Genomic DNA, 126,607 nt, shown 5'->3' with positions numbered 1-126,607 from the left:
ATACTCTGTGCTGGCTCTCAACATTGTCTTACATGTACTATGCACAGATTTAACACCTACAGTAAATATGTCACTGTCAAACTCTTATCAGTGCTTATTTACATGTGGATGTGAAGATGGTTTCAGGAAAACCAACCACTCATAAAAATGCAACATTTGGGTGCCAGGTGTGGCCACTGGCTCAGGCTATCTACAATGCTGCAGGGCTATTTTTTCTATTGCATCACATCTATTTGTCTAAATTATGTGACATTTCTGAAACTTTATGTTATCTGGGAATTCTCAGAAGATACTCTAATTCTCAGAATTTGCCCCTTGAAAAGTTGTACTGTCTTCATGAACCTTGACTGCTTGTTAGCAGCAGAATTCATATCCTGGGGTTTTTGTTGCTGTTTCCTAGACAACCACTCAAGGTTCCCCCAGAGCTCTTGCTTTTCTATTCCCTGATTAAGATGTACATGCTGCCTTTGGCTGATCTTATTTGTGTGAACAGTATTAATTTTCGTAGGTGCAATATTGATTAACATTTTATTTTCTCAAACAATATTAATTCCAGTGTTTTATAAAGGATGATAGGATTACATGAATTTTAACTTTGCTAAATTATAGCTTAAGCTCCCTAATGTGGAAGTTACTCAATTTTTTTTTTTGCTGAAGGCAATTTGTGGTTTACACAACAGACTGATTGAATTCTGCAGTGTAGTTTTTTCAGTTTTTATGCAGACCAGCCATGATTATTACATGCTTCTCTTGTCCTGTGCATTCCTTGCTTGCTTTTCAGACTCTCAACCATGGCATTTTCTGAGTTTGTCACTCAAGTTGTAACTCAAATATAAATGGCAGGGATGTAGCTTCTCTACTTTGGCTACTCTTGCTACTTCCAGACCCTTGCAGGAGTTTTTTTGACAGTACAAAAGCCATCAAATCTGGCATCTTGTCTTGGCTCAGTGTCTGGTAGGTGATTAGATTTCAGTTATGACCAACTTTCACTCCACAGAGTGTGGAGTGAAATCAGTTTGGGATGAGGAAGGACAGGCAGCACTGCACTAACATGGGTCTGGGTGAACTTGACTCATGAGCTCTTCTCTTCCTGCCTGAAAACAGATCCATTCCTCCACCAGCCAGATAAGCCCATACTGAAATGACTCAACAATTTTCAAGAGGAACAAACCACAAAAGCGTTATCTCAAAGTTCAGGCTGAGTTTATGTGCCGTGCTCTTTAGGAAAAGTAAAAACCAAGAATGTGCTTAATGGGCCACAAAATCAGACCCCAAGGGGAGCTAAGATCTGGCCAGCAAATGTAGTGTCTCCACATCTTTGCCTACCAAAATTTCATTCCTTTGTCTCTCCAAGCATTTACTATATTAAAATATTAATATACAGATTATGTTGCTTTACTAAAAATGAATTATAGATGGAGGCTTTATTGGCATGAAGCTAGAGTTCTTAATACAACTACAAAATCTTGCATACTAGGCAATGTATATCTGATTTGTATTTCATAATACATTAAAAATGCTTTAAGCCATGTTACTGCTAATATTTATCTATTTTGTATTTTTACAATAGGGACTTCTCTTTTTGTGAAAAGTTTAAATCTTAAAGAATTTGCACAATGGTTGAATGCATTTATTTTACCTGCTGAAAACTTATCTCTAAATGTTTAATATGAAGATGAAAATGCAAGAATCTCAAGCAGAAACATTATATGTGCTTTTCACCAAATCCTGAAAAGATAAATAATGACACTTACTTTATAAATCTCCACCAAGGACTGGTCCTGTGTTATTTGTGTCAATAAGGTGACCTAGGGAATACAAAAAATAGATGAAAGGTAGGTGGCACTTCCTGATTTCGTCTCTATGTAGTTCTTGAGGGAAGCATCCCCTTCTCATGCTGAATGAAAGTCTATTTGCTTCACACAGTGAGCAATTGCTTATGAATGCTTTTGAGTATTACTCACTATCTGAATAATATCTGAATTCACTGCCTGAATAAGGTATTTTTAAGGGGTTTAATGTTTCTTAAATTAGAAAAATTACTTCTTTAAGAATAGTGGGAAACAACAAAGTCCCGAAGTTTTAATGCTTGATTAATACTGGAGCATGAGTCCTTTTGTAAATACTGGCCTAAACACACAACAGGTTTTCTATTGGTGTGCTGCTTTAATATATTTTACAATACCCTTTATTGATGCCTTGTTTTCTCACATGGCTCTTTTTGAGGAGCATTATAGACAATCAGTCAGCTTTATATGTTTCAGAATTGCTCCTGATGCCTTTCTTTCACACTAAAAAGCCTCTGTAGTACATTATACCACTTTACAAATGGGAATTTCACACTATGTTCTTTATGTACATACATAAATCGCTTTCATTTGTTTATGCCAGTGGCTTCCATGCTGGAATTGTATGACTGCTGAATAAACAACTTTTCTCCCTGAATTAGTTTTTTTCATGCCATTCCTGTCTGCTGTCAGACAGCAGAGAGTGTATGTACCCACTCAAAGTGAGGTGTGCTTATCTTCAGAGCATGAATTGATTCTTAAAAACTCCTTGGAAATAGCTTGGAATTCCTTTACACCAGTGACCTAATGCAGGAGAAATATGTTTGCACAAATTTCAGCAGTGGAAGTCAATGCCTTTTTCTCAGGCACAACTTTTTACAAAAAAGAATAGTGAAAGTTGCTTGTTTTCATTTCCATCCTTCTACTAATTGACTGTAATGAGAGCTCTGATCTGCAAACAGGGGAACATCACCCAAGCAACAACTGTGGCTCTTCCCCACTTAACCATTTCCAGTTAAATGTTCCTGCATTGTTCGAGCTTACTCTCACTTCTGTTTCAGAATACATTAGGTCAAAACTAGACTCCTTACCACCCATAAAAATTTGCTGTTTCTGTGACAGTAAGAAGGAAAATTGGCATGTAAATGTAAATTCATAATGAACATGCCCTTAAAGGGATGGAGCCGAAATTACCTTATTTCACAAATTTTAAGCTCTATGTCATATTTTCCATTACTTACCCACCCAATATCCTTTCCCTCCTTCCAAAACAGTGGCTGCCAACTGCCTATGTGCAGCTGTAGCCCATGGCAGTGTCTCTCCTACTGTGGAAGTCCATTTTTGAGTTCTTGGAAACAAAGAGAGCACCATGCAATCATCTGTCTGCTACCAGCCTTCTTTTCCAACACAGTAACAACAACCTTTTCTGGTTCCTTGCAGAACAGGTATCCTTTAGATGACTTGCCAGCTGCCAGCCAGCAGCACCATGTGCACTGTGTGTAACCCTGCTCAGCCAGCCAGCAGCCCAGACAAATTGCTTTCCAAGCTGTGTAACACCAGGCTGAAACAGAGGAAAATGTGAGTACAGTACGTACAAACCTGACAGCAGAGCAAGAAAAGCATTAGACAATAGCCAGTTCCAAAATGATCAGGTGGCACCTCTGCTTGCCAGACATAGACAAACACACATGGAAATAGGAAAATAAACTTTGGGAAACATTTTGAACATCAGAATAAACCAATTGCACAGCTGCTCTTTTTTTTTCCCCCTCTAATTGGATGTCCTTGTAAAACTCTAACCTACAGGAAGATAACAAATAGGAAACAAGGAGAACTTGGAGATCAAGAGTCACCGCAGCCAGAGTCACCTTTAGACAAAGCAACTCTGGCTGGTTTCCTTTACCTGTGGGAAGGAGCTGTAGGCTCAGCCCATGGATTGAGTTTCCTGGGTATTTGTCATCAGAATGTGGCATATCTGGAGAAACCAAGAACTGGGAATCCTTCCAATGCCTCTCAATGGAAGGAACAGTTAATCTATGGGGGCATTGATTTTAAAACCCTGTGTACTCCATTACAGCCTCAACTAACCCACCTTAATGGGAAAATGATCACAGTTTATCCCTTGCTTATAGCTAATAGAACATAATAACTTGAACTGTTCATAGGATTATCCTTTGTTATAATGTCAAACTCAGAACCATTTGCTACACTAAAATCTAAAAAAAGATGTACAGCCACAAAGAAGCAATTCTCTGTTCTCCAGTGCACTGACAAACTTGGTAATTTGGATTTACTAAAACTGCATACACACGCAGAGGCACAAATTGTTTCAGTTTAGCAATTTCAGATATCCAGTTCTTTGATAGAGATATAGAAAATATGTTTATATGTGAGGGAATCTTCTTAGGAGTTTAGTATTACACTGACTGTGGGTCAACACTGGATTTGGATGGCATTTGGTCTGTGCATGCTACCTGCTCTGGGCTTTCCTTTCTTTCCTGGTCTATACTTCACTAAAAATAAACAACACTAACATTCACTGAGGAGTGTTTTCATAAATCTGCACAAAGGAGTCATCTAAATCTCATACAAAGTAAAAGGAAAGCCTCACAGACTTCACAGCATCCCTGACCTTTCCCTCACACCTGCTCTCCTCCTCCTACGCATCCATGGATGCAGAGGCAGAAGATTTTCATGGCAGAAAAACAAAGGGAGGCATCCGAGTCCTTCATCCTGGGTCACATCCCTGCCTCAACAAGATACCATTTAACCTCAGCCTGAACCTGATTTCCATGGGCCATGGGAACAGTTACATAACAATGAACAGTCAAAACACAAATAGACAAAGACTTTACAAATCAAAGCAAAGGTAAATTGTTAACTGTTATTTTTTAAAAATTCCTTTTGTCAGTAGCTTATCTTGAACTAAATCTATAAAACCACAACTTTAGCATTACCATTAATCCATTAGTTCTGATACTGAGGAGATAAGTTCTTTAGTATACTTTTATTCTAAATAATTTAAAAAGAATGAGTCTTGAGGAAAAGCTGCAGCCTTAAGAACATATCCCTGTAGTGTGGCTTTATACTTTGTAAAACTATCAGTATGTGCCCCTTGTACAGCTAGAGAATTCTCAGGTTTGACACTTGTCTGCAGGACACTGTTGCTATTTCATTTTCTTAATGCTGCAATTAAAGATTTTTCAAACTATTCCTGATAGCACAGTCAAATATACTGCAAAAGTTTTTTTACCTCTCTGAGTGAAAAACATCAGTATGATAATTGTAGGATGCTATATATTGAAGACAACCTAAAAATCTCAACATGTCAGATGTACTCCCTCCTCTTGTCCTTTTACAAATGCTTAAAATTCCCTCACATTCCAGCTCAGTTACATCTAAATGGAGCATTGCATTCTGTTTAGCAATATGTAAAATAAGATGATAACTCATAATGCAAAATCCAATCCCAACTTAATGTGGTGGTAAGAGAAAACTGCTTTTATTCCCTTCATCACATAAACATGCCATGTGCCTTCACAGTGTTACATGTGATGCAATTCTGCAGCTACAGATGAACCCAAATTCAATAGAAAATGTAAATCAGAAAGAAAACTTTTATGGTCTATGCAGTAATAAAGACTGACCCTGGTTCTTCATGAGGTTTTTTATAGACCTCCTCCCTGCAGAAGATATCCAATGGCAGGAGAGTTCTGAAACTCAGAGCCAATAAAGAGCACAGAGAAGTTGAATAATCCCTCTGTAACTGTGTTGGACCTTACGCAGCTTGAGAACTTTTTTCCCTATAAATTGACTCTCTTACTCATCTTATTCTATTTCAGTAAATCAAGGGATGACTCATAGAAAATCAGAATCCAGGCACAACAAAGATACCATATAACAAGTCATTTAGTTTATACTGAGAATGCTGGCAAATGTATATGTATACATGCTGACTGCTCCCCTGAGCAGTCACTGAAGCTTTTACTGCTGGATAATCTCATTTTACCTTAATCAATGGCACTGTGACATTAGATTTTAAAATAGGCGGGTTTGCCTATGGTAATAATGCTGTACAGCTGACTCAAGAATAATTATTAAGGCTGAAATTGAAATTAAAGATACATGCCGACTGCCTAATTTACTTGTACTTCTTAAGAACTATTTATTACTCATTTAAAGAATATTTTCAGACAGATTAAATTAAAAACACCATTTCTTTCTATGCCAGGCATGTTCAGAAAAAAAAACCCTGCATTTTAGTTCTGAATCCAGCATTTGAATAAGCTGGGAGAAGCACTAAATTAAAAAATAAAAGTTGACAGGGCTCAGCTGTCACCTGGCTGACATCTCCTGTCCACATCATGACCACAAAGCTGAAATTGGTTTGGATTTCTTGTGTTGTTTATTGTCTGGTCCTGCTCAGATGTAACAGTGGCATTTCTGAGCAATAACCAAAAAACGGTATTACATGAGAATCTGGAGACATGGTGCAGTATATGGCAGAAGGTAAAACTGCTTCTGCTCGTGCTCTTCAGCATGTTACATATTAGTAAGATATAACAGAATTTATGTGAGCTTCATAGCACACAGTACATGACAATTTCTCCACATGGCATTGCACTCCAACCTGGCTTGTGAGTTTACACAAATGCTAAAGCCTCTCTCATTGTGTCAGTAGAGATCTTTGTGAAAGACAGCAGACAGGGTAACTTTCTGTTTTAAGCTGAATGTTTCATGTTCTTTCTCTCATATCAAAGTACAGTCCTAAACCCCTTGCAGCCCAGGCATTCCAGATTAAAGCCTGAAAGCCTGTAGCCCTTGGATGTTGCATCAAGTGGATCAAACATTCCAAACCAACCTCTGGACTTTGCAATGCATGAGTTCATTCTAGTTTGTCTTCCACTTTTCTATTCTATTCTGCTTAGAAAGTTCTTAAATTGGTCTTATAAACGCACCATCTGAGTACATTTCTGAATCATGTTCTATTTTTGCCCTGTTCCCTCAAAATAACTGATCCATGCTGTAGCTTTTGGTTTGGGGCTTTGGTTTATCTTAGAAAGAGTTGTTTGTACTTTGAGGTTCTATACTTACATCAGAAACCACAGAGATTTTTGACACTACAGTTTTGGTCTGAACTCCAAGAATTGTCAGTCTCTGCTCTCCCCAGGATTACAGGAAGGAGTGTTTAGGATCATACTCTCTGCTTCTGAGCTTGTGCCCTGAGCATTGGTATGATGCCCAACTTTTAGACTTGCCTTCTTAAAGGTATTCTCATTCCTCTTATTTTTTTCTAAGAGAAGGAATAAATGTCTTACATCTGTCACTAAAACACTCTGTGGTGGTTTTTGTCCACCTTATGAACAACTTTGCACATTATCAAATAGTTCTTATATGGGCAGAGAGCCCTTCCTTTTGGAAATGTTATAAAAGCAACTCAAGCCTGAATGCAGGTGGAAGGTTTCACAGAGTCCTTCCTCTTGAGCAGCAGTCAGAGAGCTGCTTCCCCTTTACTGACCACACTATTTCAAGTGTTAACGTGTCCAACATCACTGCCCTCTCTCCTGGTGGCCTGCCCCCTATACACAGACTGAAAGTGGGTCAAGGACCCATTGAAGAATTACAATTCTAATCAATGTTTGAGTCAAAAATCCAGAGCACTACTGAATATAGATGTCATTTGACACAGTAAATTACAGTTGATGTATAAACAAATAAATAAAATGCCCAAGTGTGTAACTGAATTTCCTGCTTTAGCACAGATAGGCCATGAGCAGCGTGAATTTCTAATTAAGAGAGAATTGCTATGGTAACCAGAGGTGGTCACAGATAATTGGGTGTGAAACCCCATGAGGCCTCATGACAGAGGTGTCTGCATATATTATCCAGCACACTTTCTGTTTCTTAAATAGAACTACATTGTCAGGTCAAACAATATGTTTTGTATTTTAGATGCCTTCTTTTTGAGCAACCAAAGTGCAGCTCATAAGGGGTCTCAGGTCTTCAAATGCTATCAGAACAGTCCCTATGCAAAGAGAAACTGGAGTGAGGATTCTTAGCCTTAAATTACTCTCAGTGGGGAGTTAAGAAGGTGTTTGACTCTGTTTGCTATGGGACAGAGAAGGGACATGGCTGCCTGTGTTGGCAGAGCAGGACAATCAGGGACAAAGGAACACTGCTCTTCACAGTGGGACTGTGCACACTGTCCAGCCCCATGATTGTCTTGATACTGCATTGTATTAGTTAAAACAATTATTATTTAAAGTTGATATTTTGTTATCATAATTCATGGGAAAGCAAAGGGATAATCACAGAAACTGAATTATTCTGTGCAACCCAGACCAGTCTGATCAGACCAGAGGGGATGCTTAAAACTCACATTGCATCAGCACAGTAACACCTTTATCAGCAACCAATTGTGATTAAACAAATTTACTTAAATTTACCGACTTAAGCACTTTCTTTCAGATAGTTTTGTGTTATCTTAGCTAATTAGATATCCATTATCTATGTAATAAATTGTATATTATCTGTCTAATTAGCCTTGATGAATATTAAAGGAAAATCTCATTATTTCAAATTGTTGTTCTGGCACAAGAATTCTAAGATTTGTATTTAAATCTGTTCTTGAACATGTGGATATGAATGAAAGGTCAGCTCTTTGCTTTGCAAATCCCCATTTCTCTGTACCAGCTCTACTTAAAGGGCACAGAGCTACTTCAGTGCATCCAGTGTCCCTCTGGTCTGGAGGAACTGTGTGAATTCTCAGGACAGGATGAATTCGGAAATGGGTAGGATAAATAGATCAACTCCTGCAGATTTCCAGTACTGCTGCAACTCAGAGAAGTTTTGAAACTCGCTTCTTCTGAGACCTTGAGCATCTTTTAATTTCCCATATATTGATGGTGGTTCCCAAGGTGCATTGGTGCATACAGTTTCTCTATAACCAAGGACTCAATTAACAAGCCTTAACACATTTTCATGTCCCTGTTATCAGCAAAAACAAGATCATACCTGTTCTGCATCTTTAAATGAGGCAGTGGGTTATTAGTCTCTCTGCATATCTGAAAAGGCTGCTCAGCCTCTCTGAAGGTGCAATGTGTAAACACAGTAGGGCATTAAAGCCATCAGGAATTATCTGACAGAAAAATTGTCAAAGGTAGTCAGAGCTCTTAGTCTGCACTGATAGTGCCAATCTAGCTGTGTTCTGCTGTTTCTGCATGTCCAGATTTCCCATTAATTACACCTCAGCAGGAGTTCTGCATACAGCAGTGTGGTCAAAGACATTTTCAGTCCCTAAGGAGAAGCAGACTATCACAGTGTACCCTCTGTCACACAGGGAGGAGAGCCCTGCCCATGCTGATTAAGTACAGCAGTTGACAGCAGATGTTATTTGTTAATTACTGACACATCCAAAGGGTCCTATGGCTTGACAGCCTTGGTAACAGATCCATTACCCACTTTGTTTTATCTCATTATGAAACATATGGTGGCAGTTTGATGTAGTACAATTTTAAACATTTTTTTAATGTATTCCTACCTTGAATTCCTCACTCACTTTTTTAATTTCTTTTTGATGGGTCAGAACATGTGCTTTCTTTTATTTTCCTTTTTTCTAGTATCCAATTACCTTGTGTTTTCAACTGCTCAGAGGTACTGATGTATCTCATCTGCCAATTAATTTTTTTTTCACCTTTGAAAAATATCAACCAAATGGTTTCCAAAAATGACAATTATATCTAATGCATTGTTTGAAATTAAAGTACCACTGCAGAAATGGCTCTCATGTTTTTAACTGCTTGAAGCCATACATGTATCACTTTGGGTGCACAAAGAACTGTGTGTTCCATCACTGCATTAGACAAAAGCCCACTGAGAATTTGAGCTGCTTCAAGATAAAACTGAGTGGAGTAGCTAAATTGTATGCTACAGAGTATTAGTGTGTATCTAAAGCTCAGATCTGAAAAGCAGATCCATCAAACTGCTCAGCAGCTCAAATATAAAGGACATTAGTTTTTTATTTAGTCTTACAGTTAAGAAATACACTTGCTTGTGTACTCCAGTGGGAACAAGGTCTGTCTCCAATGACAGACATCTGAGGTGTTACCTGCTTTGATTTGTAGCTAGAATGTTACTTAACTATATAAATTGTATTTGATTTTCTACTTCTCTATAACCTATCTTCTCTCTTTGGAAAGCACCTGAACATGTTCCTAGGAACAGCAAGGTCAGCAGGACCAGGGCAGTTACTGTCCCCCTGTCCCAGCACTGCTGAGGCCACACCTCAAGTCTGTGTCCAGTTCTGGGCCCCTCATGACAAGAACTGGGCATGGAGGTGCTGGGTCATGTCCAGGGAAAGAAATAGAGCTGGGGAGGAGCTGGAGCACCAGGGGCAGCTGAGGGAGCTGGGGGAGCTCAGGCTGCAGAAAAGGAGGCTCAGGAGGGACCTTCTCACTCTCCCCAGCTGCCTGGGAGGAAGGTGCAGCCGGGGGGGATTGGCCTCCCCAGGAACAGAAGGAGGGGAAATGGCCTCAAGTTGTCTCAAGGAAGATTTAGATTGGATATCAGGAATAATTGCCTCACCAAAAGGGTTGTCAAGTCCTGGCACAGTGCCCAGGGAACCGGCAGACTCACATCCCTGGAGGGATTTCAAAGTTGTGTGCAGGTGGTGCCTTGAGAAGGCTGCTCTAGAACAGAGGCTGGGCAGAGCTAAAGAATAAAGTAGGGATTAGTTAGGAGGCCTCAATGATACACCTTGGGCAGCACAAGAGCCCAGCCAGGGCTGCACCCAAGGTAAACCCAGAATGGTCACAAAATGGATGGCCAGTCACAGGGTCTCTCACTTTTGTAAGTTCTGGTCCATTTGCATATTGGAGTTAATTGTCCAATTCCAGCTTTAGCCCATGGAGTCCCATCCTTGTTTTTCTCTCTTCAGTCCATGTTGTTTATGCTCTTGGGGGCCTGAGATCTGGATTGGCTGTCCTTGGTCCCAAGCTAGAGAAGGAATTGTTTTGTCTCCCTGCTCTGTGAAGAGAGCTCACCAACATTTAATATGAAGTTCAGAACTACACACTAAAGCAGCACTAAAGAATCTGGAAAATATAAAAGCTAAAACTTAAGGCATCACATATGGCACTTAGGGACATGGGTTAATGAAGGACTTGGCAGTGCTGGGGGAACAGTTGGATTTGATGATCTTAGAGGTGTTTTTCAACCTGAATGATTCAATGATTCTATATAAAATTGGGAATGTTAATAAACATAATTTAATTTCCAACTAGAAACTGAAATACAGAAACTGTCAGTGTAATTGGCACATGTTGAAGCATCTTCCTTCATGGATGATTTAGCACTTGAAAAATAGGGAATAAAATTAAGAAAAAGCAAAATACTTATAAAAATTAGGCATTTAAAAGTAGTATTAACCTGATTAAATATTTTCTTGCTATATTCACTTAACCTGTAAATATTTTTCAGAGATTGTGAAGCTATGTAATAGCAATATGAAATCTATCTTATAATACAATAATTCCCAAAAAAAGGCATTGTTTCTGACAGCTCTGGTAGATATTAGTTGGAATTATTAAAAACAGGGTTTTTTCATGCAAAGTTCCACAGAATCACAGAATATTCAGAGTTGGAGGGAACCCACAGGGATCATGGAGTATGAAGTGAATGGCCCACACAGGGATCAAGGCCACAAAAAGTGTAGAACTCACTCTGAGTAAAACAAACCCTTGATGTACCTCAGCTGACTCTGAACAACACACAGCACCAGGAATAAAATTAATCATGAAAATATTCTTAATAGGAAAATTGACTAGTTAAAATCAGAGCTGAGCCCTATGCAAGGGAATTTGTCAGACACGAATTCTAGAAAACTGGGGAAGGGCAGATCTTAGTGATGCAACGGAGAATCCAAAAATATCACTAACTCAACACAAGCAGGTGTAAAAAGTGAATCTCCAAGCACACAAAAAGCTTCCCACAGAAAGACCAAGCCTGAGGTCCCACAGCTCAGTATTTTTAACAAGTGCAAGTGCAGAGGCTCACCCAGAGCACAACAGTTTGCTCAGCACCCAGCTCTGAAGGCAGGACATCTGTTAATGAGGGGCCCACGTGACTGAACCAATTACAAGCTGCATATGAGTAAGGCTAGAAGGTGACATTAAAAATAAAGACATTTAGCAATGACAGTGTAGGCATAAGGTAAATGCACTTGCTGAGCATCTTTAAAATACTGGGAAATAAGAAATATTGGAAATGACATGGATATTGTTGAATTGGAAATAAAGAAAAGTAAGTTATCACCATGGTTCTTAAACATCTCCCATAATAAAAGCCTGCTGTCCCAGTGCAGGTCAAAAAATGGCAAGAATAATTCAGAAAATAGGCATCACACACACACAGACACAATCTGCATGATGATTTTCTAGAACAAAATCAAGCACGACTTGCAATATATCAAAATGTCAGCTATCTATTTTAATTTTGGGAATACAGTAAGTTCACTACAATACTTAAAAGGTCATTCAGAAAGACTGAAGTGCAGTAGCAAAAATCTTACTCTAAACATTATCTTAAAAATATCTTTGCTCTTTCTTCTGACAGATTGTTTGTATGAAGAATTTTCCTTATAGCCTTAAAATTTTTAGGGAAATTAAAAAATATATAAATAAAAGCAGAAAACCCTCCAGAGGTCCTTTCCTGAAAAGAAAAACTTTAAACTCTCTAGGCCCATGCAGAAATGCCAAGCTGTTACAATTTTCCAAACACAGCCTGGAGCTTTGCCTGGATGCACAGAAAGATCAGTAGTCCCTTCCAGTGACCTTGTTCTTCCCAGGATTTTAGAGATGGCAACTAAGCAGCAGCATCCCAGCACCTGGACAAGGCAGTGGAACCCAGCACATAAAGGGTTACAGCCTCAACCCTGTGCTCTCCAGCCCTCTCCAGCCCAGGCCTGGGAATCTGCTTGTGTCTCCCCTAAAGATCAGATTTTACCCTTCCCAGGCAGTTCCAAGGCTCAGACTGGGCAGGAAATGAAGCTCCAGGGGCCAAGGAGCTGCCCCTGGGACCAGACACGTCTGCAGGGCTGAAACTCCACCCCTGGGGTCTCTCCAGCCCATACAGTCCCATCAACAGCCTGCGGCTATTTGTGCTCTAGTACCTCAAGCAGACAGAAAAGGAAAAAAAAAAACCAAAAAACCCTTGCCTGAAACTATTAATTTAAAGTTGATAGCATAACTTTGCTTTATGATCCTAAGTAACAGATATGAAAAGCAAAAACAAAATCCTAAGGACTGCCAAGACTAATTAAAAGTTCTGTCATCTAACTTCCATAGTGACACCTAACCTGTACAGATTTTAAAAGATGGAGATAAACATCACTGTGAATTTTACAATAAGTGTCTGTCTTTTTTTAACATGAACACTTCAGCTAATTAGATCACTCCAGAATGGCACTGGCTTGAAGAATTGTAATTTAATTAAGCAGCAGGTTATTCTGTGAGGATGAGGAATCTAGCAACACTTTATTTTTGTTAACCTACAGCTTTGTCTGCTGGAAATTGATTGAATGCATTTAATGCTTCCTTTCTAAAGGAAGCATTATATGCATTTAATCTTCTTTTTTCACATGATATGGAAGCATCCAGTTATGAAGTGGATATGAAAGTGCCAGTTACGACACAGTGATGAACTGGATGTGAATTGCCAGCTGTATCATGGTGCAATAAAAGGAAATCAAACATTCAGATGTGGACTCTGAATGTAAAAATGCCAAACCTCACAATTGTGGTGGCATTGTTTGCCTTCCTGTTTGAGTGATTTATCTAACTTGATTATAAACTGAAATGTTTGAGATGATTTTCAATAAATACTACTTCTCATGTGAAGAAATAAGATTTGAACAAAGTCTGTTATGAGCATACATCATTCTAGAAATACACTGAAAAAATGAACATAAATCAAAGATGAAATTACAAAACAACTGAATAGGACAAATAGGATGTAGAAACACTCTGCTTCAAAGAAAAGATGTTATTTTTTTATTTTCTTCCTGGTAAAGTAGCATATTTTTACCTGGTTACAATAAAATTACCACAGGATATTAAAAAAAAAAACAAGAAAGTATTTAGAAAATTTTATATATATACACATTTGCTTAAAAATTCTATATGTAAACATTAGCATAGCAAGTTAAAATAATATTACAGCTTATTAATACATATGTGAATATTGTACATATATATGCTTAATTAATAATATATTTTCTACAGTTTAATAGCAACAACAAAAAAAATACCTCCCCTAGGTCAAGAAGGAATTTCAGCTTCTTCAGTTGCCAACAGGTTTGGTCCCAACTCCAAGACACTGAATTCTTCATCTCAGTGTTAACTAAGAAGGTAAAGCACAGCCTTTCAGAACTGTATTTTCAACCACACTTACATTTTTATAGTGTTTAGTGTCTTAAATGATTAACACTCAAAAAATCCACTTCCCACAGTTTAACTACTGTCATGGCATGGAGATGGTTTCTGAAATCTTGTTAAAAGAACTCATTCCCCTACAGGGAAGTGCAATAAATTCTGTTTTGATGTGATAAAAAACAGGTTTGTTTTTTTTAAGTCTGGTTATTTGCAGCAATTTGTAAATTTGGAAAAGTCACTCCTTTCTAAACATTTCAGTGCTGTTGTATAGAATAAATTCATGCCATTATGAATGAAAAACTAAGCCATCAATATTGATTAAACTATGCCCTCATAATTTTTGTAGAAGGAATTCATAAATAATCTAAGTTCTCTATAACTGGATCATAAAAATACAGTTAGTGTAGAGTGAGAAATAAATTGAAATGTACAATGTCACAGCACTGTAGAACAAGTGGTTTATCTTGCATTCAAAATGTGAAACACAAGCAGGTTAATCAATAGTTTAAAATATATTTTGTATTTCATATAGATATTTTCCTATATTAAAGTGTTTCTTTGAATAAAGAATGCTGTGAAACTACCAAACTTCCAAAATAATAATCAAGTCAATATTCTATGTGATGCAGGGTGCTGACTGAAATACCCTAACCTATAGAAAATGAAGGAGGGAAATCCTTTACTTTCTAGAATTGCTTAATCACTTTTCCAGAAGTGACTCAAGATCCAGTTCAGAAGCATTACATTACTGTTGTTTCCAAGGAGAAAAATGTGTTTGTGTGTGGAACAGGTTTATTTTCATATACCCTAGAGTTCCAACTGGAGGAGCCTAAGGTTGCTTCCAAGATTTGCAAGGGTGTATAGCAGCAGGATTTGGTTAAAAAGTGGGATTTTTTCCTTTTAACCAGCTGTTCCACAGGTTTCTCACTGTCACTTCAAGCAGGTAACTGTATTTCTATCCACAGGTACATATTATCTGTTCCCACAATTCCAAGACATTGGATGAAAAATGTTTTGAGGTGGGGGGTTTGAACCTTTGAAATGGCACAAAACTTCTAGCAGATCTGAGATCCCTGCATTCTGTGAAGGAAAAATAATGACATCAATATCAGAAAGCACCAATTACTGATTCTGGTAATAAAATACCAGGTTCCTAATCATTAATATGTCCTGGCAGAAGCATCATTAGTTCACTGGGGATTCACCAAGTCTCATTTATTATTAGCTTGCTGCTCTGAGTCAGTCAACCCCATTGTTAGAGGGTTTGTATTAATTAATTTGACAGCTACCATGTAGATATTATTCTGTACAATAAAACATGACTGCTACAAAGAAACACCCCACCTTAGCAATAGGTCACAATTTTGAGCCAGTAATCTTTAATACCATTCTGTTCTTTCTCTAAATGCTTGTATTAATTCAATCACAATGGTTTATGACTTGCAGTAGATTCCGTAAGGTAGCATAATTTGATTACAACTATCACATCAACAATATATTCCATTTAAAAGACTGGCTTTGAAATTATTATCTTCCTAAGAATATGTGACTTAATGGACATATCAATTTAAGCCTTTATAGCTACGTCAATATCCTGCCTCATATGAACCTTGCAGATTTATTACTATTATTATTATTATTGAGAACTTTGATTTAATTTGCAAAAGCCAAGTCGACACATTGCATTCTCTATAATGAATGAGAGAATCTCTAAATAAATGAGATTCTGAAAAACCACAGTCAGTCTGTGAATACTGATGGAGACATCTGCAAAAGCTGGAAGAGCTCTGCCTGCTCTGTGTTTCTCAGGGAAGGGTTCATGGTGGAGGTGACTGGACAGCAGCACTGCAGTAGAAATTGTGCCATTTTTTACAGTTTATTTTGAACAGTCACTAAAGGCTGCAGAGGAGAAGCCCTGATCTAAAGACAAAGCAGGAATGAAATGCTAACAAGACCACAAATTGCTCCAGGCTGGCTCTACCAGCCAGGAACAGCTCCAGGCCCAGCCTGTCCTGAGTCCTCATCCTGGGATTACAGCACTGGCCACTGGTGCCAGCAGGAAGGGTCAGTAATGAATTAATTAATAATTCATTAGTAATGAACCCAGCAGCTCATTGTGAGCTGCCCACTGAGCACAGACAGGGGCTGAAGAGCTGTGAGTCAGCCAAAGGAAGTTTAGAACTGTACAAAAATTGTAACTGGATGGAATTGGGTGAACAGGATAAGCTGATAAAATCACTCCACTGGCAGAATCATTGTTACAGGGATTTCAGATGAATAATGTACTTACTTGGGGTTCCTAATACCAACTGGTCAACTTTCTTCAAGAGGCTTTGCTGGTTCTGGTGAAGGAACAGAAGTGGGATTTCTAACAGATATACAGGACTCTCAGACAGAGCCTTTCAGAATGCCTTGAGGTGGTAAAAAATTGGGCATTCCTGTCAGCAGGCACTTACTGACACTCATGCAGGTACCTCTGTAGTCTTCTACATAACCAGGGATATAAAGTGGGAATGCCACCTTGTGAAGAAAGGCTTTCATTTGATTATTTGCTGGAATTTTAGCAGAGCTTTCGAAAGGATTAATAATGCACCCATGATGGTATCTTGTATCACCAAGTGAACATTGTTTGCAGACTGTCATCTTAGCAGCTGATACACAATTCAGCTAAAGTTAACAAAGAGCAATTTGTACATGGTAAACAAGTTTAGTATCTTTATGTGATCTACATACATACTCTAAAAATTACAAGAAGAAAGATAATCAGGAATGAAATAATTTTAAGAGCCAAATGCAGATACAAAAAAGTCCTTTTAAACAACTAAAAAGAAACTCAGTCTGCAGTAAATGAAATTCCTTACCATTTGCAGTTTGCTGAATAAGTACTTGAATCTGTGAATTATTTCTTGAAAATGAATACAGCTTCATGTAACAGATACACCACAAAGGTTTCCACACAGTGTTCTTTCAAATTTACTTGCAATTCAGTGTTAGTATATGTGCCATATTTCTACTAACCAAGTCTCCACTTTCTGAAAAATGAGTTAAAATTGTTTCAAAGTGGGACCATCATTACAGCTACTTCTCTTTCCAACAAAGACAAGTTAAATCATCAGCAGTGCATCAGGCTGAAGAGTTTGGAGAAGATACTTAACTGCCAATCTACTCACTTTCCTTTCTTCCTAAGTGAGTGTCCCACTGTAACTAACACAAAATACCAACAGTAATTAATTTGTCAATGAACACACAGCAGGAAGCTCCCAGGCTGGCCTTTGGGCTTTTCTCTTTGTCTGTGTGGTACCTGACATCTCTTACTGACTGGGAAATATTGGTTCATTTCTGTGATGTGGTTTTACTTAGTGGTATTTCACCTACTGAAATTTCTGACCTGGAGAGTGAATCCCACTCCTCTCTGCCACATTTTGCTGTTGAGTGCAGTCTGGAAGTTCCACATTTCAGTGCTGGGAACCCTGCTCGGGCAGCGCTGGTGCCACTCCCTGTGGGTAACAAAGCCTTTCTCACCTGAGAGGAGCCACTGGAAACAACTGAGCACTGACCTGCCCAAACAGCACTCACTGCTCACAGCACTGCAGAACACAAATTCCAGTTTGCTGGAACTTTATAAAGCACCGAGGTACAAAATCTGTTATTAATCATCAGCTTGGTTTTTTCCTGGAGAATAATATGTGAAAATTTAATATAATGAATGGATAGTAAAATGACAAGATACATCAATTTAAGTAACGTTATCCAAAAAAACTTCTGAGAGGAATGATGTTCTTACATAAAGGAAAACTAGAACACAATTAATAGAAAATGTGAACATACACTGCTTAAACTTAATGAAGATAAGAAGATAGCTAAAACATAATTAACTGCCTATGGCAGTGCAGCTAATGGATGCTGAACTGGATTCCAGTTAATCCATTTCAGGACTTCCATCACTTGTAACAATGCTTGTCAATTTTTTAGTTACTCTTACAGTAGTAGCATTACAAATTACTTTTCAGAAAGAGGTGATGGGTAACAGGCACTTTCATTACAGGCAATTTTTAAGTATCACCATGTGAAGGGTATTACAAAATCAGATTAAGAATTCCACCCCGCCCTGTTAATGACGGAGTGTTCTGTATCAGAAACCACAAATTAATAACAAAATATAATCCAAGACTTAAAAGCACTGTTTTGTACCACATTACTTTTGTGTATCCTTGTGGTGGTTTGTAGAAATGAATAATATGGCACCTGCCTTACAGCAAGACTGAAATTTCACTAAAAATAATTACATTCTCTGATTTTAAAGGATTACTTCCCTCAGATGAATGCTATTGAGACTATCTATCTAGAAATGTACAAAAGCTATTTTTCCACCTGTAATGTTTTTCTCATCATCTACATGGTGAAGTTTTTTTAAAAACCTTTGTGTGTCAGAGGTTGACAATAAAAAAAACCAAAACAACCCAGTCTTTCTATTTACAAAAGGTAATAAATTAGTGAGGTTCTTTTAAGTACATCCTTCTGACATATTAAGTAGAGATAATCATAAAGGTTCTTCTAAGGAGAAAAAAAATAGTCTTGACATGAAGCCCACATCTCTCTGGAACAGAAAACTGTACATGGAAAAGGGACAACATAATACAAACAAGGAATTCATTGTGACAGAAGGAACAAAGGAGAATTTGTGCAGTGCAGCTTTACAAAACAAAGGAAACGCCGAGCAGTTTGCTGAGCTCTGGTGAAGAGCCCTCGTATTCTTTGAGAAAGTGATTGCTGCCTTCCAAAGTAGTTAATCAGGATATGACCCTTGGTAATGAATGTCTCTTTTCAGGATTTAAGTTGATGCAGCTGTAGTCTCTTCAGGAGCTTAAATTATAAATATAGGCTAGGAAGGGATGACAGAACCACTGCCAGTACGTGCTGCCCACGGTGCCAAGGGCAGCAGGGTCAGAGGTCCCCGCTCTGAGGCTCCAGGCTCCGGGACTCCCGGGGGTGGCCGCGGGACAGTCTGGGGAAGCGCGTGCTCACTCTGGAGCGATTGCTTTTGCTCACTGCTTCTCCAGAGGCTGGGATATCACTAGGGAGACAAAAAACAAACACAGAACAGCTCATTTATGTTCCATGGAAATTGTTGTGTAGTTACTTTCAACATGAAAAAAGCAGATGTGTTATGAGAGCCTGGCACATGACTGCAAAGTACAGCACACATCTTCAACACCACAGAATTGCATTCTTTCTACTGGTGTCTCAAGTGTGAATTACAGAATGGGCTCTTTCAGAAATGAGAACTAGTAGAACTTTCAATACTTTATGGAAGATTGCAAGTTACAGGATAAAAGCGGATCTCTATGAGTTGCAGATCAGAAATGGTGGGAAAAGCATTTTGAAGTGATAAAAGTACAAGCAAAATAGACGAGCTTGGATGATGCTCAATTAACGATCCTCTAATCATGGATGGATGTATCATTACACGATGAAGTACATTGGTAATACATCCCTGAATTCTTCAGTCTCTCCTGACCCACAACAGACTACAGTCTTACATGAATGAGCCTTTTGCAAAAGACTCTGAGAAGAAGTACATTAAGTTCAAAAACAAGCAGTAACAGAAAATTCCAGCTTACCTAGGTGACATTCAGGCTATAGACTCCTCGGAAAACTACAGTATAAAGGGATAGCATTGTACTTTTGCCATTCTTTTACACGACTCCACATGGTTTTTAATTAAACTACTTACACACAGACCAATAAATAAAACTAAGTTTTGGATTTAGCAACTCAGCTAAGCAATAAAATTACACAGCATACAAAGTCAAGCTTATTTTCCTAAGTGAAAAACCCCAACTTTATAATATCTATCTTCAGACTGTCATAACAAGTCCAGAAAGGAGAAATTGCTCATCTGCACTTCCAGTCATATTAAACAAACACAGACATATTTTAAAACAATCCCCAAAGTTCTCTGTGCAGTTTCTTTTCCTGCAGAGTGACGTTTCTCACAGACAGGCCAGTCCCTCCTGCCAGAGCCACAGGCACACTCACGCCCCACTGAGGCATTTGGAGCACACACATGGGAGAGATGTCAGCAAAGCAAAAGCCTTTACCAAGCCCTGGGATTGACTGGAAAATTCACTCACAGAGCACTTCTGCAAGAAGGGCAGCTATCCTGCCCTGCCTTTGGCTTCAGAACTACAGTGCACACACAGCTGCCCCCACAAAGGGAAGAGAAAAATACAGTATGGAAAAGTTATGTGCAGTTCAAATGCTAAGCAACAGAAAATAAATTTTTGTGGGTTTTTTTAATGGCAGAGTATTTAACTAGTCTAAATTTCTAAGCAGAAAACTCTGAAATAGCTTTAGTTAAAATAATAAAGGATTTTCTTAAAGCAAGATTCACCACATTCCTATTATAGTATTTAGTCTTCCAAGGTAACTTAGAAGTTCGTTGTGTGAAAAAATTCATAAAATACCTGTGACATACCTCCTCCTCTTCTTCAATAACCAGATTAATATGTTAGATCTTTAATTCCTTATTTTCCTTGTCACTAAAATAAAAAATCTAAAAATTAATTTAGCCTATGTTATTAATTCTTGGTAGCCAAGGATAATTGGACTTCCAACTGTGACCCTACAGTTTCTTACTCTGAAACTCAGCAATGCTATCTAAGTTGCTGTAGAGAATTCTGATCATGTGAATCCAATTTCAGCTGTGCTCATTACCATGGATTTCTTTTAGTAACATGAATATTATTACTCATAATTTTTATACTATTTATAAAATTGAGCAATGCAGTGTCGATACTGTAATTCTTGTAAAAGAGAGCATGTGACATTGACTTCAGAGGGTTGTGATTTTGTTTTAACACATGTATTTTTCAGAACATGTAAATGTAAAATAATCTAAATATCAAACATATAACGGAATAAAATGAAATGTTCACCTCACTGGGTTTTGCTCATCTAAAGTAGGTTAATTCCCCAGCACAGTGGCCACTGCTGACGGAGCTTTGGCTGTGTGAGGCACAGGGGATCCCTGGCAGGTACAAGGGGTTTACCTGGCAGCAGAGAGCACGAGTGGAGTGCAATTACTCTAATTTGGTGATTGCTTTATGGAAAGCACATTTTAATGCACAAGCTCCTCCTGCTGGCATGTCCCCAAAACGACATCAGTGCCAGCCCAGTGGAGCAAAGCCACTCAGAGGGAAAAGGGCAAAAGGGGCAGAAGGAGTTCCCCTAAAATGAAGAGAGATGAATTAATTTCAGTCTGGCAGGGCTGAGGTAATCAGGTCATTTAGGGTAATTACATGAACACCAATGTCTGTGAGCAAAGGACAGAAATTGCAAGTAATTCTGCTAATTTAAATGATGCTACTCCACAACATGATATATCTAATAACTAAATTAGAGATTAATTTATCTTAAATGTCTTAGCTAATTTTTATAATGGCAATCTAAGACACATCATTATCTAATGTAGGTTTACAGAAATCAATGTATAGCTGAGGAATTACAGCTTCATGCATCCAGCATGAAAAGAAAACTGGAGCTGAAATTGAATTGATCCACTTCCATGGAAACAGATGTTCTGTGGGGAAAAAGTTTCAAGTATTAAAAGAGCCATAAATTTAAAGAGTCTTTCAGCCCCCTTTTCATCCTCCCTTTTTCCAAACCTGATGGGAGAACCACCCATCTCACTTGCCTGCTTCAGCTCTGGCTTTCTTGCCAAAATGACCAACCCAAAACACAAGGTCAGCAAGTAGGAGGGAAAGAGTCATCTCCCCTCTGTTCTGTCTCCTGAGATTTAATAATTTAGTTCTGGCCTAGAGGTAGAACAATACTTTCACAGTCTCTGGCACTAACCAAGACACTTTCTAAATGCATTGACAGTTCAAGTGGTCAAATATCCCACCAACTCCTGGGCAGAAGCATGAAGACCTTAATGTGATTCTGTCCGTATTTCTGGCAAATGCACATGAAGATGGAATTGAGACAAATCTTTTTGCCACCCACTGTTTGGGATGAGGAAGGATGAATAAGCCATTACCTACCAGGTTTGCAGATCCTCTTGTTTGTCACACTCAGTAAAAATAGTCCCTAGGTTAGTCTGGGGGTGCTGAGTTAGCCTCTAGTTGATTGGTTTACTCACATTAAAATACAACTTCAAAATACCTAAATCTAAACCAGGGAGTAGCTGTGCTGCAGTAACTCTCCCAGCCCTGCTCCCCAAGTCCCTGAGGTAAGTTCACAACTTATCTAAGCCTACACCTGTCCCAGCTACACCTGTTTGGCTTTAATAAACATTCTGCTTTTCATTCTGTTCCTTCTGAGCCTCAGAAGCCTCAGCAGGGTCCAGGCAGAGAGGCTTGCCAGGCACTGCCCTGTTCAGCAGTGGAATGTCCACATATTATATTAAAGGCTCAAGTTCTTTTCTACATTCTCACCTTGGCCCATTCTGAAGAAAACAGCAACCTGCTGAGGCAATCAAACCCCTCCTTCCCACGGGGTCATTGTTTAGCTTTTAAGCATTCCTGATTGATCTGCCCAGCGTTTGTTTGGCAAACGATTCAGTTTCATTGATTTTGTCTTGGTGTCAAGTTCTGCCTGAGGTGCATCTATAGAAAATAGCTTAAAATAACCGGTCCTTTTCATCAGCTGCTGGTTTATTCATACCTTTGATTTATTGCTCTCCCTGTATCCAAATGCAAACTGTATTTTGTGGGGTTTTTTTACATACTCGGTACATGGAACTGCAGCATTCTCTTGGCTGATGTTGTGAGTGCTTACATGAAAAAATTTATTTCCCATCTCAATGCCTATTCTTCAGGATAAAATTAGAGAGAGAAGTTTCTGATAAAAATAGGATAACGTATCTGCAATTGGAGATACTTTTGTATCAGCCAGAGATCAGAGAACAGAATAAGCACATCTTGGGAGTGCAGCAAAGCTCAGGATCAGGCATTTCATGTATCTATCTATAGATCTATCTCACACGTAAATGCCTCCCTGGAGACATTCATAATTCTAGTTTTACTTCAGTTATGTTAAACACTTCATGAAAAAAGGCATTCACTGCCAGGTAAAGTTGGTGACTTTTGCCAGCTTCTTGTGTTAATAATTCTTTGTTAGTCATTATAATAATCTAATTCTGGTAATAACCTCAACAGTTAATGTGGTGCTCAGGCAGGCAGGTCCTCAAAAAGGTCCTGTTCAGCAACACCCATATCAGGAGATCCTTATTAGACAATTGAGAACTAATTCTGACTTGACAATGCAACATATCTCAGCACCTTCTGCCAATTAAAATCAGATAAGACACCTGTTTAGTGGCATTATTAACTAAGATTCTGAATTCATCAAATCATTTCAGATACTGTATTAACTCCTGCTTTGCAGTCAACTGAATAAAATCCTAGTTCCAGTTCGTGAAGTGTAAAAATAATTGGAGACACATTTTCTGCCACCGCTCCCAATTTTGTAGAAATTAAATATAATTATTAATGAGAAGCTGTGGTCTCCATTTATTAATATAAACGTCTGATTTGGATGTTTAAAGAGTCAGTTTTTAACAGAAGAGATAGAAAGACAATCCCTCTATAGCACACTTCAACACTGAAAATCCTGAAGACACTATTAGAGCAAAGTTGTCAGGTTACAAACTGAATAATCATTTCCCATCAAGATTAGATCTGAAATGAAATTTCAAAAAATGAAAAGCATTAATTTTAATACTCTGTCCAACCATTTGGTTAATCTACAGCTCCTTTACTTCCCCATACACACTTCTATACTCATGGTGTATTTGATCTCTTCTTGCAGTGAAATAATGACACATAATCATGTTTCTATTTGTTACAATTCAAATTACCCTGACTTGAACATTCACATGCTACAAATCACTTTCCATTTCAGCATGAAGACTTTCTTCATCAGCATCTTCACTGTCATTTGAATTTTCCTGTAAACCATGACACTGTACTTGACTCTCACAACACAACATTTTTCCCCACTAACTTCATTTTGAAGTTGGCATACTGAGATGGTTACTGTATCTAATAGTTCTGTGACTGAATAATATCTGTGTTCTACACTCTTTCACTCAGGAAAGGCTCAGAACCCTGCAAAGGTGACCTTTCATCACTTTCCATCTAAGCAATACTCAATATTCTCATTCCTGGGCTTTCCAGTGCACAATGGGAATGGTGACTCCCCAGGTTTTGTGATGCCTCAGACAGAATAAGGGAATGCATGGACACTGTGCTCTGCCAAACAACCCCTGCCCAGCTAACTAGGAAGTCAGAGACCACTACTCACATATTTACATTCATTTATAACTTAAATATTTCATTTTTGCATTCCTGTGCTTAGTTGAAAGGCAGGAAGTTTGGCTGTTCCATCCATTTCCATCTGGAAATCACCAACATTCAGCTCTACTCATTCTCCTCCTGTCAGGGGTGGCTCTGTGTGAGCAGCACATCCACCACCCCCATTTTGAAATCCTCAAAAGGGGATTTCATGAACAAGTGGTTCAGAAGCAGAACATGATCCAGGGTTGTTTATGTAATAACAAAAGGTGAGATTTGCTTTCAGAACAGTGTTCAGTTCCTGGATTTGGGGTTTCCTGCTAATAATTATCTTTAAGGAAAGCACAGACAGCTAGAATACATTGTTATTGAAAATACTGAGGAAACTAGAGACAGAAGACATGCATTAGGATTCACAATGCATCATACATGAAAATAAACTAAAACTTCTGTTTGGCAAGTAGCAATTTCCACGTGCTGAGGCAGCAGTACATTACCAGGCAGGCACTTCCTCCCTATAGTCACAAACTGTTTGCACACAATGGTTTTAACATGGAGGGCAGACAAATTTAATTACCAAATGAGCTTTTAAACAGCATATAATCAATACAATTGGCATTGGGCATAACAACAAGGTTTACAGCAAATGCCTTCTCAGACACCAGGACACCAGTAAAGCCAGTGGGGCCAGTAAAAGGAGTTAAGTATTAACACCCCTGAGCTCTCCACATCTAGTTTACACAGCACAAAAAATGAAAATAATTAATCATGTTCCATGCCAAGCATGGGGAAAAAAATGTTTATCATCTCCTCCAATTTGCTCAATTTTGCCAATATCACAGAGAGGAAAAATCTGAAAGTTTAAAATATTTCTTCTTATCTGTTCATCCCTATCATTTACTTGATCCTGAGCTCACTAATGTACTGAGACTAATGGCAGTAAAAAACTTGGTGCCTACTCCTGCCTTACTTTACCACATCAGACCTTCACCCCCTAATTTCAGCACCTGGGAAGAGCAGCAGTTCCCCAGTCTCCTGTTTTTCATGGGCTGAGGAGCAAACAGCTCCTGGTGCTTGAGCTCTGCCTGGGCCATGGCCCTGCTGGAGCCAGCTGGCTGCTGTGTCCCTGCTCAGGGGCTCTGTCCCTCCACTCTCCCCAACCCTTTTCTAATTCCAATTTAGCCAGGCAGGAATATCTGCCCCAAAGCACTGGCAGGTGCAGCTTTCAGTGGGTTTAAACAGTCTCCAAAGGAATAATGTGCTCTTTGCTTGGGTTTTTCCAGTAAACTGCCCCTCATAAAAACCTGCACAATTACCATCACTCTTTTATTTTTAAGGACAAGCCCCTTCTTTTAAAATTACCAAATGGAAGCAAATGGAATGACAGAGAAAAGTTGTGATCAAAACATGTTGTTTTGATCTTCCAAGGAAGTGCTTCAGTTTTAATTGCTCCATCAAGTTAAGAGGTATCAGCTGCTTCTCTGAAGTATCTTCATTTCTCATGAAGATTACACATGATATTAACATGTGCAAAGGCAGGAGAGAGCTGTTGTGACCATTCTCAGAGACAGATCCAGATTTGAATCAACGTCACAATAACAGCTATGAATATAAAAAAATGAACAAACTTAGAAACTGCTCCAGGAATCATAATCATAACTTTTCTGGAAAATGTGGTGACAACAGTAACGTGAAGAACACTGCTCTACAGCAATCACTCCTTCTGGGTTTTATTTTTTAAATACTAAGGGCATGTTATTGCATTCCAGCCATAAGCTTGATACTTATAGTGATCCATGACCTAAAAACCTCAAAAATATAGGCCATAATCTCAGCCCCTGGGAGCTTTTAAATTATTCTTCATTTTAGCCTATTATTCAGTATTCCGAAGATAAAAAAAGAAATTCCCACTGACTTGGATAAGCCCATAGAAAAAAGTACATCTGCACCTGGCAAACATAATCACAGGGTTGAGACTTAGTATAGTGAAATTAGATCTGTGATCTCTAAATAAACAAAAGTAATCAGGATGGGGAAATATGTAAATAAATGAGTACCATCAACAGAATAACAAGGGAAATGCTGACTTTGTTCTTGGTAATGAAGACAGAAACTAATGTTTATATTTAATCCAAGACAGAAAAGGAAGCTCATGGAAGAATGACACTGCCTAGTAAATGACTACAGGAGCCAGCTTGGGATGCAACAATCCTGATGGATCAGACAGAAACTAAACAAGATCAGGCTGGCCAGCAAAAAGGTGACCACAGTAATCAGCAACCAAAATCACATTTTCTGTTTAATCATATTTTAATTATTTTCTCTGTAAAATGAAAATGTCTGTGATAAATGCAGCTCATCCTTTTTTTCATCTTGACTCCAAATTAGGTTAACAGGCAGCAAAATTTGCTACTGACTCCAGTGGGAGTTCAATGCACAGTGCATTGCTGGCCAGGAGCTCCTGGAATTTGGGGTCAGCTCTCCAGGTATCATTAGGTTCACAGCCTTTAAAATATGTATCATCTTGGTCCTTCTATAACTCAGAACTTTGACAGAGTTCAAAATAAAGATAAATCAGATTTGCAATAATATTTGCCAGAATATTAGAGAAGAATCAATTTAGGACAGCAGTGAGCAGCCATGGCTGTGTCACTGCTGGCAGCCACTGCAGTGCAGCTCCAGGGCTGCAGTGACATTGCTGCAGCTGGGAGCTGCTGAACCTTCTCAGTTCCAGCTCCTGGAGAAGCCTGGAAATGGCTGCTGCTGCCCAGAGAATCTGCTTCTGGAGGCCAGCTGAGTTTTGCCCCAGAAGGAAGCTAGCAAAGGATCACAGGATGACAGGCACTTCCCTCATTACCTATGAAATCCCCCTCTTGTTTCTTTGAGTTTTGTGGCTTTTGGCCACATGAAGATTTTGCTGTTAGGAAGAACAGCCAGCTTTGACAGAGGACACCTTACTGCTCCAAGTCCATTTTGAAGTAACCAGTGACTCCCTTTCCCTGCTCTGGCAGCTCAGTGAAGTCACTGGGCACTGTCACAGGTGCTCATGCCCAGCACCAGGCTGTGAGATGGAGCAGAATTTTCTCTCTGTTGGGGAAGCTCTGCTTTGCCAGCAGGAGCACAGCTCCAGCAGTCAGGAGGGGAGGTTTGTGCCTGCAGCTCCCCTGTGCTGGCCTGAGCAGCAGAGAGAGAGGCTCTTTGTGCCCTGCTCAGGTGACACAGCACCTGAGTGCAGTGACAGCTCCACGGGCAGACAGGAACCCTTCTCACCTTATCCCTGCCCTGTGCTCAGCAATGCTGGGCACTGGATTTGCTTGGAGTCTTTAGGATTTAGATGCATTTTGACTCAGCTGCAGCACTACCAGTAAAAATATGATAAAATATTCAGTCTGCAAACCAAGACCATTTTCTTACCTTTTGGTCATACCTGACAGTTCTCAATAGCTGATGCTTTAGGATTTATCTCTTTTATTATACAGGAGCCTTCTACTGAAAAGTTTCCAACAGAGTCAGACATTTAGAGCTGCTCAGTGTATATATATATGATTTACTGTATTATAACTAATAAATTAAATCTCTTATAAATAATTAACTTATGAGTCCTTAAAGATCAGAATAAAATTTGAGAAACAAGATTTCAGAGGTCAGATAGCCACAGAACAGTAAGAAATGGACTCTGCTGTTTGCAAGGCCCATATTTCTGACTTTCAGACCCAAAGATTAGCAGGTCTCTTTTTAACACATGAGTTTTACTAAACTCTTAAGTGTAATTGTGTTACACCTCTAAAATCTTAAACTAAAAATAAATCTTCATACTGCTGTTGGTAATCAAACTGTGAAGCAATGTGTAATTAATATGGGAAGATTTGGAGAAAAATTACTTTGGTCTGCTCTTGGAGATGGTGATCTCCCCATCCCAGCACAAATCCTTCCTGGAATTTGTTTAAAACCAGGTTATTTGAGCAAGAGGAAACTGCAGAAGGCTGTTTAGTGATACAGCAGATCTGCATTAGGAAATGAGCAGCTCCATCCTCCCAGAGCAGCAGAGCCTGGTGTCAGACTGAGGTTGTGAATACACAAAGTTCCCTCTGGGTGCTGTCCCTGGGCCATGCAGGGTCAGGGTGGATTCCTGAGCCATCCCTGCTGCTGCACATGGACCAGCACTGGCTCAGGATGCTGCCACTGCTGTTCTGCACAGACCTCAAGAGTTCAGGTCATTTGGCCTTTCTGAACTGACATTTGGCCTCCTTTGTATCTACAGAGCAGGTATTTGGAGACCTCTGAAACAGTCTAAAGTAAAAACAAACCAGCCAAAATCACCTTCTTTACCCACTGGGTAATGATGTGAAGGGCCATGGCAGGGAAGGAAGGCTGCATACTATGAATTTTTTGTTATTAATAGACAAGTACCTCTAATTACATCGAGTTATTCTAGGACATTTCAGCTAACTGCTCATGAATTCTGCTACCACCACACAAGTACCAAACATATTAAAAATATACCACAAAAATAGGATCTGTAATACAACAGAATTGAATGGATGATGTTTACAGCTGGCAGATAAGCAAAACCAGGGAACAAAGCTTCTGTAGGATGTTTTGAATTTCAGTGATGGCCTGTAGCTAATTCCTGCTGTTTTCACAGGAAAAACTGATGGCTGCTGCAATATTTCTCAATACAAGTTCAAATAAGGAAAAGAAATAACCCACCTCCTTTTGAAAAACTGTGCAGATGGGCATAAACAAGCTTGTTATGGTCTGGATTAAAGCCAAGTACATGCAAAGTACAAAGATACCTCCCTTATGAAGATTATTTGTTTTATTATTTGAAGGGATGCATCCATTTATCCATTACTGTCAGTGGTGCAGAGAAAGGAGCATGAATAAGCACTGGAAGACTGCAATATAAGATGTATAAACAGATTGCTCTAAACCACAGTTTCATGACTACTCCTTACTGCTTCATATGCCAAGAGAAAGGAATAAAGTTTATTTTCCATCCTCTGCATAGCCTCTTTCATTCCTCAAAATCTCTTCCACTGTGGAAAAGTAATTAAACTTAATCTTTTGTTTTATTCCCAGTGAAATAAGCACTACAGAATAATTTTTCTTGCAATACTCCAAATCTAACAGTTACATGAAGAGGAAAAAAAAGTCATGTTGTTTCATTAGCAAATTATTTTTTAAAAAATCATTCTACTAATTCTGCCATTCAAGCAATTATGTAAAATTTACATATGGGAATACATTTGCACACACTCATTCTGATTTAAAGAACAGTGCATTTTCAATAATTATTCCCCTTTTTTCCCCAGCATAACAGATTTCTCAAGGGCAATTGCTCTCAGATATTGACATTTCAGGGGATCTGGAGCAAACATCATAAACTCATGTCTGAGAGCTCAGCTGGCAATACCTCTGACAATGCATTACAGAAATCCACCATGCAGGCACTGTTTGCAAATGCCATCCTGTGCCAAGAGTGCTTGCAGATGTCACAGAGAAGCACCCAAGATGGAAAAGGCCCTTGGCTGAATGCAGAGCAGCTCCTGGTGCCCCAAGGCCTGGTGTGCAGGGGACAAACACCAGCAGTGCCCTGGGACGGTCACCAGGCAGGGACTTCCAGGGGCCATTCATTGGTTTTCTGCACCAGAAACCCTGGAAATGCCATTTTGCATTTCAGAGTGTCAGAAAGGCAGCTTGGTGACACAGCAAAGGCTGCTTGGGAACTGAAGAGAGAACAGAGCTGTGGCCTGACCACAAGGAAACAGAGCCAAGCTGGCAGGTCACAGAACTCAGACCCTGCTTCCCAAACAACAAATCCCCAAATCTGCTCTCCCTGCAGGTGCTGCCTTGGTGATCCAATGCACAAGTGCTGGTCTGGGAGTTCTTCTACTCTCCCACATTTCAGAAACTCCCACAAGAAAAGTGATTTTTCAATGGTCTGTGTTGTTGGCAAGCATCTCTATCAAGCTTCCCCTGTCAATAGAATTCAAGCTGAAAATGCCAAATTAAAGTCTTTCTCTTGAACATACACTCTGAATTTCCACAACTGGTTTGTACTCAAGTCATCTGTTATAAACTGTGTCTATCACTTTCATGACTCCTTGTAAGATTTTACTAAGTAGGGAATTAAACTCACAAATCTCCAGTCTGGGTTGTGCAGGTCACACTAGCATAGTTTAAGTAATATATTTTGCCATGCAGACTGGTTGAAGAGAGTAAGAAGCCCCTAAGTCCCCTTCAACCCATCAGAGAAAACCAGGAGTAGAAATAACTTCAGTTTTGTGAGAATAGCATGGCTTCAAAAACATCTAAGTGCCACAATTTCATGCTTTGCAACTTCTGAATATATTACAAATACAATATATATGATAAATACAGTATTATTTGGTTTGGTTTCTTTCAGTTCCATTAATCAGTTTCTATTCATTCTGTGAACATATATTTAAAGAAATATTTCCCTCTTCAGCTGTATATCTCAAATTCTAATTTCAGAAAACAGAACCAAAAGAGTAGTGGGCTATGAGAACTTACTGATGAGGGAGGCTCAGCATGCCATGTGCCCTGAGCCCTCCTGCCATCACACCTACCTGCACCCTGCTTCCAGCTGCATGGGGAATGGAACTTGAGCAATTTCTCCTCCCTTCAGCCCTGTGCCATTGCCACAGAGGGCTCAGCTGGGGATCCAGGCTGGCTGGGTGCAGGGGCTCAGCACATCCTGCCAGGGGAGCCCCCAGGGCCTTGTCCTGAGGAGCAGGAGAGGCAGCTCAGGGTTCTGGATCCCGGATCCATCTGCACTTGCACACAGACTGCTCTGGCTGGCCAGATGGCTTCTTACAAAACAACATGTTCACATCAACAGTGTTCAAAACACTTTCTGCTGGAAACTTGTTTTCTGTCAGGGACCTGCAGATGGTTCCCTTCCCCTACCTGTAAGTTCTCCAAAATACATCTCCTGAACTGGCTGTTATGCAATCTTCATATGCTGAGATTTGACTGTGAATATCTAAAGCTGGCAATTTTCTTAAAATAAGCTCCAGAAAGAGAAACTTAACAAGCAATTATAGATCAGCTAGTTTAAATGCAGCTGTAGAATAAATATTACAAACTGTTTTGCAGGATTTAGTAGGCCAAAAAGTAAGCTTTAAAAATTACAAATTCATTACAGGGAACTCATGCAGATTTGGGTAAGGCCAGGAAATTGGCTCAAGAAGGGCAAATATTGTGAAAAGAACATTACACAGCTCCACCAGAGGTGTCTGTGGGGTGTGCACGTGACACAGTGAGGCACCTGAGCCAGCCCTGAACAACTGTGCAGTAAATGGCTCCTACCATCCACATGTCCCATTATGCAGTCATACAGAGGCAATTTAGTGTACTCTCACCTGCTCAGCAGCTAAAAAAATACACCGAGAAAAAAATTATCTTCACACCAAATTAAAATATTCACTTTGATTTTTTTTTTTGGCTCTTTGATGACCTGGATGCCACATCAAAATATGCATTACGATGCAACATAATTCTATATGTTTGTGGGTTTTTATATTGCAAATTCAGTGCCTATTTTAAAAGACTGCATTAATTTTGGGGGGTTTGATTGAAAAGGGACAAAAAGACCCAGTTTTGGTAGTTCAAAGTGTGGGAGGTCCCACATGCTGGAAGGCAGACCCTGTCATGCAGCAAAGACAGCAAGAACACAGAGGCATCTGCACTGGCTTCCACTCCCAGCATTTTAGCACATTCTCAGCTATTGATTGACCAAGTTGCAAACTCCTCTGTGCTCTCCTGCTCTGAAAAAGTCAATTCCACCAGAATAATGGAGCAAATTGTTACAGACAAAGAGGATAACTGGGAAATAAACTGCCCAGACATGTCTAGCCCTATTTACTAGAAAAATAAGGATAACACATAGAAAAAAAAGCTTTTTCATTAAATTAGGTGTATCACTGAAGCAATTTTTAACAAGAATCCTACTCAATCATGCCAGAAACTGGTTTACATAGTAAAAGGAAATAACTAGACAATTGCAAAGACATTAAAAGCTTACTTTTACTAGCTAGCTTCCTTTACAAATTATGCCTACTTGTTAATGAACAAAACAGAATATGAATCTCTAATAATTACTATTATTTGAAGGGAAGAAGAAACAAAATGCCCTGTTATATTTCTTAGCTTTTCAAGTAGAAATATGTTCAAACTTTCACCAGGAAAGTTTGTATCAATCTTGTAGAAATGTCAAACTCCTTCAAACATGAAAATCTTGATGTCAATATTCTACAGTTGTCAGTAATCAGGTGCAGACTGAGAGAGTAATGGAGAGCAGGTTTACACACATTGGTTTGTGTTTGACTGTTTTCATGGTTATGCTTTGCAACTCTTGACTCGTTATTTTGCATGAGAACTAAAACATGCATTTGTTTTATCCCAGATTTAGGTACAACACCGTGGCACTGCTTTTGGAGACAAACACAGCACCAAGAGCTCTTTAACCCAGCACAGAGCTGCAGAACAGACAATCTGGGGAGTGGGGCTGCCACTGAGGCTCTGGGCAGGCCTGGCAGAGCTGCTCTGGCACAGACTGAGCAGCAGCCACAGCTGAAAGGCAAAACCACAAAGCCCAAGGTGCCAACGTGCTCCCAGCCAAGCACAGCCCTGCCCAGGAGGGACCCTGTCCTCTCCCAAGGCACAAGGACCTCCTGCCTACATCCTCCCACAGAGTTCATGCACAGCAACCTGACACAGACAATATCACAAATATCACATGGGCCTCCTGCCTACATTCTCCCACAGAGTTCATGCCTTAGGCCTGGACAATGAGCACAGTAAACTGACACAGACAATATCACAAATATCTGCATTGTAAGCATTATTAAAATTGCCACCTGGATTTGATTTTGTATTTGTGTGTGCCCCACACATGCACATTTCATAATTTCATATATCTGCTAACACTCTCATGATACCAATGAACAGTTGTAGCAAAGTTTGAGAATTGCACAAAGAAATTGTTTCCTACTGAGGAAATCCAGATTCTAGGGTTTCAGGATGAGTAGAGTACATATACTGCTGAATGGAGAGGATCAACATATAAATTACCTCAGAATCTACTAAATGTTTACATGAGCAAAAAATTTATTTTAAAGTATGCAGACTTCATGAAGTTGAAGATAAAAGACCCTGTGCATTTTCCAGGTTTCCAGTACTTAAAAAAAAAAAAAATCATCCTGAATTATGCTGAAGGCACTTCACAAGAATATATTCAGGCTATGAAACAGAGAATGAAAGCTTACAGAGCTGAGGATTAAAGGATGAGGGGCAGTTTTGTCCCAGCACAGAGAACAGCACTGAATGCCCACCCAGCTGGTCAGATAACCCAAGCAGAGGGATCTCCCCTTGCCAGGCACTGACACTGCTCTGTACAGGGAGCAGCACTGAATGCAGAATGCTCACTGCACCAGACCTTCCCACCCCAGCATCCTGCATGGAGCTGCACCTTTATACACTGTGAGAATATTCCAAAATACCAGAATCACTCATATATATTTTTTCAAAGCTTTTTTTCAGAAGACAAAATACCTTCCTACAGTAGTGTTTAAATAAAAATTCTGTGCCTATGGTGAACACCGTTGGTTGCTAGCTCAGCTACCATTGCTATTTCAAAAAAAGAAAAAAATCCCAATACCCTTCTAATGAAATGGCTTCTTCTATGTGTGCATAAAATACAGTAAAGTAAAATAAATCCTGTGTAAGTGCTCTCTATTTCTACATTCTTTTCCACCATTTTCCCTTTTTCACCTCATTTTAACATACATTCTCTTCAATCAATCCAAACTGTCTCACTCAGTCTCTCGTTCCCATTACATTTTACAGCACTCCTCTACTCTTATTCAACTCATTTACTCTTGCATTCCCTCCTTTCTCCAGTTTTCTTTCTATAATAATTCACACTGACAGCCACAAGACTGTCACCCACTAAAACCCAGCTATGGTTTGCTCCTGTTTATGCCCAGTTATTCTCTCAACAAACTCCTGAGCTAAGTTGTTTCTATGTTGGTGAGTCAAACCTCTGTTGTCCAGAAATCATCATTCCCACAGCTACCCATGGAAACCAATTCCCTCCTGCATTAACAACATCAAGTCATCCCTTTCCAATCAATTCACCTGCTCATGTTTCAGTTTGCCCTTGTTTCACATTTCCTTTATTACAATATAGGCCTCAAGTCCCTGTTGACTTACTCTGGTTTTCAGCCACCCAGACCTCAATCACAGTGTGACACTGCCCAAGCCCAGAAAATCCTGAGCAAATCCTACTCAGTATTTGACAATTTTTTATTCTATTGCTCTATCTTCCCAAATCTATTTTGTGAAAAAATCCAGTATTTTCAGTACACTCCTCCAGGCTGAAAATCTCATTTGAAAGTTGCTACTGAACAAGTCACTCCAGTTAAAAGAATGACTGGTGAACAACTGCACTGCTGCAGTCTGGACTTTTCCTGTTTTTTGCACTGCTGTTAAATTAATTTAAACTAACATCTTGACACTGTGCTCTGCCCTTTAACATGTTATGATAATGACATTTTCTTGGGTTAAATTCTATTCCTGTATGTCATTAATTCAATATATTAACCAGTGCTGATAATCAGAAGAGAATAAAGTAAGAATATTGATAGAAACCGCAGTGCTTACAAGAAAGGTGCAGCAATTCTATATTTGAATGTCAGGTGCAACTGTCATATGGCTCATCTGACAAGACCATCTTTATTCTTTTACTCACTTAGGACAGCCACACCACACTAAAAGAAAAGGTCTAAAGATGGCTGTCAACATAGCTGAAAGCAAAGAAAAAAAAGTAAACTGATTGTTCCATACTTTATCTCAGAGTAAAGTGCTTTCATGCTATCAAGAATGAGGACAGGACTTTGAAGTTCTGCACACTTAACTATATTAGCATTTCCAGCATTCCACTTTTCATAGCCCAGATGCAAAAATTTGTTCCAGATCCAAAAATGGCATAAGGAGCTTTAAAAAATATTGGATCCATTGTTTATGAGTTAGGTGGGAACAAAATAGAAGCAGGATTTTTCTGTGTGTTTAAAATTAGAAAGTTTCTGATTTAGCTCACCAAATCCACCTTGGCAACTCCCTGCCAGACACCAGTGTGCAGTAAATATGCTGACAGGAATGGTGTGCCCAACCTCCAAAGTGAAACTTTCTTTCCTGGCTCCAGAGCCCATTTTTTGCTACCAACTTCAGAAACACCTGCTCAGTGCAGAAACGCTTGAATGTATAAAGAATTCACTTTTTAACAGGGGAGTGCATGTGACTTGTAACCAAGGAAACAGGACCACTGCTGTAATGACACGAAACTTAACTGGCTCTGTGTTCTTTTATCAGAAAAATCTTACTATCTTCTTGCACTGCTACAAGTTCACAAACCTCAGAATTTAGAAACCCTGTCTTTTGCTAAGGACTTGCTGAGTTTGTTGGCAAGCAGCAAAGGAGCAAGGAAGGAGGATGTGCTGCTGAGAATCACAACTCATCCCTCGGAATGATCCTTCATTACAAAGCCTGTTGTTAACTCTGAGCAAAAAGGGTAGAAAGTAATGATAGAATTCATGGGGCCCAATGAAAAAAAAATTAAAAAACATTCTAAAACATCCTGATCCAGCCAGTTCCTTGCAAAAGGCAGATGGGAATTGAACATCACAAAATGCACAGCACAGTTAAAATCTCCTTTTGTAGAGCACTGAAGTTTGCTCTTACATTGACTATGGCTGTTTTCAACATACTCTGTTTGTTCCAGAGCTTTATAAATTGTGTGATTATAAAGGAAACCAATATTCACCAGTTAGCAACACACAAAGTGCTTGCTGTCAATCTACTTGCTTTCTATTTTTGTCCCATTTTTTCAACCAATGCAATGGAGAGCATGTCATGTACATTCCTACACATGGAAAAGAAATAATAGCATAGCCTTTCTGTCATTTTTTTCAGTAATTTTAAACATAATTCTTATTTTCTCAGGCAGCATTAAACAAAAGTTTATTCCAAGGTGACTGCAAAGATCACAAGCCCTCAAATGTTTCCAATGGTGACTGGAGACTATTCAATCCTTGTACAGTACGCACTAAATTATTCTTCTTATAAGCACTGTAAAGGTCACTCTGAATATAAAGAAGCATGATAAAAATCTAATTGATGGAAATATGCTCATAAACACCTATTTGTGAGGCCCGTTGAACAATTCATAGTAATTAACTCAGCAAAGCAAGTCTCACTGTCTTTATTGAGATGGTAATTGGTGTACGTCACACTATTTCAAAGTGAAGTGATTCTTTCTTTTTTTTTATGGTAAGGCTCAACACTGGGGCAATAAATACAATACATAAACGCCTTCAGTGTTATGTAGGGGTTATGATGCTGCTGAAGGGCATCCCAGCTTTACTGAGCATCACATCAAGACAAAAATGCCAACACCTTTCCTTTGAGGTGTCTCAGTCCTGGAACACTGCAACACTGAGGTGCTTCATTAGGGTGAGCTTGGAGGGATGTGTTTCTGTAATACTCTCACTATTACCCACCCCTGCAGGACTAAGTCCTTGCAATTGTACTTCTGAATACCCAAACACTTGTGACTCAGTGGTGCAAGACTGAGAAAATGCAAGTGAGAGCAAGAAATGGTAGCAAAAGGAAGTAAACTTCAAGAGACATAAACAGATTCTTTCACCTGAATAAAACTTATTTGCATTGGGCACTGCTGGCAAATTTAATAAGACCACCTGCTGGAAAAGAAACAACCTATAGAAATGCAGCTGAGAGAAATAAAGAACTAAGAAAACCAAACATATTTTCTAGTCCTTTTTACTTTAACAATTGAGAAGAAAATCAGCAACTACAAAATCGTTTTAAAGATCTCAAAACATATATTCTGACTCCAAATTTTGACTTTTAGTTTTTATCTGATATGTAAAGGATTACAATGTTTTGATAAAAAAGGCATATCTTGGTTATTCTATAAGCCTCATGCAAATCAATAGGGACTATGCAAAATATTCTTCCTGAAAAAAAATGTCATTTAAATTCCAGGGAGCAGTTACTTGACTGGTAACTTCTGTAAAACTACCAACAGCAGAACCAAGTTGAAGTCAGAAAATATCATAAGTGCTGATGGTATTTGGAATATATTTCCATCTACAGCAACTGCCTGAAGATTGGGACTGCTATGAATGGTATTGACATGGTAACTACCCTTCCCCAGCTCAGGTCAAAGATTTCAGAACTTGTTCCAACCATTTAAAAAGACAAACCACTGGTAAGAACAAAATCAGAGGATGCAGGACAGCTCTTTACCCTGTGCAAAGCAGCAGGAGAGTTGCAGTAAATGCTCCCTAACACACTTGAATAATCAATGGGAATGTGTTTCAGTTTTTCATGTCTTATACAAAGCTTTAATTATTTCACAAATCACCTGTCAAAGCCCAGATAGATCCATTGTAAAATGAAAACCTCCAATCATATCATCTCCATATGTTTGGATAAAACCAGCCGTATAAGCCAAATGACTCCAGTAAGCCTAAAGTACCAGTGTTTATCCACAGGTACTTAGTGTTCTCAACCTCTCTTGCTTTTAACATCAGGGATCCCATGTCTCTTTATTCCTGCATTTTCTTGCCCACTTTATCACTCTTTCTATTCCTCCTGATGTATTTTTTTCTTTCCTCTTTTCCCTCTCAACTACGCAGAGCAGGGAAAGGAAAAATCTAAGACATTTGAAGAATGCCATGTAATACACATCTTCAAAATGTGCAAAACCACAGAACACAACAAGCAATTCTTGCAGAAGGGAAAGAGATGAAAGTTTGAATTTTCATATACTTTGACCAAACAATTTTTGCCCTACTTCTTCACATTTCACTTAGATCAAAACATGCATGATGCTTTTTTTAAGTCTGATGTCAAGCATCATAGGTTATGAAAGACTAAAACCAAAACTGTCAGTTACAGAGTGAGGAATGCAGAATCCAAGAATAACAGTGAGACAACTCTATGTTTGTTAAAAACAATCCACTCAAATTCAAGTATTTTAATTCTACCACCAACAAGAATTCCACAAAAGAATATCACATTTTTGCACTGAAACTTCCTGCATTATCTGAACATGATCATCAAACTTTAGATATCTAAGATATTTTCACTTCAACAATCATCAGTGCTTGGCAACACAGCTCAACTGAAAGATAAATATTGTGTAATGTCTCTACATTAGATCAATCAATTAATGTAGCAATAAATTAGTTTCATTAGCACATTTCAGGCATTAGAAGGTGCTTTACTAATTAAAAGTCCCATATTTAAGCAAATGCTATTTCCAGTTTGCTCATGTAAATTTTATTCCAGAGTACCTATTCTATCAGAGAGGTGATTCCTGTTACACAGCACAGCTGGGGTCACAGAGGGGGCACTGGAGCCAGGCACAGGCTGCCCCCCAGCACTGCAGGGTGACCCAGCTGAGGGCTGCCACTCATTCCAGTAAAGGCACAGATGTGCACCCTGATGGTTCACAGAATCACAGAATGATGAGGTTGGAAGAGACCTCTAAGATGAGAATCCAACCTATGCCCCAACACCTCAACTAGCCTATAGCACCAAGTGCCATGTCCAGTCTGTCTTTAAGCACATCCAGAGATGGTGATTCTACCACCTCCCTGGCAAGAGCATTCCAGTATTTTATTCTTCTTTCAGTGAAAAATTTTTTCCTAATATCCAACCTGTACCTTCCCTGACATAGCTTGAGACTGTGTCCTCTTGTTCTGTTTAAGAAGTGTTATGCCATCACCCACTCAGTTTTTGAGAAATCAACCAATTCAAAATTGTATTTAAAACTTCCTTACTTTGCTTCAATATTATTTTACAGAATTTCAGGCATTGCTTGTTTGCCTTTCACTTATTGTTTATCTGAAGATGCAATAACAGCACAACAGTCACACCTCTATCTTCATATGCAAATACATTCATGTCTGTGTATTCAAAAATCTTATTTTAACTAATATTCATGTTTCTGTGAAAAGGTTTATGTTGATTCTTCACACTAAAACTGTGCCACATCTGCTGTACATGACCTATCCCTTGTGGGGATGAAGTCATTGAGTGAAATATAATTGTTACACTAATCTGTACTTAACTTTGAGCAAATGTTTTTATCCCTCTAAAGCATCTCAAACCTAACTTTGAAAGGGTCAATTGTCAATTTCTTTAAAATGAACCCAGAAATACAACATTTACAGGTGCCTCACAGTAACTTTTCTAGAAGATTTATTTCATTTTTACTTGGCAGCAACATTTTAATACTTGTAATGGTATTGTAGAGAAGTTAATGTTCTTTTTATCTCCCATAATACCTCTAATATATACATTTAAATGTTCTCAATGACACACTGACAGGTGCAACTGAAACAGAGATGAGAAAACTGCCAAATCCAAACCAAACTAAAATTCTTCAATTCTTTGAGAACAAACATCTATTTGTCTACATTAACTTCATTGTCTGCAAGACCAAAAGCAGATACTTGCCTTTTAACACAGTTTAGTGTTAAATAAATCTGAGAGGAGTATTCCCAGGATGACATCCTTGTTTGAGTTACTGATTGGCTGGCACTGAAATTTGCCTATCAGTCTCTCTCCATCACATTTCTCATAACTTTACCTTCTAAGAGAGTGGAAACATTTTACAAAATGAGAAAGAGGTAGAAATAGTATTTTTTTTTCACTACCATTTAACTTGGTGACTCAAAGACAACTCACACAGAACACCTAAGAACACAACTTCTGCTATCAAATATGCTCCTAGTAATGTCACCCAGGGGAAATGGAGACAACATATTTTTTGAAAATTACAATCCTCTAATCATCACAACGAACTGATGACTCTTTGGTGTTCAAAAACATCCTGCAGACAACAGAACCTGCTGGTGATTTACTGAGCAGACTCTGCTTTTGTTAAAGCATCTGAGCAGCTCCCACAAGGGAATAAATGTCCAGCTTTGCAGCTCAGCAGAACATGAAATTGTTATTTAGAAACCACTGTAGCATGTACCTGTGGCCTACAGTATGAGATAAAAAAGTACTTAGCACAGCAATTCCTGAAAACACTCACCAAATTGTGTTTATACCATTCTTGCACGCATTTTTATCCAAACATTTGCACTGCCAATGCAAAAGAACCAGCAAAGTGGGATAATTCTCTGCACAGCTACCAAGTGGGGTCTGTGTTTAGGAGATTCCCATGTTCAGACTTTGCTCATAGGTAACAAACATTGTGTGAGCAGCTGTAATTTAGCCAACGCTTCTTTGTGCAGGGTGGATGTAAAGCACAGCTCAGGTTAAGATTATATTCCAGATTTACAGAAGATTTGAGGTTGGAAGGCACCCATGGGGATCACTGAGCCAATCCCACAGGGCTGCCCAGGGCGGGGTCCTGCCAAATCCAAGCATGGAGTGTGAGCAGCCTCTGGGCAAACAGCTGGAGGGTTCCATCTCCCTCACAGTGGGGAAAAAAAGGGTTTTATTACTTTCCCTGCATTTCAGTTTGTGCCCATTATGAAGACGTTGGAAAGAAAATCTCTTCTACAAAATTAGGACAATTGATACAGAAACCAGAGCGACAGAAAATTGGACCATCACAGAACTTCAGAATTCTTTTTCCCAACTTTTTAAAGCTTTTAGCTTCTTACAGACTGGAAATATATAATCTATGTAAAGGTTTATATTGAAAGACTCAATAATTCAGTCCAAAGAAATATGATTCTTGTTGCCAAAGATCCCTCCTGTTTTTATATATATTTACAGAGAGCTAAGAGTGTGTGATAATTTTTCATATTGATAAAAATGTGATTAAAACACAACTGCACTTGTTATAACCAGCTTTGTTTATCCATAGTGAACCAATAAGTGCAAATAAATGTTCATTTAGTAAGTATTAGCAGGAAGGCCTTCACCAGCCAGCAGATGTAGCAATCTAATTCAGCAGTGCCAATTCTTGATTTAGGTACTGCTCCACATGGACTGAAAATTTGTCTTCTGATGTCAATTTTATTACTGCAAAGAATTTTTTATTCAGCATGTAAACTGACAAATTAGCAGAGTCAGAATCTATTTTTTATATTAAGACATGAAAATGAACTCTAAGGGAAACTCTTTGACCAATCCTGTGACTGAGCCAACACAGAATCAAAACTGAAAAACATACAAACTGAGATTACAAGTGGTAGAGACTGACAAAAGAAAAAATACATCAATGACAGTTCACAGCACAAGGATTCAGAACAAGAGACACTTTCACGAGTCACAAGGAGCATTTGATACCACGATGGGAAGAAATGTAGCAAACCCATCACATCATTGTACTGCAAACTGTTACCTGAGTTTCAAAATAAAAAAACCTCTTTCCTCTGTAAGAGTGCCAGGCTGTTTCATACAGATCAATGTAAATGTTCTTCCTTGTCAGATCTGTGCCTGACTGTATGGAATCACTGCCCTTGAAAGGGAGGAATTCCAAAAGGAACAAACAAGAAAAATTTTAGGCAATATTCATTAACAGCGTATTCAGTCTTAGAGATATTAATCTTATGTTCTGCTCACCAAAATCATATTTTAGGATCACAATCAGGTCTTAAAAGTGATTAATTAAAACTGACCCTATAATTTCTATCCATAGGACGCCTAATGAGACAAACTTCATGGGATTTTTCATTTGCACACTGAAGCCTGGTCACGTAATTTTGGAGTGAGAAGAAACTCTATAAGACCAAATAATTATTTTTATTTTACATTTCATTGCTTCCTAATGTCATCTTATTACAAAGCTCCCATACCTTCTTGGTGATTTCTCATGGGCAACTCCTCACAGCACTGACTCCTCCTTCCTCACAGCAGAGCCAACAAACTCCAACTCTCTCCTCACCCAGCTCACCCACTCTTTTATAGCACTCATCCTCATTGGACACAGCTGTGGCCTGTTCAGGGCAGGCCTGCTCCTAATCTTTGGTGATTAGTACAGCTGCAACTCCTCGGGAGAGATTACCTTCTCCTTCTGCACTATCTTCATTTTCTTACATTCTACCCCCTCACATCCTAACAGACAGATCTAATGCTCTGGAGATTTTTTATGCATATCAGGACTGTAATTTTTTTCCCCAGACTGAAGTACCACTACTGCCTACAGCACAGTCCTAGGACTAATAACTCAATGTTTTGTAATTACTCCTTCACTGATAAAGATGCAACTAACTGTACATACATTTGTGCTACAGAGAAAAATTAAATATATCAGAATTTCTGTATGTATTTACAGTGTTTTACAATAAAATATTATTAAACCTAACAGGATATAGTAATTGCAAGTACAGTACAAAGGTTACAATTGATTAAAGTAATAAGCAATTCACAGACTCCAAGATATTTCAGATCTCCTGTTGATGAAGCTCAAAATCGATTATGGAAAGATAATACTGGAGAAGTTGGCAATCTGAAGTGGAACTGAAATGCATTTTCTTTCAGATGCTTTTTAAACCCCCAGAAGTGCCAGGTCATGACTCTCAGATAATAAAGGCCATGGAGAGTTCAAATAGTCTAGAAATGATGGCACTTTCAGACACTGATAGAAGGAGCACATTTTAGAAAGGTTCTTTTTATTAATTTAATGCTGCTGCTGTAGCTGCAGAAGAGTCTGATACCTCAGTAGTAAAATGCATTAAAAAGCCATTTTGTCTGCTGCTGTAGATGAAGAATGTAGTTATTTTGCTCAACAGCTGAATTTTTCCAGAATCCCACTAGTATTCCCTGAGAAAACTATCTACTCTAGCCAAGAGAGAATGCTGATACACATGTTATATAAGAAAAAGTTCTCAGGAAATAATTCACAGATACATGTAGGAACAGAATCTCTGCCATAATGTCCAGATATCACAGAACATTCCAATCCATTCTCTCATGCAATGTGTTAAGAATTATGAAATGGCCAAACTTTAAAAAAAACTTCCAAAAATAAAGGTTTTTTGCCACCTGTGGAACACCCACACCAGGGTTATCAGCAGTGCAGTGCATCACAGGGGTGTTTAGGAATGGGTGATAAATAGTGTTGGCCAATTTTTTTCAGCAAATCTCTCTCTTTAGAGATAACTGCATTATTTTGTAACACAATGCTTCACTAACTAAATTGTACCCATAGAATGTTGGAACTTAAATGTGCTCTCAATAAAACTTTGCTCTTTCTGTGAAATTGATTGACTCTCTCCCTACATTACATTTATTAGAAGAAATAGAGTTGGAGGGTTTTATAACAGGGACATGGTGCTCACTCAAGACTTGTGCAGCAGTGGCAGAACCCATTACAGGAATTGTGATTTTAATCTGGTCCCGTGCAGGTCCCCATACCTGGCACTTCTTTTAATGAACAGAAACGTGAGATCTAAATTCTACTTACACACTTAGAAAAGAGATAAAACTAAGTATCAGAAAGCCATTGTTTAGGGCTGAGGAGTAAGAGGACACTTTTCTCCCCTCCTGCTTTAGACACAAGTGGCCAAGAGATTATAAATATACTGTTCTGGAAATGGAATTTGTCGGAACCAAAAAATAGTGTAATAAATTACTTTTCTAACAATAGTGTATTAAGATTTTTTAAAACCCACAAAAAGAGGAGTATAATGGCATTTACAATTTCACTTTACAATTGCAAATGTATTTGATATTTGCCCCTCTCTTCTTTAAAAAACAAAACCAATTACAACATAAAAGATAACTTATTTTAAATTGCTCCAAAAAAAGCTACACATGGGCACCTCAACTGGAACTTTAAACCATCTCCATCTCTCCATTTCTCAGCTCTTAGTCAAATTCTAGACAATAAGTTCTTAGGGAGCAAAAGACAAGTCTCTTAAGAAGTTTTCCCCACAAACATCACTTCACCATTTATAACACCATCAGCAAGATGTCTCATCAAATTGACTTCAAATCCACAGAAAAATTGGAAACTCATGAATGCCACAAAATGTATCTTGGCATTCTTCCACTCATCTATTACATTTTCTAATAAATAGAGCTTTCTTGAAATGCAATTTCAACTTGAAAATCTGACACACACTACAAAAGACCAGGCAATAATACAACTAAATATGTGTGCTGTGATGAAACATATTCATTTGAAATTGGTCTTGAAGCTGCAAATGAATCCACCCATGGGTTCACAGGCATGGATGCACAATCCCTGTGCAGAGGCGCCTGGACAGCAAATTTCACACGAGGACTTACTGTAAATGAGTGTTCAACCTATACATAATTTGTGCAGGTGTAGGACTGACAAACCATTACACTGAAAAATTACTAGTGAAAGAACACGATTTTCAAAAACAAATTTACATTAGTATTTTTTCCTAAATAGTTTTAAATATTTACAAATACATGAAGAAATGAGTTTAAAGGGAAAAGGGACAGCTTTACCAGATTATACGCCTTGTGTGATGGTACATCAAAGGTATATCAAAATTTAACAGACAACTGTTATTTCTGGACATATTTAACTTGAACATTAATGAAATCAAACATGCATCAGCAGACTGCAAAATTCAGCTAAAAAGAGCTCAACAGCTTGACTTTTTTATTTGGTTAGTAAGGACCTTAATACTGTTCTACCCCCATCCAAAACAAAGGTTAAAAAATAATAGAAACCCCACAGAAGCAAAAAAAAAAAAAAAAAACCACAAAACTAAGGAAGACCAAATAAAATAAATTGAAAATACCTAATGTTTAAAGAGCATGTATGGATGCAGATTTTAAAGTCATTAGCTATTTCTGAAAGCTTTACACTGTGACTTTCATTCAAAATCCCCATTTAAATAAACAAAAATAATACTGTTTCTCATATATTTCTTTAAATATAAAAAAAGCACCTGCAATCTGAACAGGAGCCTTCTATTTTCAAAAAAGCACTGATTTAAAGATTTTAGAGATGCTGGCATTATATTTTAAATTAATCTGTGATGAAAAAACCTTAATATTTTCTTGAGTACTTGACAGATACTTACAGAAAAAAGGGCATCAGCTGAATAAGTGTCTCTTTTTTGGGATTGGCTGTGAATTCTGGCACAGTTTGAATAATTTTGTTCATTACATTCCTTAGGTAATTTTGTAGCTGCTTGCGTCGCTCTTCTACAAACTTTGCATCCTAAAAATAGAGAGGAAAAATATAAATGGCACAAAGAACATGTTTCTCAACTTCATCATATAACTAAACAGTCCTGGTAAGCCTAAAAATCTTTATTTTGAAGATCTCTGTTATTATGGCTATATAAATATGTTATGGCAATACGCAAAAATCCCTTGACTCTGACCTTAGAGATAAAGGAAAATCATGAATCCTAATAAAACCTGTGTCACAAAAACATCCACTGACAGGATGTCAGATCCTCTCCCTGGCAGAATCTGTCTTCTCTGGACCATAAACCACTGCAATCTTAGAGAGGCAGAGCAGCACAGCAGCACAGAGGCTGTGGCATAAAAATTTATGCCATGTTTTTTGATATTCAGAATCAACAGTCTTTGCAGGAGGAAATGCTGACTTACTCCCACAATGTCACCCCAATTCACACTTGTCAGATGTTGGGTTCACAAACTCCAGACTGGTCAAGTATTTGTCCAGTATTTTTATGTTATTAAATTGTAATTTTGTGATGATGTCTTCATATAGATTTTTTTAAAATATTATATCACACCTCTCATTAAAATGTTTTACTGAAGTTTCTGTAGTATTTTACATCCAGGATATTATACTCTGTTGGCCCAAATAAATAGAATAGTTCTATAAACTTCACGTTCTGCTGATGGACCTAGAAGTGAAAAGTTTATCCCAACCAAGATGCCAGGCATCCCATAACTTCCATGTCATTGAAACCTTTTCCCTGTGAGGGATGACAATGACATGGACTATAATCTAAAGGTGCCACATTTCCCAGGAACAGGGAGCTCTCCCAGGTTCACACTGCCATCAGGGGCTGGATGCTTTATGCTCTGTCTCAGGCAGGCTGGCACAGCTCACCTGGTTAAATGGCACAGGATGTTCTTCAGGCACAAAGCCAAACCTATTATTAGACAGCTACAGCTCTCAAAAACAACCATTATCTAACAGATGTGTCTATCCAACCTGTATTATTTATGTCTGTAAGAAAAGGAATTGAAATTTATTCTTGTTTCTTGGGGGGGAAAAACCAAAGCCGCCAACAAAACACCATAAATACATTTGACAACACTGAATAAATTCATTGAATGGAAAAGGTTCAGCCCATGCTGCCATGCAGGGGATGCAAATCTGAAGGTTATTGCTTCCCTAGATAGAACAGAACAACACCATCAAAGCAGGGATCCTCCTTCAAGTTCAGGAGGAATTTGCTGTAGCATTCCTAGAACCTTCACTGACATTCTGTTCTTCCCTCTCATTAGAAGTTACCAGGAACAGGCATATTTTTAGGAATAACAAATCGGACATAATTGTAGGGACATAACAGAGTAAGATGTAAGAAACTGCTGAAGACATCCATACTTACAGACTTCAAAAACTTAAGCAGTGCTTACGATGTTTAATTAAATTCATTAAATTCCAAAACATATACAGATTAATTTTAATTTTGTTTTCTACATATCAACTTACACAGATGTCCAGTCCTGTTTTAACATTCCAGTTCTACATTAATACATTCATTCAATGTAGTAATGTAATGAAAAATTAATTAATGTATTCATTAATCAAATAAATTAATTCAATGGAGATCTAAGTGAAAATTTAAAAAAAAACTATATATTATATACATTGCTATTTCATTTTTATCAGTCACATTCTTTCAGCAACATACACACCAGTTGTGTTGCAAGTGATTTGAAACTCATCCTCTATTAAACCAACAAAGTTGTGGTGATGGAAATGCCCCCAGGCCCCTCTGCAGGGCCGCCTGCCCAGCTCCCAGGGCTGAGAGCAGCTGCTGGGACAGAGCAGAGCAGAGCCTGCCCCCTGCCCTGCTGCAGGAGGACAAATCTGTGCAACTGAAGCTAGACAAGCTGTTGGGAACATTAAACCAAACATTTTAATTCATGATGTCACATAATATTACCACAAAATGGAACTATAATAATAAATAAATGTGTTCTTCAATGCTAATTAAACAATTAGCATTGAATAGCACCTATGTAACTACTTTTTTTTCTTTTCACTAAGATTTTAGTTCCCACTGGATTTTTTGGTGAGGCTCAAGGAACCCTTGTGTTCCCCTCTCTCCTCTCTGAGGATTTAAAGCCCCACTGAAAGGACACTCCTTTGCTGCCACCAGCTGCATGGGCATGAAGACAAGGCAGGGACTCATGGGAGATGTCTGGGAAGAAAACAAAGTTTGTGGAGGGGCTTTGGTTCTGGAAGCTTTAACCACGTGAGCAGAGGGGACATTTGGCACCTGAGCCCCCCCTGCCCCAGGTGCTGCCAGGCTGTACCATGGGCAGGACAATCCTGCTTTGCTCCAGGAGCCACTCCCAGCTCAGAGCCCTCCCAGAGCTGCCTCACCCTCACTGCACTTGTTCATTCTGTTCCTTGGCTGCTCTCAGTTACGTTTTCACAATAAAAGCTCCATTGTTAAATACCACATTCCCAGCTTTTTCAGTTCTGAAGTTTTTTTGGTCACAAATCTTCCACAACAGTATTTTCAATTCTGAAATTATTTCAATTATGTTTAAGTTTTCTCTTAAGCAGAAGTTGCATTCCTTTAGTATTATTTCTGTACTGCAAATGTGTTTAACAAAAAACATCTTTCACAGGAAGGACTTTGTTATAGACATGGAGCCAAATGCTGAATGTAGGTACTTTCCATCCCTTATGTTACTCTAAAGAGTCTCCTTGACTACAGAAAACAAAGGACTTTTCTAATTAAGACTGCCAGGACATGCTTAGGGAAGGCACTTTTTGCTGTTTACAGCTGAACAAATTAATGCTCATAACATGGCTATTTTTCTGCCATTTGTCTAAGAAAAAGGCAAAACACCCCAGAAATAAAAACCCAGCCTGAAAACAGTTTAAAATGTTCTTTTACTCTGACATGAATTTGATCTGTAAAACAAACACCAAGCAATCTACCATGAAATTCTGTACCATGTACTAAGGCTCGTTGTCCTCACCAGAAGCAATGTAAAGCAAGGTCAAAATGATTCAGCTCCAGGTCTGCACTTTATCATTAAACGTGCATTTTGCAACAGCAGGTTGGCTACTCAGAGCAATGATTTTAGCACAGAGCTGTTACTGCCAAGCTGTTGCAGTAATAAAGAGGTTTTGTCACAATATAGTAAACAGAACAACTGGTAACAGAAAAACACAACTGGCTCAAAGCCTGGCCAATTTTTTCAGTCTTAAATTACAAAAAGGTACCTATAACCTTCTTTTCATTGGGCCCAATTATCCCCAGCAGAAATCTAGATAGTACTTTATACATTCCAACTTGTAAACAAACACCTACTTTTATTTACAAGCAAAAAATACAGGGAAATTTTTTGCTGTGGGTTTGTATCAGTGACTCCCACCTCCTACTTTTAGTATACATCTTTGGTGATTTTATGAGTTGATAGAAGCCTACATTTGCATTTGTACTCACACAGAAAACAGCAAAGATCTTCCCCTAAGGTTCAATAAACACATTTACATACACTTGACGTGAAATGTACTTTGAGGACAAAGTAATTTCGTTAAAATTATCAATATATTTGCAAGAAACCTTTGCATTTTCACATTATTAAAGGTTAGATTTCACACTTTCGTTTTTAGGGAAACAAATACATACACAGAAAGATAAATTAGCAGTACTTAAATATTAAGACCCACTTTTTCACTGAAGTTTTCAGGCATATTTTCTAAAAAAATAAAGGTACTACTGTTTCTGCACTAGAGTGAAAGTAATTTACTAACCTACAGTTCAAGAGCACATGGTTTTGATTAAGAGACCACAAAATTTCAGTTAACAAGCAAAAAACTTCTTCAGATTACAGAAGCATCAAAACACATCTGGTAAAATATTTTTAATCTGCAATTCATGTCTCCCAAAATGTTGTATGAGCTTCTTTTTGACTGATAATTTGCCACGTCTCTTCTGCCCATAGCAAAATCCTAGTATCAAATTACAAATATCTAAATATTGTAATAGATAATGGAAAAGTTATAGAGTCTCAACATATATTAGAAGATGCTGTTAAGGTGCAAAACCAAGAAGCAGAGTCTTGATGCACCATATTTTATATCATGTTCTTTTGCAGTTTTTCATTACAAGCCAAGTTCATTCCCACTTGCAGTTTAAATTGTTTCACACAACTGCTGGTCTTTTATACACACTGCTAGTATGGAACAGATGGTGAAACACTGATATTCTTCATTATTAATGGGACAGCTCGCTTAAGATGTTTCAAATATTTTCCAGGAGCTTTTGGAAATGCTATGATTGCCATGGTTACCTGCCATGATTTAGGGACAGATAAAACACTTTTAGATTCTGGGCTTGGTGCTGCTGCAATCAACATCAAACTTGCTGCTCCTGAGGTTCTAACCATCACTTAGCATTTAACCAACCTCCTGCTGGTAGCACAGGGGAAAAGACAACCCAAACAAAATCAAACAACAAAACAGCTGAGGGCTCAACCAAGCTCAATTAAGATAAAAGGAAATATGAAATAAAAGCAAATATGGCTTTAGGACTTTAATCAGCCTCTGATACCACACAATGCATCCCATCCTAAATGAAGCTGACAATAATGCTATTCAAAGTTGAACCTGCAAATGCAGAAATAAACTCAGGTTATTCTAATGTAGCCTAATCTTTTCCATCATTTTGGCCAACTAGTCTTAGCAAAATTATCATATCAGTTTTTATCTATTTATGAGGCACCAAATGCTAACCTCAAAATGAAGCTGGCAGTCAGAAGCTGAGATGGGAGCTAATTAAATATTCAATTGCTGAGTCATTCTCACTAGTTGTAATTAAAAGTTATATAGCAAATATTCACTTTACAGACTGACACCTTTTCACAGATCACAGTAAAATAAAACTTCAGTACATGTGTCCTTAAGTATCTATTAAACATAGCATCATAAAACTTTTAGGAAGGTACAGTTTCCAAACCTAAATATACCAGATGTCACAATATTACACAAAAATCATCTCAAAATTATTGAAACTATATAAACTTTAAATTTCCATCTTACTTGTATAGCCAGATTCTGTATGGCAGAACCAGACCAGCATTATACAACATAACAAAGGGATACAATACATGAAATTGTCATTTTCCCCATCCCAGTGTGAGATTTTTTTGTCCATTTACTGTTCAGTGGAACAAACAGCAATTTAAGAGAATGAGATACAAAGAAGAAATCAAGGAACTGTCAGTTTTGAAAAGAAATCTATTTTCCTTTAAACAGAGATTTAGTACATAATTGTAATTATTACTCTGTGTTTCTCTACTAAAATAGCTGATGCATTTCCATCTCCAGCTCTGGGTTCATTTCAATGGTACCAGAAAAGTGCTTTTAGATAAAGGAGTTTGAAAAAGGCATTGCTGCAAACCCAGCCAGCAGCAGACATGCTGAGTGTGAGCTACAGTCCTGCAATGCCCTCAGTCAAGCACCAATTTATTCAAAGCAGCATTTTAAATATGCCAACAGAAAAAAGAAAGCTTGAGAATAAATCTAAAACTGATCTCTTTTTACTGTTGTGGTTAATGCCACTGTCAGCAAAAGAACTTGGTAATGCTATGCTAATAAAATCCAGTGTCATCTAAATATTTTGTTATTTAAAGACATATGCCAACCACGTGTTAATTTGTCAACTGGTCAGGAATCAACTGTTAATTAAAATGCATCAATAAAAAACTGCAGCAAGACCCCTAGGGCTCATCTCTTGCTCAGCTATTGAATAGGGAAACACTCTGTTTTCTCCTCAGATAAAGTATTAGCAGTCTACCCTATAATTTTATTCAGGAGATTCTCCAAACTACAACACAACAGTTCATGAAACTGAGATCCATTTTTTCACTAGCCTATATTACAGTAATAACTATCAATATTAGTTAAAATGTGTCTCAGTTCAGTGCTTCTCTGCAACACTGCAGTTTTCTTTCCTAATTTCATTCTTTAATCTCGTTGAAAATGCCCTGAAGACCAATAAAGACAGACTCTGAATTTAAAATAACAACAAAATAACCCGCCTCAAAATCCTTTAGAAACACGCTACATACACTGCTTACAATGTACAAGCTTCTATACACAGTAAGCTTACAGTGATGAAAAAAAATCAATAAATTGCTTTAAAAATCAATAATGAAACAAAAACTTAACTCTCATGTAAAATTCTAGATTCTTCTTTAACAAAACTCTCATTCATATACATTCTGATGGGATGGTTCTGTTTTCTAAAATACAAGTTGAATTAATGAGGAATATTGATATTAAGTGCCCATAATTTATTGTGCCTTCATGCAAAGATGTTTTAAATGATACAATGAAAAAAGCCAAATTTTTCATGCAGGAAGTGCCTACAGCATTTCACATGATCTGAAGTATTTAACAGTTTGTAGTCTTTTTAAAAAATTAACAATAAATATCTTTGGTACTAGCAACTACCCAAAAAGCTGCATAGCAACTAAGATTAAAATTTTCCAATATTTATAAAACAATACATTTTGGGAAGGAGAAGAGAGGTGAAATCAAGCACAACAATATGTAAGGAAAGGGAAAAATGTGGCTAAAATCTCAAATTCAAAAAAAAAGTATTACTTTTATTTTTGTAATTAGGTGTCCCTGTTAAGATTTCTCTGAAAGGAAGCTTATTAATCCAAGTAACTTGGTAATTTAGCATCACCACCACAATAAGAAATAAATATAGAAAATTTATTTTTATATTTTCATTTTATACCAGGAGGCTACTAGAATATCTAAATGACGCATGAGTTGTTATAAAACTGCCATATTTTTATCTAGCAGTTGTCCAAGCAGCATGTAAATTACTTTCCTTTTTTTCCCCATAATGTCATGATGCAAAGCAACACCATCTGAACTGTTTCTATGGGCTCTATATTCAATAATTTGTTAGAATAAATTGCTTCTCTTGATTATAGCATTACAAGACAGCAAGAATAAAAACATCTCTTGACAGGCAAAGTTTTGTTTTGTAGACCCTAAATAGTCTGCATTCCTTCTTCCTAAACTTCAACAGCAATTAGCAGGAAATTTTTCTAACTTGAAAAGAAAATGACTCAATTCACTATTTCATTGAAATGGTGCCCTTGAGCACCAAATGAACAGATTAATTCAGTGAGACATTCTGATGGAGATGGAGAAGCACGAGCTGGAGAACTGTTTACCTTTTAAATTAAAGCCCTGAAAATGAAATGTGCTGCTCTGCACTCTGCTCAATTTAACCTTCATGCCGAGTTTCAGGTAACCCAGACATTTCATGCCACACTATGGCAAGCATTTACTATAAAGTATTTGTCATATAAAAGCCAACCATTTCCTGCTGACTTATTTCTCTTCTCTTGGATACTGATATGACAAAAAAATGGAAATGAAGAAGAACTGAATGCTCTTTTCTAAGTGCTGTATACATAAAATATCAACTGCAGTCTTATGCAGTAGAAAACCCAGAGGATCTGGATTCAAAATCTGAAATACTCTGTATTCCCCCTTAGTGAGCAGGTGACAGTGTTAGGAAACAGGTGGGCTGTGACTAGAAATCTTAATGACTATGCCAGGAGTCACATTATTTTTATTTCCATTTGTATGGTACCACAACTAAGTTACATATTTGAAAACCAATTTGTATTCATTTAATCCCAATTGCTATTTTAAAGTTTCTTTGAGAATTGAACTTTTCAGCTACAAAGTAACACAGTGAACTTACAACCCAAAGTTTCTTTTGTGGCTTTAGAATGGCACAAAAACTGTGGTATATTATAGAATTATCACATACAACCATATATGAGATTAATTGGAGTTCCTTTCCCAGTTTGACCACAATACAAATGGGTCAATTTCTCTCCCTTTCACCCACACTATAGCATGAGCATATATGTCAAATATATATTAGCTACAGTTTTTCCTATAACCTACAGGGCAAAAGACTGTATGAAAATAAGTCAATACACTAGTTAAGCCCACTAAGAAGGTTGAAAATTAAAATCTACTTACTTTGAAAGTCAAGAATACAGAATTTAAGCTTCTATATTACAACATAGCTAAGTAGCATTAGTGAAAGCAATATTTAACTTCAAATTTTTAACATATAACTTGAGGATTTATATTTTCAAGGCTTTTCTCCTTTAATAAATGTATCCCAATTCTGAAACATCAGAGAGTCATAATTTTCTACCAATTCTACTAGAAGACATTGGATATCAAAGCTTAGTACCAAGAAACATTATTTAGCCCCCTGTCCCACATGCATTAACAACAAGTTTTGCTTTCTTCTCAGCTCCCCCTGCCAGTCTGACTTTGACAAACTAATCTGATGAAAGATGGTTCCTGTGAGCTCCTAAATCTCATAGAGGACAAAAGCAGATATATCTGTACTTCTGATTCAATGCAAGCCAAACACATACTTAAATTTTAGGATGCCCTGAATTGTTTTGCTGAATTTTGAGAGAAAAACAGCCAAATCTAAAATGAAATTGCTTCCTCCTCTAAGATTCTTCCTGCACCATCCTATTTCAAACATTCCATATGTCTTCTGTTGTTGTTTATGTACTAGTTAAACAGGAATTGTTATACTTCCCATTTTCAAATACATATTTTATGTGGGAGCGGTGTGTGTGTTTCTTAAAAAACCTTGTTCCTATCGTGCTGCTTCCCTTTCCAAAGGGACTTCAGTTCCCCCATCATCTGGTCTAAAAGCAGCTTTAAGGGCATGCTGTCTGTGAATAGACAGGTCCTGCTCACCAAAAATGGCAATCAGCTTTTGCAGAAGAGAAATGGATGACAGAGGTTACACAGCAATAACACCATGTGAAACCCTTAACAGCAAAAATGCTAACACTCAAACTCTAATTTGAATGGCTTAAAATTTCTTTTTATATATATAAACTTCATATTTATGTATTTCTTCATATATATATATACACACATAAAGCCAGACAACTCTACTTGACAAACTTCCTTAAAAATCAATAAACACTGTAAGCACAAGAGCAAGCTCTATTGTTTTCTTTTACTTGCAATAAAATCTTTACCTTCTCTGCTTTTTAATCCTAAAATAGTTATCCTGCAGCCTATCTTAAACTCTTCACTATCTTCAGCAACAGGCAAACAAACTCTGATAAAACTTTACTGTTGGGAACAAAAGAAAAGGAATCCATCTGCACTCTGTGAGCAAAGGCAAGTTTCCACAGACATAATGGGAGAAAGAGCTCCTGGGAGCAGAACTTGCAGAATCACAACACACATTCCTGAAGGCAACTTCATATAGATCCCAAATGGGGTCTGATGTTGCCATATGCATGCTCATGTATGTGAATATACCAATAGAATCTTTTTCAATACATGCACATGATATTTTTTAACTTTTTAAAATAGGGACATATACAAATTAATCTACATATTAGGTTAGCCACTGATGGGTGAAAAGTAGCTATTCGTTTTATTGAAGTGACATTTGAAACATTTATTTTAGAGTTCTGTATTGTTCCCCCAGTGCAACTGAGAAGTCACAGCAAAGTCACTCTTCTGATCCCAGCAAAGTGCTGTGTATCCTTTCCATGTGGGGTATCCAGTATTTTAAAGGAAAGCAGAGGATGTCATGCAGTGAAGTCAGCACTCAGGGCAAAGCTACCTGATTCAATTTCTCCTCACTTAGACAATCAGTGAATTCAGGTCTTCAGTGGAACCAAAGAACAATTTCTATTTTGATATGCCCTCTACTGGGACAACACTCTTGCAAGAGGATTCTTAATTAGATCTTTACTCAATTACTATAATCTGCCCAATGTAGAAGCAGCAACTGGGATTTTAAGGCTACTGCAATATTTAAAAAATTAGACTAGTCAGTCCAGTAAATATTCATGTATTAATATTTCATTATTATTTTGAGAGACACCAACTACAACACCAGCAAAGGTTCAGAAGCCAAACGTAAGCTAAATGTTATCTTAAATGAAAAAATTTAAATTGTACTTGTATGCAAAAACCTACAGAGAACCCTTTCCAATCAAGTGGTGATTGTACAGAGCTCCTCCTCACGTGCTCCCCAGAAGCAGGCACACTACATAGAAAATACTGAGCAAATCACAAACCAGGCTGATACATGGGGAACATGTTTTAAAATTACAAAACCTGAATAGTTCAAATGTTAACAATACAGCTGAAATTTGTAAGTTTTAAAGAAATTGATCTGCATGCTAAAAAATAATTAAAATATACGTTGAGTATATGACATGCCTTACACACGTAACACAAGGGAACAAATGTATTTCTTGTTTTACTCAAACAAGGCAATGAATTGAAAAAAGAACTTATTCTTGTCAGGATACTCATAAAAATGTTGACAACTATCTGCTACCAGCACTGAAAGATCTTTAGTTGAAAATACACAGCATAGGGACTAGTATATATGAAAATTAATACATGGACTCTTGCCAGCACAATTATTTTCCTTCAGTAAATATCTAACTTGATTCAAAGCAACATTTATAAAAGAAATTACTCTCATCCCTGCTTTATTTTAGTTCAAACTTTAGTTCAAACTAAATTTAAATGTTAAACTAATATGCTGAAAATGAGGTTACCAAGCTGAAAGGCAAATACACACTCTTCTTTGTAATTGCAAAAAGGTTACTTGTCCAAAGCAGTATTCTTTCCTCTTTTCAGCTATTTTTCAACTAATTGGTTTTCTGTTATTAAATGTAGGCTTCCTCAAGCATTAAAGCTAGTTTTTAATATTACACACATAATTTGTTGAAATACCATGAACATGAACTTTTAAGATAAATTGTCTCAACTGAAGGAAAATAAATGAAAGGCAAAAATACATTACAAACATAATGATCAAGATTTATATTATTATTATTAATGAGTTATAATTGTTAAATATTTTCAAATTCCACTGCTACTTGATGAAGACATATAAAACTTGATTTTCCAACTTTTTAAAATACTCATTCAGCTGAAATTCTGCTTTCTTTTTGCATTTTCCCAACATCAAACTCTGCAACTTAGCATTTGAATCTGACCTCCCTGTCTGCTACTGCAGTAATCAGGGAAAATATGTATGAAAATTAATATTTCTCTGTATTTTATTCTACATTTCTCTCTTCTAGTAAAGTTCCCTCCTCTGAGCTCCAATATTTTGCATAGCAAAGCACTGGACAGTATTGTATCCATCTGCAGGAGAGATTCCAGGACATTCTGCAGAATATGGTGTCCTCTTGTGGTCCTGGAGGTTCCTAAATCTGGGGAATGTAACTGAACATGAAATTCAGTGCTGGTTTCAATTACAGCAAGACCTTTGGATGCCTCTGACATCTACAAGAAGCAAATCACCTTCATTAACCCCACAGTACAGAGGGCACTGAAGGGATGCAGTGAATAAACTCATTCAGGGTATAAAAGCATCAATGCCATTTTCCAAAAGCTATAAAATGATCTTTTTTAGCCATTTCCACATGGAAGACTGGTTTTTACCAATATGTTATTTGGGCATCTAACAACACTGAGAAGTTGCAATGGATATGAAAACCATAGACTGATATAAGAGATACTTTTGTTAGCAGAATTCAGCTACTGAACCTCTTCTTTAGGCATTGAGTTAAGATTGTATTGATTAATCTAGAAATGGAAAGACAGCTCTAATTCTATCAAAACCAGCAAAAGTAATATCATGAGAAAAAATATCTACTGAAAACTAACTGCATATTTAAAGGTAAATGGGCTGTGGTAGCCACTACATCTAAAAAGCAGCATTGAAAAAAGTAGTATTGGCAATATCTCTTCTAATGTTCATTACCAAACACTTCCATGTGTAACATCCTGCACAAATGCTCATCCTAAACTGAAAGTTCTGCAGAATTCCAAGACAAACATTCCTGTTGTCATCTTATTACAGAGGTTCCATACTTTTGTCTCCTTACCACAACAGTTCCATACCTTCTCGGTGTTTCTCATGGGCAACTCCTCGCAGCACTGACTCTTTCTTCTTCTCACAGCAGCCACTGACTCCAGTTCCCTTCTCACCCAGCCACCCCACTCTTTTATAGCATCGTCTTCTCATTGCTTACAGCTGTGGCCTGGTAAAGTCAGGCCTGTTCCTGATCTTTGATAATTGGCCCAGCTGCAACTCTTTAGGTGTGAGATTACTTCCTACACTATCTTTAGTTTCTTCTACTCTATCCCCCTACACATTCCCACATGAATTCATTAATTTTATACTAAATGTTTAAACCTTCAACTGGCCATGGAAAACAGGGCCATCTCAGAGCCTTTAACCCATCTCAGTCAGTCAGCACAGTTATTTTCCAAATGGTACAATTTCCAAAGGGGAACACATCCTGTGACACATAGAAAATAGCCCCACTAAAAGGACAAAAATCTGCCCGCACAATGTGCTGTAGAAAACAACTCCAGTGTGACAGACTGAGTCTTGCACAACTGAGGTGACAATGTCACCCTGTGACTTGCCATGTCAAAACCACAGCACTGCCCCACATCTCATCACAGGAGACTTTCAGGAGTGCAATGGATGGCACCCACTTCTCACTGTAAAGAAAAAAACCCTTTCTCTGAGATCTGATAAGTGGTTGTGGGTTTATGCAAGATTAAGGTAGAATTTTGGCTCAAAGCTAAAGCACCGTAAGAATAAGCAATGCAAATTTTTTAATGAGTTGCTCAACTGATAATTTTGTATGCATCAACTGTGCAACTGAAGTTGTAACTCAATTAGTATTTAAAGTAATTAAAGATGAAAGAGTATCCAAAAAAGCTTAAAAGGCGTCTTTTGTAATTTACTGAAGTGGCTGATACTCCATCACTTCAAAAAAAGGAGAATTAGTTATGTAACAAAGAAGAAAATGCCTGGGTTCCATTACAAACCCTTCCACTAAAAATTAAATGAAAAATGCATGATCTTCTAATAGATGAAAAAAAAAGCAGGAAAGCTCTTATAAGTACTTCCATTTCCTCAGTCAGCAGGCAATGAACCACAGTAACTGGACCTTATGCCAAGCAAACAGACACATGGATTTTATTGACACATTTCCTATATATATGTATCACCACCACCAGATTATGTGCATCACTGCCATTTCACATGTGCCAAACTTACCTACTCATTTTTACAAAATACCTGGGAAATCATTGGAAGTCAAAGTTACTATCTTTAAACATTCATAATCCACATTCACTGACATCTGAATGTCAGTAAGGAATTTCTAACTTTTTTCTATTTCTTTTTTAAAATTCATATTACTTCATACAAATTAGCAAAGATTGTTTTTCTAACACAGACAAAGGACAATTGTGGCATTTTAATAATATACCTTGTACTGTGATCATAAACCAAACACAGTGTCATGAAGATCTGAATTTTGCAGTCATTATGTCAGCTGTCTTTTGATGACTACAAGGATCACTATGGCTGGAGTTTCTAAAATATTTTATATAAGAACTCAGTGACACAAAGGTAAAAAAATAGTAAAAAGAGAAAGTCCTATGTAAAAGCTAAAAAATTTGCTTAACCTTAAAATCTCTAATTTAAGAACCCAGCAGTTTAGTAAAGATGTTTCAGTCATAAACACAATTTAAATCCCCAATATATTGGAGATTTTACTTGTGATAGCTAAAAAAACTTTTAGATAATTCCTACATTGCAAAGGAAAATTACTTCAATTACTTCTCAATCCTTACTGGACTTGCAGTGTACATTTCAAAGTGTATTTATGCTCTTGATCAGTTGGAAGTTTTGATGATTAGAGACTTTAATTACATGGCACTACATATTTACTACATACATACTACAATATTTACTGTTTCATTTCAAAATCCCTATATGACAGAAGAACACAAATTCCCATTTTAAAATGGCAGGGCTAAGACACAAAGACACAGATTACAGGAATTAAGTACCTATATGTCTTTAAAAAGCTGGTTTAAAGAACTGAAAGGTGTTGGTGAAGAGTGCAGGAATTCAAGGAATTTAGATTGATATGTTTTGAAATTTAGAGAAAGATTTGATTAATTACTCACCAGTGTTAATTGCTGGCATTTTTTTGGAGAGAAATGGAGAAGAGACTTCATTTTACATACAAGGCTGTCTAGCAGAGTGTTTCAGGGTTTGTGCATTTGTGTACTACACCAATATTCCATTCAATAAAACTTCTCAGTAAGTGGAAAAACCAATGCATTACCTACATCAGTGAATCTCCAGCTGGCAGGGGGAAAGTCTACGAAAATAGCAGCTACTAGCAGGTGTGAAAATATTCGAGTCACCTCATTTTTTGTGTATCCATAAGAGAGGTTTTCCCCCACTTCTACTGATACTGTGAGTATAAGTACCTTGTTTCCAATAGCCTTTTTTGGTGGGAAGTTAAAAGTCCTCACTTGCTGGTACTTATTCTGTAATTTCTGATGCAAGCTTCTGAACTCTGCGTACCTTCGATAGACATTCCACTCATCATCCTTTATCCTGATATAAACCTGCAAAACACAGGGAAGGGAATCGTGTAAAGACAAGCAGGCCTGGTGTGTGTCCATCACTCCCAAAAGCCTCCTGGATCAGCACCTTCATATGAGACACCACAAGCTCCAGGACCCCACAGCCCCAGATCCATGGCTGAATGCATTTGCTGTTGCTGTCGTACACATCATGAACCTCATTCTATCCCTTCTCCCTTTTCCTCCTCTTTCTCTCTCTTTCTCCTATTTTAATCAAGACAAACACAGCTTGCTCATTTTAACATGACTCTGGGGCAACCATGGCAGCACTTCTTGTTACCATGGTTTCCAGCAGATTCTACTACACAGTGACCAAAGGGAAAAAATAATTTAATACCACTATGAAATTGATTTCTATGTCCTCAACACAGTTTTTCAACTTTGTAAATTAGCTTTGTAGCATCGGAATTGCAAAACCTAATTTTATCCAAAGTATGAAACTTAATTTACTTCTTAACAAAATTACATTGAAAACTAAACTAGAAATTTTATTGTTTGGAAAATAAACACAGTTCATTCTTTCAGCTTGTATAGGACATTAAGTATAATTTAACACAGCTGTAGTTTTTGTGATTCTGTTTTTGTTTGCTACTCATTATTTCATGAGCCTATTACCAATTACATGCTAAATATTCGCTTTCTCTAGGAAAATGTCATGCAGAAGTGAAATATACTTACAGAAAACTGAGATTTCACTCTTTCCTAGGGAATGGCACAGTTTAAAAGAATGCTGAAACAGCACAAGTCAGAAACTCTAAACCAAGCATCAGAACTTAAGATCCAGAATGACCTTTCCCTCTGCTCCTTCAATGCAATCTGTAGTTTATTCATTCATGCATGCATGTGTGTGTGTATGTTAATAATCTCAGTATTTTACAACAGGAATTAAACTGGAACAGTACTGATGACGCTGCCTTGCAGCTCCAAAATCCCCCAGTAATTTAGTAGTAAATTGTAAGGCAAATATCAGGAGAACACTTATGTAAAAAAGCAACACCAACCACAGTCACACAGAGTGGGCAGTAACAACTGTATTTTTGTGGAAACTAGATAAAAATAAAATTTGGATTTTGATGTGGCCAATTTCAACACTGAATTGCAGCTTTTCCTGGTGACTGAGGTATGGTCCTTCTCTCTGAGATATTGCAAGTCCTCCAGAGAAAAAAATCAATTTTTCTAAGGATTGGAAGTATTTCAGAGATTAAGCTCTCCCACAAACATTGCCCATGCCTCTTTCTGAGGCTCTCTCTTCAGACACCTAGTTTCTCAAATTTATAGGAGGCTTCTTTGCAACACTGCAAATACACTGTATTATGCAGATACCATGCAAATTTTGTCAAATTAGAATATTTCAGTGTAGAAAACACTAATACATTTACTACAGGAAGGAATGCTATAATTCCAAAATTAGCACATCTAAATTGAAAAGATCCAGCGTATTGTGAATTACAAATGCATATGTAAACAAAAATTCAACTAGTTTTGGTAACAAGAATTCAGATACTGTAATGAGGGAACCACAATAGTAAGTCTGCAAGAACTATTCAGAATTCTTTTTCACTTTGAAAACAAAGCCAGAATAATTAAACACCTACAAGACTATCTGTTTTAACAATTGAGTACATCTTTGAAGGCAAATAAAGGAATACATGAAATGCAACTATTTTACATAATTCTAATCAAATCTATTTAATGTAGTAAAAATTATATTAAAATCTTTATTCACCCAGCTCTAAGGACTCTCCCTGCCTATTCTCACTTCAATCAGTATATATTATTTGTAATTCTGTATACATTCCCAAGATTCATGTCTCAATCTCCCTGCTGGGGGCAGGAATGACAAAAAAAAGGTTAAATTATTTTAAACTAAGTTATTTAATATGGAAATCCTAATTTAACTAAGCACTTATCTTTGCACATGTGATTTGATGAATCATGCAGTTTAACATTACCTGCTAAGCTGTAACCCATAGTTAACTAACTAAGGAATCTGTACACTGTAATTGAAATTTTTCAGGACTGCAAAAACATAGATTGATTTCTTAGATAAAACTATTGGAAAATTTCTTACTGCTCTTCTAGGTACATAGATATTGATTTCATTTAAACAGCAAGAAACAAAAATACAACATTTGGAGCCCCGTGCCATATTGAATTTATCGACAATCAACTAATAGACTGTGAAAGGTATATTAAAGCTCATGATGCAGCACACATTTAAACTTTTAGTATTCTAATAATATTCTCAGAGGGGAATACTATTCCCAAGCTACGGGATTGCTACACACTTAATGCACATTCACTTGGGAAATCAAACTAAGTAAACACTAAATGTAGAATTATTTGGATAAACTTATCCTAGTCTAGTCACTGAAGGCATATAGTTATCTTAGGGCCATGTTCTAGAAAGTTGAAATTACTACTTTTAAATTGATCTGAGAATAAACTTGAAAGTTTATTAAATAATTATATTTCCTTTCTGATTCCCCTGTTTTCCTAATATCATCCAATTCCTAACCTACTTAAATAATTTTCAGGGTAATGAAAATGTACATACTAAATCAAAATCACTGCTAGAATATTTACTTGTAGACAAAGGATTTCACTTTAATACCATCTTGAATATAAAAAATTAAGTAGTTTCTGTTTGTTAGTTAAGAGCACTTTCTGCTTGGGTCTCCTGCGCAAAGATTGATTGGTAACATTTCTGTAGCTATGAGCTATGGCAGCTCTACAAAAAATTTCAGTTAATAAGTATGTTTAATGAATTAGTCTGTTATTTTCTCATCACAAACATGTCTGAAGTCAGAGATTGGAGAGCAATAGCAATAACAGGTGGAATTTAATAGTGTTTGTCAGTCTACTACCTGCTCACATAATATTACTGAAATGCCAAACATCTTCAGAGAATCAATGTGAAAGCACAAGTTCAATGATTGCATACTTCAATGAAAAATCCTGCTCCCATGGTACTGGGGTTTGAGCCAGAAGTTTCTTAACAGGTTAAGAATCTTTAAGCAGTTCTGAGTCCAAAAGGCTGTTAGCAAGTCCTGGTAACAGCCTGCTACCAACTGACACAGCTCATCACCTCTTACATATAAAAGCCTGAGGAAAATAAAGGACAAAAGCCAAAATTCTAACTTGCTCCAGCTCCAGTGTACACAGACCAAATGCTGTAATCAACACTCATCCTTCTGATCTGCAGAAGTCCCAAGTGGGTGCTTCTCTTTTCTGATGCAAAATATTGTTTGGTATGTTGAGGATTCACTTTTTTCTCTCTCCAGTACAGCTGGCAGCAAGAGATACTGACTGAGATATTACAGACCCTTCTCCTGTTGCAGTGACATCCATGATGTAGAATTCCAGATTAAACATCAGGAAGAATATCCCCTACACAAAGTTACTTCTGAATCTTGCCTGCAAATGTGGCTCCCATTTCCTGGCAGGATGGACTGAATAGATAATGAAAAATGAATTCTAAGACAGAGAACTCTATTGATGGGAGCTCCACAAATACAAAAGTGCTGAAGTCAAAGTCCTTGTGAGTCCTAGTCCCATTCCAAAGGGAATGGAATAATATTAAAGGAAGGTGAGCAGTGAAAACTCTATTAAACCACATATAAAAATGGCACAAGATACAGGAGAACTCAGGACATTTCAGCAGCAGAACACTTCAAAGGACACAGAGAATACTGAGAATGTCTGTAAAGAATCAGTCCTAGGCTGGATAAGGTCAAAGTTTTGAGCACGGAAAAAAATGATGGAGAGCAAAAGGACTGCAAAAAGAAGCTACACTAAAGAAGCTCCTGTGACATTTACCAGCTAAGTAAGCATTAAAAGAAGGGGGGGGGGGGGGGAGGGATGATAGAAAAACTATTACTTCTGTATTACTGTAATTCTACTGTATTGATGTATTTCTGACTTCCCTTCCCTCTCAAGATCCTCTTGTTTGTTATATACTTTCACATCAATGCCCAAGCATGGGGAAAAAAGGAAAATTAGCAACTGGTTTGGTAGGGACAACCCAATCAGCATGAACACAAAACCAGAACAAGCTAATTGGCACCACCATTTTTTGATGTTAACTCAGGTAATCTTGACTGGTGAATGTTTCCCTTACATTGCTTTTAAATAACACTACAAATCCTGGAGTATCATTAGTCCATAGTTTTACACTTTGGAAAATAAAGTTGTTTTTAATTGTTAAAACTCTGATTCAACTTTAATACACATCTCAATTATTCAGGAGCATGAAGAGAGATTTTGATCTCTTGAGTTTACTATTTAATAAATAATTGTTTTCAGGGAATTGAAATTATCTTTTTTCCTGTTAGAAAAGCAGACTATGAAATGGGAGTAATGTATTTCAATCTACTTAAGTTTTATCAAAATTATGTATTTCTGCACTCAAAGCATATAGAATAAGTAAAAAGTATTCATGAAAAAAAGTAAGAACCAGTTTCATTTTACTTCACTTCTGGACAATGGGATTCTGTTAAGAATACAAATTCAAGCTCAATTCTCCAAAGTTACCTCTGAAGTGTGAGAAATGAATACAAATGCAAGTTATATTTTGAGACAGCTGCAGGCCTGCATTTATGGTTAAGATCCCCCTTTGAAAATGATCCAATTTAAGAATTTTCTGCATAATGAAAAACAAATGGAACAATGAAACTTTTCAGCTGTGATAGGAGCAGCTTTTTGTGTGCCATAGAGACATAACAGGAATTAGAGTGAATAAGCTTTTATTTCAGTATGTGCAAGTGGATAAAATGGTCAAAGACTACAAATACTTCAATATAATTTATGTTAAATCTTCAACTTTCTGTTATTCAGGTCATAAAAATGAACAATATAGTGTCAAATATATGACACATCAATATCAAAGCACGGACCTTAAAAACAGCCAATATTGTTCCACTAAAGAGAAAAATGTCACACATTTTAGGCTTATGCACTCAATTACAGACATGCAGAGTAATGATCACTGCTCCTGCAGTCACAGTCCTGCTTTATTCACCACAGCAGCACTCAAGTGACTGGCCACTAGAGAACAAAGGCAACACTGCCTCCACTTTTGCTAACATGGAATCAGTATTTTCTGTCTTTTTATATACAAATCAAATCAGCACAAAAAAAAAATCACTCAACGGATAATAAGCTCATTTTGACAGTGAAATATGACTTATAATTACCCAAGATAATTAACGTCATTTCACAAACATGCACTTTGAACCACACAGTCATTGCAATGCATGACAACCACTGCAGGGAAAGAAGTTTCTGCAGAAGAGAAAATAGGTAAAATGACACTAGTGCTGCCCTTTTCTCCAAATAGAATACTGTGGGTGCTCAGGCAAGGGAAAGGAGGCTATCTCATGCATCAGATTCTAAAATACATAACATCACTAGTATTTAGTTTAGATATTTATTTCTTACAAATTACTTGCTTCTTTCTGAAGTAGTTACAAAATAATCTGAAAATAGAAATTCTACTTTTACTTTCCTAGGATTTTTTGCATCCAGCACTTCAATAAACAAATCAATGTAGTAAGCTGTAATTCTGTTTTCTTTAGAAAAAGAAATAATTACAGAAGTCTCCAAGGACTGATCTCATCTTTCTATACCCCTTCCATATACCCAGTTATTTAAAAGTTTTTCTGCTTTATGCTTCCTCTTATGCTTCTTTGATGCATCCTTGGGTCCCACTGCAGAAAAAGTGAGATTTTCAACCTTTTTGGCTCACACACTCTCAAATCACTCTGAGATGCCATGAGCATAATCTTTCTTTCAAATTCTCCCTATCATTCCAGCTCATTTTCTTCTCTACTTGCCCTGAGCTGCACTGAAAGGGAATATGATTAGAAGACTATTTATTTCTCCTTTTTGCCTGCTTAGCTCTGCAGCTGCTGAAGTCATCCAATTCATCGTGTGTCAGAAAAAATAAAATGCAACTTTGGGTTGAATTTTTTGGGTTTAGTTTGTTGCTTACCTTTCAACTCCTAATTGCCAGGCCATTGCCTTCCATTTTCAGCCTTCGAGGAAATACCCAAGCCGTGCTGCCTTGCGATTAAATTCAAGGTCAACAGGCCCAGCTGGCACATCCTGGACTGTGCTTTCCCTGTTTCATCTCTCACTCAAAGTATTTTCTGGGCACTGTCCTCCTCAAACCCTTTTGGGTATCAGACACTGTTCTCCTCCATCTCTTTGATGTTGTGTTTCTGTGAAAATCCTTCCCTCTGAGGCTGGAGCGTGTCCAGAGCAGGGAACGGAGCTGGGGAAGGGGCTGGAGCACAACTCCAGTGGGGAGCAGCTGGGGGGGCTCACCTGGAGCAAAGGAGGCTCAGGGGAAGCTCCCCACTCTGCACAACTCCCTGACAGGAGCCCGGAGCAGAGGCAGGGGCAGGCTCTGCCCCCAGGGAACAGGGACAGGACAAGGCTGTGCCAGGGGAGGTTTACACGGAATGATGGGGAAACTTCTCCATGGAAATGCTGCCCAGCACAGGCTGCCCCACCAGCAGGGGAGCCACCACACCTGCAGGAATTTAAAAGCCATGAGGATGTGGCTTCTGGGGACATGGGTTAGTGGTGGCCTTGGCAGTGCTGGACTCAATGATCTTAGCAGTTGGACTCAATGATCTTAGAGGTGTTTTCCAACCTAAATAACGCTGTGATAAAAGCCCTTTCATAGCAAAGTACACTGCTCTTCCTTCACAGAGGAAGTGCAGAGAAAAATAACAGGTTTTAAAACTTCATTTAGAGTAAAATAAAATGAATTATAAGCAAATATGTCAGCCAATACTAAACAGCAAGACTGAAGATAGTCAAAGAATAAAAAAATTGTAAGAAATGTTTATTGATTATAGTCTTAGGGTGTCCTATTCATATGCAAATAGTAGCAGTCTTGTCTGATTACCATATTAATCTTTGAACTTATTTGGTTTATAATGTAAAGTGTTCACTGCTCCGCAAACAAGGCGGATTTGCAAGAAGCCATTTAAATATTGATATCACTTTAGGAATCATAAAATCTCAGTTTCATTATCTTAAGTGTCAGGCATTGATAATTATAGCAACAAAATGCATGACTAATGGCATTTGCTGTACACTTCACAGGAAAGTGGAACCCACATGTATATGAAAACAAGATACTCTACAGTTGAGAAATATGACAAAATAATATTACTGCAATAATCAACTTGCTTTACACACTAAAGAAATTGCATCTAACTATCACCATCTAGAGGTAAAATGAAAATGGCTTTTTTTTTTTTAATTCTGATTTGGATTCTGTCTGTATGCCCATGAATATATTAGACAAGACATTATTTTCTAATGGCGAGCAATGTCTGCCACACAAAAGACATGGGCATCAAACTGCAGAGATCACATACAGCAGTCATCAGAAAGCAACCTAGAGAAACTAAATTGTTTCTATCTAACTAGAGAAAACAGTTTGTTTGGAAGAGAAGACTTGCCACCATGACCCTGGCTTTAAAAAGTTACCTAATATTTAAATTGTCTGTTTAAAGCCCAGACTGGGTTTCCTTAAGTGTGACTTGGTACAAAACAAATGAATTTCTCCATATATGGCTGTGTTCTGTAATGTTTATAACTAATCAGTCTGCCACCCAGTAATAGCCATCAGAAACTCTGTAAGAGAATGAACCTCTGAAGCTGCTTTTGGATAACTGCCTAATGCTCTTGCTGCAGAGATGGTTATGAGTGTCTAGTCTGAGCTCCTGTCACAGCCTGGATCATTTCATCCACCGAAGTCCAAACAATCCTTATGACTTGTTGCTTGGTAATAAAGACATCAATTGGTCATCTAATTATTTTTTCTACTCAGGTGCAAAATTAATTGTACTAGTAATCTGTCAGTGCTAATGAATGGCAAGACAGGAGTCAAGAACTAAACCTGAAGCAAAACAAACTTGAGCAAGTACAAATAGAGAGGATGTGCTCTGAAAACATTTAGAATGAGCTTGCCATGCACAAAAGATAAGAATTAGTTGGAAGGAAAGATATTTTGTCATCATACCTAATATATCTCCATTTTAGGACTAAATTAGTCATTATTAGCACAACATCCCAAAGGCAATTCATGTTTAATTAAAATCACCTCCAAGTTTTTTGCACCCTGCTCTTACAGCAAGGCACACTGATCTCAACAGTTCAGAAAATTCCTTAGAGAATTATGAAATGTATTTTATCCAGAACACTTAAATATAAACATAAGGTATAGCAGTATTTATTATTCCAAAATATCACTATCTAGGGATTTCCTTAGAAAGAAGTCACACCTTTGTGTTTGGATTGATTTTTCTTCAGTTTAATTAGCTCAATTATTTTCTAGTATTACCCCATAAACTTCCAGTATTACCCCATATTATACATTGTGGAGAAGACCACTGCCATGCACTTGTTTTGAAATTGCAAAGCAATAGTTTCAATGAATGCTCCAATTTGCATTTTGAAACAGTCAAAAACGTCTCCATATCCTTCATGATTTGAAAGATTGCCATTGTGTTCTCCTCTCAGTTGCCTTTCTTGCAGGCTGAGAATTTCTAATATGCTCTGCCAGTGAAATTTTTTTTTTTTTCCACCCATATTATTTGGAGTTGATATATTTCTTTGGAGAGGAGTAGAATTGCACACAGATAAACCAGAGATTATACATAACATAATAGCATTTCATATTTGTCTATCCCTTTCCTAATAATTTGTAACCACTTGGTTTTTTTAGACCTCTTTAAATCCTTTTTAAAATTATGTCAGATTAGCTACTTTAAAATCTGGGGTATGCAAGCCAGAAGCTATTTATCAGTCACTTTTCAGCTATTTCACCTTTGAATTCCTGGTGCACTGCATGTGGAGATTTATGCTTTATTTATTCAAGAAGATCTGCTACTGGCATTTCATTTAAAACAGACAATCTGCTATTCTCCACAAGGAAAAATCCAGAATGAGAATAACCCATAACAACTCCATGGTGAACAGAGATTATAAAAATATGCATTTTTCTGTTACTATTTTATATTCTGAGAAAGTAAGTGAAAAAATATTTTTAATTGCACTCAATAACTGCACATGCAATTCTAAATTGCTTTCCCCCTAAAATTTATACCCCCTCTAATTGTTCTAACATCCACAGTTGAATGATACAGATCCCCAGCTCTGTTAATTTTTAAGACAGTAACAGATAGTGCTAAACTGGGGCACTGAATTATCTGCTGCTCACAACTGTCCCCTTGAACTCAACCATTCAAATTGAGCATGAAATTTGGCCACGTTTCCAGAGCTTGTTTTGAAATCCTCAAGATTCATAACCAGTTAATTCTGCCAGTTAAATATTACTGCAAGAGTGCAGTGTAACTCTACAAATACAGAGGTCTGATTGAAATTTCCACATCTAATAGGATTAATTATAAAATGCTGCTTGCTTTCAGAGTCCACAGTTTTATTTCTGAGCTTGTCCAGAATCCTTAATCCTCAGCAGAAATTAAAAAAACTATTTGATGGCTGAAACTATGTGACAAGTATGCTGGTGCTGGAAACTTTTCCTGCTATGTTTACTGAAGAGCAACATCTGGGTTTTTTTAAGGATGAAAAATGCACTGATTTTGAACATCCAAAACAGATGTGAACATGACACAAAAAGAAATGCTTTGAAATGCCCTTCAAAACAGCACTACAAATCCACATTAAATTTAAAAACATAAAATTAAATTTTAAAAGCAATCACAATAAGAAAACTCCTGCAGGAGTCTATTCTTATCCTGTCCAAGTCAGGCCTTCTTGATATGCAAATTAACAGGTCATTAATTTCTTTTTCTGGTTTAAGAAGCACAAGTGCAAAACTAGCATCGATTTCAAAGAGGCACAGAAACCCATATTTACTTCTCCTAGTTCTTATATTCTTCAGAAGCTTTTTGAAGTCCATGAAAACAGATAACAGACACTGTGGAACTGATAAGTTGATAATTTTCCAAACTAATTGAGATGCTCTGCAATTGTATCCACCCTCCTCTTGCATTCACCCACTTGTACAGCTACATCCAGTCAAACTTCATGACAAATACTGAACCCTTCAGTAACCTAATTTGATACAGAGTTACAGGTAAAACTTAAAACTCATTAAATTCTTCACAGAATTCACAGAATAGGTAAGGTTGGAAGGGACCACAATGGACCATCTGGTCTACCCCACCTGCTCAAGCAGGATGAAAAACAACACAGAGCAACTTAGGAAAGGAGCACTAGAAACCAGAGCTCTTCTGGTGGACATGGAGCTGCATCATCATTAGTGTAACAGGTGGGGTGAGATCTCGATGCTTTTAAGAATTTCTGTGTTGGCAGACTTGTGTCTGGGTTTGAGAATCTGTAGCCAGTGACAGCAGAAATATGTGAAAGCCAGAAAGACAAAAATATTACACTTGTCAACAAGTTGGGTTTTCACACACCTGTGCATCTCTATTTGATTGATTATTCAGTGCTTTTGAACAAATTACTAACTGTTCCCATCCTGGTGGCTTTTCTTTCCATTACCTCAAGTCTTATTTTTCATTGTCTTGTACTGGCCAAAGGGTGGGTGTTTTCCTGTATTTTTCAACTACCTGCCAACACTTCATAAATGATTCAAAATTCTACAAAAAAAACATCATTCAGAGTGAGAGGAATGTTAACAAGCTTCAGCAATCTTGTTCAGAACTAAGTACATGTGGCTGAAACAAAAGTGGAGAAATTTTGCAGCTGCTAACAATCCACACAAAGAAATGTAAATAGCCTAGGACAGCACATTAGTGTGTTTGAAGTTCACCCTGCCATTCTATCCATAGAGGGGTCACTGCTCTGAAAGCAGGAATCCAGCAATCAAGGAACAGTATAAAATTGCAATGCTTCAGCTACAAGTCAGGCTGGAGCACAGACCCCTAAATTCTGACCTGCCTGAGGCAGAACACAATGTGAACATGTTCAATAACACACAGTGTAGAATTGTTTCATTATTCAAGATGTTTTCAAGTGAGCTACTACAGTAAACCACATCTGTCTGTCAAGCAATGTTTCTGGTCATTGTTATCCCCAAAACTGAAGTAAAACATGTACATGCATACTGAAGAAGGCTTTACTGATTAATATTGAATTGTTAAACTCCCTGACCAATGGAGTCATCTTATTAGCATGCTTTTAAAGTATTAAACTACTACAAGTCAAGCCTCAAAATATGCTATTTGAATAATCAACACAATCCTATGGATGAATATATATGAAGTTACTGCTGCTGCTCATTAGCTGATCTCTAATGAAATTATACACAGAGATTTAAATTATTAAAATGTACTACTTCAGTCAGAAACTTCCAGACAAAATCCCTGTTCAGCTGCCTCACTCACCTGGTAAACATGGAATGCATTGGCAGCTTTGCCACGCAGGAAGACTGAGGGAATCCAAACATTAATGAGAGCACGATTGGATCTGAGGAGGAGAGAGAAAAACTTCAAACAGGGAATCATATTTATGTATAAGAATTGCAAAGCAACTACATGCAATGATTTAAATAATGATCAAAGTAATCAATAAAGCAACTTAAAATTTCAAATGAAGAAACAGAAAAATTGGAGTTCTGCCTGAACTTTTTTTTTTATGTTCTGAATCTAAAAACATTCCCTAAAATTAACCCAGCTGAAACAATTCTTTCTGCAGGATTTCTGGGGTTTGGGGCTTTTTTTTCACAGCATGCATTTGACAACATTTGATTATACACATGAAGCAAAAATTATTCACTTCAACAAATTCAACATTTTCAGCCACAAATCTCAGGTAAAGTTCATTAAATAACAGAATAGCAGTGCACAATTCTGCAGAAGCCATTTCCATCCATTCTTTGTCATCCATCTCTAAATTTCTACAATTCAAACACATCAGCTACATTTTCAACCCCTCATCCACAAAAGCAAGATTCATTACTTTGACTACTAAAGGCAAAATTCCAAATCAAAACACTCTCAAATGATCTGGGGTGGGCTCCTAGTGTGGGTTTTGGGGTTTTTTGAAGCATTGATTAGGAGCTATTCTGTAAATGAGGAAGTCCATCACATGATGAATAGCAACCAGCACCCTTCAAACCCAGAGCACTAAAAGCAGAAACTGCTCGGTGCTTTGGCAGAATACCAACACCTAGGGCATTTAAAAAGCACTCCAAGGGAATCTTGCTAAATCTAAACTCCTCGAGTTCAGCATTATTAACTACACTGGGGCATGGACTGTGCAGCTCTCCATGCTTTTTAACAATGGAACACCACAGCTAAGAATGCAGTTATTGGAAATAGAGGAAAAGCAAATTATTGTATCTCTGCTTATTCTCCTTTCCCAGAGATGGTATGAAGAGAAAAATTTGTGAATTATGAAACTTACATTTCAAAATCTGATAAACTCTGATCTTCAGATGTTTGACTTAAATCTCCAGGGACCTTTATTTACAAAACAGAAATAATTTCCAAACAGTGGCTATTATATTTTCAATTAAGAAAGCATAATATTATAAGGAAATTACAATTCAACATTCAATTCTATAAATGCCAATAAAAACTATTTCTGACAACCAATAAAAGAAAAACAAAATCCTTCAAGAAGATTGTGAACATGTCACCCTTGTGAGTCCTTTATGTTAGAATTTACTACAGTTTTGTAATGAAACAAATTGGGGTTTGTAAAAGCAGTAGTAGTTTTGAAAGATATAGAAAATGCAGGCAAGAGCACCATTATTAGGGCTTTATGTGCAAAGGATGGTAAAACAAAGTACTTTGTGTGTATAAGCCATTTATGGGAAAATATGAAGCACATAAAACCTACTGATCACTTTCTTTTACAACCAATATTCTACCAAGGGAAGGACACAAGAACACTTTATTTCAGCTGTGCTCCTATAAAACATGATATAAGTACAAAAGTTCATAATGAAGCCATGATGGACTAATACCTGCAGAATCAAAGGAAGTAGCAGCTGTTAGAGAACCAGATTGCAAGAGCATTTAGAACAAAACAGAAGTATGTTTTTACCTTACTTTACAACTAGAATAAACATAAAAGTGTATTTTCTTTTCTTTAAAGGAAAATGTAAAATGTAAAGCATAATCTGGAATAGTTAAGAGGAAAGGAATTGTTCAAAGCCAATTCTTCATAGATCTGTTATTTCTTACAAGCTAATGGGTATTTCACCACGTGGAGCATGTCTGAGCTATTCCAGAGGGATATTCTGCAGTGCAATAAACAAATACTCACTGGCCCTCTCAGATCAATGAGCTCTTGTCTCATCTGGAACACCAGAGCTTCCTTGGCCATCAGAGCACGGTGCAGCCTCTCATTGAATTCAATCAGCTCCCCATGCATTTCAGCCACCTGAAAAGCAAAGCCAAAGGATAACTGTGATCTGAATTGAGGAAAAAAAATCCCACTATGTAATTTCTTACATGTATATCAATTTCTTTTTACTCTTCAAGTACTGCTAATGTGGTAGTCTGAACTGATCATTAAGAACAGACATTGCTATAATTTTGATTCATGCTTTGAAATGTAGTTTTGATATTGAATAGGACAAAACGCAACTTCATGTCAAATTTTATTCTTATCACTCTAAATCACATGACAACTGATTCTAATAAAACACCCATTGACTTCTGTTCTCAGTTTAATTCTTTGATGAATGCAGCACTTAACAGGTACAAACTAATCACATTATTTTGAACAGGCAGTACTGCAAAATGCACAAACTGCATTAGACCTGGTCAATAATTCATAAGTGATGTATTCTTCACCCTTAGCTGGAGTTTTAATAGGAATGGACCTAGAAGTCAATCGCTCCAGGCAAATCTGTGACAGGTCAGAGGAGTCTAAATACCAGAGTCAAGCTGTGGCACAGGTTGCTCTCACAGGTAAACAGAGTGGCCTCTTTGGACACTGAGTGTGGATGGGGCTGTGCTCTGCATTTTAAGTCAAGAGAGCAGGAAGAGATGCAGGATGTTGTGAGAGTGCCAGGGGCTGGGGCAGTGAGGGCGATGGAAAGTCCCAGCAGTCAGATGTGGGCACTGCTGGGCCCTCCCCTGGGCTGCCCCAGCAGCATGGTTAAACCTGCTCCTGGCTCCATGGCTAAACCTGCTCCTGGCTCCATGGCTAAACCTGCTCCTGGCTCCATGGCTAAACCTGCTCCTGGCTCCAGCACCTCTTGGAATGCCTCCTTCTCCTCCTCATCCCCCACCCAGAGCTGGAGAACAGCAAAGGCAGCAGGGTAACAGCATGAGAGCACAGCTGAACAACATGAATTTCAATCCAGTCACCTCAACAATAGCACACAGACTTGAACTACTGCCAAATCTCTCAAGAGTTCATAGTTTCCCTCCTAGAAGCAGCTTGTTACTATCTGTGAATTTCACTATTTCCTTTTTCTCAATTACTCTGCCTTCTCCCTCTTCCCCAGGGAAGTTCCCCAAAATAGTTTAATTTAGTGCCTGCTTTTAATTTTGTGCTTTGTTCCACACAAACCTGCGTCCTTCACAGAATCAAAGCAAACAAAAAAAGCCTAAATTTGACAAGCCAGAATCTGACATCATTGATTATAAATAAAAAACAAAAATAATTTTCATGAGGTGAACTTCAAGCATTCTTTTCCAATTTCTTTTTGTATTAAAGGGAGTCCTTCAAACCCAGTAATTCATCACTGAAACATATATGCAAAAAAGAGCTAAACTACATGAACAATATACTAGAGAAAGCAATAATATAGTATTATTAATTCTACATAAATGATTTTCCATCCTAGCTTAACCACTAATTCCAATTTAATTTGGGTGGTGTAACATTTAAGAATACCAGGTTAATATTAACAGGTCACTGTTAATTCCACAGAACCTGGGCTGTAAGGCAGAACTTCCTTGCATTTCAAGTACAGAGATACAGCAATGACTAGTTGCAAAATCACAGAGAAAAGCTGCAATACTGCTGGTTATCAAAAGCAACATAAAAATTTACAAGTGGATCTCACTAGTTTGCATATTTGAAAACATGTTTGGTTTTTCAGGGCCTGTCTATCAGAAGAACAAAATCCAGACTGATGTGTGACTATTTTGTCTCTCTGATTTGGATGTCCTTGAAATAACTTTCTACTTGCAGACTCAATTAACATGTAAATTCAACAACTCTCTCAAAACACTACAAATAATGCAAAAATCTGTAAGTATCCCTAGCAAAGTTAAATAATAAAAAGGAAATTTAACAGCAAATAAAACACCAAATCACTTGTTCTATATTATCAAAAGTACAACTGGCATTATTAGCAATTAACTGACTTCAATACTTTCCCTTGTCAAAGAAAAATGCATTACCATCACAGCAAATCAAAAGGAGCAATGAATAACAATATTAATTTAAGTTCCTTTAATTTTTCCTGCATCAAAGTCTGCTAAAACAACAAAGAGGTCTCCTTATAATTATATCCTTTCAGTTACATTTTCATAGAGTCACATCCTCCTTTACTCAATCCACATTGAAGCTTAAGCAATAAATTTCCCTGCTGGGACTTCAATCATCTTCACAGTTGTTTTTCTTCATAACAATATGCTCAAAGCAAAAAAATAAAGACTAAATAAGCTCAGTTTTCCTTGGACAGAGGATCATTTAGATTTGCTCCTTCCTATATGAGAAAACAGTTTAAAGAACCCAAACCCTTCTCAGGAAGGTGAAGTGAGGATAAAGTAAACACTTGAGGCTCCACACTAACTCAGCTCCTTACAGTTGTCAGAAGGATACCCAAGTGCCTGAGAGCACTACAGTTACACTGCCCAGCATGGCCACAGTTCAGAGCAGCCTCCAGGGAAAGGACAAAGAAGGTATTGCCTCATGTTTCACAGCAAAGGACCAAGCAGTTCACTAAAAACAGGCCAGGAATGTTTCACTAAGCATCTAACAACACAATCAATCTATCTTGGAAAGATATGCTTCTGGATATGCTTCAAAACCAATTAGCAGAAAATAAGCTGAAGTTTTCATCTCAAAATAAACTGGGAACTGTGCACATTCAGTGAAATTCTTACTCATGTTTGCAATAATTCCCAGTCTTGGTCAGTTGTGTCCAGTCCCACCAGCATTTACTGAGACTGACACTGCTTGCCATGCTCAGAGCCTTGGAGAAGGGCTGTCACAGGGGTTATGTCCTGTTTGGACTATGTGAGGATCCTGTTGGAGACTAGTAAGTGAAAGAGATGCAACCTCTCTCTTCCCAATATCACTGGTAAAAAAGCTTTTCTGTAGTTACACCCAGAGCTGTGTCACCACTGCCACAAACTCAGAAGTGCCAGCACCAAACTCCTGAGCACGCAGAACAAAGGTGGAACAACTGAGGAGGCTTCCACAGCACAGGGAGGTTTCACCTGGGTTCTTAATTAAGATATTTTCTTGATAGATAGGTACAGAACAGAGGAAAGGAGTCAAAAGAACTCAAGCAAAGGTAAGCATTAGGGGAGAGAATTACTTTCATGTTGTCATCTTATTCCAGGGGTTCCACACTGCTGTCTCCTTATCACAACAGTTCCATACCTTCTTGGTGTTTCTCATGGGCAGCTCCTCACAGCACTGACTCTTTCTCCTTCCCAAAGCAGCCACTGACTCCAGTTCCCTTCTCACCCAGCCACCCCACTCTTTTATAGCATCTGCTTCTCATTGCTTACAGCTGTGGCCTGGTAAAGTCAGGCCTGCTCCTGATCTTTGCTAATTGGCCCAGCTGCAACTCCTTAGGGGTGAGATTACTTTCTACACTAGCTTTATTTTCTTATATTCTATCCCCCTACAGTTGCACATGGTCCTATGAGAAAAGGAGAACCAAGTATGCATGTTTTAGAAGAACTGTATGAAGCTCTTTGATCCATGACCTGCATTTTTAGTCATCTTCATATTAATCAGTTAATGTGGGAATCCAATTTCAGGGTATTTTGGGAAAGAGAAAGACATAGAGAATTCTTTTACTTCTTATAAAAATGTTCTTTTAATATTTAATAGCAGATATAGGTATTAGATACTACATTTCATTACATTTTTTTCTTAAAAATAATTTGTATTCAAATTTAGGATGAAACCCTAATCTATTTTTTTTCCCTTTAATGAATTTTATATTAATCTTAAAAGTAAATCTTGCCTTAGGAACTTTTTCTAACATGGTCATATCAACAGAAGTAGTAGCTTCTATCAGCCATTTCCTTACTGCAGTATTCAATAAGCAATACAAAAATGAAACATGGTTTGCAATCAGAAACCAGCATGAAAGCACAGAAAAAGCTACAGATTCCACTATGATAGTAGATTAAGCTCAACTGCCAACACAGCCATGCCTGTAATTATGTATTGTAACTTACACAATACCTCAAATCTATGGTCTGGGATGATTTCAACTTCACCAGCAGTTAAAACCAACTTGCTTATTTAATAAAATGTTCATTTTTTTTACGCTGATATTCATTTTAATATCAGCGTATGAAAATGTACCCCTGTTAGGAAAAGTACTTTTAATTATCTATCTGAAGTTTTTTATTTCTGAAGAAAAAAAATCAGATTTATATTTTACATTCCTGAGGAAAAAATATATCAACTAAGTAAAAAACCTATTTAAGCTTCAGACCTTGTTCTACGATTAGGATTCCATAAAATCTGTGCAGTACAAACTTTACCTCAATCAATTTCCTTTCATAAGAACTGGCCAGTTCCTCATTGTTTTCTGCTTGCTTTTGCTCTGGAATTGTAAATTCACCATCAGTGCTCCAAATGTTTGGCAGAACTATAACAAAGAGATACCTCAGATTAAAAAGTAAAATTCCATAAATGTCCAGGATAACCTGTTTAGAAATAACATCTCCACGAGAAACAGTTATTAAAAACATGAGAACAGACCATAATATTAAGCACTATTACAAGTACTAAAATACAGATTCTGCAGGGACCTTTTTTGGTAAGAAATATTTAGACTGAGATTTTAACAGAGAAGAATGTAAACCAAAAGCATTTGGCTGTTGTGTGATACAGCTTTCTAATATATGTAGTACCTGCAGTTCCTGCCCCAAGCCTTCTAAAACTTATGTTTCTCTTTTAAGCCATTTTTTTTTTACTGGGCTTCCAAAACAGCATTTTATATTACTTGTACAGACTGCTTACATATCAGAAAAATTACAGCAAACAGGGCTGAGAATGAACATTCCATACTTCATCCAGTAGTTCATGATTTTTCAGCAAGCAGAATCAGCTGGAGTTCTTCCACTCCTGATAGTAATTGTCTAATTTCTTCCTAAAGCCTTCCAAGAAGGGAGATATCAGCTTCCCTGTATAACCTATTTAAATGTAAGTGTTCTTCTCGCAAAGGTTTTCCTGATAGCTAATCAAACTTCCTTCACCTGCCATGGCAGCCCATTACTTCTTTTATCTGTAGTGAATGAAAATTACAGATTATTCTATTCCTGTTCCCAGCTATCATTTCAGTATTTGAAGATCACTTTCTTTAAGGCCTATTCTAAGTAAATTTCCTCCAAGTTACACAGAATCCAATTCCACTTTTCCTCATTGCTCATGAATTTCTAAGAAAATAAGTTAACACATAAAAGTAATACCTAATAGAAGAGGAGTTAAACAAATGCTTTCAACATTCTTCAAAATCTGAACTATATATACAACCACTATTAGGTAGATAGAAGAGACCATAATTTATCTGGCTAAATATTTTTGAGCCTGGGAACTGATTTTTGCTTTGAGGAAGAATTAGAAGTTTATTATTAAGTGAATTTGAAAGCTATTTTAAGATCTTTTTCTTGTAAATGTTGCTTCAAGTTCTTCAGCCAGACTTCTAAGATCAGCATTTTTATAGAAATATTCTATCTAAGCAGGTTTAAAAAATGGTACAGAGCCAACTCCTGCTGATGACTGAGAAATGAAGATGCTCATTTATTAAATATTTAAATACCAATATCCAACTGCTCAGGCTACAGCAGTGATCACTCATTTTGAAAGCTGATAGCTCTGACTTTTGGGTAATTTATTTATAATCACATTTGCTGAGTGAGGTTTTTGGCCTTTTTAAGTCTCCACAAGGCAAAATATCAAGCTGAGTTTCATTTATTATTTTAGGAAACTATTTAAAAGCCATATTCAATAGCATTTGATCTGATTATTGTAGAAAACATATAGAGTCTTCATTATTTATAGTAATAAAAATAACAGCAGAAACCCAATTTATTGACTCTTTCAAAACCGAGTCACAGAAAATCTGTGTTCTAAAATCTACAACCCATTTAAGACTTTTTTCATACCATTCAGAAGATTAATTATAATTAAAATTACTCATTACATAAACAAACCATGGGCGCAATTGTTTTATAAATCTGGTAAAAGAAAAAGCTCCTTTTGTTTCTCTTGTTTTTTGCAGCTAGTTCTCAGGGAATATTTACATGCTTATGTACTTTGAGTCAGAGACAAGAGTATTACTAAAATTTCACCTACATTTTCAATGGCAGCTAAGGAAAAAAAAGTTAGTTTTACAAAAATTCAACATGTAAAGTTACAATGCAAGAAAAATTTATTACAAATATTGTATGAAATACATTCCAGTCACTAGTGATAAATATTATAGATAATTACTGTGGATTGATTAAGTATCTTTCCAGCATAAAGCACACGTGTTCATTTTTAGAAATGTTGGTACTGTTCCATCCCCCCTTTTAATCTATAAAATCTGACCATCCTACTCAGTTTCTATTCTTATCACTCACTAATCTGCATAATTTTAACATGGTGGAATATAGCTAGCCTAGGAATATTTTTTTTTCTTTTCCTATAATTATACTCATCATGGAAACTGTCACTACCTAATGAAGGATAATTTCTGCTATTATAGGAAGCCTCAGCCATGGTTTTCATGAATAATTCTTAATATGAATCACTACACTGCAGCAAAGTCGGAAGTAAAAACATGTGTTCTCACTAACAAATATCCTTTTAGGGATGAATGAAGCTCTGAAACTCCAGATAAGTACAGTGGCTAACCCTGAAGAATAGCAGTATTCTCATTCATACAGCCACTTATATGACCAAAATATTCACAATTTTAAAAAATTAGATGGTGCCAATTTCTGAAAACCCATCCCAGCTGTCTGAACAGCTTCTGCAGCCAGTGGAAATCCAGGTCCCACCAGAAGATTCAGAATCAAAACATCAATTCAGCCCCTCATGGATGCTTCTATCACAGATCAAGGAAAACCAACAGGTAAAACTGCTGATAACTTCAATCATGCTCTTTCAGTTACAAAATCTGCTCATTACTACTCAGTACAGTGTCTATTTCAAAGAGTCTGCAAATACTGATTTCCAAAACAACAGTATAATCTAGAGATAATACTTTTATTTTTATATTCCAATATCACACAGATTTTTGTTTAAGCTAAATCAGCTTTTTCTAAAAAATTTCTTACAAAAAAAAAGTAAGACCACCTCATCTACCAGAAAACGCTCTGTAAAAATGAGTACAAAAATCAACATCTGTATTTTTCTCAAAAGGAAAACAAATCAAATATGGAAGGTATATTGGAAGGTATTACTCCCTGAATGGCAGCACACAGAAAAACAAATCCTGTGCATGGATTCTTTCCCCCCCTTCATTTTATCCTTACCTTCCACTGTTTGACCTTCTCTTCTGAGCATTTGGACAGCTCCTACATACTTCTTAAGCTGCACTTTTAGCACCTCATTTTCTCTGTTGATAAAGAAAAACAGTAAATAAATATTGTTTCCCCAAAATAGATGAAAAGTCCTTTTCAGTGGAAACAAACAGACTCACTGTTATAATAAGCTTTACCTAAGTTGTGTCACCATGATGCAAGGAAAAAATTAAATAATGCATCAATAGCAGAGTAGCAGGAAAATTAGTTTTCCAGGATCTCATAAACACATCATTGAAACAGATTATCTCATAATCAAAACTTTTCCATTAATTGTTTAAATTCGATTTTCTGTACTATGCTACACTGATGGCAAACAAACTACAGAGTCTAAATCTAAATCAACAGTCAACTAAAACATAAGGATGGGATGCTACACAAGGAAATTCACAATGGCCAATGTAAAATGAAATCATTATTTTACTAATTTGCATCTAATTGCAAGCAAATAATAATTCAGCTTTAGAAACAGGCTTGATCATTGTAAGAAAATGGCAGCACTCCAGCAACAATATTCAAGGCAAAAGTTTCCACAAACCATTGCTAAATGAAAAGCATAAGACATGAAATTGAGGTAATCCCTTCAGCTGTCACACTTCAGTGCCTGTGCCTGTCTCATTTCTCTTATTCAAAGCAGGTACTACCATGGCTCCACTTAACAACATTAAGCACCTTAGTTCATATTTGGGGGGAAATAAAAAGAGCTCCAACTGATTGATTTTAAACAAAGCTGACAAATCACATGTCTGAAAATTCAATTATCTGTCTAAGCCCATTCAGTTAAGTGAGTACAACAGAAAAGTTTATATACCAAAGAAGCATAACTAAAATGTGTTGCCAGACTGTGAATTCAAACTACCTTTATTTTTCTTTAAGATAATCCTGAGGTAGAAATATGTAGGTGCCACAACTGCAGCACAACACACAAGGACCCCACAAGTGTTAGAGAGAGGAGAGAATTTGGGCTGGCAAGGCAAAATTGTGCTCCAGGCACAAGAAAACCTGGACATGGAACACAGCACAGAAAGCTGCAAGTAGATGACACAACAAAGAAAAGGCATTTTATTCATGGAAATTTATTTAAGAATCAGAAATATTCAAAAAAACACACAAGTATGTTTGATGGTCCTTATCATACTAGATATACACACACACATAAAATACACATATTTTATATATATACACACTCAAATTGCTGCTATGAGCAATGCTACACTGCTCCTATAAGGAGCCTTGACTGGCACAATATTCCCATTCCTATGGATTTCAAGTCAGCTTGCTGAACTTTGTAACCTCAATTTTATTCAGCATTTTACTAGGAGGTTGCTAAATAATTGAGAAGCTATTGATTACTTGGCAAATGAATTTTAAGAGTCCTTGATGATTTTTTGCATTTGATGATGTTTTTCATTTCTGAGACTCCAAAGAACAAATCATTTTCTCCACCAGAGACAGACACTGATATTCAGAGTAAGGGTAAAAAGTATAAAAAAACCAGTTTAATCCTATATACAGTATTAAAACAAACTTAAATAACTGATTCACAAAAAAATTTCTATGACAACTAAACAAAAAGGTTTCTCACCAGAATTGTAAGAATGTCTGCATTAAAATAACTGTGTACAGTTACAATATATTAAGGAGTCTCATGAAATAACTCTGTATCACCTCATTTCTACCTAAGAGAATAGACTCAGTGCCTTCTAAAATTGACTTAAAGTTGATACAGTACAGATGAAGTTGAAAAAGACTTTAATTCATTTAAGGTTTTTGATACAAGACTGAAATTCAAAGCAGGATACTATGGCCCAGTCACAATTTTCTAATATGCCTCTATCAGGTTATTACTTATTCTTTGCGATCTCTGACTCATTATTATTATTTAGCTGATTCCAAAAAGGGCCCGTCCTGATGTATATGAATTTATATAGTTCTTTTAAACAGAGCATATTTAAAAAACATTTAGTAAGCACATGTTGAAAAGTCTTTAATGACTTCAAGAGGTATTTTATCAGATATATTCCTAACAAGCATTTCACAGGAAGATAAATTCCTGTCCAGGAGTTACAGGTCAGATCTGCAGACTGAAGGATGTTAAATACTTCTTTATGCAGGCCCTGCTGTGCTGCAATGTATCCAAACTGCAACACCCAACCTGAAGCAGAACTGTTCACCTGTTGTGAGCCCAGAGCTCAACACAATATTTTCAGTATCTTTAAAGTGCTCCAAACAGTTCCACGTTTAGTGCTGAAGAATGAGCAACAGGACTGTAAGTACAAGTTGAAAGGGATAGAGAGGAAAAGAAAAATTTAAAAATAAGGCTGAAATAGCCAACAAAACTAGGGCAGAACTGCATCACTAAAAGCACATCCTTCTCCAAAACCTCAATTGTACCAATCTTCCCTTTCTCCAAAAGCTCAATTGTACCAAACCTCCCTGCCTGATCACTTCTTCCATTTCATAAGCTGAAAGACAGATGGTATTATGTGCTGATATAGGGGAAAATGACAATGATAGAGGATGACATTGTAGTATTCCCACAAATTACTCATTTGCTCAAATAGCAAAGCTGTAGTGAGTGTTATTGTTTAGGCTTCATAGCACACATATAGGAATGATCAATTATATAATGAGTGTTAGTTGTCAAATTCCCTGCCTAATTTTGAATGAAAAATAATTCCTCTCTATTTTATTATTTTAAAATTAGCATTTAAGGAAACCCTGTCTGAAAGAAAATCAAAACTTAGCCAGAATGGTAAATTTTTTAGCAACAAAAAACAACCTTGTGTTTAAGAAGCACAGACTTGCCTGTTTTGCATTCAGTGAATGAACATAGAGTATACAGTTTTTGTTGCAGACAAAGAGGCCTTACAGGATTTATTTTCTTATACCTTCATAGAAAAAAAGAAAGAAACAAACCCAAATAAAACTCCACCACACATCTTGAAAACGATATAAAAATTCTCTAGGGCTTCTGTAAAACGAGCATGGTAAGAAAAGAATTTGAAAAAGAGTAATTTCTCTTGTATCTCAGTATAGTGGCCTGAATGTAATTAATTTTTGGCACAAATATCAGACTCTAGCAAGTGCTTTCTGTGAAGCTTACTCCAGAAAGGTGTCTCATTCCTAAATCCAGCATTGGGAAAAATGAAATAAAGCAAAACCAAACAAACTACAAGAATAAAACAGATGTCTATGTTTTGATAAAAAAGTTAAGGTTTTAAGGAAATACTATAAAGGTACCAAATATCCAAACAATAAAAGAACCTGCAGGAATTAAGAATGAATTTAAATAAACAATGTCCTGCAACATTATGTAGAGTCTGAAGCAGAGGCTGAGCCAGAGGACTTCCAGAGGTGCCTTCTAACCTGAATGATTCTACTATGAGGAGATGCAAGATCACAGTCAGTTGTCATCAAACACAATTAAATAAGGAAAATGAGAACTGTTGCTCATGGAAATAGAAGTTGAACTGTATACAATATAATGAGATTATATAACAAAACCAATCTCCAGACAAAAAACTTTAATGAGGAATGATGTGCTAAACTTAACTGCTTGTCCTGGGCTGGGGCTGCTCATGGGCCATCACTGAAAGGCTCCCTCAGAGATGGAGGCTGGGTGCTTTTCACCTTGTTTAGTTCTTCTCCTTCCTCCTCCTCATGCTACAGCTGCTTCTCCTCCTCCTGCCCCCACTGATGCCCTGCTGCCAAATATTCTTCCTCCTGCTCCCTCTGGGAAGCTCCTTTGTCCCTCACTATGGGCTGACTTCCAGTGGGTTTTTTCATGTCCAGGAGCCACTGATGACTTGTGACATGTCACCAACTAACTAAGCAGGAAGAAAAAGTCATTTAATATAGGAATATTCAAATTAGTTTTCACAAGCAGGAACAAGAGATATTTTTCCTCTCTCTAAGAGCTGCTAAAGGGAAGTGATGGAACCATTTCAAGATGTACCACACATGAGTTCACCCATCACTGAAGGGCTATGGCTGTGAAAGAAGTGCTGCAAAACAGAATAACAGAAAATGCCAAATCCAAAAGCAATGTGGTTTAAGTAACACAGACAGTAGGTAGAGGAGGCATATCAGGTTAAAGAATCTACAGCAAACAGGAGGTATGTAGAAGTGTAAGATGAAGTAGAGACAAATTCTCAGCCCCCATTTCCCCACACAGTGCATTTTCATCTTCTCTATCTGCTTTTCTTGCTACAAAGCCTGTCCTTTGTAATATGCTTTCCTCCAACATTGCTGAATATAGTCTAAGAATATGCAATCTGAGATTATCCAATTTCACAGTCAACTTCAATAAATTCCTTTGCCTTGCAAAGGGATGTAATAGTATTCCACACAGAAAAGAAGAATCTCAATTTAAAAACTTTAGTATTGCCAAGAAGCCACTGGCACAATATGTCCACACAATTTGAGAAAGGTTCATTGAAAAGAACAGAAAAACCCCAAAACAAACAAACAACAAAAAAAGGGGGGAAACCCCAAAACCCAAAAAAACATTATACTAGAGAGACTACTGAGTGTATTCTATCAGAAGACTAGCAAACAGATTGAACCTGAGCCTGCTCCTTTTGGAACAATACAGCAGCTGTTATGAAAGACTTTTTCAAGTATTTCTCATGGAACAATGAGATTACTTCTACTTGAAACTAAGCTCACCTAAGACTTCTTCCATTTCTCAAAGAGAAAGTGGGAAACTTGGGAAAATGTCTCTCAGTAAACTAGCATTTTGTCTGGGAGGCCAGAGGCTCTTGGGAGGGTCCAGGAGAACAGCTGAATCACTGCAGATTTCCAGAAGCCATCATTTCAGCACTGACTGATGTGTCACTGAAATTTGTGTTCTCAAAGCCTTCAGGAAGCTATTTATGTCAAATTCTTCAAAAGAGCTTTGGGGACACACATAAATATCAGCTCTCATAATCTGAAAAATAGTCATTCATCAAATCACAACAGTCAGATTGTTACTGAATGATTTCCCTTGCCTTAAAATATTCAGAACATCACAACTGAAAATTTTCTACTCTGGTCATGTGATCAATTGTTTCCAAGGGAAATAGTGAGATTTCACTACTTCAAAATATCAAAAACTTGGTTTCCTATTACTCACCTAACATATTATGCAGCACTCAAAAAGCAATTCCAAACTTTCTGTTACTTCAATTCTTTAGATTATTCAGCTTGCTCAACTTCTTGGTTTAAAGTACTATTTATTTTAAAAATTTACTACTCTTATTACTGCAGCAGCATCACCTACAGCATACAAAGTGAACCAACAAAAATTTAGAAGAAAAACTTATATTCCAAAGAAACTACATGCAAAGTTTCTTGTGCTAGGATGTTAGAAAATGAGTTGCTATGAATCATTAAAGAAATGCCTCCCAAACCCAAAGTAACTGGTGACACATGAATTTATCATGCCTCAGCAGCTCCCAACACTGTTTTTATCACATGACAAGGCAAACTGACTTTCAGAAGAACAATCAGCACAACACATCCATATAGCAATAAGAGGAATTACACAGACTTATTTAAAAATACCTCATTAGTCTAAGTGAGCATCTCTTCAGGTCTGGTTATAAAAGCTCCTTATCTATTCTTTAAAGAGGTATGTGCATGACAAATATCTGATTCACCCATATGTCACTGCAAATTCTAAAATTGTGGGGGAAGTGAGTCAAAGAAATATGAATATACAACTCCTATAACCTGAAACATGAATATTAAATGATGAAGTATTTGCATTGTCTCTACTGCCTTACAGCACATGCATGTCAAACCCACTTATTCATATCTCTCCCTCCCTCAAAGCAAGTCGTTTGGTTTGATGTGTCATCAAAAGCAGAATTAGTAGTGTCCTAAATACCTTTATTTTTAAGAAAGCTTTATATTTATCACTTTCAAATAGGCAGTAAAAAGCTTAAAGAAATCTCAGCTGTGGTACTTTGTGATTGACACCAAACACACTCTGCTCGTGCATGCAGAAAACCAACACCTCTCTCTGGGTAAGGCAAATTATTTAACTCTTGGATTGTTTGTTGTTTACTATACACATGAATCACCCCCAAGATCTTGCACATCATGCTTACTCTAGAGTTTATTTTGAATTGTAAGAAGCAAATCACACTATTACAGCAGCATTTACCTTCAAAAGTCCTTCTGCAGCTGAATCCCAGTTAGACAAGGAGAGGGTTAAAATTCTTTATTTCACTGTAGCACAAAGTCAAGCTGGAGGCAACTCAATACTGGGGCCAATGCTGTTTAACACCTTAACATCACCTGGGCCAGAGCACACCCTCAGCAAGGTCACAAACACAAAACTGAGGAGCAGGGACACTGTGTGGCTGTGCTGCCACCCAGGGGGACAGGGACAGGCTGGAGAACTGGACTCAGAAAATGTCTGTGAAATTCAACAAGAGTAAATGCAGTCCTGCATCTGGGGAGAAATAGCTCAGGACAGCCAGGCAATGCTGGAGGGCTGGAAAACAGCTCTGTGGAGGAGGATCTGGGAGCCCTGGGGGACAGGAGCTGAGCATGAGCCTGCAATACCCCCTCCATGGCAAAGCCAGCCAAGAGCAGCCTGGGCCCCACAGGAACAGCACTGCCAACAAGTCACTGCCAACAGTGCTGCCCAAAGGGACTCAGGAGTCTCCATCTGTGCAGATATTCAAAGCCTGACTGGAAATGGTCCTGAGAAACCTGTTCCAGCTGACCTTCCTGGAGCTGTGGGAAAAACAGCTGCACCACTTCAGAACTTTGTACTTGCTTGTTTATAATGTTTAGCAGGAGCTATTGCTTACCATGGGACTTTTAGTCCTAAATCACTTCTGTTCTTCTGCAAACTTAGCTACTTGAATATTATTTCCCTTCTATGCAGACTGTTATTCCCTTGTTCCCCTGCAGTTATTTCCCAAGACATTTGCAGCAGTTCTTACCGTGCCAAGGCCTGGACCTTGGTGGCATGTCTCTCCTCCTGCTCTGCCACCTTCCTCCTGCAGTTCTCCACCTCCTGCCTCAGAGCTGCAGAATGCTCCATCTCTGCATCCAGCAGGTTCCTCAGGGATCTGCAAGAGGGCAGCAGCCTCTCTTTAGGACACTGCACACACTATCTGCTAATTAGAGTATACTCCAAGAATCACAGAGGAGTGATACCACTGATGTCATCCAAAAATTTCATTAGTCAATTTAATAAATTCACCTGATTTGACTATACAGAGATGTTAAAAGCTAAAAGGAACAAAAGGTTGCAAATGTTCATTATTAACTTGTATTACTATCCTGTCAACAAGCCCAAAGCACAACTTAATGTGGGATCTACTGCATCAGTATGCAGAAAGAATTTGTTTTTTTAAAAAGCTGGTAAGCTGTTTTCAGTACTTCAGTGCAAGTCCATACATCTTGGGAATAATCTATAAGCAATATATTTATAGCAAGACAGGCAGGGCTCTTGTGTCTGCCAAGTGCACTGCCACAGACCTCTGTGTAAAAACCCTTGATGAGATAGCAAAGGTCAGCATGATGCATAATGGTAAAACCCAAAGCATCCTGGTCCTTCTGCCAAAAAAAAGCCCACAAAGCTGAATAAGGCAATAACTTGCAATTATGGGAGTGGGAAGAATAGGAGGAAGGAAAATGGGATCTGTTGGTAAGCTTAGCATTAAAAAACCCAAAATACCCTTACTAAAGCATTGAATGCATTTGTATTTTCATTCATCTAACAATGTGTTTCAATAAACTAAATAAATACAAAGTATGTTTGATGGCATTTTATATAAGCAACTGATCATTTCTACATTTACATCATCATTGTTCCCCAAGTGAACACAAAGACAGCCAGAAATGAAAGTCACTTTCAGCATTACATTGTGAGCCATCCTACATCACTTTTTCACCAGAAGGGAAAAAACAGAAATTTTCTGAATATTTGCATCAGGAGAAACTTTTGCTTATTTGGAAAGCTATCTTAACAAAGCTTCAGAATCTCCTGGCTACAAGGTTTGCTTTTGAAAAAACTAAAACTGCAAAGGTCCCAAGGTACAAAGAGTTACCTGACTCAAACTAAAAGCAAAAAGTTACCTTCAATACACTATTCTTCAGTATCAACATTTAAAAAGCGAATTATTAAGTTAACCTTTCAAGGAAAAAATAATATATACATCAAAAAGGTTACAGAAATATTATGCATAGCTTTACAGAAAGGACAGCTTGTATAAGAGAACAGTTTGTTTTTTTTAATTACAGTCCCTCTTGACTAAAAAACACAAACTACCTATTCTGTTCTTCCAGCTCATCCTTTCTATTCATCATGGCCACGATAGCTTGACGAAGTTCATCTAAAAAAGGAACAAAAAGGATTAATGTCTGTGTCCATTTTTGCTCATTTCAGATCTAGAAGTCATGCACACAGGCAGCACACTTAAGATGATGCCAACATCATTTGCTATTCAGGAAAGCACATAAAAATGCTCTTAATCTCATCACTAATTTGAGCAATCTTTCAAAAGCGGAGTTATTTAACACCACATCAGAAGTATTGATCAAATCAAATTAGTCTGCATCTGGCTTTAATACAAATGTTTACAAGTGTGCCTGTGGTTGCAGCTGTTTTGTTTTCACAGATGTAGGGCAGAAGCACCTTTTCACCACATGCCTATTAATGAGATACACTGTTACTTGCTCAGCTTCTCCAAATTGCTTCTTCTCCTGGCTGTAAATCCTGCCACAGGAAATAACTGCTACAGGGAGATGGGAGCAGAGATAATGGCATTGCTTCCTCATGGCATTGTTGCTCAAGTTCAGCCCTAAAGATGATGAGGCTTCTGAACCTCATCATTTCCTATTAAATCCTTTCTATCTTTTTACAAATACCATAAAAATACTTTCTGTCATTAAATCAAGAATTTTTTTTAAACAACCAACAGAAGTTTAGAATTTTTAAAGATTTCCTTTGGGTTAGGTTTAACATGATACCAGAACAGCCAAATACCATACTGAAAAGTGTCAGCTCCAACAATTTCATTAACAATTTCACATATATTAATCAATAATTTTATAAGTGCTACAAGGACAAAATTATATAAAACCATCCCTCCCAACATTTAAGTGAAATGTTTATATATAATAAATCAGCCAATTTTGTTCTACAAGTATTCAATGCAGATGCCAGTAAATTTCAGTGTGCTTTTACTGAAAACACACTAACAGAACTGGTATTACTTGAATTCTTCAAGCAAGCAAAACCACTGGACAACTTCTTTCCCCTTTACATTCAGTACACAGTATCTCTCACCTGTATCTTTCTTAATATTTTCTATAGTTACAGAAGGTTTTGCCCATTTAAAAAAAATAGCATTTTCCTATGGCCACATGGAGTCTGACAAACTCTAGTAGTGGATAAAATGCAAAAGATTTTATTATATCAACCAGATGTTGACAGTCAGTGCTGCAGACATTATGATTCCAGTCTGGCCTTGGTAATCTGCAGATAAATGCCACCCTTGCAGGACTGCAGAGTTCAGCAGAGTTCTTGTGTCATTTGAAATCAGCCAACCAAAATTTCTTCATGCTAGATTTTTTTCCAAAACATTCCTGAGATTGTGGCCAGGAAGAAAGCAGATGATCAGTTTTCTGCCCACTCCATAATACCCATATTACACTTTAAGAGCTAAATGACATTAGCAAGAAACATTTCAGTAGGCCATTAGAGGGAGTTTGCACTTCATTAATTCAGCATAAAAAGGATAATTATTTTTCTACAGTAACTTAGCATATTTTATGCAACCCTAAAAAAAAAATCCAAATCTTGTAGAAAAACCAAAAGTGAAACAGTGAAATTTCTGGGTATTAAATAGTACAAGGGACCACAATCCATCAGCCTACCTGTGAAATAAACAGTTGCTCTAGGGATGAGGAAAATGCAATAATCCAGTGTTAGAGCATCATACAAGTAAATAACAGAAGCAAAAGGATCCACAGCAAGCTTTCTGTACAGTATCACTCCATAACAAAACAACAATCTTGAACCATAATGTTGAATTCAGAATCCTCAAGGACATATCAAGCCGATGGCATTTTAAATATTTTAAGTGTGCCATTAAAATATGATAGTGCATGATCAACAAGTAGTTGTTGTTATGTCTCTAACTCTGAATAAATTAAAGCTGTTGCTGCTCAGACATGGCTCTGCACTTGCACAGGGCACCCACTCTGCAGCAATTGCCTCTCTGTGTACTCAGTCTTTTAATGTGTACTGATTTATTAACATTTATACAGCTAAACTATTATAAATTGGCTTCATTATTTCAATTTGCCAGCCTATTCAAACTGTAACCTTAACTTGCATAACAACTTAATCTTCTTTTCCTTATTCCATCCAGAATCTGCTGCATGAGTTGAGACCTGAAATTCCATCTTTTCTCACTCCCCTCTCCCACACACACACAAGCAGAGCACAAAAGCAAGATCCTGCTAAAGACCATGGTTTGCACAGAAGAGGAAGGAAAAAAAGCCTCTTGAAATAGAAGACTTCAAATTGCTTATTTATTTCCATTTGCCTCTTTTTTCTGAGAGTCATGGAATTGATAATACTACAGAGACACAACAAAGCAGAAATTCCAAATTTCATTATCACATACAGGGCAAAAATCGATGCTTAATTCAGGACCACAAATGCAAACACATTTCATACTCAGTATTTCTTGCTAATTTATCTCAATTACAGGTACCAGTGTAGGTGTGGATAAAAGCATCAACACAAACCACCAGTGAGGGATAAGAGACCAGAGTTCCAAGAAGGCTGGTCCAGCCCAGCAAGATTGCTCCATGGCTATAGCTCTGCTGATTCTTCTTGAATTGATGAGTATTAAGAAGTCATATTTTCTATAAATTACTCAAAACAAACAAAATAACTATACAGTTTATAATCAACACTTCTTTAGCCTCTCTATCCATAGTAAACACAAAAAAGTAAAACATTATTAGTGCAATTAAATGAGCAAAAAATTACCAAGAAAAAAAATCAGAAACCTTAAAGTCATGATCTTTTGAAGCAAGGAACAGAGTAGAACTAAAAGGAAACCATCCTACTTAATTCAGACATAATATTTAAAACTTTCAAAAATTTTAATTTCTTACTTTCACTTACGCTTCCTGACAAATTTCAGCAGCATGTCAGAGCAGTCAGCTGAATGCAAAGGAAATCCAGGATCATACACTGCAGCAGGTTCCCTTCAAACCTGCCAGAACATCCCCAGTTCATGAGCTTTTGTCTGTCTGCTACACTTGCCTCCAAGATGAGTGTATGATCATAACCTAATTTTTCCAGCAGTCTTATGTCTCATACATTGTGTGGGTTAGAAAAGGGAATAAATTTTAAAAAATGTCAGGGTTGTAGCAGCAACCATAAATTTGGCATTTTCTGACTTCTGAACTGTGCAACCTCAATCTTTCTCCCCTCCCCTTTTTTCTTTTCTTTTTTTAATAAAACAGTGGGAGGATGGCCAAGTATTCCTAGTTCACAAAAGTGTTTGATATTAGACTTTATGTCCTACTTCTGAGCTGTTTTGTGCTTGATAACATTTATGTTCTGTAAAGTATCATTAATGAAAGGCAATACACAACTGTTATTAAGGATCAGCAATCAACACCAACATATCTAAAAGTGAAGTGATAACCTGAGTTCCATAAAGACAGACATGATAACTAGGGAAGTTTTTCCTAAGAAGTAGTTTTGCAATGACTTCTTAAAAAAAGAATTTCCATGTACAAACAAATAATTCCAAACCATTCTTTATCAGCAAAATGAAAATATAATATTAAAAAATCAAGGAATGTACTAAATAATTTTTTCATATTAAACCTCATTTTTTTGAACACTAGCAATATTCTTTCATTGCTGAAATTATTCTGTGGTGCCTAATTACTGATGAAGTGAGTATTTTCTCTGAAACATTTTTAATTCCATTCCATACTTCATGCAAAAATCTAGCTTCTAGAAAGCTTTCATAGGGTCAAAGAGCATGAAATATATAATGCTTTGAGGAACACCTGCCAGTTTCCAGCAACCTCCAGAAAATTCATAAGTTTCACAACTCTTGTGCTATTTAGCCAAAGATTGGAGCAGTATGATTTGCAATCACCTGTTGTGAAGAATGAGCTGTAAGTGAAATCATCCCTCAGAGTACACAAGGTCATGCAGCCTCCTCTGCAATCCTGCAGATAGAGTATCAGGGTGGGCTGGGAACAGTTTACAGGAATTTTTATTTTTTTTATTTTCATGAGTGAAAATTTACACAGATATTTTCAGAGACAAATAAGACTTCCAGCAGACTAGTTACATCTTAAATCAGAAGTGTGACCTTTAAAGACTTAAGCAGCCTGATGCTCCCTAAGCTGCCTACATGAACACTGTGTTTTAAGGCTTAATTTAGTGCTCAAAAACCTTGTAAATATTATCCTGTCATGTCACTATTCACAGGGCAAATTTTAGTAGGAAGCAAATTGTGTTGCCCTTGTACTGCATAGAAGAGTCCTGGAGAAAAGCAAGCCTGTAAAGTAAACTGCAGCTTTCCTCTCCCTGATAAAATACAAACACCCTCCCTTCACAGCTGTGCTTCCATGAAAAACAGGAATTTAGTACCTGCCAGTGACCTGGGGCAACTGGGCCACAGAACAGGTCAGCAGCTATTCAGAGGACACCAAGTACAAAAACACCTTATTCACTTACACAACCAGGATAAAAATATAACATGGAGGTTTGATTACTCAGTAAAGCTCTTCAGTGATCACAAAAAGCTCAGGGATTTCTCAAGAATATATGAAAAAGTATGGAATGATGTACAATGTTGCAACCTTTCCTAACCTTTGTGGTGAAGCTCAATTTTAAAAACTGAAGAAAATGATAGTGAAAAGACTAAATTACCAATTACTTCCTAAAAATAGTACTATAATAAAAGAATCTTATAAACAAGAGGAGAAGTAGTGTCCTTCTAAAAAGAAAGTTTTGCAACTTATTCTTTTTTCTACTGAAAAGCAAAATGGAGAGACTTGTGCTGGTAGAAGAGATTGTTCTGGTGAAAAACAATGCTGAAAATATAATCCTCCCATAGCAACTCCTGAAACACTGTTGTTTGTGATTCAAGTACAATAGGAGAAAGACAACTTTTTTAAAAGCTGAAATTACATAGTAGAGTAGATGTATAAATAGAAAATTTCTGACCAGCTTAACTGTTCATAAACTTGGTTATGACAAAACAATCTGCACAGCTGGGCCAGTTCTCAAATTATGCCTGACATAAACAGCAAAGCTCTGTGGATTTCTCTTAAGTGGTATTAGTATTTTTTGAGATCTATCTGTGGCTAGGTTAACCTATACCTTTACAAATGCACAGGACATAATTCAGGAAAATAATTTTAAATGGCAGAAATTTGAAATTACAGCTTCTCCTAACTTACTAGTTGCATATCAAAAAAAGTAAGAAAAGTTTAGTACTATCCTAATAGGTTAGAACAAAAGCAGGAAAATAATATAATTTTTTTAAAATCCATTTCAGGCTTTGTCTCCAAAAGTAAGAAATACAAAAATCCAGTCACTGGAGACTTCACAGCTTTTCTCACTGCACTACTGCATTCCATTTTTCTTGCCTGATGTGTTAGAATCAGTTGCTATGCAACCAAGCTATAAGCCTCAGCATTTAATAATTCTTCTGCTAATTGCAACAGAGAAAAGAGCTTCAGTGTCTGACTTTGTCATAGCACTGAATTCCTCCTGTAGAGAATCTACAACCAATAACAGCAAACTTGAAAAAAGCATTTTTATTCAACATAACCCAGGATCATCTATTATAAAGGTAATCACTAATTCTATAAATGTATAGTCAGCTGAATTTTAATTATAATTATGATTATTTACTCGGTGTTCTACTGGTTTTATAGACATGGGTTTGACATGCTTCCCACCCTTCCTTTCACCAAAGCCTTCTCTGAACTGGGAAACTAATGATAGTGTGCACACTTCTGTTGATCCTGTGTTTTCATTTCATTTACAAATTGCTAAGTGTTGAGAATTGAAAGCCTCCAGATTTTCTTTCTATTTTATAGCTCTTACCTACACTGGGAAATAACTGAGCAACTGAAGGAGACCAACTGCGGCCCCTGCTGGTAGCAGACTCCCCTACAAACAGCAGAATAACAGTGCAGGGGCACCAGAAAACGGCCCTGAGCAATTCTCTGAGAAACAAATAAGAACAAATGGATGTTGTAGGGATAACATTAGCAGAGGATATCAAGTGACCAAAGATCACGGTAGCTAATAACGGTAAATCCATTCCACACTTCAATCGTGGCTCCTAGAAGTCCCAAACTAGTTTGCCACTTGGTGACATACTTTGTAAGAAAGGATTTTTCAGCTTTGTAAAGCTCAGTCAGCAGACAGTGCCAGAGCCTGAAACACTGCCCAGTGAAAATGTTTGTTTTCTCTCCTTTAACAAAGGTTGATACAGCATTTGAATATAACTTTAGAAAATGATATTAGAATATCTTAAGATTTCATTCATTTTGATGATTGCATTAATCAATCGCAGAAAATAATCTTGGCTGCATAACTTCTAACTTCCCAAATGTCATAATTTAAAACTTGTACATATTGAAATTTAAAAGAAGAAACAAACACACACCCAAGAGCTTTAGGAGCAAAGCCTGTTCAGTTACAGAACATTCTGTACACTGAGGAACGTAAACACAAACTGGGTTACAAGCTTAGACATTCAGTTTAAGAACGAAATCTTTGTTCTACAAGTGTATGCAAAGAAAAAATATCAAATATGTGATAAACAAACTGCCTGTGCTTCTATTAATCTACCTCTGCAGCAAAGACTATTTCATCCTGTCTAGCTTTGCTCTTAATGCCACTGAAACATGACTGTCCTCCCCCTTAATCTTAACTCAAGTTTTCGTGAAAGTCCACATTTATGTTTGGAGCAGATTTCCGTATCAAAACCACAGAAAGAGTGGGGTTTGTTTGTTTGTTTCTGACTAGCCATTAATGAAAACAGGCAAAATAAGCAAGACTACATCAGAACTAACACTCAGAACTTGAAGAAATTTAAAGATGCTAATCAAATCATTATTTTTCATTTAACTACTGAAGCCACATTTAATATAAGGACATAGCTGCAATGAAGCATAACCTGCCTATACAAACAGCATTTTAGAGCGGTTATTATAACATGACCAGCACATCAGAAATTAAGTGCTCCAAGACTCTCTAAGCAGATTTTATTGAAATAAAAATAGAAAGAGTTACAGGACTTTCAAAGTTATTTCTATCAATCTAGATACATCAAGGAAGTACTTACTAATTGTCATGGATTCTGGCACAGTGGCTGAAGGCAACATACTGCTTAAAGTATTCACTTGAGCTGGAGGACTGACTTCCACTCTAGTCAGAAAAGCACAGTAAAATCAATACGTGAAAACAAAATCCTGAATTCAAAACTTAAGAAAAAATATTCCAGAAACTAGAATTGTTGTCCTATTCACCCCTATTTAATAAAAATATGTTGAACAATCCTTTAATGTATCTCCTGGGAGTCTGATTTAAGCAGGCACACAAAAATTCCAAATTAAAAGGCCATGGAGAATATAGTAAAAAAATAACATAAAAACCAAGATAAAACCTATTTTCAAAACCAGGAAGCCAAGTCTGTTATTTGACACGAGTGACTTTCTCAAGATAATTAGGAAAGTTCAGTGTATGAAACTATGTTAAAAAGGCAATTGTAGGTTTTTTGCACTTGTCTTTCCAAACATATGCAGAAGTATCCTGATGAGCAGTTGGTTTTGCAGTACTAAGTGCATTAGTTAACAATAAGTTGGCAGCTACAGGATGAAGGTTTTTTCTTTCAGGACAAACATATTTGGCACATACCTGTAAGGAAGATCAGATCTCCTTGGAACCAGTTCTACCGGATGAACAGCATGTTCATGCCCCTCTCCATTCTCCAAGTTATCTAAAGCAGAATGCACAAGCATTAGCTTCCTTTGGGTTACACTACTCAAAAAATAAAATAAAAACATAAATCCAGAAGTTAGTTAGTTACCTTTCTAAACAGAAACACTCAACTTACTATAGCTTTTAAACACTTTTAATTCTGTCTCCAAAGCTGGTTCTGCAAATTGACCCTGAATGCCAGCAGGATTGTCAAGACTCTTAGGGAAAAAAAAAATCAAAGCATAGCACAATCCCTAAATTATACTTGATATGCACAGAGTAACACAGCCATGAGAAGACTTCTTCCTGAAGTTACTGTGCAAGCCCCCAGAGTTGAAGCGCCTCACGACACCTCATGCTCACTACAAATCTGGTTGTGACTTGCAGGAGAATTTGTGGTTAATCCCCAGCACGTGAAACCTTGCAAAGACATCAGTGCTTTCTGTATTCCCAACAGAGCACCATGGCTTTTCCCTGGCTCCTTACGTCCCTGTACCAACCATCAGGAATCAGACAGATGAGATATTGTTTAAAAAGCATGAATAACGTGCATCTGTCCACAGATCCACAGCTGTTGGCACCAAAACATCCACATGACTGAGCCTGTCATGGAGGAAGCTCAGGTGGAAACAAACAAAACTCATATTTTATTGATGTGCTCTGCATCTCACAATGTAAGGGCTATGAAGATAATACAAGACAATCCTAAACAGAGCAGATTCCATTCTGATAGAATAGAAGCAGAAATTCTAGAAAATAAGTTAATGGGAAATAAAGTTATTATGGAGAAAATTATTTTTGAAGCCATAGAGATTACTGAAGCTCAGTTCCTAAAATACATAATCCATTTTTGTTCCAAACAACTGCATTTTGATGGAGGCTTTCTCATTTCTAGCTACCCAGAGATATGATATGCCCTGACACATCCCTGGAGCACTGCAACAGATTAATACTGAAAACACATATTAACATACAACACTATAGATAATGCTATCTCCAATATATATATGTGTGTGTATGTGTTATTTATTGGTATTAAAACCTCTAAACCAAAATATTGGGTTAAACTATATATTTTACAAGAGCTCATTAAGCATATTTTAACAAAAAATATCAGGATAATAATGAGCTCGTCAGTTAGTGGGCTGGACTGCCCTCAGAATAAGCTAATGCATGCTCCTTCTGACATCATTCACCCAGCACAAGTGCAACTCCCAGAGTCAAGCAAACAAGTGCCTAAGGCAGCTTTCAATCTCAGCAAACTGTCAGTGTGCCTGAGGAGAGGGTGCCTGGCTCCGTGTCCCTGACTGCTGGCACCTGGGTGTGCAATGGGCACTCGGTGCAGCCCTGCCTGCACCCTCCATCAGCTCCTCCTGGTCAGAGGTGAGAGCAGGAGAGCACACAGTGGGGTCTGGGGGGCTTTCCTAGCTCTGATCAACTGAGGCCCTTCACCAGCCCAATGCTGGATCACTCTCACTTGCATGACAGGTCACAAAGAGGGACTGAAGGAGGACTAAAATATCTGTCCTGTGCCCAGAAGAGATCTGAATGGGCCTGTTGATCATCTCCAGTAGGCTGAGCATTGCATTCAAAACAGTTCTGAGATAAGCAACACAAAACAAGGGGCTTTGGTGTCTTCTCAGTAAGGGTAAGCCCCTGGGACAGCTATGGATAAGATGCATACAAATATAAACAGATATTCCTCATCTGCCTCCAGAACTAAGTGTTGGCTTGCACTCCTGATTTTGGATTTCAGATCAAAACCCAGCTCATGCTCCTGACATCCACTGACAGCAACTGTTCGATTCCACACACACCCCCCACAGACAGATATGGATTTTTGTATTCCAGATTCCAACCTGTGGATGTTCCCCAACAATTTCTGGTTTGTATTGAAGAGCTCACAATGCCACAAACTACTCAATGTTTTCTAAATCCATTCCTTTGTAAATTGAAAAATATGGCAGCAGAAAAAATAATTTTAAATGTCCTTTTTTTTAACCACTGGCATTTCTTATGAGGTACATATTTTAAAATACAGCAGAGGGCAGTGCAGCATTATTTTATGATTCACAGTTTTGTCACTGAACTTACACAACTGAATTACACTTTTTCACAGGCCTTCAATCAACAATCCATTTAAACTCTTGGACATATAATGTGTATGTAAAAAATGAGAAATATACTACCATTAAAACAATATTTCAATACCACTGACAAGTATTTTTAAATGGTCACTGAAATGAGTACACCCAAAGTTCAGTGTTTTATGAACAGCTAGAAAAATATCAACAGGGTGAAGGGGAGGGCTGGTGGACTTTTTTCTTTGGTTTTGGTATTAATATAGATATTGTAAAAGCCCCAGGCCTTCTTTTCCATTCCTTAACCCATTTTTCTTGCTTGCTTCAAATGGTCCACATCATTCTGGAAGTGTCCCTCACTGCACACAGCTGCAGCTGAGGCCACAGCAGAGCCAGTGGAGCTCACACTTACAAATGACACTCATGCACAGCTCTGTTCATTCACTATCAGCTTGTAACCTGCTGAAAACCATTTGAGGATACTGGCACAGGAAAAATTAGATGTGAGCTGGCAAGTGGTGCTCACAGCTCAGAAAGCCAGTCTTAGAATAAATGATCTCTGCAGATCCCCTCCAACCCAAATCATTCTACAATTTCCATATCCTTTTTTGAGCAAGTATTTCCTAGTCCATCATTCCTTACACTGTGTTTCAACAATTAACAGCTTCCACTAAACTGCTTCCAGCTGCTCTCTGGTATGTCAAGTTTAATTTGAATTCAAGTTCTCAAACACACTTGGAGCTTCTTGCAGCTTAGAGGTATCTAGAAAATGGATATGGACACTTTTTATACAACCATCCTAAACTTCAATGAAATACAAGACCACAGCTTAATCCCAATGAAACTCTGGTTTATTTTGACATTGATAACTCCCCCTTAACTAAGTAACTACTCAAATGGAGAACTCTGATTCAGAACTAGAATAAATTTCAATTGAACTTTTTATCCCAGTTGTGCAGTACCTGCTGTGTCTGTACAATCCTGTTATTCTTACTATTGTCCCATGTTAGAATAAAGGTTGCTGGAATTCTGTGAATTCAAATGCCCACCTGTTTGGGAGTAAGAGCCAACAGCACTGACAGGAAACAGAACATCTGAGTCATCATTCAGGACCTGCAGAGGACTCCAACTGCACATCTGAGAATTGCATGTGACTATTTCACGAGGCCTATTTAGAACAAACAAACAAACAAACCAATCCATTTATACAGCCAGTATTACTGTTCATAATGCTTATGTTTCTTTCAGAGATACCACTGCAAGAAAAATCTTCATTTCAATCTGCCTGCCAATTTCTTGGTCAGCCTTATATTAATTGATTAAAGACCAGACATTCCAAACCAGAGGAGATAAGCAGAACTTGCCTTTTTCTCTAAACGAATTTCTGTCAGAAATAAAGAAAGCATATCAGTATCTAAAATTATTCTTTCTCTCTCAGTTTTGTCCTGCCTTTTTGAACTGTCTACACTCTGATGTAACAAGCTTACTCTGTTTAAAATACACATTTTTATTGTGAAGCCAAAATAGAATTGCTACCATACTAAGAATGAGGAAATATCAAGTAGGCCAGAACTATATCCTGGTTATATCATGCCAGAGTTTTAACAACTGAGAACTTCAAGGAGAACAAGAACTCTGATATCTCAAAATTTGGGGTTTCAGTGAAACTTAGAAGCAAAATATCATCACTGCAGTGGCATATATTGTTTAAACAGTAAAAAGAAAAAAAAAGAGGGGGGAAAAAAGGTAGGGGTGGAGAAAAATAGGGAGAGAAAAAAAAAAGAGAGAAAATCTACAGTTCAGTTCAACACATGAATTTCCAGTAGCCATAAAAAAAAGGGAAGGGGTGGAGGGGAAGCATGGAAAGTTTACCACTATCTCCTGCACCAATACTTACTTTTCAGAAGCTTCAGTTCCACCTTCTGTGCCTTTATTTCCTAATGATTTTCCATACAGCTCATCCTCATCTACATCTTCATCATCAATGCTCTTCACATCCAGTTTCTGGTATTCATACTCTCCATTCACGAATACTGAATTGTTCTTCCACGAATGGTTACTTTCACTCCCATTCAGGTTTTTTCCCAGAGTGCTTTCAGATGAAGACAATGCAAGAACTGAAGATCTGTCTACACTCTCCTCTGAACTTTCTCCTGTCATCAGAGTCTTTGTGCAATCCCCCAGATTTTGCTCATCTTCCTCTTCATCAAATGAGATAATATTAGTCACCCTCTTCTTCTTTTTTCGATCTTTTTTGTATTTCAAATCTAGTAGTAATACAAAGTTTTTACATAGTTTAGAAAAGAGAAATAATATATGAAAACTTTTTTTTTTCTTAAAAGAGCTCATATACTAACTTACTTAATAAAGAAAAAAACACTTAGATCTACATGGCATTCATTATCTTTCCATACACATGAGCTTTTAAATCTCTAGTTAACAGCTTTATTTTATAAGTCTTACATAATTCAGATTTTTAAAGATATTCTGGAGATGCATTCATAACATGATTCAATTGAAACTGGAAAAAAAGTTCCACAAACCCATGAAATTAAATTTAAAATAGTAAGTTAGCCTTCCTGTCATTTTCTCCTATGGACTACACCTAGTATACAATGCAGAGCAGGTCTGCACAACAAAGAAAACATGAAGCACTGAAAAGAACAAACCCACAACACGAACAAAATCCACAACCTGCAATCAAATAGTTTTGTCTATACTCTAAAAACTGAATAGTCAGCTTTCAGCTAATTAGCTCTTGGTCTAGAAATACACTGAAATTCTCTCTGATTACACCAGATGTATTCAGTGCCAGCACTTATTTTTACACTATTATCTATTCTCACTGAATCTGATGTGCACGTGGAGCTAAATGCAAAGCTGAAGCACTCCAAGAAATATCAGAAATCACTCACCAAGACACTCACACTGGGACCAAATTGCTTTGCTTAATTCAAGTCCAGCTGTTATATATCCACAAAGCACACTAACATACTTTTAAAAGGATGTTAAAACCCATTCTGGTTGCAAATAGAATTACAGCAAAGAACACAGACTTCAATGGAAACATCTGACTTGCTCTAATGTTCCACATGTAATTGCATTTAAACAAACTCAATTTTTTTTAAGTGGCATTTCTGTGGAAGTTGTACCTTTCATGTTCTGTATACACATGTGCTGTACACACCAGGTACATCATGTTGTGGATTATATGGCCAATTACTGCCTTTCATCTTGCAAGGCTATTCTGTACTAACAAAGTTATCCCAAGTCAAGTATCACATACAATTTTAATCTCATTTAAGTGCTATACAACAAAAGCTTTACCACAAATTTGCTCTAAAAACTGTATTTTAAGACAAAATCTATTTTGAATGCCAATAAAAACCAGATTTTATCTCAACTTCTGTTCCTACCAGATTCTCCTGTGGGGTTTGTGCTTTTTTCTCATAATCAAAACAATTTAGTGCCTAAATTCAAACCTTGTTTCTTAATTGAAAAGTGCATAAATCTTCCTGCTGTTTTGTACTTTTACAAACCAAAACAAACTTTTAGTTCAACTTCCAGAAACAGAGATGATAAAATATTACTTTGTTAGTTTTGGAACAAAAAATATATAACAAAAATCACATTTGCCTTGACTGATTTCAAACAATAAGAGATTAAGACTTTGAGTCTTTGTTAGTAACTAACATCATACAAGCTGGTTGTAACATTAAGAACTCTAAAGGTAAAGAGTGTATGAGTAAACCTTGATTTAGGCCATTATCTGCTTTGCATAGGAATTCAGTCTGTAAACAGAGTCACTACTTGAAGCAAATTATAAGCTCAGATTTGCATCTGATATTTAAGAAAATATATAAGTCACTGTATGTCTGACTGGCAAGGCGGCAAAAGACAACATTAAAAGTGAAAAATCATCACATCACAAACTTCAAAGCACAATTTTGTGAACAAGAAACTAAAACTCAGGTCACAAGAAAAGCTGTACCAATAAAACAGTTTAGCTTCCCTCTCACAATGATACAAGAATGCTGAAATACAGTTACCATCCAGTATTCACACCCCATATTTCCAATTTCATGCTTTTTAATTAGCCTCTCAAGTGGTTTGTATGCACAGCGCACTTATTTTAAGACTTCTGCTCTACAACAGTACATTAAAAGTAAATATAAAAGTTATTTAAACACACTTGAATAGTTCCTAAGTTTCTGAATGGCACTAACATTGACAGAGGCTTACCAGCATTGACATTCCTGGGCAGAACAGGCAGTGGGTCAGAGTCCTGCTCAGGTTTGATGAGAATGGAGACTGCAGAGGAGGCAGTGATCTCCCGCAGGAGGCTGCTGACACCCTGGGTGGACTCCTTCAATAAGGAAGTTACATTTTGTGTGGATTCCTTCAACAAATCTGACACAGTGGGTGTGCATTTGCTCTGCCCATTTAAATCCTTATTATCAATGTTGATAGCAAAAAGAATGGAGTTCAGACCTTCAGAAAAAAGAAAGGGGAAAAAGAGACCACAAATGCACCATATACTGCACATGCAGGTTATGAACATAGAAGCTAAGGATTAATGAAATTGTGACATGGAAAACATTTCTTCCAAAAAATTCCCACAGTTCCCAATGCATGAATTCTTATTCTTTCATGGACCATTCATTCCTTTCTAGATTATATTCAAGCTGATGCAATCAGTTCTGAATTCTTCTGGATGGCTGTTCAGCTGCACATTAAATAATCAAAAAGTACTGTGAACTCATTTATTTATAACCTTTTATTTAAACCAATTTAACTGCAACTTTACTGTTTGTGGGTTCCTGTACTCTATTAGCAAAAATGCACCAGAACCATGTCTGGCAGAATGAAGCATGTGACCATGTATCTGAAAAGAGGGATATAAAAAGGTAATAATGCATCATTTCTATGGATGAACTCTAGAAAAGTAAATTATTTGTTATCATTCCTTACTCTTACTCTCCTTATCTGTATTTACCTGTAATTTTGATGTTAATATAAATTCCATCATTACTCTTTTCTAATCGGGAATAACCCACTTTGCTTCTCTAAACTGCACTGGTTTTAAGTTAGCCTTGACTGCTGAAGAGTAAAAAAATTTATGTGGAAAATTTTTGAATTGTAGGAAAATCCAGGATTTTAATAATCCATCAATTCACAGCATAAATTGGCAAAATACCTTGACTGCTCACCCTGGCTGTGCCTCTGACACAAGTTCTCCACATAAATACAGTGTATTAGAGAAATTCCTCACAACCAGAACAGATGCAACATCCCAAAATGCATCAGTTTCCCAAGTGCAGTTATACTGAAGAGAAAGCCTTACCAGCTGCCATTGTAGGGATCATGCTAGAACGTTCTTCATCCATCATAAAAGACCAGTCTTCATAGAAGACACTGTAATTTAAAGGGGAAAAAAGGACATGCAGTGCTATAGTAATATATACTTCACTTCTGAAAGACAAAATCCCTCTGAAGAATAAGCAGGAGCTCCCCAAAGGATGAAATTTTATGTCACAGTAACTCCCTGTAGCTCTCTAATTCATAACTGTTCAGATGGCTCTAAAAAGACATGCTAAAGAGTATTTTTTTTCTTTAGTTTTAGCTCTGCACTTTTTTAGGGGAAAAAAGGTCTGGGGGTTTACACTGCACTAGCAATCACAGCATCTCTCTATACCTATTGCTACACATATTTTGTATAAGCTTAGAACACATGAACACAAACAAAACCAAAAATGTTCCTTTTACCTTAAGCAACCTCCCCTGGTGGAAGGGGTCCCTGCCCATGGCAGGAGGGCTGGATTACACAATCTGTAAGGGTCCTTTCTTAACCCAAATCCTAATATTCTATGGTTCTGTGACCTGTTTCAATATCCAAACCCACACCAATTACCCTAAATAGTTAGAGTGAACTATGAATTTGTATGTAAAAAAAACATCTTTTTCCACTGTGAACAGATAAATTTAGTTGTGCTAAGCCTGGTTCTTTCTAGTAGCAGAATGCTGTATTTTTACTATCAACATTTAGTTAATTAAACAAAACAGATAGCAAGAAAACACTCAATCTATATATTAAACAACTCTGACAGGTTCATTTAAAAGTTTCCAAAACACATAACTGGGGATGTAAACTGATTCTATAAATCCCATTGGAATTTGGGTAACATTTAAGTCTTAAAAATTCTGGAATAAACATTTTAGAAACAGCATTACAATGCAGTGTGCTGATAATCCTGATACTGTCCAAGCATTGCTACAAACCTGAGAATAATTAGTGGCACAGCAATCCAAGACACTAATTTCCTAATGCTTTTCAGACCTTTTTAATTTCATTTGTCTTTATTTGATTTCTCCAAAATCTGTTTTGCAAGAAAGCTACAGATGACTGGAACAAACAAGAAATGAAAAGGAGATACTAATGAACTCAGTTCAGGCAATACTCTTATTCACTTCATCCATTAATCAATGCAAATGAATAAAATGCCTTTCTGCTGAATCCACTGGACTTGATCAAGTGGTTTGAGGAAGCTCAACAGTTATTGATTAAAAGATGAAAATGCCTCAAGTTTTCATAAAGAAAAGAAGTTGAAGCCAAATGAGAAAAAGGCAGGACTCAGTAATGAACCTAAGGGCACTTTGCACTTCCAAAGTACTCTAGGATTTCACAAGGTGTAGTAAGTTATTCTCAGTAACTGTAACGAAAGGTTCACAAACTGCTACCTAACCACTTCTGCAGCTGCAGCTCCCCACTGCTGCACTGCTGGAGCTCTGCAATTACAGGATCTCCAAAAGGCAATTACCACTGAAGAATTGAGATCAGACATGGCTGCAGTTGTGTACTATTTTAGTGGAATGAGAGAGGCACCTTAAAGTGTGATGTCCAGGTTGCAGTGAGGAAAACTGCTGAAAGAACAGGGAAGATATTTAGGGAAGAGCTCACATGTTGATATAGGCACAAGTTACTACCTTAATGGCTGACAAAAATTTTAAAAAGTTACTTTAAGTGACTTGAGAGGCACAGCAATGAATATGGGGTACTACTACAGCTGTGGCTTTTGGTTGTTGCCTGGGTTTCAGCCATTGCCAGCATTTCCTGCAGTACAAAGGTGTCAGACCCAGTACCTGAGGCGACCCTTATCTGCAAGCAGCATATGCACGTATCTTTCCAGGGAATGCTCGTTCAAAGCACAGCGCAGCCAGGCCCGCCCCCTGCCGATGTCACTCGTGATGGCCTTCAGGGAGTAGAAGCGCTGCAGCTCGTGCCTGTTCAGCACCTCCTTCACATAGTACCAGAACACTGGCTCTGCAATTGAGGATTAATAATAACAGTAATGACAACTACCCTACCAAGAAAACCACTAAGTTCATACCTGAATACATTTACAGGTAAATTTATAAAACTAACAGGTAACAATATAACTTTGAACAAAGGTGAATCATTTACTCTCCTCGTGCAACCCACCAGTTAAATAAGTTATTTATTCCCACAGAACTTGGGCTATTTAAGCACTTAGAACTTTTCACTTCATTGAAAAAGCCACACAAATTAAAGGATTTGATCTGATACTTTTACACAGAATTCACATTTAAAAGCATATTTTAGCTAGTATTTTATCCACAGGTTTATACATTCAACTGGAAACATATTATGGAAGGGAAAAGATTTCTTTAGAACTCTATGTTACTGCTGATGTGAAATGTTGGAAGGCAGGTCCAAAGGAACAGGTAGCTTCAGAATTTGCAGACATGCAAATAACAAATTCAGGTTACTTTAGAAAACAGAAGTGTTGGATTTAAACAGCAAAAATATCTTTCTCCACTATACACTTTCTGTGTGCTTTTCCCAAATATTGATAAAAACTGATCAGTATCTTAACATAGTTCTGATTAAAGAAAAGAGAAACAGGTGAAGAGAAAAATAAAGCAATCTATTCTTTGAATATAATAAAAACCAACCCAATCAATACAAACAATATAATTTTTCTTTCCAAAATCACATCCATAATTAGAAGTTAAACATATCTGACCTATATAGAACATGGCACTTAAAGAACTAAGACAACGTCAAGAATGAAAACGTTGTTTTAAAAACTGAACGCCAAAATTACACAAGCCTGATCTCTGCCAGAATTCAAAATAAATTTGGCACTATACACGATGCAACAGTAGAAAGTGCAGATTTCCTAAGAGCAACATTTCTAGAGAAACTTGGAATGCAAGTTAAACTAGACAGAAGCAACAGTCATTTTCACTGCCACTTCTACACATCAAGTGTGAAGTACCTACCAACAACCTGCAGTTTGGTGCCATGCTTCAAACTTCTTTTTGAAATTATATCACTTGACTGAACATAAGAACTAATTAAAACAAGATAGCTACAATGAGCAACCTACCTGTTTCAGTTCTGCTGGAGAAACCTGCTGCCTGTTTGATTGCTGCTGCTGTCAGTGCCAATCCCCGGCTCCTCCTCAGGCCATGCTGGAACACAGCTTCAAACTGAGCACACAAACAGGTCACTCTGCAACAGAAATTTTAATGAACTCATGTAAAAGGAACTATGAAAAAATCCTAGTGAAAATCAACTATGTATCTACAGAGCAACTTTATTGCAGATCTCTGAATAGGAAATGTAAAGTGAACCATTACCTTATAAGCAGTGAAAGATTCCCTCCTATGCAGTAATCTCATTATTTGCCAGCAGTATAATCTACTTATACCCACAGCCTCATCATAATGATTGAAAGCTGAGGCTCAGGTTACATTCAGAAGAATTGGCAATCAATTTGAGAAATCACCCTCACCTGCTAGAGGGGCTGTTAATCAAGTTATTTCAGCTTCAGATCACCTACCTTCAATGCAATGTAATTTTTTGAGCATGTCAAATATTTTGTGCCATATGTTTTATGTCATTATGATGCAAAATCTAAGCATGTAATTCTTAGACTATTTTACCTGCTATCTGAGTCTGAAGCAATTTCTTTTCTTCCTCCAAATCGTATTTGACACTGCAATAAACAGATTTTAAAACATTTTAAAAACTTTTTGTTACACTAAATAAATTCAGTTTTCTGCACTATTTCTGTACACATGAAAAAATCATATCAAAAAAAAGAAGCAGCACAAAATAGAGCATTGCAAAATACAGCCTGCATCCAAAAAGTGCTCTAGAGCATCATGTTACACTAATGGGCTGCTCTTGCAGTTCAAATAGATCCTTGCTAGCCAGAACAACACACCTGCAGCTCCCTCAGTAAACTGAAAACTGAGTGGAAATTACTACTTTTGAGTTTTAAATGTGCACCCACAAAACCAGACATTGCTCTTACCCAGCTCAGTGCTACAATCACAGAACCACTCTTTAAAAAGCATTTCACTGGCTTACTCGTGAGGAATTCTTTTGCCTCCCAAGCTCTCCCAAATTGACTCCAGTCTATGAAATTCTACTTGCTGAACTTCATATTGACACAAATATGGACATACATAAATCACGTCTTTACATGTATTTTAACCATTCACTAAAAATCTAGTGCAAAGAAAACAAACTGCTACTCTAAAATGTTAACTAAGTTAGACTTTGCAGTACACTGCAATTTAGTTCAGTCATATCAGGATTACAAGAACATATATTCCTAATATATATTGTATAGTATTATATATATTTAAAATAAATCTATTATAAATATAACCTGTCCAGAACAAGAATTTTAAATAAATACTGCATAGTAGTTCTTTGCTAGCAGACAAAAACTCAGTTGTACTATGAAAGCCACAATTTCTTCTTTGTATCCTTTTCTTCCTTTTCCTTCTCTTCATTAAAGAGAAAGCAAAGACAGTCCCTGCTAGTAGTGGCAGCTCTGAGTAAGGCACTGCAGAAATGTCTGTTGGATTTCTCACCTGTTTAACTGCATCCAGCAGCCGTTCTAGAAGAAATTGTCTCTTAGTGTCGTTGGTCTGTGAACCTGAAATCCAACAAAATCATATCATTTCAAAAGAAATTGGTTTTTAAAATGCATTTGGGCCAACACAAATGTCTTTCTTTTAGGCCCTGAAAACTTTCTTCCCAAGCCAATTATTCCACTAAATTAACTAATGTATTTTCTCTAAGTAAAATGATGCAGTATGAACTATGTTTTGAGGTTTCAAGTAGCCTTTCTCTAACAGGCAGCAATAATGTTTCAAATATCATCTTGATTCTTATTTTAGTAACATTTTGAAGATATATTTCACCAGTACCAAATACAGAATAATTATTCAAGCTGATGCACAGCTTGCCCATAGCTTCTTAGCACAACTACCAGAGTAGTACAGCATCACAGCACTAGAAAAGAATGGGAAACAAGAGTGAGACACCAGGAGTATCTTCTTACTGTCAAACCTTAGTGCAGAAAGAGCTTTAAGTCAGGTGAACAGAGAGCAACTGTTACAGTGAATCCCTTAAAATGTAACTACCAGCATAGTTCTTCTGATTAACACCTATAAAATCTATTTTGTTACTATATAAGGAACTATGCAAGACAATCTTTAACTTCTCAAGCTATTTCAACAATAACACAATACTTTGCTTTTTGGAATATCCTTTATAAACTCCCATGAATATGGTAAAATTTACTCTTTAAGATAACCTACATTGCCTCTGTAATTTCTTTATTCTCAGCTTGAGTTCAAAGCATTCATCAGAAACCTCTGTGATCTCTCTTGGGTTTAAGTCATTCTATTCTCCTTTCTCTCTCAAAGAACATACAACCAATGTACATATGGAGTGAAAGCCAATTACCCAAACTCTGCAGGAGCAAATTCCTCCCAACACTGAAAATCAAACACCACACACTAGCAAACAGAGATGACATCAAAGATATGTGCTTCCTCTTGCTATCCAACAGTGTGAGGTCCAAACCCCAGAATTTCCTCTCTTTGTAATCCCATTCAAAACAGTTTGCTTTTAAACCAGCAGGACACAACAGAATTTGTTCAGTTGAAATGATTCTACCTTTAAATATGTATACTCATATAACATATAAATATCCATTATACTGATATAATGTTTTTATATATTCATATTAATCTATATTAATAGAATTCTTATTCCTTATAGTTCCATATAGTCATTAAACAGAAGAAAACCCCCACAGTTTGCCAGAATAATGACAACAAGAGGAAAAACAAGCAAACATAGCTGCTAAGCAAGCTTCTCAATGCTTTTTTGCTGATTACAGGGCATTTTCAAGAAGTTGTGCTTCCCATTTTGAACTGTGACTCAAAGTGTGCAGACATGTGATGTGTGAGCTCTGGGGCTCTCAGGCAAGCACTCCAGTGCCCACAAACAAAGTTCAGAGCCAGTCCAGGACTGCAGGTTCAAACCCCACACCAAATGGTTTTAACTTCCAAACAGCTATGCCAGTTATGCCAGTGGGAAGATAAAGCTGAATTCATACAATCCCTACTATTCCACCTTGTGCTCCTTCAGGGATTACAGTTTATTAAACAATATTCAATGTTCCTACCACACATCCACTGCCAAAATGGACATGTATACATGCCTATGTATCCATTTGTTTTATAATAAATCACATCACCATAAAATAAGGAAAAAATCTCAACTTTCAGAGCAACCTCTCACATTCAGTAACACTGAATATACACAACTCTGCAGATTTTCTTTGTTGTTTCAAAACTCATTACTCTTAGTCTTACACTACCCACACACCTGCAAGAAGAGGCACAAGACAATATTTCTCTTTATATTAATAGCATGAGACAACATCAGAACAAATGCATGCAATGAATAATTGCATGACCAGAAAAACATCTATCAAATGAAAATATTAGTAGGTGGGCCAAGCTTGTCTTCCAAATGCAATACATGATAGTTTTTAAATTCATCTTTGTTTGGACTCTTTGCGTCTATTTGGTAACAGAAATGGTTTGCAACTAGATTCCAAACCATGACAATATAAAAATCCATAAATACAGAATACATACTGATGTTCATTATACTAATTAATGTTCTAAACCACTAAAGCATGTGAGACCAAAAAACCTCAACTTTACAAAACTGAGTGCAATGTGTATTTTCTCCTTATTTTACTTGCAAATTTTCACTATTAACAATCATGACTGCAGGAGATTACAACCAGTAATTCCTGAAGTTCAGATCACCCTCACCATCAGCAGGGCTATAAGGCCATGTAATGTCTCTGCTGAGGGCTTAGCTGAGGTTTCTCTTCAATGCACATCCTAAATTCCTTTGCTTAACAGAAATTTTACAGGTATAAGGAAAAGAATACTCACTACATCTGTTTAAAAAAAAAAAAAACTGAAAGATTAGGTTGTGTCTCTTTTCATGCTGAGGGTATATTTTTCTTTGTAACAAGTCTAGAAAATATGGTACTATTTAAATATGGCACTATTTCGTGATGGTTTTGTTTCCAGTAGGTGGAAGGTAAAAATACATTTCCACTAACTCTGTTGAAGATTTAGTTCTTCCACATTTTCATTTTCTAAACTAAGTTTTCAGGGGGAAAAAAAAAGGCATCTTTTTAGACAAGAGCACCAATTAAGTGCGATCAACTCCAGCTGACTTTAAGTCTAAGAGTGTATTACAAACTGACTAAACTACCCTTCTCTTTATTCAGAACAGCAGTAAAAACTACAGCAACACACATACAAAACACAGAATATATAAAAACACCATTACTCAGAAAAATGCTGTATTTAGACTATTGCCATAAAAAAGGAAGTTCATACTGGACTCTAAAAATAATTGTGAAAACATAAGTATAAGGTTGAAAAACTAACTTCAAGAGACTTCTCCTACCAACATCTACTCAGTCAAAAAGGGTTTAACATAGGCTCAGGTACTGCACCTGCCTCTGTGACCCTCTTCATTTTCTGTTGTTCAAGGTCATGCTTTCCTATTTTTAAAACAAACTTCTCTCCACACTCCACACAAACATCCACACCTACAGCAGCAGCAAACTGCATCTAAGTAAAGGAAAGCTGGATTTTCATCCAGTTCTTCCTAGGTAAAGCCCTCTGCAGCACCACATGCAGCATATAAGTAAAATAAATAAATCTCATATTGCTCTTATATAACTTGCAGTTATGTCCTGAATGCAACATTTCAGACTGCAATCCCTCTTGCTTGCTCTAATGCAGGTTCTGATGGCACGAGTTTAAAATAAAACAAACACAGACCTAATTTAAATGCTACTTTATACTACATTATTATGATTCTACTGCTCTACTCCCCCCACCACAAGCTGCATTTTGAAGTTTTTTGAAACTGTCATTAAACAAATGACAACATCCCCAATTCTTGACAAGCACATAAATCTTGTATCCTTGTATTATTTGCCTTTAAAGTTTAGCCTAGTCAGCACTGTAGAATAAAATATGAGTATGTAATTAGTAAGCAGCATTAGTAATATTAAGGTGAGGCTTACATCAACAGGAATTTACCTTCACATCCACTAGAAATACACTGTAGCTAAAGAAAATAAACATTAACCATAATTATAGTCACGAAGAAGTTCTTTCATCTATATTTTAGGAACTAAAGGGCTAAAACTGGGCATAGAAGTACATAGAGGCAGTGCTGTTACAGGCACTAAAAGAAGGATATGGTTAAAATTTATGAGAGGTTAACATCAGCTATCTCCCTTATCTGAAACAAGCATGATAATGATATCTCAGATATTTCTCTGTTTTGATCAGTTTGACTTATATTATTCTAGAAAAATACTGTACAGCACTGTGTAACAGTAATGTTTGTCAAAGTGCAACATTAGGGGGGTTTTTGTTACCTTGCTAATTGAAATTGTTGGAAAACCCCCACAATTCTTGGCAGGGGCTATGCATGAGTGGCTACTATGCAATTGAACCACTATTGTTAGTGTCACCCTAGGCATTACTCTATTTTAAGTAATGAAATGTTTCTTTTCTCATAAACATGTATCTCTTTGTTGTCTTAAAAAAATATTAAAGGTAACAAAAATAACTACCCGATGAAGCTTTAGGCCACAGGAGGTGTTACCTTGCCTTTTGAGTCACAGAATCCAAACAGAGCTCTCAAAGATTAGTCTCCTAGGAAGATTTAGGCTCTAATTTGCATAAATTTGCACAAGGCTATTCCCAGTTTGAATTTGAAGGTCTGAGGTTTTCCATATGAAAATGATGACTCTTACAAATTTTGTAATTAGGATTTAGTCTATATTGTGTCAAGATCTGAAACATTTGAGAAACTTTCTTTTCCCATGCTTTGAAAGATTTCACTGTTACTTGCATTTTCCACAAGCAGTTTCCCCATTTTAATCTCTTTTTTTGCCTCATCTCTCCCACAAAAATCTTCAACTTTCTTCCTACCAAAAAGGTCAGAACAAAACAGAGAAAAATACAAGTGAAGAGGTTTTATTTTTCAGTTCACTTTCAGAAATGTCTGCTCCCCACAAAACAGGTAGCATTTAGTTACTCCAGTTAACTCCTCAGTTTATTTCTCATTGCCTTTGGCAACAAAGACCACCATGCATTAGACCAGGGTGGGAGATCAATGTGTGATCCAGTCCTCAGGTGCAGAGTGCTGTCTGCAACTTCCATTGCTGATGATGGACAAACAAACCCATCAAAGTTTTTACTAAAGCACCTCCCTTCTCAAAAAGCCCCAAACAAGTCCTTGCCAATGTATTTTAATACATATTAAATAAATACCACTTATCCTTTACATCTACAAGTGTATAAGAAATTTTATGTCTATCCTAACAAATATCTCCATGCTTGCTCATTCAAGCAAATCTGCTTCCTCCAGTCCTGTAGTTTATGGGTCATAATTCTCATGCAAAGCTTCGAGTATTTCCTTGACAAACACGTCAAAAAGCTCAGGATTTAGCACACTTTTACCCTCAAGATTTAACACACCCCCGGCACCGCTCCCCTTTACCACAGAAATTACCGCATCCAGAGATATCCTCACCAGACTCAGGGGTACAGCAACAGGGCCCTTTCTCCACAAGCCGTGGTTCTCACCTCTCCCACCGACTGCATGCTCCTGAGCTCATATTTTTAATTTTTTTAAACTCCTATTTTCTCTTGGTCATTTATTTCCTCAGGAGTATTTCCTATGAGGTTTCATAGCTGAGGCAACACAGATGCCCGAGCCCAGCATCACTTGTGCTGCGAGGCTGTGAGCCAGTGTCACGCTCAAGGGCAAGACTTAGGATTTAAAACGGGGTAAAAAACCACTTCGGGGAGCCGGAACGAGGAACGGGGTGTGGAGATAAGAGACCCAAGTGTCCTGTGCCTCAGCACGGCACCAGGGAGAAGCGGAGGGGAACGAGGGCAGTGTCACTCCCGCCCGGGCCCCCCGGGCACCTCTGCCCGCGCCAGCCCCCACAGCGCCCGGCGGGCCCGGGCGGAGGGGCCAGCCCGGCCGCACTCACCGCTCATGGTGCCCGCGGGGCTCCGTCCGCCGGAGCCGCCGCTCTCCCGCACAGCCACGGCCGGGCCGGCAGCCACCGCCCGCCCCGGAACCCGCCCGGCGCCCCGGAAGGTAAACACGGCCCCGGGAGCGCCGCGGAGCGCGTCCGATCCGGGGCTCCTCAGCGCGGCCCCGCGCCCTCAGCGCGCCCCGGCCCCGGAGCCGCCCGGCCCCAGGCGGGCAGAGCCGTCCTGAGGGGCAGGAACGCGGCACCGCCAAAGGAACGGTGAGAAAAGTGGAGATAACCCCGCAAGTGCTGTGCGGGGTGGAAGCTCGGAAAGGCTTGTTAAATAAAACCAAAAAGATGATAATAACAAATTTCTTAAGTCTCTAGGCCTATTTGAGAGGTGTTGGCCCTGTGTGGCCAAAACCACACAGAGCGCCTAACTCCCAACTCACCCCAAACCTTGTGTCAGTCTCCTAATGTTGCTGTAACCGATCATTTGTAGATTTCAAGCAATGAAATACTTCAATTCCTCATTCATGCAGGAACCTGAAGTAGAATGTTAGCTACAAATAAAGATGATTGTTGTTGTGGTTGTTGCACTTTTCCAGGAATAAAATTGTGGCCTAATATTGGGAAAGTAACATTAATGCTTGCAAAGCAAGGTGACAGAAATATATTCCTAATTTTAGGCCACAGAGTGGTCTAGTACGACTAATCACCCATCCTTGTAAATGTAACAAGGGTAAGTAAAAAAAATGAATGAAAGAGAAATAAATCTCAGTCTGAAAACACTTGGCTCTGAAAGGAAAGCCTGCAGGAAATACATGGGATTGCAGGGGTTGCAGTGAAGGCCAGGAGCTGGACATCAGTGACCCTTGTGGGTTCCTTCTGACTCAGGACATTCTGTGATTCTGTGATCTGTGCTCCCCAGCACCACCAGCATCCCTTAGGGTGACCCAGGGACATCTTCTGAACCCAGGGGCCTCCATACTCTACAGGGTATCCATCTTTAGAACATTCCTATTTCAAGTGCTGAAATTACTCAAGAGTTGGGATGTACTGTAGGTCTTCATTTCTGCCTATTGGAAGAGTCCTGTGTAACATCAAGTAGTTTTTGGCACAAGATCTGAGTCTAACATGAACATACATATTTGCAAACTTATTTATTTTGTATATATGTGCTGTAAGTAGGTATAATCTCTAAAGGCAGAAAAAGCTGTCCTATGTAAGGACTTTCTGAAATTAAAAATTCCAATAACTAGTTGAGTGTCTGAGGTTACTGTAGAAATACTTGACTAATGAAATACTAGAATTAGAAATAATGGCAATATTAATGCAAGCACAATGGGAGATCTCCAAGGATGATGCAAGTATTCTTCATTCTCCACTGACTGCAAGTATTAAGGTTTACAGCTATACTGGAATAACTCATTTATTATTACTCAGTACAAATACATTTCTCTCCCAGTCATCCAACACCCAGAACATAGTTGCAATAATCAAAAGATTTGGTAGTAACTAGAACAGTAGCTCGTTCTTCAGTAGCTGGTAATGGAAATGAAGTTTCACAGCCAGTCTGAGGTTTCACCAAGCCACAGTCACTGCAAGTGCATTCTTCCACTGAATACATTAATGTTTCACTTGGAGGTGTGTGTCTGATTTCTTCTGTGTTCACACTGCTTTCAGTATTAGCCTTGAGAATGTTGTTTGGCTCCACAGAGGAGTCTGTAATATACAGAAGTTAATTTAGTACATACATCATGCTATACTGAACAAAGAGCTGTTAAATGTCCAGATTTCATTATGGTCCGACTATGTTCCAACCTCAGTGAAATTTTTAGATATAGTGAAAGTTTTAAGATGTACATATAATAATCTTTTGTTCTATGACAACACAACCTTCTACTTCAGAATAAACATTGAAATAATTCAACACATTTTCTAATCAGTTATTATTTATTGTCTGAAAACTCACAAATACAGTATTTGCAAAATGGAAAAAACCTTTTTTCACCTTCACAAAATGTACCACATATGCTTCTCACAGACTACAATATTAAATAAAATTATTTAAAGTCTTATAAAATGAAAAGCTAATATTGAATGTGTATCCTCTGCCTGGGAACACTTCCTTTTGCATTCAGTGAGGGTGAAACCCTTATGAAGTTTTTTGCTTTTAAGTTTTCATAAATGATTTCTCAAACAGCAGTAAGGTAGGTATGAATATACAACACAATCCTCACAAGATCCAGAGCCAACAAAGAGAAATTGCTGCTTTTGCAAGTCAACATCTGGATATTTATTCCCTAATAACTATGAGAATTTCGTGGAGACTGTTTGAGGAATACCAAACAATCCAACAAAGACCAAACAACCCAACAAAGACAGTCCTGAGAATCTGGAATATATACAATGGTTTTACATGTTAAGAGTAGCTAAAATGTACAATGATCTAAAATTATTTGATTAAGAATGTATTCACCTGTGTTTTGCAGTTTTTGTTGCTTTAGGTGCTTCCATTTAAACAAGACCATTAAGGTAAACAGAGTGAGTATTAAAATCAACCCTGTGCCCAAACAAATCCAAAGGATTCCGCTCGAATCGGTACCTTGTGAAACAAAAGAGATGCATTACATTAATCATAAACAACAACTCATGTGCAGTAAACATGTCCAACACATCAAACCTGAGTGTAAAACACAAGATGAAGATGCCCAGCACAGGCACAGAGGATTGCAGAAGTTTACTTACTCTTCTCACAGTAGTTTTCACAGGAGGGCGGGGGTGCGCTGGAACACCGCAGGTGACAAGGAGTACAAGAGAGCAGCAAATTATCAAAGTATTCATTTTTGGGGCACTGTGCCATCAGGAGCAGTAATTATGGAACTACAAAGCCACAGAAATTGTAAAAGAGTGAGGATCATCTACAGAAGGCTTCTGAGTTCTCAGTTTGAGCAACTCTAAGAACAGCTAGCAGTAATAATGGACTTCCATCACAGCTCCGCTACATGGGATCATGTTACAGAAAAAGGATTTAACTCTGAGGTCCCCAAGGAATGACTGTTCCTTTTTTGGCAATTCACAATCTTAGAAAAACTGAGCAGCTGCACCAAGATAGTTTTCAATGTAAATTTTGTCTGAAACAGAAAATGGTTATTTATAGAAGATGTTTCTAGAGCAGGTGCTAAGTACTACAAACTGTAGAGGAGAAAGATCTCCAAGCAGGAGCTCATAATAATTGTTCTTGTCTCTAAAATGGGGGGTTTTTTTCATGGTGATTGCTTCTCAATTCTGAATTAGCCTCATTTATCACCTAATAGGACTTGATTGGCATTTTTGCTTACTTCATTTTGGGGGTTTTAGCTTTTTTTTTTTTTTTGCTTATAACCACATTTCTATGCAAATTTAATATTATTACATTCTAATCATGAAAGAAGTGCTATATTAATATTTTACAATTTTGATTCAAAACATCATCTGCATTTTTCACTTCTTTTTCCATAATACAGAACTGTCCTTGGGCTAAAACTGGAGTACCCAACACAGAAAAGTAAGTTTATAGGACATCTTCTTCCCAGCCAGGTAGAGGTATATACAGTGAATATAACATTTGTGAAAATGCATTTGGTCTCCTCACAGAAAAAATAAAAATCTTGTACTACAATCTGTCACAATGAAAGTAGCTTACACAGCTAACTTGTATCTTGATATTTTATTCTAAGAGAATTTATTTTAAATACAAAGTTAACTAATTTCTAGCAATTAGCAGTGTTAGAAATTAGTTAATTTCTAGCAAGTAGCAATAACTGCCTCTATCCAGTATCACTGCCACAGACAGATCAGAATTACAGGCTCTCTTTCTTTATCATATTTAAGTTAATTGCCTTTTTCACTACAGAAATATAAAAGGAAAACATTGTATAAGGAGCTGTAATTTCAAACCACATTACTATGAGACTCATTTTCCCACAAAATGCACCATGTGGAAATACACAAACTGTTTTTAGTGGAGCAGTCTAACAGATCTGTATTCTGGTCTCTGGCAGATGGAAATGCTTATTGTGGCTTCTGCACTTGTTTCCATGGGCCAGGTGCACAGCTCAAGGCTTTCTATCACAGGCTTTTCTCCCTCTTCAAGATTAGTGGATAAACAGGAATTGATGAACTCTGATTTAGGTGTGACAGAAGAAAATAAGGGTAGAGACTGGGTTATGCCAGAACTTTCTCTAGGAAGTCAGTGCTGGTGCTGAAGTCATAAAACTGGTTCTGCCTTGCTCCATACAATCACACTGTGGGGGAAGAAACCTCAGTTATGGCTGCAATATCATCCTTGGTTCTGATGAAGCACCATTTGGTACTTTATGCACAGAGTAATTTCAGGTTTTGCTTTTAAGATGCTGTTTAGCCTTTTCAGCCATGGAGAGGACGATCACATTCTCATCAGTGATCTCAAGAAAGCAGATACTCATGAAACCTCTTCATGATACTCATGAAACCACTTCATGATACTCATGACACCACTTCATGGTACCCACAGGTACAGTAAGTGATTTTCAGGACAGACACGCTGATCCAACTCTTTAAGCTTTTATCTACTGACTTCTGTGAAAGATGCCAGCCTTTGCTGCACTCCTGGGTTGCTGTTTCAGGGATGCAACACCTTGCATTTGTCTGTTGGACTTTGTAATGCACTCCTGCTCCACGTGTTGCTGTGATGTATCCTACAACTGATATCTGCTCAATATGATATTGGTACTATTCATAAAAACTGTAAAGGGACTTTGCAAGAGAAATGTTGATCTAAAAGCAAGGAAAGAAATAACAAAATGAGCCTGTGTCTGGAGGTCACCAAAGATATGGTTAGATTATATACAGATAAGCTGATTAAATGTCTTAGTGTTAGTGAAAGGGATAGTCCTGCTCTTCACTCTGTATACTCTGAAACGTGAGGAAAGGCTGGAGGGTTTACCTGACCACATGGCAAACAGCTTGAAATTCATTAATCCAGCCAGTTCATGGAGTTTTACATCCTAGGCCCTGGAAAAAAGGCCAGAAACAACACAGAAAAAGAATATATATATATAAACAGCTGATCACCTACTGGCAACATGCAACTAAGTCCACCAGAGAAATCCACATTTGGTGAACTAATGCACCAATGTCTTTATTTGAAAAGTCCTGTCAAACTCTAAGTACAAATACAAACTCTAAGTAGAAATTCATTTATGCCTAATTATTTGAGATTGTATATATAGGATAATAAGATATTGTGGCAGAAATGCTTTCTCTCCCAGTTGGCCAGAAATTTTTCCTATATGCCTGGTTAGAGTTCAAACATATTTCTTGTAAGACACAAAGTAAACACAAAGTAGTCTCATGTTTTCAGTCAAACTCTAGGAAACTTCCCCCCAAGTAAAAGGCACAGTACAGCTCATTTCATCAGAGCTCTGGAGAATGATGCTGTCTCTTACAGCAATAATTCTCCCTCTACAGTTGGACCGCTATTTCCCAAAGCTTACAGCCTCTAAGGATAAACTAATTTTTTTGACAGTTGTGCCCCAAACCCCAAATCCTTGCTAATTAAGCAATACATTTTTCACACATTGGAAACTGGGGAGCAATGACAGTAAAGGGTCTCTACTGTGTCATTCCTTTAAGCTGCCACCACTCAAGTCCCAGCCTTTTCCCCTTAGCTGTACACAGTGCCAGTGATGTATGCAATGACAAAACACAGGCAACAAATGGTTCAAAAAACTGTGAGGAATTATGGTTGTCACGGCCTGCTGCCCTTGGTCCCTGCACATGCTAACATTCAGAAGTTCCTCTCCTCAAGGGCATAAAGCAAGCATGTAATCAATTGATCTTGATAAGCAATAGATCCCACTGACAGATCCCACTACACATCTAAAGCACACATTATTTCAAAATCTATGTCCAGGAGTAAGAAAGACATTTTCTACCTTAACAGGGTTTTTGTGCAACCTTCAGTTTTGAGTAATTTTGATAGCAAGGAGCTAATATTAAAAAAAAAAAAAAAAAAAAAAAAAAAAAAAAAAAACACAAAAACAAAAAACCAAACAAACAACCCTTTAAGCACTTTTTTGGGAGAAGTGTACTTTAATATGAGATGCTTTATACCTGAATTGAGAAGCTGTTTATAAAGTAAAGTATTGGATTCAGCCAACAAATGAAACAAAAACCAGAAGCATTAAGAATAAATTCATTAAGTGACATTAAGGTTATTGTTACTTAGAAACTGTAGTTATGTTATGTTAATAATTGTTCCACTGCCTTGTACAATACACATTAAGTCCTCTAAGCAGAACACCAATTTGTTTTATGTAGACTATGCAAACACACATAAAAATGTAAAAATGAGATGATGGTATGGAATGACGGTTCTCCTACAGTGATATTTACCTTTAGAGAATAATAAATATATGCCTTACTTACCAGTAAAGTTACATTTCAGCTCTTGTTCAGTTATGGGACTTAGAGAGCTTGCACTGTCTTTCCAAACAATTACATGTTGATGCTAATAAATGCTCTCTTCTTTTAATTTGATTTTCCTTCAAAAGGATGGCAGAAATTAGCAGAGTTGGACAAAATAAGAAAGGATTTATCAACTACAATAATCATTTAACCATAAATCTCAAAGTATCGCCAGGGAAGTATTTCTGTAGTTCTATTACTGAAATTCAAAAACTCCCCAAGACATCCTCTAAGAATAATTCAGACAAGTTAAGTTGGCCTGCTGGAGTTGGCATCCTTACAGAGAGCAATGGGAAAAAATGCAAGAAGAGAAGTATCAACTGCAGAAACAACAGGAAGAAAAAAGAGAAAAGGAAAACCAATTCTCAGATTTGTTTCTAAAATGTTTCTGTCTGACTCAGGAGTGACATCTGGGGACAATTTATAAAGACCAGTATAAATTATATTTTCTGATTGTTGTTTAGAAGAATGGTTTTAGTACTGACAGTTCTAGTAGGTTATCAAATTGCTGAACAGGATTTCAAAAAATCAAATCACTTTTACTAGTGAAGAGAGTATAGGTGAAGGGAGCCCAGCACAGCAGGAGCTTTGGAGCTGAAATTCCCATTGCAGTTGTACAGACATACACAAATTCCCATTGCAGTTGTACACAGACATACACAAATTCTCACTGGAGCTGTACACAGACATACACAAATGTTTCAGCAGGACACCTCCAGTTCCATGTTGCTCTGGCAGAAATGGGCACACCAAGCACTGAACATCCAGCCAGAGCATTTCCTGCCATGAACCCAAACTTGACTGTTAGTTTTGTTAAACATCTGAAGAAGCTCAAGAGTTCCAGAAATCCTTGTCAGTTCTTATTTGTGACATTTAAATTGATATTACGTGACTGAAATCAGTCAAGAAAAAATTTATCTTTCACTATTTAATTTGAAAAAAGCTATTGTGTCTAAGCCAATATAATAAAATGAGAACTTTGGATGGAAAATCAAAGTAAGTAATATCATCCTGTCAATGATTAAAGATTGAAATTCATCTTTCACAGAACAATAACTTGAGATCTGTTTACCACACATAACTTAAACAACAAAGTTTTGTTCTGGCATTGCTTCAGGGTTTCTCTGTTGAAGCTTGTGCCAATTTTTTGCCTGACTGTACTTCAGAAATTCTGCTGGCACAATTACATAGCACTTACGAAGAGAAAGAGGGTTTTCTGCTAGGACTATAACATTCCCTTCACAAACAGCATTAGCTAGGCTGACAAAGGAATTCTGGTTGTATAGTTGCTTCTACATTGATGGCTTTGTGCTGGCACAGCTCTTTTTTTCCCACTCACTAAGGCCACTGACCTACACTGTCAAATCTTACATTACAGGCTTGTTCTGATCCTCTCCAATTCTCTAAAGCTATTTACAGAATAAATCCCCAAAAAAAGTCTTATAAATCACCTCACCTCAACAGTCCTAAAAATCTGTAAGACCAATGTACATACCAAAAAACATCAGTTTTTCTTCTCAAAAGTTATTACACTTCAAGGAACAGCAGTCTTATAGACAGTCATCTCCTAAAACAGTGTTAAACTTTCTGAAACAGTTCTTTTCAGAAATCCATCTTTGTGATGTGCATGCTTTGACTGTATGGCTGGGAGGAGATAAGCTGTTCTAGGAATGGGGTACACACTGCTAGTAAATAAAAGAATGGAGCTATTAAAGGGTTCATCATGTTCATTAACTTTTACAAGCTGCACAGAACAATGCTGCTCTTAGACAAAATATTGTTTAATGTCATTTGCACACAGAGCAAAAACAAGAACAATGTGGATTTTGCCTGTTTGGTTCAGCACATTTTAATTAGACCACAGCTTTGAAAAGAGTGATGTTGCTGGTGCTACAATGAGTATTTCCAAAATGGATTAAAGAGCAAAACAACAGAAGAGAAAATGTTCGTTTAAAATAGTGATTAAAATAACAATAGTATAAACACAGTCAATTAAATCACAGACAGCTTCTGTGTCCCCCACTGTGTTCAAAGCTGACTTAGCTAGGAACCAGCTCATGGAACAGAGGAAGTGCACAGCCCAGGAAAGCAGTCCTAATAGCCTGCAAACCCTTGGGACAAAGAAGACACCATTTCATTTTTCTGACATCCCACATGTGCCAGAATAGTTATGTAACCACTAAGGACAATGCATAAAAAAGGAATTGTGCAAGCAAGTTTGGATTAAGCCAATGCTTGTTAGAATGCCAGTGACATTTTTGTGTTGGTACAACAGTTTTTACAAAATGCAAATATAATTTATTTCTTCACGTAAACACATTTTGTGTTAGAAAAATAATTTCTTATGTGCTGCTATTTTAGTGATTTTGCAGGTGGACAAAATAAACTGAAAATCATCAGCAGTATAATGCCAACAGGAGTACTGGAGTTACAACAAAAATAAATGTGCAGGAACAATTATGAATTATGTGAAGTGTTCGGCATACACTAAAGTCTAACATAAATATTTGTTCTGGTAATTTTAGCCAAATTCTCTAGCTATTCAGAGATTTGAGTAATGTACATTCATTTTTTTTCAAATTCTCATGTACAGCATCACAGCATCAATGTGTGCTCTCTCTCAAGACAGGAGGGAAATTGTAATTGATTCAGCCACCACTACTCCAGAATAATTCCCCATGCAAATTGCTGTCTCTGGAATAAGAATACTGGCACAGAACACTTTTAGAGTAATTAAGCTTATTTAGAAACAAGCTCACTATTTCATTCTCACAATTCCATAATGAAGTAATTATTTTCTGCAACAATGTTAACATGTTAACTAGCCATAGAAGAGCAGCTTTAAAAATCCCATGATGCTGTTATTCTTCCTTCATAACAATAATGCCATTCTGCTTTAGTCATTTCTGAAACTAAAATCTTAAGGGATCTCTAATGGACAACATGCTCCCTCAACTGGAATTCCAGAGAATTAGAAAGTTGAAGAGAAAGCACATGAAAATCCCACATGGAACCAGTTCTCTATTTCCCCCTCCCTTGAGACAGACAGCGTGTAAAACTGTCCATATAAAACTTAAGTGTTACAAAACTCTTTATATTTATAAAGCAGGAGATCTGGCCTGGAGTTACTACAGCATCCAGCAGCTCCTCCATGTCAGGGAGTCCCTGCATGTCAGAAAGGGAATGAAGAGTGTGTTAATAATCCCAGCCACTCCTCAGCACACCTGTGCTCCAGCCCCTTCCCCAGCTCTGCTCCTTTCTCTGACATGACCCAGCACCTCCATGTCCAGTTCTTGTCATGAGAGCTGGACACAGCACTCAAGGTGTGGCCTCAGCAGTGACTGTGCTGGTCCTGCTGGCCATGCTGCTTCTAAGGAAGCAAAAGGTGAATTTTCTAATCAAAATATTGCTGATCTAAAAGAAAGCATAAGAACATAAAAACAGAGGTCTGGATTGTGCTTCACAAGATTTCTTTTCAGCTGCTTCAGTATTTTGATTGACATGATGCCTCCTCCCACCAAGCCTACACCTGGCTTTCAGATCTCTGAAACCACAATCTCTGCCTTTCTTCCAAATAGATTCCTGTCTGTAACCTTCCTAGCCCCAGGTCAGCCACTGTTTACATCACTGAAGTGATCTCACCCTTCCCTTCCTTGGATGTGCGTTCTTTGCTCAGCACATTCCTTCCACATTAAGCAATCCCTCCGCTATTTACAACATTTTAACTGCCACAGGTTTATAAATACACACAGGTTCTTCACGATGTGCACACCTAAATCCCCATCTTTGTTTCTTTTGAGCTTTCATAGCAAGAAACCCACACACACAGCAGTTTTGACAGAAAAACTACTTACCTAAACTACTCTCCCACTCCTATTTTTCAGTCTGGAATCTCACAGTATCAAAACCACAGAAGAAATTCTGTCTAAGCAGGAACTGCACTGACTGTGCATTCAAAGAGAGGCATTGTGAGCAAAGATCCAACAAGAACCCACCTTACACATCTCTGAGACCTAAACAATACAGGGTAACTAAGCAATAGATCACACAGCTGAGAACTCTGAGCCTCCAGTTAGAGTCACCTGAAAAAAGGGATGGCACTTGCAAAAAAGACCTTTCAGTCTTTCTTTTTAGAGAATAAAGGTTGTGTATACACATAGAAGTGAGAGACACACATGACATTTTTAAAAATAATGAGCTGGGCATGTGAGGTGTTTGAGAGCTGAGAAGATGGGCACAAAACTACAAACTGGCATTTTGGTGCAGCAATTCAAGTACTTCTTTTGCTATCTAAAAGAAAACCAATTAACTTTATGCCATTTTTGAAGCCTGCAGTATGTGTTTAATTGCTCCAAAAGGAGCCATCAAAAAAGGCTTTAACTAGATTGGAACCCTCAAATAGAAGAATCCAGCTCCAAAGTACTCATTGCCAACCCACAATGAAATGTGAGACAAATTCTAAATTCCTTTGCAGATGTGGACTAATTCTATGATGGGACTGTGAAATAGAGCTTATGCTCTAGTGCTACATTTGGAAAACCAAAGAAGACTTTTATTTGAAATTCTTCCAATGAAATAGCTTCAAATACATTTCCATGAGGGAATTCATGGACTGCAGTTCTGCCAGTGCCCAGCACAGGGAGAGGAACAGGCCAGAAAGAGCATTTGTTAAATAGCAGTGTTGGAACAACAAATCAGTAAAAAGATGTTTCCAGGGCAAGATGTCTTAGTTTGGATTAGACATGGTCTTGTGTAAATATAAAAGCCTCTTTATTCACTGACACTTCCACGAGCACCAGTAAAGCTTAGGAGGGACTTGGCTCTTAATGAGGCCATCATGCTGAAACAGTTGTGTTTTCTATTCTCTACTTCTCAGCTACACCTCCCCAGACTACCTGGAGAGAGAATCTGCCAGGCTTTAAGAACATTGTTTTATACATTTCTGGCACCTAGTCAAACTTGTAATAATTTACCTCTTACCTCCTGTCCTTTCTTTTTCCTAAGTAAATAACTTGTTCTTTTGGCTTTGTTTCTAAAGGCTCTTTCTGACTTCAAAGCAATTCTAAATACCAGGCTACTCATTTAGGTGCATAGCTACTGTACATATTTGAATACCTTTAAATATCAGGGTATGGCTCACAGTGTGTCACCCAATCCCAGCTTGCTGCCACACCAGAAAGGGAAGTTGTATTCCTTTCCTGCTCCTCCCAGTCTCAGCCAAAATGTTTCTTCCCATGTTGCAGTAGCTCAGGAAGTTGATGTCAAGGTAAACTGAGTCAATTAAATCATAACTCAAACCTAAAACAACTCTCTTCCCATTTTAAGGCTGTTGGTAGTTCATGGAATTTTAAAAACTTACCGGTTGGTGGTGAGCAAGTATCTTCTTGAAGCTGTTCACCTGTTTGGAGCTTTCTAGTGAAATCCATCTTTCTCTTCTGCTTCACATGGCTAAAGCATTGGTACTTCACAGGTGTCCCTGCCAGGCTGCAAAGTGCTTGTGGGAGCTTGGGTGGGAGTTACTGCCACAGTACAGACCATTGTTTCTCATACCATGTGAACAGAGCCCTCCACTTCACTGCTGC

The 126,607-nt window shown here is 37.4% G+C and overlaps 2 protein-coding genes across 3 annotated transcripts; both read right to left on the bottom strand.

The window, feature by feature from the left end:
• Positions 1 to 16,917: 16,917 nt before the first annotated feature.
• Positions 16,918 to 114,639, bottom strand: SNX29 (sorting nexin 29). The gene is made up of 21 exons (XM_059484414.1): positions 114,549 to 114,639; positions 109,012 to 109,076; positions 108,070 to 108,122; positions 107,511 to 107,635; positions 106,240 to 106,420; positions 104,444 to 104,514; positions 103,342 to 103,590; positions 100,997 to 101,366; positions 100,149 to 100,267; positions 96,956 to 97,037; positions 96,384 to 96,466; positions 89,300 to 89,363; positions 87,966 to 88,094; positions 80,974 to 81,056; positions 77,992 to 78,098; positions 73,562 to 73,678; positions 72,695 to 72,750; positions 71,674 to 71,755; positions 60,122 to 60,262; positions 45,597 to 45,736; positions 16,918 to 19,289 (listed from the first exon to the last, which is right to left on the bottom strand). The coding sequence occupies exons 1-21, from the start codon at positions 114,553 to 114,555 to the stop codon at positions 19,160 to 19,162; spliced, it is 2,454 nt and encodes an 817-aa protein (XP_059340397.1). The 5' UTR covers positions 114,556 to 114,639; the 3' UTR covers positions 16,918 to 19,159.
• Positions 114,640 to 115,679: 1,040 nt separating this feature from the next.
• On the bottom strand, positions 115,680 to 119,552 carry TNFRSF17 (TNF receptor superfamily member 17). 2 transcript variants are annotated; one of them, XM_059484647.1, is made up of 3 exons: positions 119,503 to 119,552; positions 117,016 to 117,141; positions 115,680 to 116,258 (listed from the first exon to the last, which is right to left on the bottom strand). In XM_059484647.1, exons 1-3 carry the CDS (start codon positions 119,531 to 119,533, stop codon positions 116,002 to 116,004), a joined length of 414 nt encoding a protein of 137 aa, XP_059340630.1. In that variant the 5' UTR covers positions 119,534 to 119,552; the 3' UTR covers positions 115,680 to 116,001. The 2 variants fall into 2 exon arrangements, with proteins under 2 accessions (XP_059340630.1, XP_059340628.1); XM_059484645.1 differs by lacking the exon at positions 119,503 to 119,552 and adding an exon at positions 117,285 to 117,572.
• Positions 119,553 to 126,607: the final 7,055 nt, after the last annotated feature.

This window comes from Ammospiza nelsoni, chromosome 17, assembly GCF_027579445.1.
Source record: "Ammospiza nelsoni isolate bAmmNel1 chromosome 17, bAmmNel1.pri, whole genome shotgun sequence".
In the NCBI taxonomy this organism is placed as follows: Eukaryota; Metazoa; Chordata; class Aves; order Passeriformes; family Passerellidae; genus Ammospiza; species Ammospiza nelsoni.
The sequence above is the reverse complement of the archived record's forward strand: the minus strand, read 5'-3'. Positions and strand labels throughout refer to the sequence as shown.

Coding starts and splice junctions, on each gene's coding strand:
- TNFRSF17 (XM_059484645.1), bottom strand. CDS start 117,399: ATGGCACAGTGCCCCAAAAATGAATACTTTGATAATTTGCTGCTCTCT. Junction 117,142..117,284: donor TGAAAACTACTGTGAGAAGA/GTAAGTAAACTT, acceptor TTGTTTCACAAG/GTACCGATTCGAGCGGAATC. Junction 116,259..117,015: donor ACAAAAACTGCAAAACACAG/GTGAATACATTC, acceptor TGTATATTACAG/ACTCCTCTGTGGAGCCAAAC.
- SNX29 (XM_059484414.1), bottom strand. Junction 73,679..77,991: donor ATGAAAGGAAATTGATTGAG/GTAAAGTTTGTA, acceptor TTTGCTTTTCAG/GTGGCTGAAATGCATGGGGA. Junction 72,751..73,561: donor TCATTGATCTGAGAGGGCCA/GTGAGTATTTGT, acceptor TTGTAAATAAAG/GTCCCTGGAGATTTAAGTCA.